Source organism: Crassostrea angulata, chromosome 8, assembly GCF_025612915.1.
Source record: "Crassostrea angulata isolate pt1a10 chromosome 8, ASM2561291v2, whole genome shotgun sequence".
NCBI lineage: Eukaryota > Metazoa > Mollusca > Bivalvia > Ostreida > Ostreidae > Magallana > Magallana angulata.
In genome coordinates this window covers 20,295,385-20,418,314 of record NC_069118.1, presented here as the reverse complement: position 1 = coordinate 20,418,314, position 122,930 = coordinate 20,295,385, and the positions used below count along the sequence as shown (strand labels likewise).

Here is a 122,930-nt window from a genome sequence, read left to right as displayed (position 1 = left end):
ACTCTTCATACGTTTACATGCAATAAGTTGAAAACCATAAATTTCTGCATATTAAAACTTAAAACCATATCCTTTTTTTCAGCATAATCATTGAATTAAACATGTTAACCTGTCATCATCGTTTATAATGAGAGCTGGGTGAGATTCATGTATACATGTATTTCTAAAGTTGACAACATTTTTTTTATCAAGTAACTAAACAATAACATTTATAATTAAGCACCCCTGTAAAACAAAGCTACCTAAATGGTACATTTATCTTGATATGTATTAATTTTATAGCGAGATAATAATCCAAATTTGCAGTTCATACATTCCAACACACGCAACGGTTTGTGTACATTACACTAGTATTAGAAGGTCATGTTTCAAACACATGGGATTTTTCCCAGTGTCTCACGAGCGATTTTTTCCTAGAAAATATTAACCAGGAGTTCTAAATAATTGTTATGTGTTGAGACTTCAGAAATCTAAATAGAAAATGGGAAATGTATAACACCAAAAAAAGTTTGCATTTACATTTATTTATTAGGTCCATAAACCCTTGAAAAATCATAGAAGATAAACTTTTTGGTTGAAACATAAGGTGACTTCGAGATCTGTATACACTATAGATGCACATTAAGTTGTGCAAAAGTAAAATAAATAGTAAAACATTTCATTCGGCGTTTCATGCTGTTAGGGAGTAAGCTAGAATTGCAGAAAAATGTTAAGGCAGTAGTTGAAAAAGAAAGTTTCATCCATTTTTTTCTTATTTTTGCTTTTTTTTTGGGGGGGGGGTCACAGGATGTGAATGATAAAGCAATAGGAGCTGTATTTTTCAGAATTTTTTTGCTGCAAAAACCTGCAAGTATAATAAGTCTACATGTAACTTAAATTTTTATGATAAATAAGACTTGAAAAATACCATTTATTTTTGTCAGAGGAAAGATTTCTCTTCTAAGGATATACTTAGCGGGTCAATTTTTGTACAGGACGACAAAAATTCAATTTTGCTCTAATTAAGGTTTCTTAAAGGCCTTTTCCACAAATATATAGTTAACAGAATTTTAAAAACCCATGATATTTTTTGTCATTTGAGTAGACAATAACATTTTCGTAAAAAAAAAAATCAACAATAAAATTGCAGCTCATATTGCTTTAATTGAAAGGTCTGAAAATAACCTCTCAGTCATATTCAGTTGACTGAATGGCACAGACTCATCCTGTGTTTGTTTGTTTGTTGTTGTTTTTCTGTACGGTTTAACACTTTTAAAAAGCTGTTTGAGTTTAAGTAAATATTTACTAGTAACATCAAAACCAACAAAAATATATTCAATATAAGATTATTAAAGTTGTATTACACACTCTCAGAATAGCATAATACATGTATTTCCTTTTGATAATGATGAAAGATTTCGTTCTATACGTAAACTTGCATTAAACATATACTTCTATTTTTTTTAATTTATTACTCAAAATATGTTATATTCATTGTTTAGCATTTATTGTGAGATAAATGTAAAAGAACATTACTTAGATTTTAGCCCAAAAACAAAGAATATAGGAAAGTTTTGATTGATTTATGTAATTTGATAAATAAGCTGAACAAGTGTTTTGTAAGTAGACCCATACATTGACACACAAACAATGCACGAAGTTATGGTTCTTAACCTCTGTTAATATGTACATAATTATGCATGTTCTATATTAATATTTGTGATTTTTAATACACGCATTGGTTCTCCAGTAAAAAAAAAAATGATTTACAAACTAAAGTCGTTTGGTTTTTTCTTCCTCCGCTTGAACACTATAACAATCGGGTTATTGAAATTTATTCAAAGAGGTTTGCATGTTCAGATACGTTTGTATTAGTAAATATACAAAGCGCATAGATCCCTTTGAAGTCGCATGAAAACACTGTATCCATTATAATTTAATCAGAAAAAAAATAAAACATTACGTGATTTGTTGGAAAAATACTATGCAAAAACTTTACAAGCACACCATTGAGCAATTTCCCTTTTAATAATTCAAAGGTGTATAAAAATAAACAATATAAGCCGTAAAGAATTTGACTGCTTATATTGTTCTATTAGAGTGTGGGTCTTATCACACTCAACACATTTTCCTTAATCCTCCCTGAACTTAACTATAAACTTAACTACAAAAGAAAAAAAATTAGTGATACAAATGTTTATTTTTTCTTTAATTTAAATATTTTTAACATCAAATAGGTCTAAACAGTAATCAAGTTATGCTCATTCCTCATATACGCCAAATTTACATGTAACTTTTATATCAAGCGTAATTATTTCAGTATTAAAAAAAACTGCATTCTTTAAATCATATTAAACATAGACATTATCTTGTTTAATGTTGCGTTATACAGTATTATTTGAGTGTAATTTTATCTCATGTTGCAGCATACGAAACAATGAGTACAGAGTCGTTTTGATGGAAGTGTTAACTGTTGTTTGATTTACCTCTTTTTCTATTATCACCGAACTCCGATGCACTACCGGGTATACAGCTTTAAATTATAATATATTTTAAGCCTGGGTTTTAGTCCTCTTATTAAAATTATTGTTGTTTTTTTTTATTTTCTTGTTATTTATTTTCTTTTTTTAAATCCATTTATTTCACATTACAAAACAGCCCATTAACAATATCCAACTATCTCGGGCCAAGATAGTTAAAAATAAAGTTTTAAATTATGACATGTATTATAACAATTACAGCATACCTGCACATTTCACAATATTAATTCTAAACATTTGATACATTTGTATTTTTGACATTCACAAGGATATCAATATTGTATCTTGTTTTGTTTTTCAAATATAAAACTAATGCATTAAATGTCTCTGTTTTGTTTTGAGATCTACAACACATTTTACAATCATGTATATTTAAATTGTTTAACATCTTCAATTTCGCTACACATATTACAAGAAGCAGAAAACTTATATTTGCAATTAAAAGAAAACTGTCACAGAACACTGTATTGTTTAACAATTTGCAATTAAATTCACATATTCGTTTGTCAAATATATCTGTTATTTTGTTTTTGTGTATGTTATTCCAATATTCTTTTCCCACTGAAAACAGTCTTTTAGACAATGCCTGGTGACAGGGAGGCTTAAATTTTTGGTACAATAAATCGTACAAAAATTTACATTTCTTGTCTTCAATAAAGTGTAAACATTAATAAAAAGAAATTCACAATTGGAAACGTTTTGTATATATTGATAACTTTTCATATCAAATTTTAGTGACTTTAATATATTGCATTTCTAACTATTCTATCTTCAAACATCCACTTTTTTTTTTTGTTTTAGAGTAGAAGACAATTCTTGAAGTGTTTTGAATTGGCCATCAGCATTAAAAAAGATCCTTTTCATATAATATGCCGCTTTGAATCCAACTTTTATATCAAATTGTTTAATTATCAAATTAAAACAAATTATTGTTCCAAATTGTTTGTTTAGCAAAATTTATATCAGATAATTTAGTAATTTCAATAAATTTTTTTTACAATTATTGAAACTACAAAATACTTTTAAAAAAAATGGAGAATTTAGAAATTATTTTAGAATTAGATTTGTTAGTGTCCGATACGTTTAATACATAATTGATATCTACATTTAAAGCTCTTAGATAATTATCAACTATTCTGTTAATTATGCATGTTTTGTCAATCAAGATTCTACACCATGCAGCTTTCAAGGCCTTAAACTTCGATTCTTAATCAACAACTCCTATACCGCCATCTTCTTGCCTTCCAATCACAGTATCTCTTTTTATTCTATTTCATTTACTAGTATTCCAAATGAAGTTAAATATGCTACTTTTCAGTTGTTTAATATATTCAGGGTCAGACATAAGTAATATACATGTAGAACACACATAAATTATTTTAGATATAGCTAGTGAATTAACCATGCATGCCTTTCCAAATATACTGTGGTTTCATCAATATTCATTGAATACCAATTTTCGGGGATTTCGTTGTTAAGTTGATCCATGAAATTAAATGTTCATTGAAATGCAATTTCTGTTAACATTTTGTATTGAAAGGGTCATTGGCCACGAATTTACGTATCCTTGAAACTGTGATTTTCACTTTATCCATGAAAATTGATACCCTTGAATATTAATGAAACCACAGTAGTTAATTTTCTTTTTTTTTCAAGGACTCGAATAGTTTTTCCATATTTTGAAAAGAGTGTAGCCAATAAAGTTCTCAGCATTGATTTTTATTATGTCCAATGTAAATTTTATACCAAAACTTCTAACGGCATCACTGGTTACATCAATGCCGCTTGTATTATTATATTTATCTTTTAAACTACCAAGTAGCATACATGTACATTGCGTTTTTTATATTTACTTTTGATCCAGCGTGTTTACAGAACTCTTCAACAGTCTTTATTGCAACATTTAAAAGAAATAATATTTTTTAAGGCTAAAGTGACATCGTCCGCATGTTGAATAGTTTTTAAATCGTTTTCCATGTTTGATATATTTATTCCTTGAATTTCTGAATTGTGTTTTAATTGATAAGCCAATATTTCCACAACAAACAGATATAAAAGTGATGAGATAGGACACACTTTTCTTATACCTCTATTCATTTTGCAAGTTTTAGAAATCCATCCATTGTTCTTAACTCTAAAAATTGGATTTGTGTAAAGAATTTTGACCCATAAAATAAAATTTTCACCAGAATTAAATTGATTTAAAATTTTAAAAAGAAAATTCCATTCGACTGAATGGAATGCTTTTTCTAAAAATAGCAATAAATCCTCATTATTGTTTTCCATGCAGTATTCATAGATGTCTAAAATCATTCTTGCATTAATGCCTATAAAGCGCCCTTTCATATACGCTGATTGTTCCCTGCTAATTAGTTTATCAACGCATAGTGTTCCCTGCTAATTAGTTTATCAATAACTGTTTGTAATTTTTTGGCATGAACAAAAGCTAGAATTTTATAGTCTGTATTTGTTAAACTTAGTGGTCTGTAGTTTTTAAGGCTATTTTTGTCACCTTTCTTTAAAAAAAAGAGTGGTACGAGCTAACCGCTGTGAAAGGGGCAGTTCCGTTTATCGAAATTACTTAAATTAACTTCATAAAAGAGTGGTCAAATTGTTTTCCAAAAGCATTTATAAAACTCAGTCGGTATACTGTCTAAACCCGGGCATTTATATCATAATTTTTAATATATTTACGTGTATATAAGTTTTCATAAAAGTGATACATTTTCTCTATTATTTCACAATTACTTGCTACAGATTTGTTATCGGTTTTTATTTCAAATATTGTATTGTTAGCTTTGTGTTTCTTTTCCAGACCTAAAAAGAATTTTGTATTTCGTTCACCTTCGTTAATTCATTTTGCTTTAGATCTAATCTGCTCTCCTTTAGCTATTTCATCGAACATGTAATCTAATTCCTTTTCAAGTTTTCTTTGTTCATTCATATCAATATCTCCGCTAGGTAAATTTTCTATATCATCTATCCTTTCCTCAGTCAATTGTATTTTATATTTTACATTGTTTTTGGATTGTCTTGCGTAAATTATGGAATAATCACGAGCTTTAATTTTAGAAGTTTCCCATTTTGAAATTGGATCTAATGAGTCATCTATATTTTTGAATAATTCTACGATTCCGTGTTTGTAGTCTTCGTTCCCTAGACGCAAGATATTTAATTTCCAATATCCTTCACCTATCTCCAAATTACTGAAATTCAAATTACATTTTTTTAACCTGTGGTTATTTAACCGCATGTTTTTATTACGAGTACCTGGTAATTTTCGACCAACAATATTTTTTACATAATCCAATAAGTCATTGCGCACAAAAATGTAATATATTCTACTCTTTGGGGAATATTCTGCATCTAACTATGTATAACCATTTTTTGTTGGATTTTTATTCAGCCACACATCGACTAAATCCAGCTTATTTGTTAGTCTAATCAACTACAGGATTTGTCATTTTCTTTATTAAATTGCAATTGAAGTCACGGCCGATGATTAGTAGTTTACTATCTTAAGGAGTTAAGGAAGAAATAAATGTATTGAGCGAGTTAAAAAATATTATTCTATCACTTTCTTTATTGGGAGTATATAAGTTAAATTGTAAGTAAAGTTTTATCTTTTTTAGCATTTACCAGAAGATTCCTTCCATCATTTGACTTATGTACATTTAAAATATCTATATTACATTCTTTATTGAATAAAACGGAAACGCCTCTACTAAAGGGTGAGTCAGAGAATGTATGTAGTGCTTTTCAGTTCTATTTTCTATCATACAATTCAGAATGTTTCTCTATAAAATGTGTTTCCTGTAAAAGTGTAGTATTTGTTTGATTTTCTTCTAGCCATGAAAAATTCTAGCTCTTTTTCTGACGAATTAAGACCTCTTACATTCACTGATACTAAATCTAAATTTGCCATATTTCAAAATATTCGTTGACAAAAAAATATGTTGAAAAATATGAAAAAATAGAAAGGGAAAATTGTCAACATTGTTACTATTATATGCGTATTGGTACACATAATATTAGAATTTCCCATAAAAATGCATTAATATTGTCGGATACATTGTGTTCAGAAAGTGTAATCTGAATTATAATATAACTTCTTATTGGAAATTAAGTAGATATTTATATTCTAAAATTGTAAAGTCGATTATATTGAACGTATTAAACGTACACATACTACAGTTCAGAAGATACGGAGGTCGGAAGCCAGATCCGAATACAGTTACCGTTCATCACCAGAGCTCTACGTGTCCGGATTACACCCCGACACGTCACTATCCGACATACCTCTGAGTTGTTCCAGCATCTGTACTATGGTACGCTGATTTGGTTGATCTTTTTTTTTTGTTTACGGTCGATTTTACCGGATTGCTGTGTTTTCTTTTTCGGACTCGTTTTGCAATTTTTTCCATAAGTACGCCAAGTACGTTTTTTCCCGGCTGGGTTTGTATTGCGGGTGCCGTCACGGTCAAGGCCGGAGCCTCACTCGTTGCTGTAGGTTGCTTCGACAAATGTCGTTGATTGCTTGGAGGTTACAAGCTTACTTCGGAAAACTGGTACTTGAACACATTTGTTTTCTAATATTTCCTCCATAATGGAAACCTTTGTGGACACCCACAGGTCATTTGATTTGACCTTTTTACCCATTCGAAGGGCGGCAAGCGCGTCATCGGCTTTTGCAATCGCGTTAGCAGAATCTAGATCTCCGCACCGAACTATATATACTGAAAGGCATGTTCTGCCGATTTACGCTTTTCACCAAAAATTTCTACTTCACATGGGTAGACGTTAGAGAGGGCATCTTGAGCACTGCAAAACGTAGTAAGATGTTTTTGTGGTTGATAATGCGGGCAGGTCTCATTTCCGGGTGAATGGCCAGGTGTCTTGCACACCTTACAACAAGCATCTTTGGTACACGCAGACCTAATATAACTAGTTTTCAGGAGTTTGTACATGTACATAGCAAATTGATATTTTGTTTTGGCTGACCATTGTGAAACATTTGCACTGAATACCGCCGCAATAATTAATTATGGGAAGATGCTTTCCTGAAGGAAGCGGTTCTATGCACATAAACCTAGTCCCGTTTAGGATGCTTGTCATGCGCTTTGTAATGGGGTGGCGGATTTTCTCGTATACATTTCACTTGTTAATTTAACGTTTAATGTGCCAAGTAGTTCATGTACGGCGGAATTAGCCACGGAAAGGGGGAGACCACATAACCGTAAATTGAGGGTTTTCTGAGATGTTGATGTAGCGCCAGATGTGTATGGGTTAGTGTCATATAACTGGGGAGACACATTATTGATGTCAATACCTTGTGTGAGCAGCTGAAGTCTACTCTCTGGATTTTTCAGATAAATTCTCCATAGGTTTCTGTCCAGTTGAACATATATTAGATCAATACCAATTACTTGTTTGATTGGGTCTAATAGATCAAAATCAGTATCTGTTTATCACTGGAGTTGCGGAGATCATTATTCTTTAATTGTAACGGCTTCGATGTTCTATCAACCGGATCAACCGTAACTGAGTCAAAGTCCGCCTTCTCCAGGTAGTTAGATCCACGGGTAATAGAGTGAACAGAAATCACAGCACAGTTGAAATTACAATATTTATACAGACAAAATTAAACTTATTTACACAAAATTAACGGTCTCAAAACTTCAGGTTATGATTGGACATAACATTGCACAGATCCCAAAAGCAAAATTTTGACAAATAGATTTTTTTTTTCAGAGAACAAATGGGAAAAAAACACAGAGCGTCGAAGAGACACGTCTATCGGTATCTGCGTCACGTGACCGTGTTTATTTATTTACTTATATTACAAACTTTATTTTGGAAAGCTCAATACCTGACTGAAATAGTGACCCAAAAACGTTGTTGTTGATATAATTCGCCGTAAAAATAATTCCAAGACAAATGCTGAGTAACAAAACTGCCTTTAATTACCGCACATCCTACTAACTTGAAATCTATTTGTACATATCCAACATTTATATCAGAGGGGACTTAATGTCTCAAGAACACCAACTTTACAAGAAACAATATACCTGTTGTCTTGACCAACACCTGTCATGTACATATACAGAACGATAGATTACCAGAAGTTACCTATCCTGACGAGTATTTTGGTTATAAACACAGGGAGCTCTGTGAAGTAGAGGTGTGTATACATGTTTGTAAGTAGTACATATAATCTTTTGCTTGTATATTTTGCACTCATGATTTTTTAAATAAATGCCTGTTCCGTCTGTTGTTTTTGACTATATAGTACTTTGTGGTATTCTGGTTAATAATGCCAATATAGTTTTTTCTGTCTTTGGAAATAACAAAGGGAAAGACACAATTAAAATATATAGAAAGCAATAAAAGAAACAAATCGGAAGCATTGCAAAATGAAATCAAAATGTTAATGCCTACTTATTGCATATTATTGAAATACATGTTTTCAATATTTTCATAAAGTATTATAAATGGGTAAAATCATTTAAGTATTAACAATATAATGTAACAATTAAAATTTGGGTATTCAACTTCAAATTACTTCTGAATTTTGAAAACATGTCATTTCAAAGGTCACACTTATAAACTTCAGCGTAGAAAATATAAAAATTACTACGAGACATGAATTAAGTAGATTTACAATTTATTCTCATACGAATGTGGTTAGAACAGTTTATGAGTTTAAATAGATTGTATCGTAATCTCTAAAGCGTAAACCATTAATTTAAATTGAATTGTAAATCCCAATTAAAATGTTCTTATTATCTTAATATAAGGGATATTTTTGTTCTCTTTTTGAAAGTAACCAAATAAATTACGGCCCTCACTTCTTTCACATGATTAATTCCCGAGTTACCGAATCTAGAGAAATGTCATAAATGTAATGATGCACGGTTTCTAAAACTGGCGTTGTCAGGTTATCGTAATGTTGCTATGCAGCTTCTCCCTGTGGTGGATACTCTCTGGTTGTATTTGGTCACGTGCATTTAAGGCCAAAACTCTCTTTAGGTAAAACACAACGATAAAGACACATTTAATGGACATCCCGATGAGAACGGATTGTATATATGGCAATTACAATCAAGGATTTAGTAACCATATCGGCTGCAAAATAAAACAAATTGATTTTAGGTTTAGTTTATATCAAAATTTTGCTAAAATTAGAATGTAGCATTTATTTGTACATGAATACCTATAAATCAAGAATCTTAGATAAGTATCTCAAAAGTTATCTCCTCGGTAATTATGACGTCTGTAGAATTTTTTATTATTTTTGTTTTTGTATTTTTATAAAACTAAACAAAAGATATCAGTTCTTTATAAGAAGCAATACAGGTTATAACTTTAAAAAGCGATTTCACATTAAAACTTGGAATTTTGAAGCTTTCTGAATCAAGGTTCATATGCAAATGTTGGATAAGTTGAATAGGTTGCAAGTTACCAGGCTTACGTAGAAAAACACATGCATGTTCTTTTTTGTTCTTGTTTGTGCAATGAATTTCCGAGATAAATCCAATACATGTATGTATTTTGAAAAATCATTTTGTTTTCGTTGGGGTAAAGTGTTTGATAAAAAATTTAGTTTTGGGAACACAAATTGGTTGGTTTCATAACGCTATGTTTTGTATGCAAGTTCTAATTTTAACTTCAAGAGAATGCAAAGTACTAAGTTCGTGAAGCCAAGAAATGCATGACATAACTTTTCAATACGCAGTGATACACAGTTTGCTTTTAATAGTAATGATTGGTTTTTTTAATTGTCAGTTTAAAAGGGAACTTAATGACGAAGGTAAAGTAACGTTTTGGAAAACAAAATGAAATAGTTGAATAAAAAAGGAATTAAATTTTACTATATGCAATGGAATACCCGTGTTCGTATGTTTCGTATTGTCCAGTATATGCACAGTTGATGCTACTGTCCTTTCTGATATATTTCATTAGTTGTCATGTACAAATTTTGATTATCAATAATCTAAATTTTTGTAAAGGACACTACAGTTAAGATCGCAGTTGACATAAGTCGCATGTTACAATTTTCTTTTTGTGTTCATTCACAGCATTAATCTTAAGATATTTCAATCTGTGATGTAAATGGGTAAGTAAATATGTACTACGTAAAACATATTTAACGTTTTTGGAATGTATGTTTAGATAGCATATGATTTAGCAATTGTTAAACTATAAATGAATTTTTGACATTGATTTCTTACAGTTTCGACTACAGAATAAACAGATAATTTTTTTTTATGAAAATAACTAATAATTGCGGAAAATGCCATAAGATTTATGACATATCTTTCAACAACAAAAGAATGATAACTTAACAGTTTCATCATTAACGTGTACTTGAGATAACAAAATAATTTTTGTTGCCTTTCTTAGAGTCATTTTAAAGTGTTGTCTAATATAAATGTGTATCTTTTATAAAAAACGATTATATAAAGTGACAAAATATGTTTAAATAAAAAGAGATTTCTCCTCAAATCCGGTTAAAATGTGCTAATAAACAAATATAATCATCGTGTCATACTAGTATATCATTTATTGCAACACTCTTTTTAAAATCCAAATATTAGAAATTATTGTATACTTTATCAGACGTATTGAATTAATAAGGAAAGGAATATTTTGCATAAGACTTTCGACCCCCTTTTAACATGTTGAATTATCTTTTAAAAATATTAAATGTTTATGAAATAAATAAATATATGAAACGCTGGATTAATGTCTCTAAAGAACACAGCTTGCCTAAACCTGCAGACTACTTCCGGTTTTTCGAAATGCATATGGGTGGATGTGGGGGTTATGTTGTCCCTAACTATGGAGCATTTTCTGATATTGTTGGTGCCGTACGTGGATTAAGGTTCGGCGAGTCTCTTATTACTTTATGGATTGTTACAATTTTTAATTTAAAGGGTTTGAAAGTGAAATTGTATCATATTCCACTTTTTTCTTCTTTTACGTGTGTTTTGATTTATCTTGAAGATGTAACATGCAGTGACGTTCAATGTCATCATGGTAGGTCATGTATCATAGATAATGGAGGACCAACCTGTTTGTGTCCTTCGGGATACACCGGATACCTTTGCAAAGAAAAGGAAAAGGTTCAATGTACGAAGTCTGATTTATTTTAGATTTTCCTAGTGGTGCTCTTATGTATTTTTTAAAACGTAAAAATTAATTTTTCAAAATGAAAGTCACGATTAAAAATGCCTAGTATATTAAATAATGATAATATTTTCAGTTTAAAAATCACACATTAAAATGCTCGTACCTAAGAAGCGCGAGTTCGATTTGATGATTCGCGCCTGGCAACTCGACGTGATCCAACCCTTTGGATCACGTTTCTGATATATATATATATATATATATATATATATATATATATATATATATATATATATATGATTTTAACGAATTTTTTTAAATCAAATATGAAGTGGTGGTCCGACATCTGCGAGGGAACAAGCAATATGACTCCATCCTGAAGCAAATAACTCCGTATGCGGACAAGCCATTGCGTGTCCAGTATAATGCGGCTACTGGATATAATACTCCCATAAATGCTAAGAAGATGGGACCTTATCTCTACCTTGGATTTCTGGACACGATCACAGCAAAGGCCAAGAGAAGGCAGGGCTACAAAGTCAACAATGTCGATCAGACGTTCGTCAACTGTGATGCAAATCCAAACAGCTATCTTACTTTTTATTTTAACCCTAAAAACCAACATCCGGTTGGGTATTACAAAAGGTGTTGTTACACGCCGCTGATGAAAACATGGCTAGATGTTGGAGTGCAAGTTGATCCTGCTCGTCACCTTCCTAAGTCCTATTTTATGCAGTTTGAGATGCATTTCGGGGTTGGTGGTCGATACGCAATTAATGGTTATAATACACTGGCCAATATCCAAGGAGCAGCTTTAGGCATGCGTTTTGGTGTGTAACTTTATTATTGTTTACAGGGTTCAATCGCATGTTTTGTTGTTTGATCTGCCTTTCATTTCAAATGCTGCCCAATGTTTTTTACAGAGCTCTAAATCGGTGATTGGGGAACACGTAGATACTTTTTTACTAAAATGAGCAAGATATGCAGTTTATGTTTTTCCTTACTTTCTTAAAATAAAATATTTGAGTTATGTATTTCTTTCAATCATGTTTTTCCTTACTTTCTTAAAATAAAATATTTGAGTTATGTATTTCTTTCAATCAACAACTTAGTCATACATGTATATACTCATATAATAGTATGTGTTGTAGTTATTATTTTGATAACAATGATAAATGCTTGTATAATGGATGAATGAAAAAGGAATAAAAGCACAATCTCACTTTAATACCATGATGTATCTACTTTAAGTTCTCTGAGTTTTAATTAAAAACTTAAGACTTCTGTAACGGACATGCATACATAAACATATATTAACATTACTTGCAACTATTAAGAAATTAAAGTACAAGAAGAAATTTATATGATCGTATCTTCTCATATGACCGACATTCTATGTGTACTTACATTGTACCCGGAATGAACTACCGGTCACTTCCGTAAAGAGTAGGGGAAAATAGGATGTTTTGTTTATATCGAATCTTAGGACATACAGTTAGTTATAGACCATATTCTTGTTTTCATTTAGGTTTAAATGTATGGATTTGCGTTTTACAAGTTCTAGTTGTATACCATTTACTATTCGTCATAGCAATTTTGCCAAAAGGTGTACACTGCGTCATTTTAAACCGCGATGGTATAAGTTTTATAAGTACTATACTTGATTAATAGTAATCTAAATACAGCCATTTAATATATGAAATTTGATGCGGTGCTCTTTACTTTATCACAAAAATAAATTTAGTAAAAACTAATAAGTATTATCTTAGTGTACAGATAATGCTAAACCTGAATTTCTGATACTGTGGTTTCATCAATATTCGTTGATTACCAATTTTCGTGGATTTCGTTGTTAAGTTGATCCACGAAATTGAATATTCATTGAAATGCAATTTGTACTAACATTTTGTATTGATAGGATCATTGGCCACGAATTTACGTATCCTTGAAACTGTGATTTTTAGAAAATCCACGAAAATTGATACCCACGAAAATTAATGAAACCACAGTATATAAAACGTGTACAACACATACCGACTTGATCATCTTTTACACGTGTAGGTAATAACAAACAGACATTCCGAGAAACCGTCCGAAATTCTTTTGGAAAATGAATCCGGTAGCTATAAGATTCAAAGTCGAAATGTTTTTATGCTAAGAACAGCAGTGGCAATGTATTATTAGCTAATAAATATCCACCTTAATTAATTTATTTCGGTATTTTCAATTCACAATTGTGTACAAACGAAATATAAGTTTATAACGTACAGATTCTGCATTCGAAATTGTGGATAGGTTTAAACTGAGTACAATCATATTCATCAACTTGTTTAATTTAGTGCACATTCCATGATCAAGATACAAGATTTCTATAAAAACAATCTCTTAGAATATGTGTTACCTCAATTTCAAAGAAAAAAACTTACACTCAAATCATGAGAGATCCTTTATAAATATTTCATCTTATTGTCTTCTCCTTAAGTAAGATAAAAGTACGATTGATAAGCCAAGAACGAAATATTGCTACATCCTGTCATAATTAGAATGACAACAGGTTGTTTATAATAGATGACGCCATAAGTTGGATAGTGCCTATGTGATAATTTGTGAAATTAGTTTACTTTGCTACTGATGCGGTATCGGTGTAAGTGTTGTTTGTATTTGTATTAAAATCATTTAAACAATAAAATGCTTTCTTTAGTGATTCATTCGGGATATGAAGGTAGCGACATTGCAGGAAAAATACATAACCCGCGTTAGCGGGTTATGTAAATTTTTTCTGCAATGATCGCTACCTTCATAATCCGCATGACTCATCAAAGAAAGCATTCTATTGTTTATATTAACTTCTTTCTTTAAAGTAGATCCAGTGTTTTGAGATGTCATACTTTTTAGTAGAACTTTGAATTCTTTAAAATGTGTGCAAGATCGTTTAATATATTTTATGTGAATAGAATCACATGGAAGTAACTAGAATTACTGTTAAGTTCAAGATATTTTCGCAGCTTGATTTTATTCTAAATTTCCAATTTTTTATACATTTTATCTAGGCTAAAGGGAAATAACTCTTTTTCTGACTTTTCTCTCAGTTGTATGTCTAAATGCTATAGTTTTTCTTATCCCAACAATTAATTTTAAAATATGTTTGTAGATTTAGTTTTCTGATAAAGTTGACAATAAAATTAAACAAGATAAACAAATTTCTGCCTACAAAATTTTTACTTTTAACAAAAGTAATGATGCTTAAATATATGCTTTAGTTTACGTTTATCTGACATCTCAAAAAGTCTGATGACATGTATATTTTTTCTTACAATTGATGAAATTTAAGTCTATTAAGTTGAAATCAGTCCGGTTTTCCAACTTTCATCAGAGAATTTTACGAGTACGGAGTTACCTTAACTAATTAATAAACTGATTATGAAAAGTTAGTAAAATTCACTAAATTACTGTTAATGTACAGCATATGTTAGCTAAAAGAAGCAGCCAAATCGTCTCCTGTGAGACTTTGAGTCTGACATCGTCATGACTATTTCGTGCAGTTTGGGATTTTACTAAGGTCGCCTTAGGTTCAGACCAATCGATAAACAGGGCGTGTCAATTTCAGTCCTGTCACTTTCAGCCGCTGTAGATTTTGACCAATCGATAAATAGGGCGTGTAGATTTCACTCTGGTTGTTTCGACAGAGTTATGAATTAGTTAAAAGTTTCCGTAAGAAATAGACGAAATTATGCTTGGTAGATGTAAATATAAGATCTGTAAAGACAAAAGCAGAGAAACTCGTATAGTTAGTATTCGAACTATATGTAGTACTTGCATGTATTTAAAATTTGTTTTGATGCTGGGTGGTCAACAACAGTACCATCAAACTTGCCTTAAAATTTTAAAATCGATGTTTTTGACAATAAATTATCATATAGTAAAGAATGAATTAAAACATTTCCAATTTATAATTTGAATGTTTTCTATATATTTTTACAGAGCTATTCATATAAAGAGGGTAAATATGGTCAAAAATGCTCACGACCATCCAGCGCTCTTGACTGCCATACATGTATGTCATGTGCCACAGTCTTCAACAAACATGTTTTGTTACTTTTAAAAACTAAATCCTTTCTCTTTTATTCCAGAAGAAAATCATGAGCCTTTGAAAAAAAAAATCTGATCAAAAACAAAGACCTCGTGTGAAATTTTGACAAAAAACATCCTACGTCTATTTTTCTGGAGTGAATTTCAAAATGTTGTTGTATATTTTAGGCGTGATTCTTTTAATTGTTTGTATCAAAATAACAATAAAAAGTTATTTCGGTGAAAAGCATGGTCCCCCTGGACCCAAGGGATATCCCTTTTTTGGCGTGATCTTTGAAGTAGATATCTCAAAGCTACATGAGAAACTGTATGAATGGACACAACAGTATGGGGATGTTTTCCAGTTCCAAATGCTCGGCAAGAAATTTATCTGTATAAACTCAGTAGATGTTTTGAGGGAAACTTTTTTCAAAGAACCTTGTGCCACAATTAGTGCTGCTCGACCACCGACCTTTGTTGGGAAGTATGTGATTCGAAACTATACCGATGTCATATTTTCATCACCTAGCCCGTCGTGGACAAAACGCAGGAAATTTGTCCACCGCTTGCTCCATACATATGGAGAGGGTATCTCTTCCCTTGAAAACCAAGTGCTACAAAATCTACTCTATTTCAAAGGAAAAGTGAAAGACACTAACTCAGCAAATGTTAATCCATTCGAAATAGTGGATGAGTTCATATTGAGCACAATAGAAACTCTGGTAGGATTTTCGTATACATTGTTTTTCTTCAATTTTTTACAAACTTTAATCTATGATTTTTTTTACTTACAAAGTTTCAGTCTTCATTTTGTATTATGTGAATTCATTAATATTCTAGAACATCAATTTCAATGAATAAGGTAAAAAAAAAATTACAGTTTCAGGGATACGTAAATTGTTATTCAACGAGTATTGATGTAACACAATGGTAAACGCAGGAACAATGATCGTAACCATTCCGACCTATTTCAACTAGATATAGATACATTTATTTGGTTATATAAAGCATAAGCTTTTTAAAGTTGTTTTTGTTACTTTTTAAAGTTTTTTTAAGGAGTTAGAATTAATTCATTTATAATTCGTTATCACATGGATTTCTTGGTAGTTCATCGGTCGAAGGTTTGGCAGAGAAGGACCACTGCAGCCGTTTATGAAGATAGAAGAGGAGTTGGGTAATCGGCTGTCCAGTCCGGGGACGGATGCAGTGTACAGTGCTGCCCCATTCCTCCGGTTTCTCCCGCTACCAATGTCATTGATTTTTCATGAAGTCAAAAGCGTGCATCAAAGAATTTTGGATACTCTGGAAACATTATCGGTACAGTGTATTTGTCTCATCTAAAATCCTTCACTTAAAATTCAAAATAATATGAAACTAAACATTTTCATTTGTTTTTATTTACGTTGCAAGTATTGTTTCAAAAGTATATTTGCAAATTAGAAAAAAAGAAATTGCTTATATTAACCCACAGAAGAGCAAAAATGTCCATTGAAAAATGAACATAAACGTAAATATAAGAAATGGACAGCAATGATAAAAAGTTATGATATGAACTTGGTTGGTGAATGATTAAATCTTCTCAGGCCCATTTTGAGCTTCAAAAATTTCATTACGTTACTAAATAGATTTTATTTGAGTTATCCGAAAAAACTTCTAGTAAGATATTACAACATATTTATCTTTTACTTCATTTTAAAATTGAAGGCAATGTAAGCTCTACGATTATTTCTCCGGATAGGTTTACAATGTAGAGTTCTTCTCATATCAAAGATATGATTGGTTAAAAAGTACAGTTGCTATTTAAAAATGAAATATTTTTCTGATAATAAATCCATAACTTTATGATAAGTATTTCATTCATGACTACAGAAAGAGGATTGCGAAGAAAAAGGAATCTATCATACGCTTAAAGAAGCGACGGAGGAAAAAGACGAAAATGGGGAACCGTGTATAAATGAGGATAACATATATGGAATACTTTTTAATCTTGCTGGAGCTGGTGTGTTGCTCTTCTTTATACCTCTATAAATTTACATGTATTTTTGTAGTGATCATATTCAAACGATTTTCTCGGCATATGTCCTAAAAATATGTACAAATTTGCTTCAGGTATGTATACATGGAAATACACCGATCAGTTCATAACAAGCATTGGGTTTTAATTGGAGTGTGTTTATTTATGAACGTCTACATGTTACTATACACTCATCAGTGCTCCAATATTAACTATCTCAGCAAATTAAAAGCGCAGAAACATTGTAAAAGTGCATCAAATATAAATGTTACTGATCAATAAGCATATTTTTACTTTAAGGATATTTAACAACACGGGGAACTCTATTATCCGTAATTCAGATCCTTGCAAAAAAACCGGGGCTTCAAAAATTATTGCAAAAAGAAGTAGACGAAGTCATTGGACGGGACCGGAATCCAAGACTCTCAGACCGGAGTAAGTGTCCACTGTTGGAAGCCGTCGTCATGGAAACACTGCGTTATATCTCCCATGTTCCTGTATTTGTACTTCACTCCACTTCACAATCCACAACAATCGGTGGATACAATGTGGAGAAGGACACAGTGGTAGGTTATTGCAAAGATATTGAAAATACTGAAGTTGATAAAATGAATATAGGTAATCGGTTAATTGTGCAAAAATATGTGCATTCAAGTTAGTCTTAAATAAACAGTCTGAACGGATACTGCATTCTTCACATCCAAAAGAAAGTCTGTACACATTTAAATTGTGTGGAACAATATTTAACAGGCTTTCTCATCTAACTTCTTCTTTTGAAAAAGAATATAAAGTTTAGTCTTGTAAAGTTCCGATCTATCCAAATACATCATAGCAAAATATTGATTTTGATAAGACGTTTGCCTATAAAAACACTTAACTGTTTATTGCAGTTTTCAGTCGGTGGCTTATAATTTTAATTTCCAGTATGTTAGGCGTAACAATGCATAGTATTTATGTACCTTTATCTCTGCGAAGATGAATGTAATGAAACGGTCACTGAGAGGACAGAACAAGGCTTTGGATAAACTCTGAACGTTGGCTTGGGACGTCTGGTGGTTGTCTTAAGGGGTTGTGGGTGGTGGTGGCTGCCATAATAGACAATATTGATCCCCTTTAAAAGAAGAGCTTGATATAAAGATAATGGAAAATGAAAAAAAAATTATCTTAAAATATAAGAAATTTTTCTTTAGCAAATAATAGTTTACAGCTTCAGAAATCACACATAAAAAGTTCAGCTAAATCTGATGGTTTTTATATTAAATTATATTTTGACCCCTCAGCCTCCTTAAACAAATATAAATGAATCAAACTACTTTAAAAACGTTTTGGATAAAAACTTTTTGAATTGGTATTATATTGACAGATTGTTCCCAACAGTTGGACCATGCATCACAGTGAAAAACACTGGGACGAGCCGTTCAGATTTAAACCAGAACGTTTCTTGGATAGAGATGGAATGCTCCTTCCCGCGACAAACCCAGTGAGGAAAAGGTACGTCAAGTATAACAAGTGACCGTAACCGTTTAATGAATGCTTCCAAAACAGAGTTAAAAAATTATTTTTATTTCCGCTCTCTGAAAAACATCTTAAATTCATTAAGAACTATTGCTTCCTTTCTAAGAAGTGAAAAAAACCTCTGGGTTTTTATTTTTACATTATTTTCTAAATGTTCTTTTAAAAAAAAATTCCGATGTATAGCATAATTGACCACAAAATATTGTTTTAGATTTGCAGCGTTCGGATTAGGGAAAAGAGGTTGTTTGGGCGAAGTTTTTGCAAAGTCTCGAATTTTTCTGTTCTTATCATCGCTGATGCAAATGGCGACTATTGATGAACCGGAAGGAAAACCTTTACTTGATCTTGATCCCAGAAAAATGGTTCCCGGAATAGTCTTACAGCCACAAGAATACGAAGTTCGATTTCTATTGCGATGATTCCTGCAATTACTGTGATGAATAAACAAATTAAAATATTCTTATAGATATATATGATGACAGAGAGAGAGAGAGAGAGAGAGAGAGAGAGAGAGAGAGAGAGGCATATGTTCACTATCCAAAATGAAGTAAATGTGTATTAACAGATCAAAGTGACCAATGTCTTGTATTTCTTGGTTTTTCAAATACATATATCCACATCGTCTCCGCAAATTCTACTCCAGTTTACGTCTCGCACATTTGCGATATAATTACAGCAGAGAAGTCCGGATCGTTAGGTACCGAAGATTTTTAAAACTTGCAAACCTTGATTTCAGTATGTTTTTGTTTGGTGTTTCTATAAAAAAAAATTCCATGTTAGAAAAAACTGTAATATTTTTGCATTTTTTCATATTTGTGTTCAGTGTAAAGAGTCGATGTGAATGATTTATGAATATGGGTTTTCCTCTCACGCTTTTAAAAACGGTTATAGCACCACCCGTTGAAATGGAAAACAAATGTTGAAATCTTCGGATGTGAATGACAAAGAATGCGTATTAACGTTTACTTACATTATAATTAGCTTTTTAGCAATCGTTACGATATAATTGATTCATTTTGAAACCATTGTTGAAGTGCTGACAATAAAAAAGTGCTAAAATCACAGTAATGTATACTTTTGAATAGTTGTGTCTTTCACAAATGTTTTTCAAAATATTAATAAAAATTGTACTTTTGCATCGGTTAACCATAGAATGATTTGTGTGAATTTTATATTGTCTAAATAAGCAGCCTTGATTACCATTTACATAATTGTATGCAAAGGAGTGAAATGTAATATCAGGAATGAACGTGTGTGATGATAGAAATGTGTATTGTGGGTAAAAGGAATACTTTATTATTCTTTAAGGCCGGATCTGACCTAGTTGAATATCCACACGGACGGCAATTAAGCATATTAGGGAGAAGGCCACACCCCCAACTGATAAGACTACAGAGTAAAGCTATAAATAGATACCTGCATAGCACAGACACGTGTTGAAATAAAAGACAGCATCACATGGTTTTACTATTTATTTTCCCGCTTTGAGTATACTTGTTTTATATAGCGCATCCATATATTATTTCTAAAGTTAAATGTTTTCTTTTTATAGTTTTTTTTGCCCTTTAAGCGTCTATGGGCTTTCGGATCAGCCTTGAATGATACTGAAGTATGTTTTCTATTCACATTTTCATTCCAATGCAGAGTTCCAAGGAAAGCACGCACTTCATACTGTTCACTTCCAAATGCTATTCTTTTGTCTTGATAGACATTCAAAGTGTTATTAAAACTTTCCACAAAGTATGTATCTCTCCCTAAATTGAAATGATCTGGATATTTATAAATTGTGGAATTTACAATAACACTTTTGAGTAATTTAATTGCAACAGGATTTTCAAGCACAACTTTTGATGGTTCATAATTTGGATCTTGTTTACATCTTGAGCTAGGGTGGCATCGCTTGTGGTCATTTTGGTAATGGTCAACAATGTTGTCCAACAAAGTTCTCAAAGTAGTAGAATTGCCCTCACAATGCTTGGCTGCCCAGTAAAAATGTGTCGCAATAGGTTCCACTTTATCGACAAGTTCTTCGGACCAGGTTTTTCCTTCCTTGTATCTTGGTCCACTTGAAATATTAGTCAAGGCCTTTTCGATACTTTTGATGCCATGCCATAGATCATTTTGATTACATGTAAAGCCATGTTCCCGTTCTCTTACATATTTATTAATGGCCATGTTCCTGTCGTGGGTATGCACAATCACAGAAATGTCCCTGTTGTCAAAATCTTCATAAATTTTTCGTGTTCCAATTGTCTCATGCCTTTGAGAAACATGATCCTCTGCCTTTGTTACATGAGCACAATTAAGAACTTTATGTGATCGCTCCCCAATTGCAACGACACTGGTGTCTTGAGCATTTTTTCGCCATCCATGCCGTGCATCAGTAATTATGTCTATTCCATCCAAGTTTTCATATAATCCAACTTCTTCAAGAATGGCAGTGTTGCACGAATCTTCATATTCTTCTTGTACAATTGGTTTATACATTTTAAAAAATGCGTCCCTTTTTTCAACGGAGAGAACACCAAGTCCTGCTGCATTACAGAATCTTGAATAATGAGAAGGTAACATTCCACTGCATAGAAATGCATGGTTAATTCTTTCATTAACAAGATACTTCCCATTTGGTAGGTATGGAGATGATGCCCAAATGTAGGAATGTTTTCCTCTATTGCCCCGGGTACAAACTAATTTCAATGAACTCACATGACTTCTCTTTGTGACTTTTTTAACTTCAAGAGTCCCTTTACAGTACTTCCCGTGGGATGCTGAAACATCGATCAGTTTTCTTACAGCTTGCAATGATGTCACAAAAAAATCCTGCTTTACTTGACTCTTATTTACTTTAGTGTAAGTTGCAGGTGATTTAAAATCATCATCATTCGTTTTTAGAGATTGTCTCCAGGTATCCAGCAATGATTCCATGATGTCCGTGTTATTAACTGGTCTCCCTAACTTGCTGACCAAAACTTCCCTCACATTTTGAAGATTTTGCATAATTTCCTGCTTTTTTCCCTCGGTAATCGGCATCTCAAACTTGAAATTACCTGGCCGTTTTCTCTTAGTTTCTGACATTTTCTTGAAGTCTTCTAATATCTTTACAATGGTTACTTGCTATGTTGTGAAATGTAATATTGCTTGCACTTTTACGTTTCATAATATGGACTGGATCATTTTTTCATGTGGTGTAACAGGATACATATTTTTATTTCCATAGGTATATTTATGAGTCAAATATGATTCAAAGTTTACTCTTTGTGATCAAGTGATTTCGTTATTACAGAGCTAAGTGTATAGACCTTAGGGTTTATATATATATTTTGAATAAAACAATCATCAAAAATCTCAATTTACCCTTTTGTTGAAATAAAATGGAATGGACCAGTTACAATGAATCATGTGAAGTTGAAATATTTTCACAGTGGGGAGGCACTCCCTGCATCCCGCCAAATGTCAATAAATCTATTTATCAGCCCATCTCCCGGGGTGGGCCCTCAGTGGGGATCAAAATATTTGTGGATGCGGGGAAAATATGGTGATAGTTATTATGTTGTAATAGATTTCCATGTAAATATTTAATAACAACTTTGATGGACAGAAAATAAGAATTTAATGCTTATAAAAATGGCCACATACATGATGCCATGGTAGAGAAATCTCCTTTCGTACCCCATGCCCTAAAACTTTCCCTCCAATTCTGGCCATCATTCTTGTAACAAAATGGAGGAAAATGAGGACACAAGTATAATTACTTTGAGGGTGAACTCTGATCAAAGGGAATCAATAATTCAATTCATCAATTTTAATGAATGGGATTTAGAGGAAATGATATGTGAAGAAAATACAACTGGGATTGAGGACATCAGTGCTGACGACTTTGAGAGGACATTCTGTATCCCGCAAAATCAAAACTGTGATGAATGTGAACATTGTTTTTGCAAACCCTGCATAACAGACGGGAGAAACACACAAATGTGGTGGCCTTCTGAACCAGCATTACCTGACAGAAGAAATACCTCGTTCCGAAAGGAAAAGTATAAGTTTTTCTGGACAATGCTTTTCCATAGAGGAGTTTTTCTTGATGAAAGATATAGAGAGAGAAAACTAAATGTTCTTCAATTAGACCCTCGGTTTACCAATGTTGCAAGCCATCGTAGGGACATTTTACCAGAATGTGTTGTCAACTTGGTGCGAGTTTGGTTTCCCAACCCCAAAAATATCCCATACATGGGACACCGTTGGCAGTGACTGTGTTATTTTTGTTTTAATTAAAAACAATATAATTATACACATTGTTTTTATTTAAATCAGAAAATTTTGTTCAAAATTTCTTTTTATTGGAATTTGTTTCTGTGAAAATTACATCTGCACTGGACTCTTATCTGGTCACTGAAAGGTTCGTGTAAACTGTGCTAAGAGCAGTGGTCAGGAGATAACAGCCGGACTCAGCAGGATGCATATTCACGCTTACATGCAGTGTATGTGTTCTTTATTTATCAAATAAATGGATTTATTGGACTTGACTCGTTCTCTCTTTGCTGAGGTAGGATGATTAAGACATAATCTTATTAGCAACCATTTTGAATGCGTCTGTGGAGATTAGAGCTTCCGGTGTAATGTAAACAAACCTCTGCTGTCAATCAAAATGGGAAAATTTGAAAATCAGTGTCACTTCAGAATTTTAATTAATTAATTCTCCCTTATTACATACATTTGAAGAAAATTATATGTATTTTCAAATGCAGAACACAAAACTTAATATACACAACAACTATCTTAAAGTGGTAATTGGTGATATTTGTATAAATTTGAAAAAATATCCCCTGAAGTGAAGAGTGGCAAGAAAATTGAAATTTCCTCCATTTTCCCCGATTGGCTGTTATTTATACCCCAGAACCGGCCTTTACCTTACCATCATGGATCGTTGATAGACTCGGAGATAAGATATATACAAGATACTGTCACATATTCTCTATTTTGAAGTATATGTATATAATTAAAAAGAAGTAGGTACCTATTGACATATTATCCTATATATACTAATGTAAGGTATTCTTAATTGTTGCTTTGCATTGTAGGATTTGCAATGTTTGAATAGGGTGCATGCTAGGACAGTCTTAAAACATACTAGCGTCCAAAAAAACCTGACAGTGTTTAGTTGTTTTCGTTTAATCATCTCTACATATTGCAATCTTGTGTTTTCGCTGCCTATTTCATGCAATATATACAACACTAGTCATATGTTTCTTTTTTTCAAGTAATCTCGGGCGAGCGTTGTGGCCTCTTTTTTTTCAATACAAGTACAAGACAGATAAGATCATTCGGACATTTCTTCCTTTCCCAATAACATGTATATATGCGAAAGCAATGCATTATCGCAACGTGCCTCAGCCTCATGAAATTATAACTCGAACTGCATTCCTTAAAAGTGGAAACAAATAAACGTTTTGTGCATTATCAATATATACCTATTTTTACACGATCCTAGATGAAATATAAACAGCTTTTGGGTCATCGATAAGATCACCGTCAGTATGCATTCAGGACGCTAAATGAAACAGTAGATAAGTATGTCTTATATAATGCACTATATAGGTTCAAAATACATAGCTGAAAAGTTGTTAAACATACTAGTAGTTAATTCACGCATGTGAACGCAACTTATAGTATAGGCCTACATATTGGTGCCCTAATTCTACTTGCATTTTCTCAGACTTAAAATAGCTTAAAGGAATTATAGTAGATATGGCCGCAGAACAACTGATCTTTTTATGTTTTCATGGTAATGATTACATTTATAGAAATATGACTGCAACAGATAGAGGGTTTGTGCAGGAATGAATGCTTTTTTCTGGTTGACGATTTATATACATGTTTAAATCCTACGATAGTATACGGAGGCTCTTTTGTGTTATAAACATATTGTCAATTAAAACAACCACAAAGGAACATAAATACATGTCCTCTGACTGTCTTTTTATTTAATAGAAAAATGGATGGTAAAATGATAACATTTACTCAAAACGTTTTCACTTTTATTAATGCATGATACAAATTAAATGTCTGGCATTGATAAAGTCAAGTGCTGTCACAAAATCCATGTGTAAAAAATATGAAAAGTTCATTTGTAAGAATTATAAGCCAAGTGTGCATTTGAAATGCATTATCTAAACTAAAAAAAGGGTGTTTATAACATCTCTTTTTGTGTTTTAATCAATCAACGATGAGCAAAAGTTTTTAAATGTCACATGGCCATGGCCAAGTTTGATATTTATCTGCGTTTCAAGACAATCATGTTTACAAAGTGTATGATGTTATGTTGACAGTAAATAAAATGTTTTCTTAAAACATTTCGTTATTCGGTTAACTTTTCAGACGGTTCGGGCACGTCTATTTTCATAATTGAGTTCGTCTTTTTGAAGTTTTGATAAATATTCTCACTTACATATTTTAATTGACGCATTGATGTCATAATTCAGAACAACGAAACAGGCCGACTTTGGTAAGAAGACAAAAGCATGGTGTCCTAGGGATGATAAAGAAATTCATACTGTTTAGCCAAATGAAAACAACAGAATAATGTTTCTGCAGCTAGGTAAAAAAAGACGGTTTCTGTTTCTGTTTATGATGAAGATTGTAGTATCGAAGGTCAGCTTGAGCCTCAGTATCTGAAAATGGAAGTGTTTATTAATATGTGCTATGGGGTATGGCAGATTGTGACATAGTTATATCGTAGACTTAGTTGAGAATCGCGCGCAAATTTTTAAGACACATGGACAAAAAATACACCCAGTCCTGGCAATATTTTTTTTTTACATATTTTGTGGGTACACGACTGATTGTATGCAAAGTATAAACACGGTTTATTTGTTGTACAGAGCTGGTATCCAGAGATCATACTTGTAGTTTCCTATGTTTCACAAAAAAGTGGGAAAACTTATATTTAACTCAAGGTCATAATGTAACACAGTGTAATCATTACCTTCGATGATTGTTTTTGAATATAGAAAGAAATAATTATTCACTTTCTAATTTTGTTGTATGTAAAAAGATGGTAGATGAATTACGTTTTATCTCTTTATCTCACTTTATTGATACATTATTTTCAGTATGCTGGAGTACGTGTTGTGCGTGGCGGTTTTAATAGCTTGTATTTTTATCGCACTTCAATCTTACACCGGTGCTAAAGATAGACCCCCTGGACCTAAAGGATATCCCTTTCTTGGTGTGGTCTTTGAGGTTGATCCACCAACACTCTACAAGAAACTATATGAATGGACAAAGCAGTATGGGGATGTTTTTCAGTTTCAAATGCTCGGCAAGACATTTGTTAGTATCAATTCAGTGGAAGTGTTGCGGGAAACATTTCTGCAAGAACCATGTGCCACCATTAGCGCTAGTCGACCGCCTACCTTCTTTGGGAAATACTTTTTTCGAAACTACACGGATCTAATACTCGCATCACCAAGTGCATCTTGGGAAAAACGTAGAAAATTTGTTCATCATCTGCTCCATGTATACGGAGAGGGCAAAGCATCACTTGAAAATCAAGTATTGCAAAATTTGATCTATTTTAAGGAAAACGTGCGTAAAACCATCTCAAATAACGTCAACCCATTCGAATTTGTGGATGATTTTCTTCTAAGTTCAATCGAAGTTCTGGTACGTTTTTTTTTAAGTAATATCCTCACTTTAACAAAAATTATGCAAAGTTAACATTTTTGTAATGATTTTTTATGTCTTAAAACAAATTAATAAAGTATCAAAAATCGAATTCTTGTTACTTTTTTAATAAACAGTACATCGGTAGGAGATTTGGAAAAGAGGGACCACTGCAGTCTTTAATCAAATTAGAGCAGGATATCGGAAATCGGCTAGCCAATCCAGGAACGGATACAGTGTTTAGTGCACTTCCCTTCCTGCGGTTTCTTCCCATTCCTATTTCATTTAGCTTTCATAAAGCCAAAAGCGTACATCAGCAAATTTTGGACACTCTGGAGACATTATCGGTACGACAAATCTGTGTCATTTCAAAGCATTTACAAATACCATTGTACATGTAGGATTTATTATTTCAAAATTGAAGTTTTTTTGCTCTTTGTGATTAAGGTAGTGTTTATTTGTAGATTATTAACGTTGGAGACGTAAAAATTGATAATTTGATTATATGATTGCAATATAACACTGTTCCATAACCAACCTTTAAGATCATTTATCAGATATTTATCATTTAAAATATATCTTACGTGTTATGCATTTTTATGGATAATCCATTTAAATATCAAGGAATTCTTTGAATTTTAGTTTTGACGATCGCTACTTTTTTTCAAACATGATACACTACATATCGAATGATTTCTCTACAAAAAATACAAAAGAATGATTTAAAATACATGTATAAGTTTTTCACTTATAATATAGATTTTGTAAACAAAACAGTTTGGTTAACGAATCCTTTCTTATAAGTTATTTTATGTATACAGAAAGAAGCTTGTGAAGAAAGAGGAATATATCATACATTGAAAGAGGCTTTAAATGAAAAGGATGAAAATGGGGAGATATGGTTAAATGACGATAACTTATATGGAATACTTTATAATATCGCAGGAGCAGGTATTTCTCTCTCTCTCTCTCTCTCTCTCTATCTATCTATCCACACCTCTTCAATGCAGTGGCATTGTAATAATGTTACATTTTAGCATACTTAACAACGAGGGGAACTCTGCTTTCTGTAATCCAACTCCTTGCAAAAAGACCACAACTTCAGAAGTCTCTGCAGAGAGAAGTGGATGAAGTAATTGGACGGGGCAGGGAGCCCAGATTTTCAGACAGGAAGAAGTGTCCACTTATGGAAGCTGTCGTCACGGAAACACTGCGATACATAGCTCATTCTCCAGTATATGTACTTCATTCTACTTCGCAGCCTACAAAAATCGGTGGATACAGTGTGGAGAAAGACACGGTGGTAGGTTGTTGCAAAGATATTGAAAATAATATAGTTGATTAAAAGGATATAAGTAAAGTTGTACAAGAATGACCCCAGATTGATTAACTGAAGTGGGACTATATGATTAAAAAAAATGAAGTACATGTAAAATGAAACACAAGAGAGTACTAAACATCGTATTTCATTATAAAATTGATCTGGTAAATCTCCGTTAGATCGTGAGATATCTATTCGTTAGTTACTGGTAACATGTATGTTTGTTAAAAAGTATGCTTTGGTACATAGATATCTGCTTTTTCAAACGCTTTGAAATTTATGTTTTATCATGACACTCTTTATGATTGTGAGCAGAGGGGCATATCGGGGGATAGAAGATGATGCATTTTTTGTCTGTTTAGTTAATGAAAATAAAACATTTTTTATGTTACGGTTCCTGTTCTATCAACAGATTATTCCAAACAGCTGGACTATGCATCACAGTGAGAAATACTGGGACGATCCGTTCAGCTTTAAGCCTGAACGTTTCTTGGACGAAGATGGACAGCTCCTGCCCGCCACAGACCCAGTCAGGAAAAGGTACATTATTAATTGATATATAATTTCTTTGAAGTGCCTGCATTTACATTTCGGGCAAAGTTTTTTTTATTCGATTGTAAACTGCTAATATCAATTAAGTTATCTACGGATTTGTGAAATGATTTTTTATATAGATTTGCAGCGTTTGGATTAGGAAGAAGAAGTTGCATAGGTGAAGTTTTCGCAAAGTCTCGGATCTTTCTGTTCCTGTCTTCGCTGTTGCAAATGGTGACTATTGCTGAACCAGAAGGAATACCTTTACTTGATCTTGATCCCAGAAACATGGTTCCTGGAATAGTCTTACAGCCACAAGAATACGAAGTTCGATTTTTATTGCGATGACAGCAACATATTTATGTGAAGTAATGAATTTCACGAGATAATATCAAGGTCCAAAAAGTTTTTTGCTTTGTAATCCTTTTATTCTTTTATATTAACTTGTTATTTTTTAATCAGAACAATATATCTTAGAAAAAAAGAGGTTTAAGTGAAGAGATATCATTTATTGTTATACGTTGTAAGGAATTTGACTTGTTCTAAAGATATTGATCTCGTAAACCCTTTGTGTAACACTAGAAAAAGCTGACAAAGAACATTAAACAGTTTGTTCAGTAAAATCAATAGATTACTAAAGGCAATTGTTAATTTTTTGTATGTTTATATTTGTACTTGCATCGTTTTTAGATTAAAAAACAAGTTTAATATAAGAGGTTTAAGTCTTACGATTCTCGTCCGTGTTTGTGCAATTCACAGGATATCATTTAAAATATAATGAATGATAAAGAAGTCAAGATGGTATTTAACAGCATGAGATATCTATTGATGTCAAAACGTATAAGATCCTAAATCATAATAACGCGATGATCAGTTGGAAAAAATGTACACGCTTGAGCAAACAGATAACAAACAAACTAACTACAGAAAGGGCCTAGAGATATAAACTATGTATGTGGAAATCCGTTTGCAATTATAGAAAGGTGGAAAAAAAACACGTAGCGAAATTAACCGTGTATATAATACATTTTTTTTTTCCATTTCAACACTTTTTTGTTGCGAGAAACCATATCAACCTCAAAAAGAACTTTATTATTGAATTTGTCAAAATAAAGTTCTTTCATTATCATAATTGATGGTCTTTGACAAAATCAAACGAGATACCCTGTAAATTTTTGATGATCAACAGTGCAACGCAAACAAGTCTTTTCCGTTCTATTTAATGTCTTTATATGCATATTTTTTATTTATAAAGAGGACGGGGTCACAAAATTAAACATATACTGGGTCTTTAGAAAACCCCATAAGTAATGCGTCAATTACATGTATTCAAAACGATTTGATTATTATTGATACGTATCAAGATGTGTAAATTTTATTCTTTCTTTTTTGATAACTATTATTTAATTAGCAGCTTTAATGACATAAGATGTCTTTTTTTTCAGATGGACTATAACTTTTAATAATTATGCGAGAAGTTTTGCATGAAAACAATGATTTTTTGAAGTGCCTAGTAACAAAAATTAACAGCTTATTTAAAGTTCCTTGAAGATGAAAGGAGAGAAACGCTATACACAAACTTAATCTATGTAGATTAATATGTGAATAACCTAAGGCAAAAATATGTGTGACTTCTTGCCCTTCATTTAAAAAGTGTGAATATCCGACACGTAACAATCTTGGTACAGGCATACATAAAAGATACCTCATGAAACGATGTGTGTATTTTTATTCTGATTCAGATATCTGTATAGTTGAAGTTTTTTGCATATTTGCATATTAGGACAGGTAATTTCTATTTATATCCAGATCAATAGTTTGTATTTTACATGGTTGCCTGACGTGAAACTGATAAAATAACATATTTATAGAATTATGATATCGGTTTTAATAGGTTTGTGAATTAAAAAAGATCAACAAACTATTTCAGAAAAACGAAAGAATGTCAATATCATTTGTGAAAAAAAAATATTACATTCCGTAGAAATTTGTTAAAAGAGTTAAAGAAAAGGTTTAAGTGTTAAAGAATTTTACACTTTAAAGTGTGAATTTTACACTTTAAAATGTGAATTTTACAGATTAAAATGTGAATTTTACAGATTAAAATGTGAATTTTACACTTTAAGGTGTAAAATTAATAGATTAAAGTGTGAAATTTACAGATTAAAGTGTGAATTTTACAGATTAGAGTGTAAAAATTACGGATTAAAGTGTAAAATTTACAGATTAAAGTGTAAAATTTACAGGTTAAATTGTGGGAAAAAAATGTGAAGTGCATATGTGGCACTATTACGCTTCCGTACATACCATCTCTTAAAAGATTAGGAAACATTGTAAATATGCTGCCATTGTAAGATACAGACACTGAAACGTGCTATTACTACGCAAGTTGTACGATTCTGTTTTTGAACGCTTTTAACGATACCGTTCGTTTTTAAGATGAAGTGGCACGTTTCAGTCCTTTTGTTTGAGGCGAACTATGAATTCAAATAATGGCGAGAGTAGTTACGCATCAAAAACGATGCTTTTCTGAAGTGTTTTGTAAAGAAAAAGGATGGCAAACTTTATGTTTGCTATTTTCTGAATAAAAGGAAACTCTATGCACAAAATTTATCTATGTAGGTCAATATTTTCAGAACTTAGGGCCAAAATATGTGTTGTATCTTATCTAACTTTTAAATAAAGGTAAATGAAGTATTGTGCAAGAAGCTTGAAATATAGAGAAACCCTGTAAAGCGGTACGTAGACTTTAGTGTTGATGTAGACATATATGTTGTTTTTGCTTGTGTGTATCCCGGTGTTGGTAACGACGGATTTTTTTTTCTCTTTATATGTCTATCTCATATAAGACAGTCAATATTGATCGCATTTTACATGAATGCTTGACATGACATACTTAATGCAAATACTATGCATATTATTAGTAAGTAGGTTGTACGAATTTTAGATCTTGCCTGATCATTAGAGAATGATTATTCTAATGTTTGATTCTTTCTTTCTTTTTTAGAGTTTTCCAAATTTTAAACGGAACAACTGCATTTACTTATTTTTTATTTATATTCATTTAAAGAATTATCGAGTTATTCTGGATTAGCTGCATCAATGCAATAATCTAGATAAAAACCAAGAATTGTGCTATAATATTGTTATCTACAATAAATTGTAAGCAACTCTTTTCAGCAAAATTAACCACATTATTTTCTTTATTGCTAGCATTTGTATGCCAATTATTTTACAGGTATTCTTTCCGGCGTCTGCCAACTATTAACAACTAACTGATACCCATTTTAATTACTCAACTGCATTTAAAATTTTGGCAAAAAGACGGTTGCAAATTTCAGTATGTTGGAGTACATTTTAAGCGTTGCTGTTTTAACAGCTTGTATTCTTATCGCTCTTCAATCTTACACCGTTGCTAAAGATAGTCCCCCCGGGCCCAAGGGGTTGCCCTTTTTTGGCATAATCTTTGAAGTCAATATCACAAAACTGCATGATAAGCTGTATGAATGGACACAACAGTATGGTGACGTTTTCCAGTTTCAAATGCTCGGCAAGAAATTTCTCTGTATCAGTTCAGTGGATGTTCTGCGTGAGACTTTTTTACAAGAACCATTTGCTACAGTTAGCGCAAATCGCTCTCCCACGTTTACTGGAAAATACTTATTAAAAAATTATTCAGATGTTGTCTTCGCATCACCTAGCTCGCTTTGGGAAAAACGAAGAAAATTTGTTCATCGTCTTCTTCACACATACGGAGAGGGAAAAGCGTCATTTGAAAATCAAATAGTGCAAAATCTGATTCCTTTCAAAGAAAAATTACGTCAAACCAGTGTAAAAGACGTAAATCCATTTGAAATCGTGGATGAATTTATACTGAGTTCTATCGAAATGCTGGTATGTTCTTGTTTTTGATATATATTGTTTTATGTTTAATTTGAAGAATGCTGAATGGTGTTCAAATTAACAATCAGATCTGCTTTAAACAATGAAATGTATTTTTGTCAAAAATCAATTATCTAGTAAAGACAAACTCCAATACTTTAAGTTTGAAATATGAATATTTTCATATCGTTAGCTATAGGCAAAGCTCTTTGCCTAAAGAAGGTAAATTTAGCCTTAAAATGACAACAACCATCCAGCCCTCTTTAAACTCCGAAACATTACATTTTATCTTTAATAACCTGGCGGTTTTGTTCTCAAAAATTGTATGTTTTCTATTATATTATTTTTTTTTATTTTTGATATTCAGATTGGTTAATAAGATGATATAAAGGATAAAAGAAATGAATGTTTCAAAGCCGTATGTATTTGTTATTTTCAATTGGTATTCTTGGCAGATCATCGGTCGAAGCTTTGGTAAAGAAGGTCCAATGCAGCCTTTACTGAAATTAGAACTGGATTTAGCAAATCGCCTCTCAAATCCAGGAACAGATGGAGTATTAAGTGTTTTCCCCTTCCTTCGCTTTCTACCACTTCCCCTATCATCCATCTATCATGATGCCAAAAGCGTACATCAAAAACTTTTAGACATTCTAGAGATGTTATCGGTAATGTATATATTTGTCTAATTTCAAAGCTTTCTCTGAATCAAAATCAAATATTGTGACATGAGCTTTTGGGAAACGTTGATAATTTATTTATCTTATTTTTATGACAGGGTTTTATTCAATTTATATTTTTTAAAACATTATTTTACATTTCATATATTTGTAAATTCTATAATGACAATTCTTTATCGATATATATGTTTATTGAATATAGAAAAACGACTGTGAAAAGACAGGGATATATCATTATATGAAAGAAACACTGAATGAAAAAGATGAAAATGGAAATATATGGTTCAATGATAAAAACATATATGCAGTACTTTTTAACATTACCGCAGGAGGTATCTCTCTCTCATTCTCTCTCTCTCACACACTCTCTCTCTCTCTCTCTCTCTCTCTCTCTTTCTCTCTCTCTCTCTCTCTCCAGTTAATAAAATATCGGCAAATTTTCGTGAAGAAAACACCTATACTTTAGTTCAACTGGCATGTCCTTTTCAAAATAAATAACACTCAAATGCAATATATTTCTAAAATATATATATATAACAGTACAATATTTTATGTTCATAGTGGTCACATTTTATAACAGTCGCATGGTACAAGCAGATTTATTTGTGGTTTTGAGGTCATTTAAAAAATTCAATATAGCAAGGGCATACATGTAATCATGTCAAAATTCACAATTGAATCATAAAAAAAATGTTATTTCGTAAATTTTGATAAACGTTGCAAACTTTTTACGATACGACTATTTGTAAGTAGAAACCGTAATTCATAATGCATATGTTGAATAATTTTGAAGGTCAAAGGGTTAATTTCATTAAAAACATAATTAATTTGTAAGATTATACAAGGATCGTAGAAGTTTTTAAGTTACATAGCATATTTCAAATTCACATGTTAAAGTTTGTCAGGACCAGGTAAGTGTATGCCCTTGTAATTAAGTGATTTATTTAGGTACTCAGCTTTAAGATATACGATATTTTATACAAAACTGAGGTTGGCTCATTATACAATGCATACTTATAGCAAAATGAAAATAAGACTAAATATGCAGCATTCTACTAATAATAATGTTAAACAAAACATTCATTTTTAATTTTCCGTTATCTATGACAATTATTTTTCTTCGCTAAAAAACAGCATGATAGCCTTCAATGACTTAACATAATGCGTCATTTTGAAGCATATGACGTTATTTTTTTTAGTACAGCAAGTACGACCTCTCGCTTATTTTTCAGTATGTACGATATAGCGGACATCAGGAATGAATAAATAAATAAGTACTTTCTAGGTTTGTGATATTCTGTGATGTCATAATGCACATTTACCGTATTTTTGTCTGAACAGAATTTATTGACAGCCTTACCTGTGCTGCGCTCTCTCTCTCTCTCTCTCTCTCTCTCTCTCTCTCTCTCTCTCTCTCTTTCTCTCTTTCTCTCTCTGGGTAAACACACATGCCCCCTCACGCGCGACATTTTTGAAAAACATATTTTAAATGCAATGACATGATGCTTCTCCACAGCATACCTAACAACGAGGGGAACTTTACTGTCTGCAATCCATATCCTTGCAAAAAGACCGGAACTACAAAGGTCTTTACAGAAAGAAGTAGATAAGGTAATTGGATGGAACGAGAATCCAAGACTCTCAGACAGAAAGAAGTGTCCACTGCTGGAAGCCGTTGTCATGGAAACACTTCGTTACATCTCCCATGCTCCAGTTCTTATACTTCATGCCTCTTCACAGTCCACAACCATCGGTGGTTACACTGTGGCGAAGGACACAGTGGTAGGTAGTTGCAGAACTGTGATATAAATACAATGTCAAAAGTGCAGAAAATGCAAACGAAGTTGCTACAATCAAACAGTTTAATATAAAGAAAAGGAAATTCGATCAAGATAAAATTTGTAGAAATTAAAATAGAGTCATATGCTTTATTGAACAATTGTATTCCCTCTTTAAGCTGCGAGACCGAAAAAGAGTATATCCGGTTTCAACGGTGCTTAGCAAATAAGAGCAATTGACTCCTCCTGGATAGCACCAGTTCACTGAAGGTTAATTCACACCGTTAGTCGATACTCACTAAAGCTCTGTTTATTGGGACAATGAAAATCAAACTTTTGTAGAAGACACAAAATTTAGTGACAGTGGAACTCTCTTCATTGAGAACTATTTTTTGTATTTTTAAACCAGCTTTCAAAACTACTAATAATACATACCAGACTGAGTGTTCTGATTATCGTATTGAAGATGTTATTGTTTTCTGTGTATGTTTGGATGTTCAATACGATACTGAATCTCTATTGTAAGTGAATGGATGAAAAATGTTCTTTTACCTCGCTATACTCTTTTGTTTTAAAGATCATTCCTAACGTCTGGACCATGCATCACAGTGAGAAATACTGGGACGAACCGTTCAGCTTCAAGCCTGAACGTTTTTTGGACGAAGATGGTCAGCTCTTGCCCGCGACACACCCAGTCAGGAAAAGGTACTCAATGTAAATCATTGGTATTTGATCAATATCTGATTTAACGTCTCAGTTTACTTTTAGACTAAGTCTGCATTCTTATGAATAAATAATATTATGCTTTCAGCTGTTATTCTTTGAAAAATAAAAGTAAATTTTTCATTTAAGCAATTCATTTTAGATTTGCAGCATTTGGATTAGGAAAAAGAAGTTGCATAGGCGAAGTCTTTGCAAAATCTCGGATCTTTTTGTTCTTGTCCTCGCTGATGCAAATGGCTACTATCAGCGAACCGGCAGAAAGTGATTTACTTGACTTTGAGCCCGGAAAAATGGCTCCCGGAATAGTTTTACAGCCACAAGAATACAAAGTTCGATTTTTATTGCGATGAATCTCGCAACTCTTGTGAATTAACGAATAAAAAATGATAGTATTGTAATCATTTATGATGAAAAAGACTTCTGTAAATGTGGAAAATAAATGATACATTTAAACAAAGTATAACATATTGCAAATGTAGTGAAATTGAACTTTAAACTAACCATAGAATTGGGTTTTTTTTATCTTGTTACAATAAAAAGGAGTTGTAATGATTCTTACATATATCTGAGATAATGATTTAAGCTAGCTATCACATTTCAGATTTTTTATCATTAAAATGATATAGGTATTATCTATTCAAAATGGACATCAAGATCAATATTGATACCATGGTATTTAGAATGACTGTAAAGATAACCCTTTGCATGGTCATCCTAAATTCTAAAAAAAAATTAGTAAAATATACGGTGCATGTATGAACATGTGCAAAACAATAATTGTGAACTTGATTTGAAGTCTAGTTCTTTATCTTGTGTATGCTAAAATATCTGATTTCATATTTTAGATACATGGTGAAAATAGAATAAAATTATAAGACAAATTTTAACTTTTTGGCTTTCTGTTCAAACTATTATACATATAAAAGTAGAAATCGACATCTACATTGTCACCAATAGTTTGCCAAGGTTCTGTGTGTGTATATATTTCTAGTACGGCTTGCATTTGATTTCAAATCGCATTTGACCTTTGACCTCGTAGAAATGAAGAAATCTGCAACAAGAATCTGCAATATTTATCAGATTCACAAATAGAGCCCCCTTTCTTTTTCGTGCAAGGATTCAATCCTTATATGACAATGACAATATGACAATAATATTTGACCCTCAAATTCATTATTTCTTCTTAAGATAACGTCTAGCAAAGTGTTAATACCGTTTGTTCAAATTTTTACAAAGTCTGCAACTCTGACTGTGTTTTTACTCCAGACCGCTTTTAAGGCTACGTATCTGAATAAACATTTAAGCTCCAGTCGTTTCCGCAGACCTTTACTTTGTGAAACTTCGGGGCATTATTTCACACATCTAAATCTTATTGCCTGCTAAATTTGAAATGAAATGAACCAAATTGAAGTTTCACGAAGGATGACTCCTCCTTTTCAGACCCCGATTTTTCTTTGAATTTACTTTACATTTTCTCTCAGTTCGGTTTTTTTCCGACTTAGCTGAAAAACATGACTGGCCTTAAAGGAGCATGGTCACGATTTTGGTCAAAAATTATTTTTCCGATTTTATTGATTACAATGCTTAGTGAAGCCATTTTTAATATGCAACCAAAATTAGAGTGACATTTGTTGAGTAATAAGCGAGTTACAGAGCTTACAATTCTTTCTTATGTAAACAAAGCTTTTGTTTACATTTTGAATGTTGAAAGTGAAAGCCAAATTTTAGACCTTAAATGAATGTGTTAAACATTAGGAATAGTTTATCCATGCTTGAAATTAATAAGAATTAAGACAAATCAGCTTGTTAAAGATTTTTTACTGTTATATTAAACCTATGTAAACAAAAACAGGACACGAGCCTTGTTTATATATCAAAGAATTGTGAGCTCTGTATCTTGCTTATAACTTTATGACTGACTCTCAAATTTCATTCCATCATTAGAATTGCATTTCTACAGCATTATAAATAATAAAAACAACAAAATAGAATTTGACCAAAATCGTGACCATGCCCCTTCATTTCGAACTTTCCGGCTTGTAATCCACAAATTCTTGAAAGTTAATAGATTTTCGAGCACGCACGTTTCAACTTAACTCAGTTTAACCAACGTGGTCATCCAACACCTTCAAATAGCCGCTCACGACAAGAGTTTGACCTTGCCTGTTTATTTCTTAGTCATCTCAACCAACGCTAAGCGCCTATCTATTCATTAAGCTTAACAACATTGGATGAAACGCTGGATAGCCATCTGCCCTTCTTTCTATCATCATCCAAATTGACTACACAACTAAATATTTTTTACCTTCTCTGAAATAACAAGCGACAAAGCTTAGGGGTAACGCTCTCTCCTTCGATTCTAAGGGTTTTTGGATCGATACCGCAATGCGGAGAAGTGACGTTTTCTTTTCTTCAAATTTACTGATTTCCTGCAAAAGATTTGATCAAAACAAGAGGACCAATAAGTGGTGTAAATACCTTCCAATTGTTCCATGAACAATCAGTCTGTTAGCTATTATTTTTTTCCTTTCTTTATTTTCGGGGGACAACTTTTTTTATTTCTAGAGATATTGAAATAGTTTTTCTTTATGTAATTTACCATTAAAAGTTATGGTACGAAATGACCCTCTGCTTCATAACTCCCAGAAATCACAAAGTAAGTGAAAAGTGCGTGTGAAAAGTTTGTTATCGCTACCCCTCTAAAATCGTTAGAGGTAGAGACTTGAAATGTGTTACTGTGTTAAGTTCACATAGAGGCTCCTTCAATCTATTCATACCGAAAAGGTCCAGGACCCCTTTTTAGCAATTATTGCCCCTGAAAGTTTTGAGCATTCAATAAAACCACTTGCAACCTTTTTACAATACCTCGTGAAGACTTCAGATTACCTAGGATAGAAGCGTCTACCGATCAAAATGATCGTAAAGGTCAAAGGTAAAGGCTATTTAAAAATCTGTGTATTAATGAGTTTTTACATTTCTTTTATTTATGAAGATTTTGAAAACAAATCATGACTACTTAAGACATTTCAAAATATAATCCTTCAGCTCCTACCTTAAAACAATTATAGAGTTATTGCCCCTATTGTACTAAATGTTTGTTATCGCTTCTTTTCATAAACCGTAAGAGGTAGAGACTTGAAATTTTTACCAATGTCTTTAGTATTCTTAGAGGCTCCATCAATTTATTCATTCTGAAAGTTTTTTTATTTTCGTAAAAACACTAATTACTTTTGAACCTTACATCGTAGGGCCATCAGACCACTTCAAATTGAAAAGTTGACCTTACCAGTCAAAATGACATAACGGTCAGAGGTCAAACAACAACAAAATTGCTTATTCTTAAAAAGGTTTTTTTAACTTTTATTGAAACAAAAATATTTTAAACATAAAAAATAATGAAATGGACATACTTCTAATTTTTCGAGAACAATTGGTCTATTAGTTATATATGGTGTTCGGTTTTAACTTTCGTCAAATAAAAAACAAGAGACGCTATGCACAAACTATTATGTCATACCGAGATCTATATATTTACATAACCTGAAAATGTGTGTTATTTCTTATCAGAAATGTACTTTGAAACATCAGGTACTGATGTTAGCATACAACATTTAAAAATAAAAAGCTGTGCACACATTATGTTTAGAGCTTTATCTACATGACCCAAGTGTTTTAATTTGGACAAAAATACTATTGGACACGTATCAATATAGATACATCTAGAAAACCTAGAAAAAAGGTATTTAGTGTAGATATAAAAGTTGCTTGACATATTTTGTTTTTGCTTTTAGTTTTGTGTGTCCTGGGGTAAGTGAGAACGGTATTGTTTCTATCTAAAACGTGATTTTGTTAGTAGAATTGCATTTTTCCCATCTTCGAGCCAAGAATTTACGATACAATTTGCTTCTTTTTTATTGTGCATTTTCCTAAGCAAGTAAAGGATGACTGCTCTTATATGTAACGCCGTGTTTTGGCCCAATTTCGGTCACTTTTGTTACATTTATTCTTCCCTCAATTTTACTTTAAGTCATTTGTTACATAGTTTACTTATTTTCCAATAGATATATAATGTCATAAGGATTATAAACTGCGATGCAATAAAATAATTCTTTGTTCTCCTACCCAAGTTGCTCTCTGCAAATATCTTGCATTTAGGTTTGTTCGCTCTTGATTGAAGATAAGACACATAAAAATGCATGAAGGTTGATCTAATATTGTACTGAATGGTCTAAAATCAGAATAGCGGTACTACATCTTCTCTCTGTCTGTCTGTCTGTCTCTGTCTCTTTGTCTGTCTGTCGATCGGTCGGTCGGTCTCTCTCTCTCTCTCTCTCTCTCTCTCTCTCTCTCTCTCTCTCTCTCTCTCTCTCTTTCAGCGCATGTTGCCATTTAATTTGAAAGGTTTCAAAACAAAATATAAAGCATATGATAATGGTTGGTATAAGTAGACATTGATGGTCGTAAACCAGTAGCTGATTGTGATGTCAACAATTTACGCGTTTGAAAAAAATAACAAATATATTAGACAGTAACGCATAGAATCAATCGTCTCTTAATGATATCTCAGAGAAATGAAGAAACCATCATTCAGTTATATTGAATTGAAATATGCATGGAAAAATAATATTGCCTAACAATTTGAATGCTACCTAACACGTCACGTGACGGTTTCTACTACTCATAAAGTTACCTAGGGTTAAATATCACGTGTTAAATTATTCTATCACATGTTTATCTCAATATGCGGTGGATATCACTCATGAGATAAATTTTTGGTATTACACTGTGTGTTCTTAAGGAAGGAGTCTTCTCGTCATCAAACATACTTCTTATAATAAGAAATTCATGAAATTTTGACACAGTCAAACGGATCATATTACCAAATGATTCTATCAGTTTGATAAAATTAGACCTTTTTGTTTTCGCATAAAGGTCAGGTCAAGGTCACTACTTTTTTCTCAACATAAAGGATGATAAAATTAAGTGCAGCTTTCTGTAGTTCTGTAGATATTTGTTTAAGATTTGAAGATTTTATTCTTCAATAAAATGCTAGAATATCAGAATGTCACTCAGCTCATACTACTAAATTGGAATGAATATTTATACTAAAAATTGATATTGCTTAGCCCACATTTCCTCTAATTTTCTTAGATTTTGAACAAATTTTGATTATTTTTTTTATGCTTCCAATAATAAAATATTTCTGATATTTATATATAATGAAGACTTAATATAAAGATATAAATTAACAGAAAAGCTATTATATTGATCATTTAATAAGAGAGAAAAAATAATTTTAGTGATTTTTTTCACAAAAATTAATGTATAGAATGGGCACTTTAAAAACTTATGAAAATGTAATTTGATAGGCAAATCATATTTTATCAACATATTTCGAAACCCAAGTATCATATCATTAGTTCACATTAGTGAAAAAATCCAACATTAATGTTATTGCTTTTATAATGCTAAAACAGACTCATTAATCTACAGCAATGCTGAATTGCGAAACATGTGATATTTTCTTGCGCCAATATTAGCCAAAAATATAGTCCTTGGTAGATTCTAAACACCGATTACTTTTTCTATGCCAAGTTGTATGATAGTAAAAAAGAAAGAAAATATACAATTTTAATTTCCTTTCATCTTGATTTAATGAACAATTTATCATATTTACGTTTGACAAGTCGAAAACCAGAAAAGACATAGATGTTCGATCATAAAATGTTTGTTTGTTAAACTTCAATGAACTTTTTTCCATGCGAAAAGTTGCTAACGTCTTGTAAATAATATGTTGTGCGGTTCATAATTAAAAGTTTTACAGAAAAAGTTGAGATTAACAAATTATTTGGTAAAACATGTGATAAAAAGAATCTCTCGTTGTTTGCAATGGTATATGATTTTTATCCAACGAGTTGTGTGTTTTCTATCCCCGAACCTTGGCGAAACACACAACGAGTTGGATAAAAATCATATACCATTGCAAACCATGAGAGATCCTTTATATATTCAACAGGTCAAAGTATACCGTTTACAACAGGGAAAGCGAACGCAAGAAGAAACAGTTTTTGTCTGCTTTACCATGAGCGCATGTTTGTCTATTGATCTCCTGTTTATATATTAAGCTTATATATACCATTGAATGGTAGTTGTATATATATATATATATATATATATATATAACTATATATATATATAACTATATATATATATATATATATATATATATATATATATATATATATATATATATATATATATAACTATATCATGATACGTAAAACCATCTCAAAGAACGTTAATCCATCCGAAATTGTGGATGAATTTATACTGAGTACTATAGAAGTTCTGGTAAGTTCCTGGCTCACAATCTTAACCCTCTTTTAACCTTGGAAATTTTGCTTTCATTATTCAAGTTGATATTAATCAGTTGACCCGATACAATTGCTATCTTTTATTTGTCGTAAGTTGTCGTTTTTTGTTGCGTTAACAATTCAACATTTCTAGCATCTTCTTGAAGAAGACATGACCAATTCTTTTAAGGTATGGTATGAGATATGATATCATTTCCGTCAGAGGAACGTAAATTATATTTTTCATAATCAATCTTGTTCCATCGCAGCCCAAGAGGCAAACCACAATTGCTAAAATGTGATAATTTTTCAAACAGGTTCTTTTTACTTCTGCACATATCAACGAAGAAATGAATTCATAATTATGTAGAACAGGAAGTCTTCTACAAATATTGTAACTTAAATTATCATTATAATATCATTGTATATTAATAGAATCATTCATTATTACGGGTGTGGAATAGTAAAATTCTACCTATGGGACATGATTCATGGTCTAGAACGAGGCTCCGTCGAGTCCTAGACAGTGAATCTTGGCCCCGAAATAAAATTTCACTAATCCACACGAGTATATAGATAATGATTATTTTTCTAGCATTACTTTACATATAAAACAATGTCTGATAGCTTTTTGTTATGACCTTCAGTTTGCCTTCGATTGATGTTTTCGCTCTACAAATAGTGCGAGTCAATACGAGAGCATCCGAGAACTGTTTTAATGAAAATATGCTAAGATACAATCAATTAAGCAAAACAATTCCTTATTGGTTTTAGCTTATTTAATCATTCATCTTTTTTTACAGCATACTTTGTTTACATTTTATTGCGGCGTAGTAATACCTAGTGTAAAAAGAAAAATCTAACACTGCTGTCTTACAGTTGACAAACCGAAAGCCCTCAAATAGAATTGTGACCTCTGGGGTAGGGATTCTGAGTCCAAGACGGTGTCATAATGGCATTCAGTATTAATGTATACAATATTTTAAAATCATCTGACATTGAATAAAAATTGATTGCATATTTGAAAAAGACCATAAAATCATTATTAAAATAGCTCTTAATTCCATGACAAATAAGAGAGGGGTTCTAGTTTAAAGAGGGAAGGTTTGGGAATGATTATAGAGCATAAAATGTTTAAAAAGCTTATTCTCTTGTTCTGTTCTTAAATGTGATGATGTGATAGATGATTACATTTTGTGAAGAGACTGAAGCTATTTAAGCTGTCTATCAACGTTAAGATATCATGATAGCTTTGGAAGCGAGAGCTCAGTCCGGAGGCTGCATTCTGGGTTTTTTTTAATTTACTGACTTGGAATAAAGATAAAATGCAAATTTAGAAAGAAAAAAAAGAAGACATGTATAGTAAGGTAATACTATGGTACTAAGGTAATAGTTAAATGAGGCATATTGCCTCTTGTAATATCTTGCAAATGATAAGCTGGTAGATTTTTTTTCTAAATTCAAATAGGTATACAAGCATAATATAGGAGATAAGGACCAAAATTTGTAAATGTATCAAAAACTTTATTCATAAATTATTTTCAATTTGAAATACTTGGCAGATCATTGGTCGAAGTTTTGGCAAAGAGGGACCGTTGCAACCTTTATTAAAATTAGAACATGATTTAGTAAACCGCCTTGCCAATCCAGGATCGGATGCACTGTTAAGTGCGGCCCCATTCCTCCGTATTCTTCCACTACCAATGTCATCGGTTTATCGTGAATTGAAAAGCATACATCAGAGATTTTTGGACACTCTCGAGATGTTAACGGTATTGTTTATCTTTTCATTTTATATTTTGATAACTTAACCTAGTTACAATACTTTTAAAATTAAAGGATTTTCATTTTTTTTTTTTTTTTTGTAAACGTTTGCACTTTTAAATTTCAATGTTCTGTTGTAATATCTGAAGGATTTTGTCAATTTATCTATTTTCAGTTTATAAAATCAATTCTATAGCACTTAACACTTAAATGCTTATTAAATAACCAGAATTCCTTATTTAAAAGGCATTCATTAAATACATGCTTAGAAAGAGGACTGTGAAAAAACAGGAATATATCATACTATGAAGGAAGCATTGGAGGAAAGAGATGAAAACGGGAAGATGTGGTTCACTGATAAAAACATTTCTGCAGTACTTGTCAATATCACAGGAGCAGGTCTCTCTCTCTCTCTCTCTCTCTCTCTCTCTCTCTCTCTCTCTCTCTCTCTCTCTCTCTCTCGTTTTGAATGTTGAAGTAAAAATTTCAGTTGTAGACCCTAAATGAATGTGATAGACGGTCAGAACTATTTATTTATGCTTAAGGATGCCGATTTGGGTTTGTTTGCAGAAAAACTACAATAGCTAAACTCTTCATTTTTTAACCATATGTCAGTTAAACCAATTCTAGTAACTTTGCAAAGTTTCAAGAAAATCGAACGTCTGGTTTTTTAATAGGGATCATCTCAAAATAGAGGTACATTTACTTTAGGAATATATAGGAAACTGTCATTTTCCGCACTTCGAAGCAGATTAAAAAATACTACAATTTATAGTTTTTTTCTCAAATTGTTAAATATGATTGGTAATATCATTTCCTACCGTATATGTAAAATATACTAAATTCTACCGTTTTGTTTTTAGTGGGGGGCCATCTCAAAATATTAAAATGCACCGAAGTTTGCTATATATTTGGAATGTTACGAATGAAGATTGGTAAAATGGATTTATTCAAGAAATAACGTACTCCTACAAAGCTTTATTTTATCATTACGCCATAAAAGCACAATGGCAATGCTCCCCTACTGCACAACGGAAAAATCGTGTTAAAAATAAAAAAAAATTTTAAAAATCTAAATATTTTTATCTGTATTTTGTTTATTGTGTTCAATTTTATAAATGACATCGTTAAAATTTCATAAGAATATCAATCCACTTTAATATACTAGAATGCGCAAAAACTAAAATCGGCCTCCTTAGAATGATTTAGAATAGAGAGAAATCTGCTTAAAAAGAACTTTTAACGGTATATTAAACCAATGTAAAGAAAAAAAGAAACACAAGCCTTGTCAACAAGAAAAATTGTAAGCCATGTATTTTGCCTATAACAAGTCTGGCACTTATATTTGGTTTTCAATAGAAATGCATTTTTAAATAATTATAACACTAAAAATAAAAAAATTAAATTTGCCCAAAATTGTGTCCATTTCCCTTTAATTTCTTAATAGGAGATGGATTGGGGTGTGGACAATGTCTCTTATTTACTAATTTGATCTTTTTTTGTCAAATGTTAGACCAACAGGCTCAGTATCTTTTAAAAATTGTATGTTCTAACATTATGTTAAACTAAAAACAAAAGTGGCCGGGAGGAGAGGGGTTACAGGCCTTCCTTAAACCCCTCCCCTCAATGACTATATACCTACAATTAAGAGTAACATGTTTATAATGCAACGACATGGTGCTTATTTTCATCATATTTAACAACAAGGGGAACTCTACTATCCGCCATTCATATGCTTGCAAAAAGACCGGAACTTCAGAAATCCTTGCAGAGAGAAGTAGACGAGGTCATCGGACGGGGCCAGGAGCCAAAACTCTCAGACCAGAAGAATTGTCCACTGATGGGAGCCGTCGTCATGGAAACACTGCGTTACATCTCCCATGTCCCGGTTCTTATACTTCATGCCACTTCACAATCCACAATCATTGGTGGATACTGTGTGGAGAAGGACACAGTGGTAATTTTATGCAGAAATATTGAATATATACTATCGGTAAAAAGAAACTGTGAATTATCTAATATATGAAAAAACATTTAAAAATTCAGTGACCAAATTAAATTTTTTGTAATACTCTTAACACATGTATTCGTAACAAAATCTCAAAACACATAATGTCAACGTCAAATAACGTCAATTTTAGCACACTCGAAAGTCACTTTTATTTGAAATTGAATTCGCAAAATTAATAACGCGTCTGACCACCATTTGCGTTCAAACATGCTTGATGCCACTAAAGTGTTCAGAAATGCTTGAGGGATGTTGTTCCAGATGTTGGTTAAAGCCTGGCCTAAATCAGGCAATGTCACTGACTGATTTGGTAAACGGCGTAAACTTCTCTCCATTTCATCCCAGACGTGCTCGATTGGCGACAAATCGGGGGAAACAGCTGGCCAAGGCAAGACATCGACATTCTGTTGAACAAACAAGTCCCTGACTACACGTGCAACGTGTGGCCTTGCATTGTCTTACTGCAGAGTGATGTGCTGTTGATGTCTCTGTATGAAGGTATCACATGACGCTGAATAATTTCACCTTGAGAGCGTACGCCGGTGAGATTTCCATTGACAATTTGTAGAGGGGTCCTTCCATGTGCTGATATTCCACCCCACACCATAACGCTACCTCCACAAAATTGTCGACGTTGCACAAGCGTCCTGGTAACGCTCCCCAACGCGACGATACACCCTACAACGGCCGTCACTGCTATCCAAATGAAATCTGGATTCATCAGTGAACAGAATATTCGCCCAGTCCTGTATTCTGAATCGCAGATGTCGTGTGCACCAAGTTAGTCTGGCGATACGATGACGTTGAAGCAGTACTGGGCGCACCGCTGGACGTCTTGGTCTGATGCTTTGCTCGCGCAGACGATTACGCACAGTTCTTGGACTAATACGTCGAAGCCCTGAAATCCTACGGGCAGTCAAACTTTCTGTCTGGAAACGATTTTCTAATCTGGTTGTCCTGTTGACGTGACGTCACACGAGGTTGCCCAGAGCGCAGTCGATCCTGAGTGTTGCCAGATTGTTGAAAACGCCTCCATAATGACAGGATGGTGTTCCGATGAACTCCAAAGTGTCTTGCTACAGTATTTTGTGCCATTCCAGCTTGCAGCAGCAGCACGATTCCGTTGGTTTTTGTTGAGTCGTGGAATGACATAGGGGTAAATTTTGTTGAAACTAAAGTTATTTCCTTAACAAAAAAAGTTTAAACAAATCCTTTACAGTTTTTATTCCAAACAGTATTGGCCCCTAAAAATAGTGCGTACAAATTCTTCAATACACAACAGGTGCTCACTAACCATAAAAAAATGTCCGTGCACCCGGACGGTTACCATCCGATATTGTCAAAAACATTACCATTATCGATTGTTTCAATTTTATAAATACAAACAATAGATATAGAAATATTATACCAAATTTTATACTTAGTAATGCACAGTTTCTTTTTTCTGCTAGTATATAAAACAGTGGAGGAATAAAAAAGAAAAGGGAATATGATAAAACAGTTTATTGTAAAAAGAGGGATTCTTTCATTATGAAAAGATTTTTGGGTGGTAAAATAGAAAAAAAACAATTGTTCTTTCTCGTTGGAACTTTCTATTTCTTGACTCGTATTTTAACATGCACGTCTGCATGTTTTGGAATTTAAATTATGCCTTGAATGCACCATTGAAGATTTTAACTCTTCCTCCAACTGCAAGTCATAGGACTAATAAGGGTGACTTCTGTAGGGCTAAGCAGATGATGGAAGTTGACTTCCCGAAGATGGGGAAGAGACCGCACATTTAGCCCCTGCGTGAGCTTGTACACCTTGTACAAATAGTACCTTGGTGGATTGAGACAAAATAGATAAATTGTTTTTCTATGACACAACACACAACATCAAGTGGTAGTTGGGCTCACTTCCATAAAGACATTTTCTTTTATTCAACCCCATTGTCAAAATTCCAAAAAAGAGGTACCGGTATTCCTATAATTTGTTCCAAGTTAAAACTTCCGTCCCTTTCTCACTTTAAATAAAATTACACATACCAGTACAATTTAAATCGATTAAAGGGGGAAATTCCATTTATTGACACCAAATGTATTTCAACCTTGAGAACTTTTAACACCAAAAAATTTGCGAAGATTTATTTTGGGAATAGTTTTCTTTTATTATTCGGAAGTCACCCGGAATGCCTCGCAAAATTTTTCAACGTTAATATCCAAGTGCTTTCATGCTTCTTGTAATGCAAAATCTCCTTTATTGTTTTTTATCTTTGTTGTGTAATGAAATCTGAAAAATAATCTAGTTTGGGAGTTTCAAAAGAGAAATCTTGGTACTTTTTCATACTTAAAGTAGGTTTTGAATGAACATATTTTAAGACAATGTGCTTCATAACTGTCCTAGGAAAGGGTATAGTACTTGATACAAGTCTGATTGTCATGATTATCGCATTGAAAATATAAATGTTTACAATATACGTTTCGTTTTTATACCATACTAAATGAGTGCAGAAGAATGACAATGTTGGTATCTGGATAAAAATTCATTTAAATGTATTTCCTCTTTTACAATAGATTGTTCCTAACGTCTGGGCAATGCATCACAGTGAGAAATACTGGGACGACCCATTCAGCTTCAAGCCTGAACGTTTCCTAGACAGAGAGGGTCAGCTATTGCCAGCCACAAACCCAATCAGAAAAAGGTACGCCTTGTAAATCGTCAGTAAACGATAAATGTCTGCATGACAGCATCAGTATGCGTTATTATAAGAATTTGAAATTGTTTTTCGAGAAAAATATGAAATGTTTTACCTAGTGGGTAAAGGATTTTTTTTAATTAATTCGTTTTAGATTTGCAGCGTTTGGATTAGGAAAGAGAAGTTGTATAGGCGAAGTTTTTGCAAAATCTCGGATCTTTCTTTTCTTGTCTTCGTTGATGCAAATGGCGACTATTGCAGAACCAGAAGGAAAACCTTTACCTGATCTTGATCCCAGAAATATGGTTCCTGGAGCAGCCTTACAGCCACAAGAATATGATGTTCGATTTTTATTGCGATGAATTCCAAAACTGCTTTGGTGAAAAACACGCAAACACAATTATTACCATGAACAAAATTCATTCCTGGAGGATTTTAATTTTAGCTCATAATTTGTAAACCCGAATACTAATACATATTAACCAAAGAGAGGTTCCTACAAGGAAAGAAAAATATCCTTATTGATTTGTGCTTAAGAAACATTTTGAATTACTGAAAGCTTCCAGCATACCACTTCTGTAGCATGCTAAGAAGTCTTTACAAAAATGATAAGCTATTCAAATATATCAATCAATATATATTACTGGTTGACAATTAATTTTTAAATTGTAAACATATCAATCAATATGTAAAAACTATTACTGGTTGATAGTTAATTTTTAAATTAAGATCAATAAAAACAATTTTGAAAGAAAGATCAATAATCTTGCAGTCACAAAATTACGAAAATCATTTTACTTATTTTGAATTATAAACTTAAGGATGTTCTAAAGGATATAATACCAATCAGACCCAACCTAACACCAAAGTAAATCCCAACTAAACCCCGGGTTTACTTTTGGGATTACTTGGGGTTCACTTTGGGTCTGCTTTTTGGGGTTTACTTTTGTTTACTCGGAAATTGCTTGTGGGGTCAACTGTGAGCACTGAAGTGAGAAGCACACCAGTGTTTTTTTCTTACCATCTTACTGCCTGTAATCCATGCCCCTTGTATATTCCAAATACATATGTAGCGTCTGATTTCAGGGGTATACTTCTGATCGGGGTTTACTCTCTGTGTCCACTCTGGGTTTACTTTGTGTTTACATTGGGTTTACTCTAGTAAACCCGAAGCAAAGCCAGAGTAAACCCGGAAAGTAAATCCAGGGTTTAGTTGGGGTTCACTTTCTGTTAAGTTGGGTCTGATCGGTATTGTACATACGAGAGAGAGAGAGAGAGAGAGAGAGAGAGAGAGACTTGCTTACTGCCCATTTGTCATTTAAAGTGTTACATAAATTATACTGGCAATCAAAATCTACATTTGCATGAACAGACCCTGTAGGCTGCTTTAGAATATATTTGCTCATTTGCAATACGAAAAATGAGAAGCTGTTGATAATTCTCCCGAATGGAGGTCATAAACAAATTTCAAAATCGCAAGTTTATACCCCTACTTGAATTTAAATTTTAAAAGTTAATAAGCTCTATTTATCTAGTAATTCTGAAAAGAGTTGCTGCTTTGAATTCGGTTTGTCTTTTATTGGAGTAAAAATTAAAAAATGAGCTCCGGTTGAAATATGTATAACCTTTGCTTAATATTTTACGTATTTATCTATTCATTCTATAGATTTCAACAAAGCAGCAGAACTTGTTGAAAAATCAAACATTCCCTTATTCATATTCCAAAGATAATAATGTTTTGTTAAGCGTATGCCTTTGTCAAAAGTGAATTCTTTTAATGATGCTTTATACAATAGCTTTGTTTTTAAGGATGTATATTTAGTTAACACAATGAAAAATCATGTTTTAAACTTTCATTTTCTATGAATACTGAAGGAAATAAGTGGAAGAGTCTTGTCCATTTCTTTTTTTTTTTTTTTTTTTACAAAAGAAACAAATTTAGAATGCCTGCAGTCTTTTTAAAAAGCTCTTGACCTTCTCATTAAAATTATGTAAATTTGAATATAAGTATAGGGATTACGTGATCAAATCCTATGAGGCCAACTTTTTCACATTGCTGTTTATTACTTATATTTATACTTGATAAAAGATTATTGCTCAGAATTGTTAAAATTACCTAGTTTTTATGTGTACAATTTTTCAAGCGATATAACATAACTTGGGGCAGTTCACGCTTTATAAACCGCAAACCGCAAAGCGGTTTATCAAAAAGCGTTAACTGTCCCAAAACTAAACAAAACACACCTTCACTAGATCTTAAAAAGAATCACTTTTACGTCAATCATTAAACAAAACAACAAAAAACAATTTGATTTTTTAAATGTCTTCAAGATGTGTCAATTTTATTTTTTTTTCTTTTGGATAACTACATATTTTTAATACCTTTCAATGGCAGCTTTTAAAATCTATCTTACAAAAAGGGGTCTCTGATATATTTTCTAGGTTTTGTTTTTAAGAAAGTCAGTGTATAAATTCAACCAACTGTAAACAAAACTATCCATCACTCGAAGTCAATTGTCCGCCTTTTGTCTAGAAACATTTTTAACGTGTAAATTTACGTCACGGATTCACCAGTATTGAAGGAATTGTGTGTGGAGGATCGAGAGGAGGAAACTATTTAGTGACAAGACAGTTTATCCTGTGTTTTAGCATCAAATCTTACCAGAATAAGACCATCGATAATTGTAAGTATTTTGGTAAATAATAAAGTAATCACTTCTTTGTTAATTGGATATTTCTTGAGGTATTTATTTCATTTTGTTATTTATAAACATGAGATCCGTTTGACTACAATAGGTATAGGATTTCTATTTGTCTAACATTGTTAGAATTGCAACTGGTGGATAGGTTAATGTTAGATATGCCAGCTCTCAAGCTATAGGAAAACATTGTAAATGTTGTCATTGCTTAATCATGTATGTTACGGCTTTTTTCTTCAATACTTTATTCAATTTAATTTTTTAATTTTTTCCATACCAACGTCTTCCTTGGAAACAAAGCAGGATTTGGGTTTTGAACATTAAGAACAGTACACAGTAAAATGACTTAAGTTGTCATTTTGTTTGGGAGAATTATTACTTTTAATGATAATGCAAGAATTTTTGCATGAAAACGATGTTTTTGTAAAGTGCCAAGTAATAAAAATGTATACTTCTCAGTAGCTTAATTACCGTTAGTTTAACATGTACAGAGAAAGTCTTTATGCACAAACTTTATCTATGTAGGTCAATATGTAAATAACCTAAGGCAAAAATATGGGCTACATCTAGTACGACTAATAAAGAGTGTAAATGATTATTAGGCACGTAACAACATGTATAAGATGCCTCGTGAAACGGTACGTATATTTTTTTCTGTTGATAAAGATGAATGGTTTTTTTTGTAGCTAGTTTGTATTTTGTGATAGGTAATAACAGTTTTATTTCTATTTACATCTCAACCTCACAAACAGTCAGTATGGTTTGTGTTTTACCTGATTGCTTGACGGGACAACGACGTAATAGCATACAAGTGTTTAATGAATTATTATATCACTTTTTATAGTTTATGAAAACAAAAAAATCAACACACTATTTTAGAGAAATGTAAGCATGTCAATATCATTTTTAGACGGAGGCTGTATAACAGCCTCCGTATATTGTGATTGTCTTGCCCGTGACGTCAAATAATGAGGATTTCTTAAGCACCATCTAGCGGTGGACGAAATAATGAATGATTATGAGATTCAATGAATAAACAAGGTGTGCTTCTTTGTCTCCGTCGTATATCGTTCGCGTATTATCAATAAATCTCCAGCGGAGACGTATATTTCTTTACAGCTGCACCCCCCCCCCCCCCCCCAGCAAGTGATTTGGGAAGTCACTATGTTTTTACATGCTGATAATTCTGTCGCACGTGAAAAAAAAGCCAGAATTGACGAAAAAAACTGAAGCAAACAATTGCCATAATATGTATCATTAACACTGGTACCATATAACTGAACTTGAGTTCTCTGGAAATTCAAAATAATAACAGAGAGAGAGAGAGAGAGAGAGAGAGAGAGAGAGAGAGAGAGAGAGAGAGAGAGAGAGAAAGAGAGAGAGAGAGAGAGATTTGTTAAGAAAAAAGAAGTATAAGAATTAAATTGAAAAGCACAGTATATCAATTTTTACATCAAACATCACAAACAGTGTATAATACTTTTTTGTTAGGCATACTTCTTTTCGCCTTACTTGATATGAAAACTATAAGAACGAAACTTTATTCCCTTATCTTGGAAGGAACACGTGGTTAACCTCGCGCGTTGATTTCATTAACAGGGGTAACACGTGGACTCGGACTATATAAAACTACATGCTGGATTCAATCACAATGTACTATATTCTTTTGTACTAATTTTATGAATATATAATATTATAAATAGTATATTTCAAATGAATGTAAAATACGCCTAAAACGCTCTCTCTCTCTCTCTCTCTCTCTCTCTCTCTCTCTCTCTCTCATAACGATCATAATAAGAGAATATCTGGATCGACGACACTCGTTAATCAAGAAACCCCTTCCTTAAGATAGAAAGGGGGGTGTTGTACGGTTAGATGAAGTAGTTTGTAATTTAGAGGTTATCTTTTGTCTTGAACGGTGTGAAAACTTCTTGGACATGCCGTTTTCTACCTTGGGTTTGCAAGTCACTTAACACACGAAATAATATCGACTTAAACTAAATATACGCAAGAAAAGAAATGTGTACATAAATAGTTTGCATTGCATTTTTCGAGTAATTCGAGTTTTATGCATTTAATAACATGTGCAGTTTCCCATGTTGTTTTGTGATGCAAAATATTTTCCTCCTTCCTTTTTTGGTAAATAATAAACACCTTTAAGTAGTAATATAACAAGCTTATAAGGTTTAAATAAGAGAACAACATTAATTATTTTAATATTATCTACCTAACTCTGGTGTCAACCTGAAAAATATCCTCGCGACCTTAAATTGCCATAATGCTAAACCGCTTTGCGAATATTCTAACATGATAAGCGGTAAGCGCGCTGTTTTTTCTTAAATAAAAAAAAAACTTATATTGTCATTAGTTTAATTTCCTCCGAAATGATGCCTCCGTCTATCAGTTCTTCCAGCACTTTGATTCCTATAGAAATTTGATTGTTAAAAAATTTATTATACTTTTGCTCTGCGTCGGTGCAATCAACATTGTTCAAGCAAAGATTTATTTTCTGATATCAAGGAATGGATATTTTTACAAAGCATAGTGTTGTAAATTGGGTTTTTTTTCTACTCACATAGTATAAGTACTTTATAGTGTAATATTTAAACGCATATTACTAAATGTGTGATGAGATATTTATATAGCTTTTATATAATCATTAGAAAATGACGGTTATGTTTGCATTTGAATTTATTAAGCAATTTCAAAATTTTAATGGGAACAACTACATTAATTATGTTTTAAGGAATATTCAGCTAATGTGCAATACCTGTAGTGATGCAATAATTTAGATAAAAACCACTTGTTATAAATATATATTCTATTTAATTGTAAACTGGTCTTCAACAAATATAACCATAGTCAAACAATTAATTTTCTATAAATATTAAATAAAAGCCAATAATTTTTCAATCCATTATTTTTTCAGCGTTTGCCAACTATCAGCAATCAACTGATAATCCGGACAATTATTAAACTGCATTAGAACTTGCCTAGAGCCGGGTGTAAATCACAATATGTTGGAATACCTGTTGTGCGTGGCGGTTCTAGCAGCTTGTATTCTTATAGCCTTCCAATCTTACTCCGGTGCTAAAAATGGTCCCCCTGGACCCAAAGGATATCCTTTTTTTGGTGTGATCTTTGAAGTCAACGTCTTTAGGTTGCACGAGAAATTGTATGAATGGACACAACAGTATGGGGATGTTTTCCAGTTTCAAATGCTCGGCAAAAAATTTCTCTGTATCAATTCAGTTGAGGTGTTGCGAGAGACTTTTTTGCAAGAACCATGCGCAACAATTAACGCTTATAGGTCCCCAACGTTTACTGGAAAATATTTATTAAAAAATTATTCAGATGTTATATTCGCATCACCAAGCTCGCTCTGGGAAAAACGAAGAAAATTTGTTTATCGTCTGCTCCATACATACGGAGAGGGAATAACGTCACTTGAAAATCAAGTATTGCAAAATCTGATTCGTTTTAAAGGAAAAATACGTCAAAACATTTCAAAAGACGTAAATCCATTTGAAATTGTGGATGAATTTATACTAAGTACTATAGAAACGCTGGTATGTTCTTGTTTTATATATAGTATTTTGTTTTCAACCTTAAAATTTCATTTTAAAAGCAATATTACATTTTACCTTATCTATGAAATTGATGATTTTGTTAACAAAAACTTAGATGAACAATGTTTATTTTTTAATTCAAATGGATTAAAATGATAAATTGAAGGATAAAAGACATTTGTTAAAAATATTCCAAAAACCTTATCTATCTTTTTTGTTAATTTCGAATACTTGCCAGATCATTGGTCGGAGTTTTGGTAAAGAAGGTCCCTTGCAACCTTTGCTTAAATTGGAGGAGGAATTAGCAAATCGTCTTGCTAATCCAGGAACGGATGGAGTACTGAGGGCTTTCCCCTTCCTACGTTTTCTCCCTCTTCCAATGTCATCAATCTATCATGAAGCTAAAAGCGTACATCAGCAACTTTTGGATAAACTAGAGACCTTATCGGTACTTTGCATTTGTGTCTAATTTCAAAGCTTTCGCCGAATGGGAGTAAAGATATCATGACCTTAGCTTTTGTGAAACGTTGGTCTCTTTGATGAAATACTGTAGTACGCATTGCACGTTTTCCCTTTATCAATTATGCTAGGGGTGTTTTTTTTAATTATTTTTGAAATATTTATACATTTCTTCACAGTTTATAGATACCCTATATTTGTAAGAGAATAATTCAAGAACGAGTAATCTTCATCGATATATTTGTACCTTAAATACAGAAAGAGGATTGTGAAGACACAGGGATATATCATACAATGAAAAACGCATTGAAGGAAAGAGATGAAAATGGGAACGCATGGTTCAATGATGATAACATATATGGGGTTCTTTATAATATTTCAGGAGCAGGTATAGATACATATCTCTCTCTCTCTCTCTCTCTCTATCTTTCTCTCTCTCTCTCTCCGTGTTCACACACACGTGCGTAAGCGAATGACAATTTTGAATATCAAATCAATATCATATTTGAAATCTAATGGCATGCTGCCACTTCACAGCATATTTAACAACAAGGGGAACTCTTCTATCCGCCATCAATATCCTTGCGAAAAGATTGGAACTACAGAAATCATTGCAGAGAGAAGTAGACAGTGTCATTGGACGGAACCGGGAACCTAGACTTTCAGACCGGAAGAAGTGTCCACTGATGGAAGCTGTCGTCATGGAAACACTACGTTATATCTCCCATGTTCCACTTCTTGTACTTCACGCCAATTCGCAGTCCACTACCATTGGTGGATACAGTGTGGAGAAGGACACAGTGGTAGGTCATTGAGTACATGTAAGTACATGAACAAAAGTGGAGAAAATGCAAATAAAGTAACAGTGTGTTATAGGAGAAGGGCTTGTTCTTTCATAAAAGAAAAGAAAATTTAATTTACATTTATATAAAGTAATCTATAATAAAATCATACACTTTATTCAACATTTTGATTCCTTCTTTAATCCATAATGCTCAAACGGCATATCTCCAGTTTTAGATTGCAAACTCCATGATTTTATTATAAATTACTTTATATAAATTTTCTCTTGTCTGCATAAATTTGAGTTTTAAAAAAGGTATGCCATTTATGTTTCACTGAAAATTAAAATCCTCATTAAAGCACCGAAGCTTATAAAACCTGGTGCTAAGTAGATAAGAGTCACTGTCTCCAATTGAATGGTCACAATCTAAAGGTCATAGCAGGTTAACCCCAAGTTGGATTGAGACAATGTAGGTAAGGCTTTGTCCAAGACAAAAAAACACGACATCAAGTGACAGCGTAACTCATATCATTAAAAATCGTTTTGATTTTTTAGATAAATGTTTAAATCTCAGATATTTAAACTTCATACACGGTTGATTCTCGCGATTATTATTTTGAAGAGGTTATTGTTTTTGTGTATAATGGATTGTGCAATCCAATTCTAAATGAGTGCAGTAAAATAAACCTTGATGTTGTTAGTGTAAAAAATGTATTTAACCCTGTAACACTTTATTTTGTCTACAGATTATTCCCAACAGCTGGACCATGCATCACAGTGAGAAATACTGGGACGATCCGTTCACCTTTAAGCCTGAACGTTTCTTGGACAAAGATGGTCAGCTTTTGCCCGCCACAGACCCAGTCAGGAAAAGGTACATCATGTCAATCGTCAGTCAGTGATAAATGTCAGCATTCAAAGGGGCGTTTAATTAAATTCTATTTCTCTGTTTATATTATTAACAATGCTTCAAAAATGCATTTCTAACGATCAAATGAAATTTGATAACCAGTCTTAGAGTTAGAAGCAAGATACAAGGCTCACAATTCTTGGCCGTGTAAACAAGGCTTGTACCTTGTCTTTGCTTACATAGGTTCTTTAAGGAATCCTTTTTAAGCCGACTTGTCTTCTTATTTATTTTAAGCATAAATAAACAAATCCAAACGTTTAACACATTCATTTTAGGTCTAAAAGCTTTGTTTACATAGCAAAGAATTGCACGCTTTGTAACTCGCTTATAACTAAATAAAAATGACTCTCAAATTTTGGTTGCAAATTGATATGCCTTGTTGAAGCATTGTAAAATTGAAAATTGGAAAAATAATGATTAAAACAAAATCGTTACCATTTCCCTTTAAATATCAATTTACATTTAGATAAAGTATGCACTAAAGATAAAGTATTTAATTTACTAAAATTTTGCTTTCCAAGCACAATAGGAATTGTTATATTTTGAAAAGATAAAGTATCTTTCAATTGATTCATTGTAGATTTGCATCATTTGGATTAGGAAAACGAAGTTGCATAGGCGAAGTTTTTGCAAAATCTCGGATCTTTCTTTTCTTGTCTTCGCTGATGCAAATGGCGACTATTGCCGAACCGGAAGGAAAACTTTTACCTGATCTTGATCCCAGAAAAATGATTCCCGGAATTGTCTTACAGCCACAAGAATATGAAGTTCGATTTTTAATGCGATGAATTCGAAAACTTTTTTGGTTCATGAAATAAAAGCAAACAAGAAAAGTTTTTATCGTTTAATTCTTCAAGACTTTTTGTGAGCTAGTAATTTGTTACACAGAGTTCAATTATATACATGTAGAGACTATAAACTTTCAATTAAAAGAACATAATTTTATGAAATTAAAGAAAGGAAATGAAAGAATTATAAAGAAATGGCTTAGAAACCCCTGAATTACACCGGGGTAGGATTATAGAGTCTTGAAATTATAGTAACCTTTTCCAATAACTATAATTTCAATATATTTTACGTTTCGTGTATTTCTACCAACAAATTTTGACAATCCAGGCGTGAAATCGGGTATAACGAAATAGAAGGGTTAACATAACATTAGTGTAACATAAAAAAAGAAATGAAAGGGTTAGAATAACAATACTCTAACATAAAAAAAAGAAATAAAAGTGTTAAAATAACAATGGTCTAACATAAAAAACGACATAGAAGGGTTAACGTAACATTAGTGTAACATGGAAAACGACATAGAAGGGTTAACATAACATTAGTGTAACATAAAAAAGACATAGAATGGTTAACATAACATTAGTGTAACATAAAAAACGACATAGAAGGGTTAACAATTACATTAGTGTAAAAAAGGAAATAAAAGGGTTAAAATAACAATACTCTAACATAAAAAAAGAAATAAAAGAGTTAAAATAGCAATACTCTAACATAAAAAACGACATAAAAAGGTTAACATAACATTAGTGTAACATTAAAAAACGACATAGAAGGGTTAACATAACATTAGTGTAACATAAAAAAGACATAGAATGGTTAACATAACATTAGTGTAACATAAAAAACGACATAGAAGGGTTAACAATTACATTGGTGTAAAAAAGGAAAGAAAAGGGTTAAAATAACAATACTCTAACATAAAAAAGGAAATAAAAGAGTTAAAATAGCAATACTCTAACATAAAAAAAGAAATAAAAGAGTTAAAATAGCAATAGCAATAAAAAAACGACATAGAAAGGTTAACATAACATTAGTGTAACATAAAAAACGACATAGAAGAGTTAACATAACATTAGTGTAACATAAAAAAAACGACATAGAGGGGTTAACATAACATTAGTGTAACATAAAAAAAAAAACGACATAGAAGGGTTAACATAACAGTTCTCTAGTAGGAAAAAGCAAAACTATGCACAAACTTTACCGAAATCTATATTAAGATAACCTTAGACGGAAATGCATATGTGTATTACATCTTATCATGCTTTAAGAAAACGGTAAACAAAATATCTGACACATAACAATCTTGATATATCAAAGACAGTTTGTAAAATGGCACGTTTATTTTCATTATATAACTGAATTTTTTGTTTTTATTTTAAATAGATTTGCGTGATAATTTAAAGGAAAAATTGTTAAAGTATCAAAAAACATATTGTTTATTATTTTTTCGTTTGGAATACTTGGCAGATCATTGGTCGAAATTTTGGTTAATAGGAAAGCCTGTTACAAGTTTGACGAAATTAAAGCGGGAAAAGAAAGGAAATCACCTTGCCAATCAACAAACAAATGGCGTGCTAAATACTATCCCCTCTTTACGTTTTCTCCCTCTTCCAATGTCACTCATCTCCCATGAAACCAAAAGTGTACTTCGGCAACTTTTATATATTCTAGAAATGCTGTCGATATTGTGTATCTCTCTATAATTTCAAAGCTTTCGCCTGGTTGCATTAATTTCAGGACGGTTTTCTTTTGTGAAGAATACAGCTTATGCATAGGAATTTTCTTTTTCAAATAAGTGAAGTTTTCTGATGATCATGTAAAATAAAAGCCGTTTCTGCATAGAGCCAGTGGTTTAGTAAATCTGTAGTTGGCTGAAACAGAACTATACTTTTCTAGCTTTTGTTTGCTTGTAGAGCTGCTAATACGTACGTTCATGACTTTGTGAGTAAATTCAAAAAGCTTAAAATATATTTAAAAGAAATGTAGCATTAAAATCAAAATCCAAAAGATATTGTAGCTTATAAACTTTTAAGGGAATTGGAATCACGTAACATAACGCATTTTGTATTATGTGCAGAATTCGGTTTTTGCCGTCTCAGAAAAAGTGTCAGCTGATTAAAGCTGTGGATATGGAAACACTGTATTATATTGTCCATGCCCTGGTTCTTATACTTCATGTCACTTCACAATTCACAACAACTGGTGGATACAGTGTGGAGAAGGACAAAGTGGTAGGTTGTTGTAGCAATGTTAAATTTATACCATAGTGGAGAAAACATAGAGAAATGGAATAAAGTGAAGTAGTTTATTGTAAAAAGAGGGATAGTTATATAAATAGAAGATTGGTAGGAATCAAAAGCCCAGTCTGAAAAAGGTATTCTATGTAAATCATTAGCAATCGATAAATATCTGCTTCTCAGTATCAGTATTTACATTTAAATTAGTCTGCGTTCTTGTATGTATGTAAAGTTCAAAGCAGAGCAACACAGACATCCTAATAGATAGAGGTAGGATCAGGTGCCTAGGAGGAGTGAGCAACCTCTGCTGACCGGTCACACCCGCCGTGTGCTCTTTTTCGTAATCGGGAAAAAACGGAAAAGTCCGTAGACAATTAGGTGATTAATCATGGTCTAACAATTAGAAATTTATCGTGAAGCAAAACATCAGAATTTCTGGACAATCTAGGTATTTTTTTCGGTACTCTCTCTCTCTCTCTCTCTCTCTCTCTCTCTCTCTCTCTCTCTCTCACCCAAACACACACACACACACTATTTTCATGACACCTTTTAAATGCAAGGATATGGAAACAGTTCGATACATTTCCCATGTTCCAGTTCTTGTACTTCAGGCCAATACGCAATAAACAATCTATGGATGCATATATTGTGTGGAGAAAGACACAGTGGTTGCAAATTGGTTGTTGCAGTAATATCAAATAAATACCATTGTTGAGAAAATATTAGATAAGGGAATGAAGTAATATAGTTCATTGTAAAAGGAGGGATGGTCATTTAGATTTTATGTAAAGGAAGTAATTCGTAATAAAATCATCTGTCTTTCTAAAAAAAAAAAAATCCTTCGCCAGGCCATGAGGCTAATAAGGCTTATGCTTAATATATTCAGTTTCTGTGTTGCTATGTTACAACGCACTTTGAAAAATTACTTTTGGGAACAGCTCAACGCACTCTGAATTTTTTGTTCAAAATAAGTTTATATCGTCGATATTAACGACCTTTGAAAAAAGTTTTGTCGAAATAATTGATACCTTTATATACAATAAATAGTTAATAAAACTTGTTTAGCTCAATGGGATATATTTTAAAGGGAATCCAATGCATTCTCAGTTAACTTGATAAATTGTTTCTCGATTATAATTTTTTTTCTCTCAAAAGCTTATGTAGCTTGACAACTCGGGAGATTTGAATTACAGTATCCAAATATGACATAAACTAAAGCAATTACCTTTTCCTTTTTGTGTATGCAGCAAATTTACTTCTAATCTGAAACGAAAATGATTTTTATATATATTGATAATGAAGATCAATGCAAAACATATTTCAACTCGCTTTAATTGAATGTGCTTATAAACAAACATGATGCGAAAAAAAGATACGATAGTTATGTTTATCATAAACAATGTGATCTTGCAGAACATCAGTGCGAGAAAAAAATCCCACTCTCTAATGCTTATTTTAATGTTCATTATTATTGAACGATTGGCAATGTTAATTCTTTTATTATGAAGTGATTTATTTGAATAGAATTAGAAAAGAGGGTGTATGTTGAAACACTTACAGATTCTTTTACATACCATTGGAGAAATCGTTGTTTGGCCAGCTCGGGGTTTTTTTTTCAATAACACTGTAGTGAATTTACACCAAATCGTATCTCTTTTCAGTTCTTCTCCGTTTACACCAAGTTGCTCAATATAATGTTTTGGAAGAAAAGATGAGGGGTAGGGAATCTTCCAATTTAATGATGTATTGGTAATTGACCTGTATTTTTGGTGAATCCCCACCCCCGTTTTAAAAGACAGTAAATTAGATTCATTAGTGTCAACAAATCGTCATACAATCGACAAATTAGAAATTCTATTCCAGACTTTGTTATTCATACATATTTTTTCAAAGTGCGTTAAGTGTTTCGAAAGAAATAATGTTGATGTACCTTTATAAAACATTTTGAAAATAATTTCCAAAGTGCGTTAACTTGGTTCCGAATTTAACGCACTTTTAAAAAATTTTTCAAAGTGTGTTGATTTTGTTCCAGATTTAATGCACTTTAAGAAAATTTCTTCAAAATGCGTATTTTTTCCAAAGTGCGTTGCCATAGTGGTATGTAGATGATTTATTGACTCTCCATAGGTGTAACACTCGTTCATTAAACGTATAACATGTCGTTAGGCGGTGTCGTTTAAAAAGGGGTCCGCCCCGTCAAATGGTCCAGAAAGGATCCGTAATGTTAACGTACATTTAGGGGCCGCCTTTACCAGTGCCCATTGCTGTTAGGTGGACTGAGAAAAATGCAAGATAGGTGTCAATTTGTCTCAGAAACAATAGACAACAAAAAGGACAGTAGCACTTGCTTTTTTGATTTTGAAAACAACTTTGTATTTTCAGTCCATATGTCGAAATTCAAAATACTGATGTCCTGTAATAGTCATTCTGTTAATTCAATTTGTTAAAATAAATGATAACAGAAAGGACTCCAATACTGGCGAAGTGCTCTATAAAAAGTTGATAGCCACGATTGCCTCTTTGAACATGTACCTGTTGTCTGTCTACTGTGTGTTGTACATACAATATACTGTAAACGTGTTAAATTTGGCTGTGTATTCTATTTAGCGTTTTTGGCGGAATGAGGCTTCCGCTAAATCAAGTACATTATATAAAAGTGCCTGTTGAGAGGGTAGCTGTAGAAATTGACACCCCGAGAAAACCATTGTCAAACGACGCGAAGCGGAGGTTGACAATGGTTTTCGAGCGGTGTCAATTTCAATAGTTACCCTCCCAAATAGGCACTATTTATTTTATTATACTGAATGTCTTTATTTGAAAGAAAATTTTATTGCTTTTATATAGAAATGAAGTGAATTCTTTGGCGAACCGTACGCGCATAATTTACGCGCATGTAACAATTCGTTGTGTTACCCGTTGCCAAGTGTGTTGCTAACGCTGAGGGTAATAGAACGGATTACCAACTGCGTCTAAACCAATCAGATTTCAGTATTTAACATGAAAGTATAATAATGCTTAATGCCATTCATATATGTGTAAGAATAGTCACATTCAGGAATATGCTAATTCAAATCCACGCCAATTTGTACAAAAACTATTTTCCGCAAAATATCGTATCCGCCAAATATAATACATTTACAGTATATTGAATGATTGGATAAGAAATTCATTTAACCTTTTTAGAGTTTTGTGTTTTATCAACCGATAATTCCAACAGCTGGACCATGCATCACAGCTTTAAGCCTGAGCGTTTCTTGGTCAAAGATGTTCAGCTCTTGCACGCCACAGACCCAGTCAGGAAAAGGTACACTATGTCAATCATCAATTCATATGCCTCCGCTTATAATTGAACTTAAATTTTGACCACCTGCATTTTCATAATTAAATATATAAAAACGTGTTTTCCAGTAATTACAAAAGATAGATTTAACTTAAAATTTATTTTTCAGATTTGTATCGTTTAGATTAGGAAAAAGAAGTTGACGTATAGGCGAAGTCTTTGCAAAGTCTCGGATCTATCTGTTCTTGACCTCGCTGATACAAATGGCGACTATTGCTGAACCGGAAAGAAAACCTTTACCTGATTTTGATCCCATAAAAATGATTCCTGGAATAGTGTTACAGCCACAAGAATACGAATTTCGATTTTTATGGAGATGAATTCCACAATTATCTGGGATAAATAAACGGATATAAACGACCAATGGACAGAGTATTATTAACCATTTATTTTTTTTAGCATGAAACACTTATTGTTAATTCATCCAGTAAAATACTGATACATGTACATGTGTATATCTCAACAGGTACATTAACACTTCAGGAGAAATAAAACTGATGTTGATAATATAATTATATATTACAACAGGAACTGTAATAATAAATAAAATTGTGGAGGAAAAGCAGTAGTACTGTCTATAGATATTTGAACCCTGAAGTGACGAATAACCGGTGTATTATGACTGCAAGTTGCTTGTATCTCCAATACATCTACTCCAACTTGAGAATCAGACCCTCCACCTTTAGAAAAGGGATCGAATGAACCAATCGATTTGAATTGTATAGGAGCAATCAAAGCAAGAACTTTCTCTCTCAGACACAAATATGGCAATTGCTTGATGTATGATATTTCAGATTTTTTTAACCTTGACCATTGTCATGGTTACTGAACACAAGTCCGCTAGACTTTGTGAACAAGTGCAATCAATAAAATATAGAATATTCAAGCAAAAGCTTCAGTGTCATTTAAGTGTTCTTGTGCTCATTCAGATAAATTCAAGAGATTACAAAAGGTAAGTGAAAGGTAAGACCTATCTTGACCACCCATGCAAGTGTTACAGGTAGTACATTAATTTACCATAAAAATTTTCATTATGTGGCTATCAGCTTCTAAGTATGTCATAAAAAATGTATGTGTCACAATATTAGTTACATGTAATAAATCAATTCACACCTTTATATTTTTTTCTATGATCATAACTTGAAGTTAATTACTTCAAAAATGATTTTAAACATCACTTTGTGTAAACAGAGTTGCTAAAATTTACCTTAACACTTGCTTCTTTCATATTTGCCATTAAGCCTAGGGCAATGTATTTCTGAGTATTTCCATACATTTTAAGCATTTCAGTGCATCCCTTTGATTTTAGAATACAACCAGGTAATAGGAATAAAAAAAAAATCTTTCTTAATTTAAACCCTGAAAGTTTGCTGTTCTAAAATCAGTCTTCCTCATTGAGGTTTAAAAAAAAAAAAATAACAGAATCTGACAATATGTCTAATGCAAAACATGTAATGTATAAAAACCATCAAAAACAAAACTGTCTATCACATTGTGTTAACTGTCTGTTTCTTTGCTAGAGGTCTCGGCAGTGTTAAGGGACCTTGAGAGATTGCTTGACAGTGTTCACGATGTTAAAGACCTGAGGGAAGGAGTGATCTTCCAGCGTTTTAGCGTAGGGTGTGGGTACATCCGCACCGGTCACCCTCATCACGGGGGCATCCAGATAGTTAAATGCTGGACCTGAAATATTCATCCATCATTAATTAGATTCATTTTACGTTAATTACAGCAAGAATTGCATGCACGAAATAACCGGGAAGAACATTTACTAACTGGTTTCAAGGATAACTGTGGAATCACTTTTATTCGTGGAGATCAATGTTCGTGGGTAGCCAAAGTTTTCCTATATTGTGGGCTTAATTTCATTGGTAGCAAGTTCGAGATAATTTCAATAAAATTAAAACAAATGCTTGTATATATGTTCTTGGGGATATAAATTTGTGGGCAAGGGTTAACCAAAAAATCCACGAACATTGGTCATCCACGAACAATGATGATTCCACGGTATATGTACAATAAAGTTCTTGAGTTTCCTCTACACACCAAAATTTTATTTAACAGATCAATATCTGCCTCTGTTTTTTTGAAATATTACTTCACAAAACAGAGACCAATATCAGCTTTCTTTAATTATTTTAAATGATTTTTTTGTATTTTATCAGTGAATTGTGAAAAAACACAGGTTATTTTATAGCTTAAATCTTGAGTCTCAGTGAATGTGTTATATAATTATGTATAATTACATGCCAAAGATGTTGTGGTTGAATTTTTTATTTTATAATGAAAAAAAAATATTCTGAAAATTAAAATAAATAACAACTGAGTAAAATCTCCAAGTGACCTTTTGTGATCACAAATCCCCTAAAACTTTTCTGCATTTACAGAAATTGGAGTTATTTTTGCTTACTCTCAATGATCCTGGCACAGACTTCGGCCCCTATTCCACACTGTGGCCAGCCTCCTTCTACTGTCACTAAGTGGTTGGTTTTGATGACTGACTGAATAATAGGAGCATCATCCATTGGTCTCAAAGTTCTAAGATTGATTATCTGAAATACAAAAATACATGAAATTATATAGGACTTTGATATGCACAGCCTTACTCTAACTTAATAAAAAATGTGAGGAATTAATATTCACCTAAAATCGCTTGAAACAACCCTTGCAAATTTGAAAATCTCATTTTATTTTTGTTTTTGGACAGTTTTGAACTACATGAAAACTATCTGAATTCTTAATATCTGAAAACAAAAATTTGATGCTTGCCATTTTATATTCTTCCGATTTGATACAAATCGACAGAATTATGAACTAAGAACTCACATAAAACAAAGAATCTACAGAGTGTATTTTAGGCCAAAAAAAAAAAATATGTGTGTTTCCTATTTCATCAGATTTTAAAATAGGGTAGGTAGGTCGGCTTTTTTTTTAATGAGATTTCCGTTTTCCCCTTTCCTAGCATATGATTTTTCTATACATTAATAAAATGTATTTTACAGGTGGAGCAATTGTGAATAGTGACAACTGTTACAGAATTAAAGCTTTCTTAAATCTAAGATTAATTTGGAATGTATACAAAGATTTCATTTTCATGTAAATAGAAAATATAAATATGACAGCCACTATAGATTAACTGAGTATAATGCTCATTACCACAAATATATTATATTAATAGTAGTTATTAGTTTTATTTTCCTGGTCAACTGACATAACAGTAGACATTAATATCGTAACTGTAGGTGTTGATTTCATAAACAGAGGAAATTCTGGTTGATCAGACGAGAGCCTTAGAATTAAATCTTTTCAATAATTTTTTTTTTAAAATGAATACATCATTAATGGGTTAAGACTAATTTTTAAAATTTCATTTGCAACTGAAATGCAGCATTTTAAAATCATATAATATTTATAATGTGAATGATTGTTAGGCCTATTCAAAGACTTACGATGTCTGCAGTCTCCACACCCAGAAATATAAAAAAAAAAAACTTTGCATCTGCTTTTTTCATGTAAATCTTTATATTAATTTTGAACACATCACTGCCCTAAAAACTATTTATTGCATTGATAATTTAGCTAAAATAACCAAGGATAACTTTCATCCATGCTGTCAATCTGCACTTAGAAATCTTTAAAACGCTTTGATAAGTGTTGTTTTCTATTGAATTGTTACCAGCGTTTTTTAAATTCTGATTTGTAAAGACTCTATTGTTTAAACCAATTACGGTTGATAATCTGGATTTGGAATAAAAAGTGTTAGGGTCGGCGCATAAAAAATAGGGTCGGTCAGGAAACCGGAAACACACATATTTTTTTTTTTTGGCCTTATAGTAAATAATGTCATTTTTACTCTTCATTTATTTTTAAGGTATGAATACATACTTCAGCCTCTATTCCAATTCCTGCTAATTCATTTGCTGCCTCTAAACAATGCCCTACATATCTGGAGTGGGAAACTAAAGTTACATGTTTTCCTGTGAACAAAAAAATAAAAAATAAAAGTATAAACAAGATTCGATGTAATTCCTTATTCATCATTTAAAATTTAAGATATGAGAGGGAAAGAGAAAGACTACAATTAACTAAACCATGCATTGACCTTACGGATTCTTTATACTGTAAAACAAGAAAATCTGCACATGCATACAATGTATTTTATTGCAAAGGCAAGCGCTTTTACATTACAAAATTACTAAAGGGCTCATTTCCAGAAGTTGAGATTTAATATTTTGAAACATTAAAATGAATACCATTTGCACATTATAAAATCTAAAAGGCCCTAAAATTTGTAATGTGTTATATTTTCTCGTTTTACTGTATATAATTCATTTGACTGTAACATTTATAATTAAGTACACTAAAGTACTTTCTCTGATAATTGCTAGCATTTATCTTGATACACAACTTTGTACACCTACCCTCCCTCTCTATTTTGCTCTTTCCTATAGGAATAAGGAAGTCTGGTGAAAGAGCTTCATCTGAGATTTCAAAGGGAGATCCATACATAATCTCATTCTCTAAACAGACCACTACAAAAGAGGTAAAAATTGTGTCATTCAAAGCAACTGGTAAGACTCCTCTAAAAGCTTAACATGTTTTCCTCTCCAAAATAAGAAAAAAACATTTTTTTACCAGTACATAAATTTGATTTTTTTTAAATAATTTTTTTTGTTTTTAGAGTAGGTAACTTCCAGAAGTATATTAAAATACTTGATCATTTACCCAAAGTACAAATAAATAAATAACAATGTAAAAGAACGTACATTAATTTGATGTTACCTACTGAAAGTAATAATAATTTACCTGGATTTGGGTCCCGTATGGCAGATTTGAGCAAGCCTCTGCAGTCCTCCGAGTTGTAAGGGGACACCACTTTAAGCCCTGGACAGTGGCTGTACCATGAGGCGAAGCACTGGGAATGTTGGGCCGCCACCCCAGCAGCCGCTCCATTAGGGCCACGGAAAACAATCGGCACTGGAACCTAGTGGTCATCAATATGCAGGCTTTGACATGGTGCTACTGTTCAATCAACACTTCTTTCTAAATCTTCAAGTTCTAATTTTACTATGAAATGATTGGAAATGAAAGTGGCTTAATTTTTTGGATTACCCTCGAATTAACATTCCCAAGGAATTATGAATAAAGTTTTTCAATTATATGTGTTCGCAATCCCACAAAATATTTCAGAATTTATCAATCAACAAAAATTGGCTAGCATGAATCCAACATATTAGTTTAATACTTACGTTGTATTTTATTGATAGCAATCATTATTAAAAATAAAAAAATTTTAAACGGCACTTTCTTCATGGTATTTAATAAAGTTATTTTCAATTTCTTATTATTTCATGACATGGTTTTTGTCTACTAAATTACCATCTTCATGGTATTTGATATAGTTATTTTTCAATTTCTTTGAATTTCATGACATGGTGTGTGTCTTCCACTAGTGCTAGGACAGAAATCAGACGGGCCAAGAATATCAACGTTTAATATGCTCTTACCGTTCCAGCCGACATGTAGAAAGTTTTAGCAGCCGAGTTGATGACCTTTAAAAAACACAATTCAAAACTATCATTAAATCTTCAATCACATCTTTTCATTTCTCTGCATAGTAATAAAAGAACTGTTTTGTAATCAACAAACTTAAAAATCTACACATATCATATTCTACACAAAATCAAGAACATTAATATATGTCAAGTCAATGTGCTAAACAGTAAAATTAGCAGTGTACATGTGCTTTATAAATGAACTACCATCCACGTGTATGTAAATATAACATTACCTGATCTATTGCTTGCATGGAAAAGTTGAATGTCATGAATTCACAGATTGGTTTCAGACCTGCCTGTAAAATATGGCACAGTAAAAGTCATAAGTTTTACTGCAACATGGATGTTTTCTTTTTAAATCAATCACCAACAATAATTAAGGAATGAATTCAATATTTATTTGATTTATACGATATAAAATGGTTTGGGGCAGTTTACGCTTTATAAACCACAAAGCGGTTTATAAAAAAGCGTTAACTGTTTCAAACCATTTTATATCCTATAAAACTAATAAATATTGAATTCATTGCTTATAATTTAATTGTTTTATTCTTCATTGTAGATAAAAACGGTCAATTGACCTTTAAAATGACGTAAAATTGTACAAAATTCAAATGTAACGTCAGGCGTATTAATACGTGTTGGACGTTAGTCTAACTATGACGTAGGCAACATTCTTTATACGATATAAAATAATTTTTTAGCCAATCAGAAAGTGCGTTACAACCAGAATTAAATTATTTTACCATAATGATAAATTTTATTTTAAAGTCTCGAACATAAATTTCACTGCACTTGAATTCTTAATGATGAAATACTATCAAAGTATCAAATTGTTATATGAATAGTTTCTGGTTTTCAATGATTTATACATACCATAGCTGCCCCAACTGCAAGACCTGCAAAACCCATCTGTTAATAAATAAGAAAATGCCATAAAAATATGCGTGCTTAAAATACAACCAGATAGATTTTGACAGAATATTCTGAAGCTAAATCTGTTGTCAAATTCATTTCATCACATCTAACCAATGGTTACCTCTGTAATAGGTGTATCTATTACTCGTTTGTCCCCGTATTTGGCATGAAGGCCTCTCGATACCTAGCAAAAAGAAAACACATAGAGCACATTGAGATACCGTATTACCTGGTACATTTCAAGGTAGAAAGAATTATCTCCAGTAGATGAATGACCAAGGTAGAGAAATTGAGTGACCATCCTATAAATGTGGCTATGGTTTTCATATTATATATATATGTATTAATATTTCAGCTCAGATACAAAATAAATTCTAAAACAAACTTAGTAAGTTTTAAGTCCTACTTTGTATGCACCATCATACAGAGCAACTTCCTCCCCCATCAGGAAAACTTTCTCATCCCTGGCCAGCTCTTCGTCCATGGCAGAATTTAGTGCATCTCGTACTGTCATCTTAAGTATAACAGTGAAAACAAAAATGAACATTACTTTTGTTCACCTATAATTTTTCATGTTTTGTGGCAATTAAAGATTATGACATACTAGTTGTATATTCCAGCTAAGTTTTCTTGTGTTTTGGCTGTATCTGTAGACAAATTTATGTCAAAGCTCAATCTAAACAAACTTCAGCTCGAATTTCCTCGATTCAATTTACCGCACATCATTGCATCTTTATCGTAAGTTTTGACGACATTTATATATTATTGGGAAAATATAAAATTTGTTATGAAATTTAATTTAAAGAAGCAGACGAAAACAAACAGGACATGCAGTCATTGACCTCGCGTGTTTTACTGTTTGACAGTTGAATTAATTATCATTGAAATGATGGCAATATCAAAATGTATGAAATCAAAATTCATTCATATCAAGAATCATATTCTGATGAAATTCTTTACTTTATGAGTACGTAATTATGTTCAGATTAAGTGAAAGTGCGTGAAATATCCTTTTCTGATTGTACCTGGGTCGCTGCCCTTGAAGCAGTGGTTGAAAACTTTCTCTGCATAATTCCCCATGTCTGCTTCTGTAAATAAGAAGTAAATTGTAAACAACGTATGGGGTGCTCTCGATGTCTCATCGAAATTAAAATAATTTCTGAAACGATTCTCTCATGAAAAATGCTCTCGCTTACTGGGAGAAGTTTTCCTAAGGCCTTTGACGCCATGTTGTTTGACTGCAGTAACTTTCACCTTACCGTGATGCGCTACAATCAAAATAATATTCAAAAGGCGTTATTGGATCAAAATAAAAGAAAAGAATCGCTATGCTTTTCAAAAATAATAAAACAGATATTCATTCACTTTAAATTAATCATGCATTCCAATAAATAAGTCCGCCCTTTCATTGGAAAATCTCAAAGTATGAAAAACATGAAATATGCAATACCCACTTCCCAATAGGCCTAGTCTGAGTATACATTTAATGCAGGCACGTAGCATCAGGGGGGACCAGGGGGGGCCTGCCCCCCCCCCCCCCCCCCACTTTTTCTCGTAGCAACAAATTTTTTAAAATTTACATATAAAAAAATGAATTATAATGGAGTTTGCCCCCCCCCCCCCCACTTTTTTGGAAGTTAGTAAAAAATTGAGATGAAAATAAGGAAATGAGTAGTCAAATTGAATATCCCCCCACTGGTGAACCTGTTCGTCTTAATAGGTACGTTTAAATAGTTTAGGAGATGAAGCCGAATAGACCAGGGGAGCCTGAAGATTTATCAATTTTATAATAGAGATTAGAAAGAAATACATGTACACTAATTTGTTTAGCTCTAAAAATTTAATTTAGTATAGACAGGGACACATATAACTAACTATACAATGTGGTGTCAACTAATACATTGACTTTAGCAGTAATGGTAGGTGGGTAGATTAGTCAATATCATTTGGATACTTTGATAAACAGATATTTCATTGGAATTGATATTTTTGATAATGTGCAATCTCCCCACCCCCCACCCCCCATATACACGAGTAACACAGAGCAATAGAAATACTAAAATGCATTTATAATTTTCCTGGAGAAGACGGATGCAAAGTGAAACATTGGTTTAGATGTAAATCACTTTATTATGCTACCAATCCTACATTTGAGAAGAACTAGTACCCTGAATCAGGAGAACCCATGCATGCATGTACTTGGAATAAGTGTTAAGTGTCCTTTAATAGTAGTCATATTGGGTATGAATTCTTTTAGAGAATCAATACCCTGGAAAAATTGTGCCAAAAGTGTTATTGAACATGACCGAGAAAAGAAATCTAGCATGTCGTAATGCCATATAGTTAATTATGTTTTATAGTCTGTCCCAAGTTATTGCTTCCATCAATTTTTGATGATTTTTTATAAAAATACACATACCTGTGAAAGAAAAACAATTGAAATCGATGAAAGGGAATATATCAAAGATATCTTCATTGAACAATTATCCCTTTTCACTCATAAAATTTCACAGGAACAAAAACAATTTTATTACGGAGATTTATAATGGGAAATGTTTACATCTTTTCTCCATTCGGAATACACTCGGAATATATTGTGCAATTTTTTATTCTTATTAATGGCTGATGCAATGCAAAATCTTCGTAGACTTTCAATTTTTCGATGTGTATTGAAACCTGAAGCGGTAGAGGGGGCGTTTCAAAACAGATAATCTGGACATTTTTAATATTAGTGGATGAACGCAGTTTGAGCTCAAAGGTGTTTACTATTATTGAAATATCAAGCAAAAATTGGTGAAAGCAAAAACTCGGGACAGAGTATACCTTAATTATAAAGCTATATTATTCCATGTGGGGCAAACACTGGCATCAGTCTGTAGTCCATAAATTTAAAAATGAGAAAATATTTGGTCCATATATGTTTTTGAGTGTTTGAAAATGGGAAAACTTTTCAGTTTAATGCAAATTATCAATCTGCTCCTGTTCAAAAGATTTTGAAATAAAATATGGTCTCATAAGTTCCATTTCTATTAGGGCCTATAAAAAAAATTTGTGTGTTTAGGGTAACACTGATGAAAAAACAAGGTTAGGTAGGTAGAGATTTTTTTTAATTTCATCATATTTTTTTTCTGCATGAATTCTAAGAATGTTTATTTGTGTCATATTGAAAAACAGTTTTTTTTTTCATTAGAAATAACATTAAATTCACAATCAGATAAAATCAGACGTCTAAAGATGGTAGGATCGGGGCATTTTTGTAGGTTAGGTCGGGTTACCCTAAACACACAACTTTTTTTTTTAGGCTTAGTGTGCAAGTAACATGCAATAAAAGCTAAAAAAAAAAAATCATCACAGATGGATGTTTATGTAAAGCTAAGTCAAAAGCTCATATAAGATGAATCAAAAAATCCTAAACCACAGGTCCCGAGATCAAATATAGCAGGGGCTTTTGTTTTTATGAAAAGCAATACATTTTTAAAAAGTTGATTTTTCCCTATAATTGAACACTTTTTCCATCATTTTGAAGTCAAATGCATGCTTAAATTTCATATCTTGAAGAAATATAAAAATCGGACTTGTATTACATATTTTTCTGGGGGTGTGGAGGACCCTTAATATTGTCAATCGTGAATGATACTGTCTTTCTATTAATGAAAATCATTGTGCATGCCTATTATAACAATTACTAAGAGTGATTCCAAAGCGATTGATATTTGGGCTTGGTTGGATATGCAAAGAGGGCTTTTCAAGTCTCAACCTCTAGCTTTCATGCTTAGACATTTCCAGTTAAGATTACACAGATACTTGCAATCAGATTCAATGTAAAAAAATTTAGATTTTTTATTTTTTTTTCTCAGAGGACTGCATGATGAAAATTAGAGAAAAAAATGAGTTCGACAAGATATCTTGGATATATAAGACCCTGCTGGACCAGGTTGTTATCCTAGAAGATGACCAAAAGTACTCATATTTTACTAGAAGGTCTGTCCTTCTGATTGTCAGATTGGTTTACTTTATGAGAAAATGTATTAAATTTAAAACTTTAGATTATCTGTGTTGAAAAAACAATGTTTTACTATAATGGTGTCTTGTGTCAGTTGAGTGTAGCGAAATATATGCATATTTTTGCCTACTTTTAGCTAGCACTTCGATCACCTCAGAGATGTGGTATGGAATTAATTTGTTTGCCAATTGCCAAAGTTATTACCATAAGTTAACAAAGATGCAAAGCTTATATAGAGAAGTGAAAAGGGAATGCATGTAAGTAAAATGATTTGTTCCATCAACTAAAAATGATTAATTTTATTTAGACTTTCATGACAGAAAATCAACTTTGGTCAAAAGTACCTGTATATGTTTTTGAGTGTGGAATATTTACAAGCATGCTATGTTATGTGTTTCAGGTAAATTTCAAGAACATTTCCCCACTCTACATTCATTATCAGATGACCCAGTTTCCCCTGGGTTACCCAAGACATATTGGCAAGAAACAGAAATTCTCTTTTTAAATTTAAAAAAGCAGGAATTTATCCAAATTAAGAGTAAGATGGCTCTCATGGATGCCTATGATAAATAACAGCTGTTTATAAATTTATTGAAAAAATTGTAAATACATTTGTAATTTGTACTTAGATAATACAGATGACTGTACATTGATATGATAAGGTTGATTCTTAAAAAAAATACTGTACATTGTACATCTGTTGTAAATTTTAAAAAGGAATTACATGTAACAATTATAAAAGAATTTTTAAGCAGATAGATGGTAAATACTTCAGATTTTCAGTTACTTCTTTCATTATTCAAAAAAATATTTCTGTAGAGAATAGCAGAATGTTGTAAGTGTTGAAAGTGAATTCGTAAATATTTGAATTGTAATTTATATTTTTTCCATGTATTTGTCAATTGAGTAGATCTATATTGCCATTTGCAAATTACCTGTGTGCAAGTTTTATTTTTTTTTTCAAAGTTAAACTGTTATGGTCAATATCAAATTTGGTTGGACATTTTTGTAACTTCCAATTGGAAAAGTATTTTCATTTGGAATGTAGGTAAACTTGTTTATATATATTTGCCATGATAGATATTGGCAATTTAAAGCAATATGAGCTGCAATTTTCATGTTGAAATTTTTTTTCAAGAAAATGTTATTTTGAACTAAAATGACAAAAAATATCATGGTCTTAAAATTTCTGTTAGCTCTGTTTTTGTGGGAAAAGCCATTAAGAAGCCTTAATTGGAGCAAAATTATTGTCATCCTGTACAAAAAATTGATCTGCTATATATATGTTCCTTATTAGGGAAATCTTTCTCCTGACAAAAATTAATGTTTTTTTTCAATTTTATCATAAAAGTTTAAGTTACAGGCAGACTTATCATACTAGCAGGTTTTTGCAGCAAAATAAATTTCTAAAAAATACAGCCCATATTGCTTTAAATGCAAGTGTATGATTTTGGAAATTTTATAAATCTTATATGTTTGTTTTCTTTCAATTAAAAGTCCTATAGCTTACACAAATTAATGAAATGTTGTTTTCTTTTAAGAATTAGATTACTTATTGAAATGCTTTGTTTTATATAACATTTACAAATTTGGGTAAACTAGGTATTAAATGAATTTTTTTTTTCCTCAAAAGTTGCCTGAATGTCAGATAGAAATTTGATCTGTAATCAACTGGATTTGTAAGTGAATATATGCTATGGTTATTTAGAAAAATATCTTCAGTCTAGGTAGTAGGTACTGATACTTTATATGGCATTGGTCATGAAATGACAAAGAAACAATATTATTTTTAAATGTGCCAAAACCTGCCTGCCTTTTTGGCTTTTTTCAATAGGTACACAGTTGGATTAAAAAAAAGATAAATGAAAAGAATTTTCTATCAAGTAAGGAACTATGCCATGGCCTTGATAAGTCAATATGAACTTTAACAAAAAGTAAAAATTTTATTTTCTTGTTCCATAGATATATGCAGTTACACGAAGGCCGTTTTTTAGAGAGTAATTAAAATATTGGTTAATTTATGACATGCAAGCAATTATAATTTTATTTTATACAATTTTTTAAAACAAATTTCAACAATTAAAATTTTTAAAAAAATGTTTTTGGTGGTTGCACAAATATTCATCTATTCTAAAAAAAAATATTTATTTTTCTATTTGTAAAAAAAAAAATTCCTTTCCATACTAATTTTTTTTACCATGATAATAATTGATAAAAATCAAAAAGATTAGAAATGCATTGAACATGTTAAATGTTTTATTTAGTTGGTTAATTTTAGTGCTGTCAAGTAAAAAAAACAAATATAGGTGAGGTTCATATGCAAAACTCCTTGTTATTTCACAGCAGGTGCGCGGGGGAAAATCTTTGATCCGCTTCCGGTAGCGGAAAAAATGGCGTCTCGCAAGCAAGCAGACGCTTGGTGTTCTTCGATGAATATTATTTAATATAAGTATTATCTTGAATGTTTTGGTCAAATATTATTGCAAGGAGGTAAATATACTTTGAATTTAGACCTCAACACAATATGCCCCTGTCATCAAAGTGGATTACAAGTCGTATATTCAGTGGCATGTGCCTTCGCACGGATAGGGATGGATACGTTTTCATAGGCTTACCTTTTTTATGGTCAGTTCCGAAATGTTTAGCGTATTTTTTATTTCTTCTCAATTTCAAGTGTCTTTAAAAAATCGTGTTAATCAATAACCATGGTTCTTAATTCAACAAAAGCGAATAAATAGCGGATTTTTCGTTATTTTTAAGCGATCGGCAATAATGGGTACTCGGCAATAATGGGGTCATCATTAGTTGTACTGCATCACACTCGGATTTATGTTTTCCTGACTTAGAATTTACAAAAGGATAACTAACAGTCTCGCTAAATAGCTAAATTATCATTTATATTTGCACAGATTAAATAAAACATTATGTTTTATTTTTTTTTTTCGATTTATTTTAAAGCGCATGAAAAATAATAACTACTCCCTCGTACGCTTGGCAGCAATGGCCGAAATTAACATTGTAAAGTCCCGTAGACTTTGAAAATCGGCTAACTAATGGAACATTTATGCGGTCAGTTACCTGTTATTTTGTTTGGAAATTTTTGTTAGCGTTTAATTTTATTCATTTTACTAAAAAATTCTCTGACATTTATTAAAAATTGTCAAAATATCCCGGAACCGAGAACCTGGGACAGACTATAGTCAGTATATACGTCCCTGGTATAGAGAACCAACACTGGTTGTGTACATATTTCCTGCAATGTCGCCACCTTCAAATCCCGCATGAATCACCAAAAAAGCTTGTGTAAATGAATGCATCCATAGATTCTATGGTCTATTTATGTTTAAAATGACATTATTAAGAGAGTGGTCTTCATAGTAATTTTAAGTATTCTGTTACAAGCAATTTCCTTAACTATCGCACACAGAGAAAAATCTTGCTATTTGAATACATAACAATTCCATTATCCTCTAAAGATGGAAACCGTTATTCTCAAATATGAAATATTAAATATATTATGGTAGCTAACTTACAGCATTATCAGATACACGTGCAGCAATCAAATGTCATGCACATAGGATACAATGCTAGAGCCACGAAGCATCAAAATGTGCCTTAAAATTTTCACAAAACTCAAGTTTGAAACAATACAAATTGTAATTACTTATGATGTAGGGCACAATATTCTGCTTCCATGCATATGATTTTTTTTCACTTCGGCCCCACCGTTTAGCACACGCGCATCATCAAACATACTATGATCGTTAAAAATAGCTGAAAAAATGTAGATTTTACTGCAGTATTTCCCAAATTTGAATGTGGCCACACTTGAGTACCTCTTTGAAACTTTTAAAACTGAGAGATATTGCATAAATGCTTCCGCCTGCAAAATTTCGTAGAGGTACTTAAGTGTGGCCAATGTGTATTTTACAAATTTTGAAAATTTTAATAACAGAAAATAACACTGACCACTCTATTTTAGGGTAATTATTTGCTTCCTTTTTAGTGAAATAGCAGAATTTAATTAAAAATGGTAAAGAATTATTTGTAATTATTTACAAAATCATCATTTTATTAAATATTTGAGGAAGAAATGCATATAAACTGAACTTTAACATGTTTTATCTAGTAATTTTATACTGTGTATTCATGCTTACATCGTGCATCATCAATGACGTCATAGTTTGACGTTTGCGACGTCAGTTGAATCTGTACATGGAATCATGAGTTCTTTCAGTATTTTGCCAATAGAATTGACCAGTAAAGTATGCATTTTTAAAAAGCATTATTTCTATGTACTACCGTATTATTCAATTGCAGTAGAATATGAGATACATGAACATTGCTATAAACAGAAAAAAAAATTAATTGGCAAATTAAGTTAACAGTGTACGTATGTAAGTAAATATATATTCCTATACCTTTATGTAGAATAAGCGATAGCATATACACGTAGCTAGTTGTGGGTTTTTTGTCAAACGGTGAAATGCATTAAACGAAAGGAAAGATGCAAGCGAATTTTTTCCCACAAGTACGTGTTCCTGAATACCGCGGGAGAAAGACAGTCGACATCACATGAAAACATGTACATATATGATAAACTTAACTTATTCCGTCAAAAAACTTGATTATTTAGTTCCTAAGTACAGCTGTAATTGAATATTAAGCCATCGTCCCTTGCATAAAAAATTTTTGCAAATGCATACGTCTTTTCTTTATCAGCCACCTGTTGATCAGTGTTGATTCGTCGCGTGGTCAATGTATTTCCGGTGAACCGTTACATGCAGTTACACTCCTTTCTTAAAAGATCGATTGTGTCCGTTTCGATGAAGACGGCTTTTGGCATACACAGAATACATTATCAGCATGTGCTCTATATAGAAGTCTAATCCTAATTGCGATGTCTTTGTTGATAATATGTCCAATAAAATAAAAAAAATCACCCTAAATGTGTGTACATCGGTGACTTACTTTTGCCTATAAAATTCTCGATTGAAATCATCTTTGATTATTTTATGCGTATTAAATCTAATTAAAGTTTTTCTCGTATGGAATATAGAAAAAAATCAGATTGCCGGGCCCTTTCTTTAAAAAAAAAAAAAAACAACGATGAGTACAGAGAGATTTAAAACAGTATTTGTTTCCATTCAACCCCCCCCCCCCCTCTGAAAAAATCGATTTACGGCCGAGTTCACTACAAATCTATAGATATGATAACACAAATTCTACATGCTTGCTATGAATTCGACTTTTCAAGACAATTTTACAACATTATTTATGTGCTACTGCTTGATGTTTTAAATAAAAATGTTCATTTTAACCTATCTTCGCTGCGAAATAGTAAACCCACATTTCTCTCTCTCTCTCTCTCTCTCTCTCTCTCTCTCTCTCTCTCTCTCTCTCTCTCTCTCTCTCTCTCTGAAATATGATCTTAATTCTCAAGACATTTACGGATAGCTTATCACTTGTAACAATTCTCAAAGGACATGAATATCACTAGAAAAAATGAAATGTAAATGAAAAGACATTATGGCATTTATAAGGAATAATTAACTCATAAGAATTTTTTTAAAGAAATCGATATTCTTTTTTCATTTAATCAATAAAAATTAAAACACTGCTGTAATGTCATTCCTTTGTTCCAGCAGTCAAAAATTTTACTTGTGACAGTCCGATATATTATAGAGATTCTTGATATCAGACCACTATCAGTGGTTACAACACTGCTATTCTTTAAAATCAGACTGTCTCAGGAATCAACAATGATATTCAATGGCTATTTATGCCTCAAACACTTCTGTATGAAAAAATATCACTGCTCTCGGCCCTATAACGGGCCTCGAAACTGTTTTATATTATTTCATACAGAACTGCTTTCGGCATACTAGTACATCCATTACATAAACACAGTCGTTAAAAGGTTTTATTTTTAACTTGAACAGTTCGTGAACGGTGAGCGCACAGTGATTGCGATCTAAACGGACGGCGAGTGCATGCTGAGCCGAATTTGGATAGCGCTTATGAACGGTGAACTGAGAGCGAACGCAGAGCGCAAAGTGAACGTTGAACGATATATGTACTCTATGTGAACGCAAGATGAACGATTTATTCGGAGTGCCCCGGGCGGTATTGTTACATGGTGTTTCGTTGGTAATCAGGAAATAATAACAATAAACTAAATGTTTGTATTGTTATAAGCCTAAATATAATATTATCTGACTAAATACATGTATTAAGTGAACAATGAACGAACGCAGTGAGCGCATGCAAGGCGAAATCTTTGTGAACGCACGGTGGGCGATTTGTGCACGATGAGCGGGAACGGAGCGGAGCGGAGAGCGCACATGAACGCACGGTGAGCCCACGGGAAACTGGGAAAATAAAACATTTCAAAGAACTGAACCCTGGCATCTAACTGCTGTAAAGCGCCAGGATTGAGTGAAAATATCGAAGCCTTGAAACCTTGAAACAAGAAAAATAATCATGTAGAATAATGTACACAGACTGTTACAGTAGTGCATCAAAATTCGAGATTACATATATCTCTATTAAATTCAATTACCGTATCTCTGACATATTTATATATTTATTTTAATAATTTGTGATTACATTGGTAGAATTCAATGATTAATCCTCAGTTATACATTGCGCATCATCAGCATTACTTCATGCAGTTTCAAATTGCAGAAAAAAGAACTTTTAAGACACTGACATATATAAATGTACCGCCGTTATATTGACCTTCAGCACTGGTCCCTGTAATATGTTTTAAACTATATTGTAAATAAGCTTTTCATGCAATTTTCATCAATAAATTAATTTTCATAAATTAATTATAATGTCTACATGATAATTTTATTTATGTTTTTTTGTTTATTTTATTAGATTCAAGTCATATGTAGTTTTATCATTTCATGACGTTACTTAACAAAAATGACGTCTGTTCTACATTTTTCATCAAAACAATGCCATATTGTAAACTCGGTTTATAAAAAAGTATGATAGATATCGAAAAAAGAAAAAGAGTTATGAAAAGCTAAGATCCTACCATATATTTTACCAAAATATGGTAATTTTAATGATAGGGCATTTTTTGATGCTTCGTGGCTCTAGCTCTTTGCTCACACCTGTTCATAGGACTCAGTATAGATATCTTCCGTATAATTTACCCTGTCCAAACAGCATTATCCATTACTATCGCAGTATAAATGAAAAATATCAACAACAAAAAAAAAATTGACACTGCAGTTGCTCTACATCTCCACTGAACTACTTTCTAAGCAACTCAATGACATTAGTGTGCTTTTTCATGCATATCATCTTTATTCTTTATGTTACATTTAATAATTCTTACTTTTCATACAACTGAAATTGTAATTTTTTCTTATATGTTTACAGTTATATTGGAGCTTCAAAGTGTTTGTGTCTCTAAAGATACACTGCTTAAACTTATCTAGTTATTATCATAAGATACTTAGCTATTCCATACCACTCTTTTTACTTACTGTTCTTTTCAAATGGACTGGATCATGAAAACTCCGTGCTAATTGTGTATGTCTGTGTGTATGAATGAAGTGATGGGTTTGTAATTGTACTTGTGAATGTATGAAGCATATACGAGGGTTGTTAGAAAAGTTCGCGGACAAAGTGATTAACGGCAAAATTACAGTGTACTTTGAAGGATGGCGTATGTTTTATTAAATGACAACCAATTGAAAATAAGTATGCAATAATTCATATGATTTTGAAGTTGTTTTCAAAAGATACAGAGATTTTCATTTTGCATGAATTGGATTTACGGAGCACCATTTCATATTTCCACGACGTCGTGTGACGTCAAACTACTGAAAGGCAATTTGAACCTGTCACTCTTTTTCAAAGTAAAAACCTTTTAGTTCACACACTTTTCATGCCATTAAACCATTTATAAAATGCATGTTCACACCATTATTTGTCAAATTTTTGTATAATGTTTTTTGTGTCATATCGTAGATCATTCAGGTCCGAAAATCTCTGCCCTCGCAGTTTCGACTTCAGATAAGGAAATAAAGCGAAATCCATAGGTGCAAGATCCGGGCTATACTGGGGGGGGGGGGGGGGGTGGGGGGGGGTGCTGCAAGAGCTCAAGATATCAGTATTTCCATTTTGAAACTTATTCCAACTGTGGTTCTAATTGTAAACTTTTGTCCGAAGTCGTCATTTAAAAGGAAGTTGACGTCCAATTGATACAAAAATTTATCCTACCATATGGCATGCCTAAACAAATAGTGTGTATTCAGTCAGTCAGTCACTTTTGGCCTCTACTTCATGTTGCTTATGTCTTCATACTGACTAACTAGTTGACTGTCCACCAGTCTGTCAGTAGACTAAGTAACATCGAGCTAAATTTCAATCTGACTCATTTGGCATTTCAAGAAATATTCATTATTTTTATCCTGTTCTATTTGACACTGTTCTATTTGATAACTGTTGGTAATTCATAGTTAATTCAAATCACTTGATCAAAATATTGTGCAAAACCTGCCTTCGAATATTAGCTGTATGCATATTTGACTGAGAGGTCAATTTAAGCCTACTGACTATAGGCAGACCCCCTGTCTCTTGGGTTTGGCCTGTATGAGTTTGTCCTATAAAATAGCTGCATTTATTACCTAATCAAAGGGATTTTGTTGTTTTATTACACATTAAATATGTGCGTCTATTATGAACTGCCGGTCAATAGACTGCGATCTATTAGACCGCCGGTCAATAGACATCGATCTATTGGACCGCCGGTCAATAGACTGCGATCTATTGGACCGGCAACGTATTTCAGAACGCGGGTATGTTAATGTTACACCCTTTCGATAGTTCTCATGGAATGTATATTCCTTTACATAGACGCTGTTTTAGTACTTGGTGAAACCAAATTCAATGTTATCAAAATAAAGTATAAAATAATCAACAGTTCTAAAGCCTCATATAAGGTAAAAGACTACATGTGTTTAAAATCTAATGGGTTGAAGACCCCCCCCCCCCCCCTTCTTTGTGTAAACTAATATTAAATTGAGATGTTGTAATGCATGCAACAGGTTTTGTGCATGTAAAAGATGAAAAAAAATCTTAGTATATTGCATAATGGCACGAAAACCATCTGCAATATGCAAATTGTAAACCCCGAAACTAAAAAAGGAATTAGGTAATAAAACAATTATTTAACGCTTGAACAGTCAATAGACCAGAATTTTTTCCCTTGGTGCAGGGAACAGCTCAGTATGATCTATTGCCCTCAGCCGTTGGCCTCGGGCAATAGATTATACTAAGCTGTTCCCTGCACCTCGGGAAAAATATTCTGGTCTATTGACTGTTCAAGCGTTAAATAATTGTATACTAAGAACCTTTTGGAGGTTTTCCGCGTGCATACAAAATTTAATGACGACCCGGTGGTCCAAGGTGTCCATTTACGTTAACGTTTTTGACTCATATTCATAGCGTATGTTGGTCGTCCATATTGGTGATAAAACGGTCAAAAATTCTTCAATTTAATTCAAAGCTTTACAAAATGTCCTTCATAACATATTGTGATCTCTTATGAAATATCATTTATTTTCATGCGCTGACACTGTACTTTTTCTTAATTCAGAAAAATGCGTACAAAATATAAAACACCCAAAAACTAACATGCTCCGTGAGGCATATCTTATCAAAAATAATTAATCTGTGTATTTTTTAAGGTGCATTTAAAATAAACAAATCTTTGCATATTTCTTAGAAAATACGTCAAGATTTGATATGAAAAGTTTCGCTGGGATCATGCGAATAGTCCGCTCACAATCGAACTTGTCTGCTAACTTTTCTAACAACCTTCGTATGTCAACTTAAGAATTATTCCCATGGAAAAAGTCAAAATTATTATGTTAGGAGGCCGACTTTAGTTTTCATTGCGCATGTTTTTGCGCATTCTAGTATAATGCACTTGATTTATACATGTACTTCTTATGAAATTTTTTCGGTTTTACTTATAAAAATTAAGCACAATAAAAAAAATACATGTACAGATAATAATAATTATATTTTTTTAAGGGAATTTTTATTTTTTTAAACGTTTTTTCCCTTGTGGGGTAGGGGAGCGTTGCCATTGCGCTTTTCTGACGTTATGATAAAATGAAGCTTTATAACAGTACGTTATAAGAAATAACATAAAGAAAGAGTAAAAATTGTACACCGTTGAAGTTTTATATACAGAATGATGCTATCCTCGAGGACATTTTCCTTATTTTTTGAATGAATCCATTTTACCAATCTTCATTCGTAACGATCCAAATATGTACAAAAATTTGACCGACGGTGCATTTCAATTTTTTGAGACGGTGTAATGAAGAATAATGACCCCCGTAGAATATAAATGACCGGGGGTCATTTTTCTACGTAGAATAATGACCCCCCGGTCATTATTCTACGTAGAAAAATGACCCCTTTGCCTGAAGAATAAGTGTCATTTTCATAAAAATGAGCACACTCCACATGAAGAAAAGTGACCCCTGTAGAATAATGACCCCCTTGTAGATTAAAGTTTTTCAGTACATTTTTTTTTATTATTATTTGTGAAATAGTCTTTACACTATTGTAACTTTTACTGCTGCAGTTTACAGAAAGTAACAGAAATTTTAATCCATATTCAAATAAACTTAAAGTGAAAGAAGGGGTATATCTTAGAAAATAAAAATCTTTCCGTTATAACAAGACATTAACGTATTGCATCGGGGTATGGTTGTCATCTTAAAGGGGCATGGTCACGATTTTAGTCAAAAATTATTTTTCCGATTTTAATGTTCACAATGCTTTTTCAATAGGCAACCAAAATTTGAGTGTCATTCGTTGAGTTATAAGCAAGTTACAGAGCTTGCAATTCTTTGCTATGTAAACGAAGCTTTTGTTTACATTTTAAATGTTGAAGTGAAAATTCCAATTTTAGACCAAATGAATGTGTTAAACGTAAGGAACTGTTTATTTATGCTTACAATGAATAAGACGATAGAAAATCAGCTTGAAAAGATTTTTTACTGGTATATTGAACCTATGTAAACAACAACAGGGCACGAGCCTTGTTTACATGACAAAGTATTGTGAGCCCTGTATGTTGCTTATAGCTTTACAATTGACCCTCAAATTCCATTTGATCAGTAGAAATGCTTTCCTTAAGCACTGTAAATAATGAAAACAGAAAATTAGAATTTGACCAAAATCGTGACCCTTTAACAATTACTTTTACATACCGGTATATCTATAGTGTTCCAATAGGGCCACTTCGACCTTAGGGCGAAGATGCGAAGTTGCATAGGCGATAGTGCGAAAGCGAAGGAGTAAAAGTGCGAAGATGCGACGACGAAGCGCGAAGATGTGATGCCTAAAGTGCGAAGTTGCGAAGGCGAAGGGGCGATACTACTAACGCTCCTTCCCAACTTCGCACTCTGGCCTTCGCATCTTCGCACTTTCGCCGTCGCCTTTTTTTATTGCATTCAGCAAGTCTCGGTCGATTAAATAGAATTTAATGCAGGCACCATACTTGCCAAGATTTTCCGATTAATCCAGGCTATTATTGGTACGCATGCGCTAGGCCATCGCGCTTACTATGAATGTTTAAAAATATTTTAATGTGTACATTTGACATATATGTTCACCAGTGCTAGCTATCATTATCTACTCCACACAAAATTTATTGTCCACCATAATTTGTACATATGCACTTGCAGACTCCTGTCACTTACCAGCCGTCTGTTTACCGTGGACCAAACACAGTAACATTCTAATTTCATTATGCGACACACCTTGCTCATGCATGGATCTAGAGGGGGAGAGGGGGTCCGTCCCCCCGGGAAATTTAATATTAATAATTTCAAACAGTTAGAGGGGAGAGGGGTCCGGACCCTATCCCCCTGGATAATTTAATTTTATTAATTTTATAAAAATAAAATTTCCAAAATATGCCTCAAAACCCTTAAACGTAAGAGCTCTGCAAGTTTAAAACATAGGTAATCGCAGATTACAAAGCTCACTGAGACGAGGCATCACCTTTATAAGGCCTTACCTTTATGAGACCACCTTAATCATATTATATGAAAAGCATCCTCTTGGATATTCATGGATTCTGTTTTGACACAATATCGTAAATCATCTGTTAAAAAATTGTATGATAATCATATGTTCATATGTTAATCAATACAATGATATAAAATTAAAAATTGCATCCTATCATACTTACAATATATATCATATAATACCATTAAATACCGTAAAAAATTCTGAGATATGATATTGTAACGTATGATATGACATTGAATTGTGTTATACATTATTGTATTTGATTAAATAATACAATATCATAAAACATAATACAAGATAGTATTATATGAAACAATATCATATTGCAATAATACATCATAACATTCAAACATATGTTGTTATATTGTATAATATAGTATGATATTGTATTGTATGATACTGTATCATATTTGATAAATTATATGATATTGTATTATATGATACAATATAATTTGATTCAACATTGTATGACATCAAATGATACAATATCATTGGATAAAAAAAATATTATATAATACAATTATATTAAACATATTGTATCATATGATACAATAATATATATTACAACATCATACAATACAATTTCATGTAATATGATAATATATCATATAAACCAATATCATATTATACAAAATCGTATGATACGATATCTTATAATATTACAATATCATATATACAATTTCATTTGATATAATTCTATATTACAGAAACCAACATCATATTATACAATACTGTATGATACAATATCATAGAATATACAATATCATATCATAGGATGCAATATTAAATATTGCAATATAATATGTAAAAGTATCATGTGATTAAATAATTAATTAATGATACAATATAATATAATACAATATTGTGTCATAATATACCATTATATACATAACAATATCATGATACAATATCATATCATAAAATATAAAAAAAAAAAATGATACAATATTATATCGTATCATATAACGTTTTACAATATAACATATGGTATTATATTGTCTCCTTTTAAACAATAGTGTTTCATATCATATACAATACTATATCATAGGAACCATGTTATATCATTTAATAACAACCACATCTATCTATCAAGCAGGTTTGAGTGAGGTAAGGGATTTCTTTAGCATCCTTGATAATGGAGATCTGGCTCTGCATCTGAAGCAACTTCTGCGTTTCATATATAATATAGTTAAATCATAGTAGTATCACTTCTTCGCCTTCGCAACTTAGCACTTTCGTCTTCTATATTCTTCATATTGTTCATGAATTATACTTGCATTGAGGATCTCCACTATTACTTTGGATACAATAAAGATCGTGTGATCAAAATCAAGGGGGGTATAAAACCCCTAACATAGGCCCTTTCCTTTTATCAACGCTTTTAGAAACAATCTTTTCTTACTATAATCGATCAGTGTTTATTATCTATTTAGATTTACTATAGTCAGGTTACTCTTCATACATTTGCTATAAAAGAATAAATTCTATTCATGATCACAAATACAACATTACAACAAATGTTTAGATTATGATGTTCATGTATTACGTAGAAGAAAACAAAACAAACGCAAAATGATTTTTTAAAAATCACTTTCCTCATGAAATGTAAATAAAAAGTATTCATATACCTGCCCCCTTAGTATTTTTCCATAAAGATATATACATGTACATGTATCATTCTAAGATTGACAATTCATTCACCAATGAATATTGCTTATATTATTACAACAATTATTCTTTCATGATTATTGTTCTATCACACAATATCTTCATTGTGTATGAATCTTTCTTAATTTGCGTCATTTCCCGGCGTATGCAATCAATTTGTGGCAATGTAAGAGTGTTTTTGTGTGTGCTTGCTACGGATATGAAAAAACTATATACAGCAATTTATTTACGGGGTAACCAATACGGGGGGGGGGGGGTCATTTTTTCTATGGGGGTCATTTTTCTTGATGTTTAACATGAAGAAAAATAACCTCTGGGTCTTTTTTCTTCAGAAAAATCCAATTATTCTTCAGCTAGGGGGGTCATTATTCTACGTAGAAAAATGACCCCCGGTCATTATTCTACGGGGGTCATTATTCTTCATTACAACGGCACCCACTAAAAACCAATCGGCTGAATTTAGCATTTTTTACATATAAGGTAGGAAATGATTTTACAAATCACAAATAACAATTTGAGAAAAAAGGCTATTGTAGTATTTTTAATCTGCTTTGATGTGCGGAAAATGACAGTGTCCAATATATTCCAATAGTAAATGTACCTCTACTTTGAGAAAAAAGAACCAGACGGTCGATTTTCTTGAAACTTCGCAAATAAACTAGTAAGAGTTGGTTTAAATTGCATATGGTTAAAAAAATAAAGAGTTTTGCTATTGTACTTTTTCCGCAAAAAACCCCAAATCGGCATCCTTAAATTCACTCTATCCCTTGTAATACCGTATTCTATAGATTATTCATTATAATCACTGCTTGACTTTGTATTTTGGAGAGGGTTTATATAGGCTGAGCCTGTTGCATAATCATTTTGAATCATGAATAAAACATGTTTAAATTTAAAAATCTTCAACCATGTTTACTACAATGCGCTCAGACTATTTACAAAAAATATCTATAGACTTCATTGAACACTGTTGTACACTATGGAATGTGAAATAGATTAACTTTCAAACATTGTTGATATTAACAATATAGTACATCCTATGTCACATACTTATCTACCGTTTCAGGATGCGTCCGGAGTATAATAATCCAGCTCGTACTATTCTGTCATATTTCCTTTAAGGTCATATATAACTAGGTCTTGGGAGATAATGTGCAGCAGACCGCAAAAGAAATATGTGCATGGTCTTGCCTATTTAAAAGAGGCCCATGAGCCACATCGCTCACTTGAGCTCAGCTCAGCAAAAATCTAAGTAATTAATAAATCTAGATACGTTATCAAATACCATGACTTATTAATCTGACATCATTGTTTCCCATTTTTCCGATTTGCCTTAAAATTCTAAAACTGATTGTATCGGACAAAATGATTTCCAATTTCAAAACATCTAGGTTATGCATATCTAGAGAAACATCAGCGCACAAGAAGTTTATCAAAACTCCTTAGCACCATACTGGGTATATTTAAATATGTCTTAAATGGAATGAACTGCTTTAAAACAAAGATATTGCACTAAAAAGCTCCCAAAGTTGTTTTTAGTTACAAAAGGTTTACATTCCAATCAAATTCAAGAGTTGGTTTACACAAAATATAGTTTCGTCAACAATTTAGTGGAACACCGTTTGCTTTTGTCATATTCCATATCTTTTTTAGAAATCCAGTCACAATGTTGTTTTTGGGAGTAATATATCTTCTCACAACAGGAAAAAGCATTGAAAAGGAAATGTATACAGTGCTATTTTCGCCCCGTATTTTGCACCCTTCTACAACCGCAAATGGATTCGCCCATACAGTGGATTATATGATTCATACTTTTTCTACATGTATTTGACACAGTAATTTAGAAATTGATTTATAGAATTCGCCTTGTCATTATTCACCCGCTGACAACGACATTCAAGCTTACACAGTACATGTATTTTCAACTACTAGTATACATCGCGTTTATTCAAGTACTAGTATTTATAGAAAGAATCTATATTAAAAACCCTCAAGACATATGTCATGTTGTAAATTTTGAATTTAATTGGTTGGTGTAAATGCAAAATGTACAGCATGACAACTCGTAAATTTTGTATTTACATCCACTCAGTAAATTCAAAATTTACAACATGACACAAAATTAGCGGTGGAGAAGCCCAAATCCTAAATCAATTGAATTATAATTCTTTCTCATGTTTTTTCAGCCGGTCCCTTATCCTTTTCTCTGTGTCCCAATGTACATCATCTGGCCAACATCCGATCCGGCCGTTTATCTTATAGTCTTTAATGACAAAAAACAAACAGGACATTCGGCTTCCGAATATGACCCCCATCATCGTAAAGTCAGCATTTTTTTAACAGCTGGGCAACAGTAACTGCCGCGCTTTGCATGGTATGCGTTTTGATTAGTAATAATTTCTCTTCCAGAATAACACAACGCATTCTCTTTTTTTCTATTGGCGAAAAAAATTACCATAAGTCTTTGAATTCGGGATAAAACACATATATGGACGTGGCACTTTCAATTTACGCTATATAATAAAGGGATAACGATATTGAGCGCCCGAGATGGATGCCTTGTATATTGCACAGGCATATATAGAATTAAGTCAGAACTACTCTCCTAATCTTGTTCTAAATGCCTGCATTCAATAATATAAATCCATAAATAACACGGTCCTCCTAAGTCGAGATATTGTTTTATGTTTGGAGGTCGTAATTTGGAACCATTTACCATTATGACGGACGTACAACTTGTCACTACTTTCTGTTTTCTTGGCGGAATCTGTGTTATCTGCTTGGGTAGGTAGATGTAATTCGCGACAATAGCTAGTATACATGTACATGTAAACAGGACATTTTTTAAGGAAATACTTGTGGTCAATCAAGAGAAATTAATTGACGGATTTTAAACCATCGATTAACCCCTTCACGGTAACTGCGGTACTGCTCTTTTGCAGGGAATATGACATACATGTAACTTGGTGAAATATAACATTACGTCAATTGTTTTATTTACGTCATTTAATTATCTACCTACTAAAATTTCGGCAAAGTATATCAATTTGCCCTGCAGGAGAACAGTACCGCAGTTTTCGTGAAGGGGTCTAAAGGGGACGTTTTGTCTTTGTGAAGTTATATTCAATATTATTTCTTGCATGCACTTTTAAGTCAAGTTCAGTTCCAATCAATTAACCAGATGAGTACATTGTATTTAATTAAAAAAAAGCTGTTCTTATACTTCGAATCATTTAATTAGCGAAAGTATAATCTAGAAAATTGATGATCTGCCAAGATTAGTTACTAGTTAATGATTATTAAATATCTAAAAATAGAATTGAGATTAGTCGATCGTAAATATATTTACCCGCAATCTGTTTAAAGTACATGTACTATAACTTCATGACTTCTGAGTAAGAGAAATTTTTCTTAATGAAAAAAGGAATATCTTTCAAAGAGGTATCCGCACTAACGCTCGATTTCTGCCTAATATTCGTATATTTCGGAATTTCGCCAAATCTCCTGATCAGTTTTTAATTCATCTAAGATAGAGAGTTTATTCCATATAAACAATATAAATGTAAAAGGTTAAACTTTTTCAGCTTGATACAATTTTATTATATCATTGCACGTATTACATAATATCAATAAAAGGAATAAACATTTTTATTTGGATGTACAGGCGGATGATGGACATTGATTTTGTGGTACATTTCGATTTTCAGGACGAGTTTATGGACAAGAGCTGAATGGGGACACACAGTCTTTGTCGGTGATCGAAGGAGGGGAGATTACTCTGCCGTGCACGGCGCACAACATCACTGACCAAAAAGTGAGGTCCTTGGTCCAACTGTAATAAACAAACACCCCCCCCCCCACCATGCATTTTTACATTAATAATTTATATTCAAGTGGGCATCGTGGGGGGGGGGGGCAGAAACTTGTTTCCTAGTAAAATATAAATATGTTTCTCTTGAACCTTAAAAGTTATGAAAAGTCATAATTGTCAATTTTTTCTCTTTTCTTAATTGAGGTCTTTTGGTTTCAAAAAGAAGGATTTCCACTATTTGTGCTCAATGAGAGCTATACTGCAGACGATCGGTTTGAACTGGTTCGGTCGAGCGATGACGACTGGGGTCTTCGTATTCATGACGTCAGAGAGGATGACGCAGGAATCTACAGATGTCTGTTGAACACTAATCCAGTGCAGCTTAAAACTCTATATCTGGATGTGCTAGGTATTACATTTCATACACTTTATATTTCAGATTTGAAATATTAAAATTCTTGAGACTGGTTGATGCATTTTATCAACGTTCTCAATAGTTTCTGGGCAAATGTATCAATTTTATATGATCCATGATATCGATAATCTGAAAAAGGGTTAAGTAATTTACATCATTCAGAGATGAAGTTATGTCTTAAATAATCAGCATAAATATTACATATTCCAAACTCTTCTCTATTGAGAAATCGTGTTGATTTCTATCAATTCTGAAACAATTACGTGTAAATAGTTGATGGGAAAAAAATAGATAAATAAACTAAGTGAAACTAGCACTGCAGCTAAATTATATTTTTCATAATGATAAAACATGTAAGTTATCTGATAAGTTCCAGCAAATATTAATAAAACGCTATCCAGTACAACAGTCAGCGCGTCGGAGGGGGAGGATGTGGACCTTTACTGTGACGTCAGAGGAAACCCCAAGCCCCTGGTTAGTTGGATAAGAAAAGGGGGTATGTTTTGTTTTTTCGTGAGCTTGATGCTTTTTATTGACATGTGAAATTTTAAGGGACAAAACGATTATCATAGAGCAGATTACGTTTGGTGAGCAAACATGAAACTTGCTGTCAGATATTACTCTGAGTGGATTTTCAAATGTCTTTATTTAATCTCAAAAATAAAACACCATAGAAACAGAATTTGACATCCATTACTTAAAAAAAAAATCCGTATTTTCATTTGATTCATGATAACTGTGTCAATTTTCTAAATCTGCAGAATATTTTGCTGCGGGGAAAAATCTAAGTCTTCATGACGTCACATGCGACACGGCTGGTACATATACATGTGCAGCTTCAAATCACGTCGGGGAAGCCGTTTATCACAATTTTCAACTTTCAATATGTGAGTTATGGATCTCAATTTGCTATGAAATTTGTTTTAAAGACTATTTTAACTCATAAACAGAAAGAAAAAAAACCGTTTTAAAGCAGATTTTGAATAAAAACGAATGTGAAATGAATTGGTCCAGCCTATAGTACTATAGTAATTGTCAAGAGCATGGAATTTCAATTCTTTTGAATAATTATTCAGTGATTTCTCTTGTTCTACATGTAGGTACAAACGCAGCTAACGTATCATTTGGAGGAAAGGGAGCGGTCTACCTGACCTTTTTTACTTGCCTTCTCTTCAATAGTCATTTTACATCGTTGAAGTTTCTATCTTAATTGTGTTATACGAATACATGTTGTTATCTGATTTATAAAAAATTAAAATTGTTGATGAATAGTTTGTGTTTCATTCTTTAATTCTGACACATTATGTACGTGAGATCCAACTTTTTCAGGAAATTCAATTTATATTTTATAGTTAATCGTACACTTCCTCTTCTCAAGTCCCAGTCCTTCCCAATATTACTTAATCGAAGTTCCAGATGAAATAATGGAATCATTATAGTATATATATTGGTAATAATACACTATCCCCAAAATAAAAAGGCTTTTGCAGTGTGGGCAATATATACGAAAGACGAATAGGGCCAATTATATACCTTCTAATATCAAAACAGAAAAATACTTCAGAGTTCTAGTTAAAAATTCGATCTAACAATTGACTGTTACGAATGAGGGGAGTCACAGTAATGTACATACATATTAACAAGATTTTTTAAGAATCTGGAGGTCATAAATAATTTTTTGAAGGTAATATTAAAATATTGAAAACAAAATTTTAAAAAAATCAATTTTTTTTTCAAACAAAGTATGATAAAGAAACTCAGTGTACAGACAAAAAAAAATTTAATTTTTTTTCAAACAAGGTATGATAAAGAGACTCAGTGTAGACCAAATGCATGTCCGTATATTTAGAAATACAAAGCAAAGAATTATTCAGCAGTACAAAAGATATGACTGATTTTTATGGATTTTTGAAAAATAAATTAAAAAAGCAAAGTTTATATATAGAATTGTGATATGAGAAATAATCACTGGATGATGCATTTTTAATGTTAATAAAAGGCATTAGAATATTGTATACATGATTTGTACCGTATATCATTTAAAGCTGCTTGGTCCGATTTTTTTGTAATTACAGTATCAACATTTTTTCCATACAACTCACTTATCTTCGAAAGTTATGGACTTTCTCCTATTTACACCAGCAGAATCAGTCTCCTTTCAAAGTTAGAAATATTCAAAGTAAATAAAAATAATTTCTCTTTGGGCAAACGAAAAAACAAACCAAAATGCATCACGGGAATGTTTAGAAAAGGAAACCGCTTGGTTTCGTCCCCCGAATGATTGGGGTTATTCAACCCGCATGCTATGCATCGATTGTAAAGAAAGCAGACTTTAGAAATAGTAGCGAAAAAAACGTACACATGTTTATTTGTAATTTGTCTGATCATTTCGACCTTTATTTAAAGCGATGTCAAAGTCGTAATACAATCATACCCGTCTCGTCGTCAGGGGTGAAATTTAACATGAGGCGAAATAACGCGATACCTTTTAATGTCGTTTGTTTTGTAAGCAAATTTTGTACGAATTTTTCTTCATTGAAATTTGGCATAATTGACGGGTAAAACTACTGCAATGTCTATTATTATACATATACTAAGTATATCCATCGTTTAAAAGCGTGCATAAAATTTGATATAAAATCGGACCAAGCAGCTTTAATGCATTATAAATAAAATAATACAGTTTTTATGCTGGTGATAGGCTTAGTTTATTAAATTTCAGCCAGTATACAAAAAGTCATCTCTTAGTTTATATCTTTAATTGTGTACAAAATTGCTTTCTGTCGAGAATTAGAGATTCTAAATAAGATTTTAATCACTGACTTCAAAATAGCCTAGCAGGAAGTTACGCGATAAAAGGTTTTGACATTTACCCTGAGGGAGAGAGAGAGAGAGAGAGAGTGTGTGTGTGCATCACCAATAAAATTAAATTTTCTTTCAAATTATTGTGAAAAAAATCTTAGAATGCTATCCAGGGATCTTAATTACATGGTATGGTGACCAAAATCCATTTCGTATGTCCGTTATTTCATACATGATATTTATTTTAAAAAATTACTTTGACGTCATCGCCATTTAACCAATGGCACTCAAGAAATAACATTTGGCCCGTAACTGTAATAACCGACCCTTCGTTTCGACACGCCATTGAAAGAAGGTTAGAGCTGATACCGGCTTTACTAATTTCGTGTAAATAATAGAAACTTGGAGCTGCAATATGAACAAAAATTGTAGATTGAGTTTTTGTGTAACATATTTACATTTTCTCTCCTTTTACAGGGCATCATGTTCCGTTCTTTGATTGAAACTGCCCGGAATAATCCGCTGGCCAAACCATTCCTTGCAGAGGCCAACTGTCAGACAAAAAGTAGCGATGTAAGTGGAACAGGAATGGCTGCAGCTGCTGTAGGTAAGAAATTTTATTGATTTAAAATTAAGTTAATAAAAGGAGAGCGTGTGTTAAATATTGAATTGCTATTCGGAAAAATTTCCATTCATGAATTGTCTTAACAGACTCGCGGTCATGTCAAGGGCGTATGATCATGTCAAAATTATTTCACTATAAGCAGTCTTTCTTAGAAAAATCTTTTGGATATTAAAGATAATTTGTATCAGTTCCCTTCTATTAAGAATATGTTTAACTTACATCCAGATTTTCAAGTCATTCGTCAGTTATTGTTTCATTTTGAAATTTTGCCCTTATTTATTTTTCAAGAGGAAACAAGCTGTGAATTTGGATCCAACAAATACTATGCCCTGTGTGGTTTTGGTGGAATTCTCAGCTGTGGTATCACACACACAGCAGTGGTCCCCCTTGATCTGGTGAAGTGTCGTATCCAGGTCAACCCCGAGAAATATGGAGGCATCGTCAATGGGTTCAGACTGACCGTCCAAGAAGGCGGTATGAAAGAATTGGCCAAAGGATGGGCACCCACAGCCATTGGCTACTCAGCACAGGGGCTTTGCAAGTTTGGTTTCTATGAAGTTTTCAAGATTGTGTATGGAAACGCTATGGGAGAGGTAATTAGTGTTTTCTTTTCATAAGAGAAAAATTATCTTCATTGAGAATGAACTGAAAGATATAGAATGCAAAATAAGAATTCAAATTTCTCTTTTTAATAAAAATTTCATAAAAACTGAAAAATGGTAGTCTATAAAAACATAGTTTCTCAGCATGTACATGCGTAGGTATGGAAAAATAGAATTACTTTTTTATTGTTAAAATTTTCGGAGGAAGGGGTGAAATTTTTTTTATTTCTTAGACCACTGTATGAAAACCAAAGTTTTAGGTAGACTACTAGCTGCAAGTAGTGTAGCACTCTCAAATTTTTTATATCCAACATTTTCTGGGTAGGGTTACAATTCAGATTATTCTAAAGGATCTCCATAATGGTGCAGAATTTTTTTTTTTGCCACTGATTATAACAGATGAAATAGATTGCTTTTCCGTTGGATCTTTTTGGACAAATTTATATTTTCAAAAGTCTAGATCTAGAACTGAGATTTAAACCATTGGATCAGAGAGTAATGAAATTTTGTTGCATTTGTTGCTCACTTGCTTCTATACTTCTAGGAAAATGCTTTCTTGTGGAGGACATCCCTGTATTTGGCAGCCAGTGCATCTGCTGAGTTCTTTGCCGACATTGCCCTGTGTCCCATGGAGGCCGTCAAGGTCAGAATCCAGACACAGCCTGGGTGGTCCTCAACACTCCGAGAGGGATTCCCCCGAATTCTTAAAGAGGAGGGAATTAATGGGTAAATCTATGAAGGCTTTGAAAAGGTTATACATCTTCTCAGGCCAGTTTCTTTTAAAATTGATGTAAGGGAAAGGCATTTCACATAATTGATTGTACACATTGTGCTGCACCATATTGTGAAAACACATAATTTTTCTTTTGGCTCAAAGTAATTTTTCACATCAAAAAGTTTTTAAAAATCTGAATTGGCTTTATACCTCTGTATTTTTATTTTATTCAATTTTTTTTTTGCATTTCAAAGATTGCATGACTTATTCCCCTTGAATAGCTCTGTACCACATTTTGAATGTCATGGTAAATTTTGTTTCTATCAAAACAGTTACTTAAAACCTTCTATTTGAACTAAGCTCAAGTTTATGAGTATCAAGATCAAAACACAATAAAATACCTGTATCCAAATATTACTTCAAGAACATCTACAAATCCAAGGATATCCAAATTAAATATGCTTTGTTCTGCATATTCACTTCTAGATAGGTCCGGTGTTTGAGCCATAGATTGTAACTTTTTTATCAGTATCTTAAAAGCTTTACATAATCACATTTCTCCTGTATTTTCTAAGACCAATTTAGTTGAATGGTGCAAAACTTTATCATAGAAAGATTTTCCTGCAACAAATTTTTTGCTTGTTCTATTCTCCTGTTCAAGATTTTGATAAGAACAATGCATTATAATGAAATTGCCATATTTCATCACAATGTTAGTAATATTAAAGTGTATTAGATCAGCACATTAACCAAAAGAAGTGTAGCTAAGACAAGTTTGGACTTTGATTGTAGTTTCTACAAAGGACTGGTTCCATTGTGGGCGCGACAGATCCCCTACACCATGATGAAGTTCTCCTGCTTTGAGAGGACACTGGAGGCCCTGTATAAATATGTTGTGCCAAAACCACGCTCAGAGTGCAACAAGTCAGAACAGTTGATGGTCACATTCACTGCTGGTTATATTGGTAAGTGGAGGAGAGCAGTGGAATAAAAATTATGATTGCTTGCAACTTTGAGAGGAAACTTTTTCAAAGAAAAGGTTGTTTTGTTCACCGATCCTTAGCCTCAAAGTATTTTTTTCTTCATAAAAATGGTTTTTTTTTTTCAAACTTTAATAAATGAAATAAAATTGAAAGAAATTTTGGGATGGTATCAATGCATTTATCCATGAAGTAATTACAATTTTAACCATGAAGGATATACTGGAATAAATATACAAGTTTAGATCAAATTAGGGGGGAAAAAAATGGCTGTACTGGTGCATCGTTGGTTCGATCCCCTATATCTTTATGTTATGGGTCTTCATGGAGCCACTAAGCCAAGCAGTTCATTGAACAGCTGTGTATTATGTCAACACTACAAAACTAGTTTATATTAAAGACAGATTTATGGTACAAATAAGAAAAATTCCATATAATTAAGAGCTATTGAAAATTGCTGATGATGAGAGATTGTAAGAATTTGCTGATCTCTATTCCAAAAACAATTCCATAAAGCTACTGTTTTTGTCTTTTTATTTTTTTTGCTTTTCCATACAGCAAATAAATATGATGAAAAAAAGGAAACACCTCTGATTTGGAGTAATCTATAATTTTCAACTCCTTATAGATAAATTGCATGTTTGTTAATTTGTACACCTTTAAAACTAGTCAAGCTTATGGAGAGCATTCTTACAAGAGGAGATACACTCACTGGATCTGTTTGTTTACAGCTGGAGTGTTCTGTGCCGTTGTGTCTCATCCAGCTGACACCATTGTATCCAAACTGAACAACGCTCCAGGAAGCAACTTCGTCAGTGCAGCTAAGGAATTAGGATTGAAGGGTAAGGATGGGTATTATTTATTCCGTTTAACACACTATCATATTGTTCTTTGATTATTTTAAACATGGTATGATATAAATATGGTTAAAGATCCAAAAGCATCTTTTAATGTTTAACAATTGTTCAGCTTAGGCCAAAATAAAATTATTGTTTGTTTGGAATTGCCTCCTGCCTCATTGAGATACCCCAAGCTGATAAAATTTTATTAGCAAAGAATGAAACTTTTTTGATATGGATATCTTTAATTTTTTCCCAATATTTACCGAGTTAAACTTCAAGTTTGGAAAAAAAAATTGCCTCCCTTCTCTCCTGGATCTAGAAACCCCCAGGAGGCAATTCCAAACAAACATTTCTCTAAATAATGTTTTAATATGAGTAAATTTATCAAAACTGATTGGATGAAATGTTTGTAACAGGAATGTGGAAGGGACTTGGCCCCAGGATCATCATGATCGGTACACTGACCGCCCTGCAGTGGTTCATCTACGACTCTGTCAAGGTCTACTTCCGCCTGCCCCGACCCCCACCGCCCGAGATGCCCGAGTCTCTCAAACGCAAGCTCGCACAGCAACAATAATGACAAAATAGCTCTAGGATCTAATTCAAATTGAACATTGACAATTTAAAGAAAAAAGCCAGTGTATTTAAGGATTATATTTTTATCTGCTTTAGGAAAAAAGGAATTTTCTTATTTTATGGATGCATACATGTATGTTTACATTTTTGTGAACTTGACCATGTTTACATTTTTCAATGAACTAAGACTTTTATAATCACAACCTAAAATATGTTTTCTTTTGTTGTGGATTTGCAAGATATTACTAATTTTTCTTCAGTATTTCAAATTTTGATGGATTTTCAGAACTTCCATTATGGGGAAATTGGTAGAAATTGTGATATGTGTGGATTTTTACTCTACCTGGTTTCCCAGAAGACACTTGTGTTTGTACAATGGCTGATCGCTAGCCAGTTTATAGGGTTTTTTTCACTCTTAACTTATTCTATAACAGCGCAGATCTGTGGATGTATCAACGTTTCATTTACCTTGTCACATCATATCTTGTTAATTTTTGACAAAATAACATTAAAAACGAGAGTGAATTAATTGTGATTTTGTTTCTTTTTTGTTTTGCAAAGGCTAAAAATAGTTGCAGTAGCTTTATATATTTGGAGTCAAATTATTTGTAAACTTTCCAGTTATTAAACACTAGCATCTCATTTTTCATGTTAAATACTGAAATCTGATTGGTTTAGACGCAGTTGATATCTGTTCTATTACCCTCAGCGTCAGCAACACACTTAGCAACGGGTAACAACGAATTGTTACATGCGCATAGAGTTTGCCGTGGAATTCAGGTCAGTTCTATATAAAAGCGCTAAAAAAATCTCTTAAATTAAGACATTTAGTGTAATAAAATAAATAGTGCCTGTTTGGGAGGAAAACAGTTGAAATTCGCGTCGGTTGACAATGGTGTCAATTTCAACTGTTATTCTCCCAAACAGGCACTATTTATATAATAGGAAATCCCCATAACTATCACCAATGTATAACAGGACCAATGATTGTTCCATAATCAACAATGAAGGAAGAAAAAAAGTACTAGTATATCATGCTGACAATCTTGGAATGAAATATTTGGGTACAGTTTTATACTCATTTATTGAAAAATCAATTATTTATTCATTCTTGTAAATCTGGCCCCGAGGTTATAAAACTTTCTTGAGTACGATCTCGTACTCCAAATCGTACTCCGTGCTCTAAATCATACTCGTACTCAAGGTATCGAGGTTATAAAACTTTTTCATACTCATACTCGTACTCCGGCTGAGTACAAAACGGCGATTTTCTGAGTAAGCTTTGAAGCTTTCTCAAAGTCGTACTCAAGACATTTAATCTAAATAAAATGCAGTGCAAACATATAATATTGTTCATATTGTAACGTTGCTGTATTACATGCTATAATTTAATCATATATACATGTATATGAATTAAAATGGAAAGTTTTTACCATTTTATTAATGACATATCTACATGTAGATATAATGGAGGTGAATTTAAGAGTAAGGGCGAACTGCAACCAAGATTATCAAAATAACTCTTAGATAGTTTACTACTATCGTTGAATAGCTCGACTTTTTAAGAATTCTGTTTTTAGTCAAATACGACCATACATCCCATCATTTAAAACAAAGAAATCAATGTACATGTATCGTTATTAATCAATTTCAATCAGATGTACTTGCTGGGTCCCTTTTTGATTATAGTGAAGAAGTAGGTTAGTTCTAAACATTACAAAGGATGGGGGATGCATAAAGGTCTAACACTTTCTATTACTTACTTATTAATCAAATATCAGTTATGTTGCATGCCACAAAACTTGGAAATTAAGGGAAACATTTTATAGAATAAGCGGTAAATCAGTGGCGGAGTAAAGCAGGTCGCACCCGGCGCCCCCCCCCCCTCCCCAAACGGCCCTCAAAAAATTGTCCAAATAAAATTAAATATCATACTCCTTCTAGCAAAGAAAATGTACAACTTGCGAGTCTTAATTATCTTTTTTTTTAACTTGGGGAATTTCTCTTCATTAGACTGATTTCAATAACGCGTGTGTTCAATGGTGTAACTAAAAAACCCAGAAAAAAAACATTGCGGTTACGGTGTCGTTGTGTTCAAATATGACCAGTCACCCATATACCCACCTTTAAGTAATTGGTTATACTAACTAGTGTTTTAACGACTCTTCCATTGTTATTATAATATAAGCTGGTATATATAGTTATCTTTTATTAAAACTTCATTAATTTACATTGTCCCATTGAACTTTATTTTTAAACTGATTAATTTACAGTCATTCGAAAGAAAAAACAATAAAAAGATATGTTTCTTGGATTTCTACAAGACAGAGGGATTTGATGACTGTAGGTCTTAAATCTACAAACCTTTAAAAATTGTAAATAATTTTATTACTTTTAGTATACCGGTAATCACGAGAAGAAATATCTCAAACGTCTATTTGAATATCAATGAAATTTTACCATGGAACATCACCTACCTTACGATCTTTAGAGAGGATTATTGTTATTCTATGCAATCGATTGAAAATACATGTACTTCTTGTGATAAAATAGCTTCTTCGCATTTTCATGTGAGAAATTTTTCTCTATATAGCTTAGCTGTGGGAATATTCATCTCTTAAATTGTTTTATTTCATTAGCAAGTAACTATTTAGATAAAGTAACCAAATATTTATGTCAAATGCATTAAAATTAACACATGTATTTCGAATTTTTTAATGATGAATAGGAAAAGGCTTGCTCAAAAATATCATATGATTAAAAATGACACAGTACGTGTATGTATTAATTCTAAACACACATTTTCAGGCCTTGACTAAGTGAGAAAAACTTGAACCATCAATAAAACCCCACAAAAAGGGTTACAGCAACTTTAGTACACAGTTTCCTTGAACACGTTGTTTCGGTTTAACGTGGTCCTCACATTGGAAATTTCAAAAATATTTCAATTACTGAATTTTCTTACTCTCGTGCACATTTCCAAAAATATTGAAATGAGAAACTTTACGTGTGTCCTTGGCTTTTGGCATATGTTCATTGATGCAATTCCAACCCCAACTCCCACCCCACCCCTTCAAGATATTATGTTTTTTTTCTCACAAGAATTAATTAGGGCAAATATAGTATGTTGCAATTAAATTGGAATACCGATATAATTTCCTTAGTTTATACTTTCTGAGTGTGAAAATAAACGAATTTTCTCAGTATTTTTGTGATTTTCCCAAGTATATGTTTGTATTTTTTAATTAAACTCTTTCCTGTTTTTCTTAATACAGGAACTGCTCACTAAATATCTTAAGAGATATCCACTTGGGGACAGTGACTTCCAGTTTTGTATTGGCGTCGTGTCTGACCTTTTCCTGGCATGTAAAATATCAAAATCGTTAAAAAGCCAGGAAAACTTAAGATATATCGAACTAAATTCTATGTTGAAATACTCTTTTCATATCCGTGTAAATTCTTACTTCTTTCTTTTATATTCATATCAGAGAGAGAGAGAGAGAGAGAGAGAGAGAGAGAGAGAGAGAGAGAGAGAGAGATTTGACATAAACACAATTTGTTGATCATTTTACCAATTACACTGGATTTATCAAAAATTCATAAGTTATAGATGCAGACACATTTCCATGCTTGCAGATGAAGAAGGTAATATGTGCATGTAAATAATGTGTTACATTTTGTTGATAAATAATTAATCTGAATACATGTACAGTTTGCCTACATGCCAGGACTATTTACATGAATTACCGATCTCTGTCTTTCTCCGGAGACGTAAAATTTCACCGATCGGCTTTTGGAGCATACTCCAAATAGTACTCAGCGGAGAACGTACTCCAAAACTTTTATAACCTCGGTTTTTAGAGTCGTACTCAGTGGAGTACATACTCGGAGTACGGAGTACGAGTTGGAGTATGAGTATGGAAAAAGTTTTATAACCTCGGGGCCAGATGCCAATTTATAATGCCACAAACAAAACTTTCTCCTTAATGCTATTGTTAACAGTAGTGTATCTGTAGAGAACTTCACAACACATTAGTGGTACGTTGAACAATATCACATTCTGCAGCATCTTGGCTTTCAAGCATCTGTCTCGTCCAAATCAAGGGAGATAACCTTCTGTGCCTGGCCCAGCGGTAAGGTAGACCGGAGGTACACTGAAACCAAGATATTGAAAAACGGTTAATTCAACAGGATAAATATAACAGTTACAAAAATGTATATGTCACTGTTGAATTGATGCATACAATGTATAGTTGCTAGTACATGTATTTGAAAAGGTATTATCTCCAACTCTTGAGTACTTCATAAAAGTTAATGCTGAATCAGATACCTCGAGTTCGGTCAAACTCGGCAGATGCAACAATGGTGTCACCCATGTAGACACTGAGTAGGTGGCGCCCTAATCCGCTGACGTCAGCTGTGACGTCAATCAGAGAATAGTCGTCCTGTCTTGGCGTCAGAACACAGCTGATGGTATTTCCTGTAGGAAAATTTCATACAATTACCAGGTTAAGACTATAGAGCAACTGCAATAATTGAGTACAAAATTATATATTATCAGATAAGATGTTGAAAGTGGGCAAAGGTGATATCAGTTCTTCTGCTAACTGCAGATATGTAGGTCACTGGTCTGGAAAAAATTGGATGTTCATTCAATTTTTTTTTCCAGACCAGTGGGCTACCTTTAGATCTGGAGGTACTCTTCTACCTTTTGTGTCTTTGATGGTCGCTCTCATCACAGCAGAGTCAATTTTGATCGGAATCCCTCGGTAGTCTTGTGGTATCACTGTGAACCTGACCGAGTCATCCTCCCAGTAAGTTTCGTCCACTATGGTCACTGATTTGCCTGGAGAGATGGAAGAGGACCAGATCTGGGCGCTGTGTGCCACAACCTGCTCCAACTTTGACTCCAAGGAGTCATCGTAGAAACCGAAGGTCGGAAGCTCACGTGGACTGGCCTCGTATACCCCAGTAGCAAGTTTATCGAGTCTCTTCAAGACGATCCTCTCCGTCTGCAATTACGTATACAAATTGTATTAACCCATGCATCGTAAGCGATTTTCTTTCTAGTTTGACAAAAGTACACAATATAAAGGACAATCGTATATAACATCTTCATCTTTGCTAGATAAGTGTTCCTAATCCTATCATGGGTGTGTTAAGAGTGAAGGCAAAATTAGATACTTTGACTAGTGCACACGACAAACATTCAACAAAAAGTGCAGAAAATTTTGTTTAGCATTAAAAAAATTTATACCATGGTTGTTTTTACAAAATTAGGCAAAACCCCAAGAACCAGTAGTAGAAAAAACACCACATTACCTGCATGAAGGCAACTGAGTTTGGAGACACCAAGACACAATCCGTTACATCTTCGGCGTCCTCCATTTGTTTCTTCAGAGCAACAAGCCCCGTTGTTTGTTCTTCCAACATCTCTAGTTTCGTTTTAGCCACCTTCTGTAACTCCGTCTTTAGTTCGATCTTATTCTTTTCAAGTACCTTCATTAAGCTTTCGAATGTCGAATCAATGTTTTCGGCCACTCGCTGTGCAGTATCCTCGATACTTTTCTTTTCGATCTCAATTCGTTCGATAGTTTCAGCGACGTTCTTCTGCTTTTCATGGATTGCGTTTTTAAGCCTGTAAACCTGCTGACGTTTTTCTCTTGCAATGTTTTCTATCTCCACAGCCTTGTGTCTGTCCATCTCTTCACATTTCTCTAATAAGCACGTTGCACACACTGGCTCCATACAAGGTTCGGCGGTACAGTAAAATTTCAAACTATTTTCAGAATGACGCTTGCAAATCACATTTCTCTTGAAAACGTCTAATTTTTTACCACGTTTGATATCATCAATGGGCGAAAGAGCGTGTTTCTTTGTTGCCGTGACTCTTTGGTGCGCTTCTTGGCATTCGGGACATAGCCATTCTGCACACCTAATACATCTGTGCGTTGCAACCTTGTCTGGACACACGCTACAATTCAGCCTGTAGTTTTCGTCATTTAGATTACGGAAATCCAAGATATCAAATCTAGTCAAATCTTCGGGACATTCTTTTTCTACATCATCGATGTTAAATCTACTATCACAGACTGGACATTGAACTGTATCAACGGTATTCGTTTCATCTAAGCACTTGGAGCAGAGAGTATGAAGACACGGTAGAAGTCTAGGGCGCCTGAAATCCCGCGCGAATGGCTCAGAACATTTCTGACACTGAAGGTACCTATCCGGCGTGTCACGTGACTTTAATTTGTCTAGAAGACTGTCCAATGCTCCATCAATTTGTCCATCTGAAAAAAAAAATCAGAACTGACTACAAGTACTAGTATCTGGGTGTTTAGTGTATTGTTACAAAACACTTCTAGCTAAAACTGTCAAGTGTTGTGAAGAGAAACCTGAATTGCAGAAATGCGTGATGATTTGGTAAGGTAAAGTCATACCATCTAAATCAACTGCCTTTGGTTTTGAGATTGATTTCTTGTGAACGATATGAGTGAATATGGCATGTTCCTCTTCCAGAGATCTCTCCTCCCTCCCCAGATGTACGTCCAGCACGCAGTCCCACGGCATCTCGTACGTGTATCCCCCGCTCCTCTCCCTCCCTACAGCCTCGGACGCTGTGGAACTAGCTATACTTATTCTTCCGACGATTTCAAACGCTATCAGGCGATACGCTTTAAAAGAAAGTTTCATATCAATGCTATATTTCTGAAGTCAACGATTTGTTGGGCAAAATGTTGTCAAATTGAAAATTTTGAATTTCCCGTGTGGGCGTGAATGCATAATTTCCAATGAATTTTCGTTTAGTACTAGTATATCCATTCAGTAAATTCTAAATACTTAATATGAATTGACTCTACATTATATTGTCACTGGGTGGGTGTAAATACAAAATAAATTTTGTATTTACACCCAACCAGTAAATTCAAAACTTTTAACATGACAATATAACCAAACATATTTGTGCGTGGATGCGTGCTAATAAGGCTCAACTACTTCTTATTGTATTAATGAATGAAAGTTCTCTAAACTATCAAATGTTAAGAAATATAAAAATCATCATTGTACAGATACCAGGCTTGGGGCGAATTACATTGTAAAGTAATGCATTACATTACCATTACTTCATGAATTTGGGCATTAAATTACCATTACCATTACTTGATTTTCTTGAAGTAATGCATTACATTACCATTACATGAGTAAAGTAATGCATCACCATAACCATTACTTTGTTTTAAAAAAAGTAAAGCTAATAAAGAGTTTTTGCAAATGTTTCAAATATAAAACACTCCTTAACATATCTACAGGTTCATGCTCAGTATTAGGTTCAAATTCAATGACTATACAAGAGTCATTCGATCTTTATTTGCTCAATATATAATCATCTTGTGGCATTATGAACAACATATTACATAAGTAAAATGATATTTATAGATATTTGGCATGATACAATGTAGGATACAAAATAGAGACACAGAATTACATGCATAACAAAAAACAATTTATGGAATAATGTTGCGGTTATCAAATGCTAATATATAAATAGTGCCTGTTTGGGAGGGTAACAGTTGAAACCCTCCCAAACAGGCACTATTTATATAATGTTACCCGTTTCCAAGTGCGTTGCTAACGCTGGGGGTAATAGTAAATATTATTAACTGCGTCTTAACCAATCAGATTTCAGTATTTAACATGAAAGTATAACAAATAGAGATATTTCCCCAGATTACACAAATCTTTATAATTTTGGACACTTAATTGTATTAATTCATAAACAGATGTTTTCCCAGTTATATTTCTTGAGATACTGTATTTGAATCGTATTTCTTTCTACTGAGGACACTTTAAGACAAAAGATTGCTGTTGCACTTTATGATCGAAGTTTCAAAGGGTTCATCTTTTAACTGCATCCTGTTAGTTTGAAATTCTTCCCAGCTATACTAAATAAATGTTTTACAGGAGCAGTCAAAGCTTTGACTGAAAAGTACTGTTTGACGATCTTTATCTTAGGATATATTAAGTGCAATAATAGAAAAAAAACATGAATCTTGTATTTTCTATCAGTCCAAATTAATGTACAGTGTACTTAATATACAAGAGAGAGAGAGAGAGAGAGAGAGAGAGAGAGAGAAAGAGAAAGAGAAAGAGAGAGAATAAGTAAGTAAAATTATTTTCAAATGGGTTATAATATCGGAAGTGATATTGATTTTCATCATGAATGGACAGTGCATTCATTTTGCTTTTAAAGGTGCATGTCTGTCTCCTATTCTATTGGGACATAGCGAAGGGAAGGGGATTGGTTGTTTAGCACTTCATATAACAATAGATTGTTTTGATACTTAGATTATCCTTATTATTATTATTATTATTATAGATTATTTCTTATTGAAGTGCAAACTAATTGGAGTAAATTGTTAAAATGATTAAAAACTCTTAATAACAACACTCTTAAAAATGTTATGAAATTGTGCTGTTATATTTAGTAATATTAACAATTCAAAAATGAATTTTTAAAAATCTTTTTTAATAATACAATTAAAATATTTTTAACTCAAGAATTATTTCTTTCTTCTTAAAAAATAAATTTAGTCAAATTCAATTTCAACGATTCATTTACCGGGTATTCATCACATTTTTTTATAGTGAACATGCATAAATAAGCATAGTAATGCAAAGTAATGCCAGCATTACACTAGATTTTGGAAAGTAATGAATTACATTACCATTACTTGTAATGTAATTTGTGGCATTACACATTACTAGCATTACTTTGATAACATGTAATGCATTGCAATGCATTACCATTACATTTAGCATTACCCCAAGCCTGACAGATACCATATATTTGTCAATTATTATCATAGCTCGGTGGTTAAGGTATCGGGATTGTAAATCGCATATTCCTTTAGTTCAAATCCCCCGAGGCTTATGTTCATATTTACTGAACAAAGAAGATGGGGGAATAAGATGGCGCAACTGCCCATTTGGTTTAGTTGTAAAATACATGCACAATTTCAAATCTAACATTTAATTCAATTAAATATATTTGATATGTTATAATACAAGTTTACAAAAGGGTAATTTCTAACTATATTCAGTTTGAAATATTTCAAAAAGCGATAAAAAAAAATATATATATTCTGAAGTTTTGGTGGTATCGAACCCACAACCTAAAAACCCAAGTTCTATAAAGTTACCTAATGTATGGAGCTCTAACCACTGAGCCATATCATTCACAACAAAGTGCGTTGTTTAAAATGCTATATGAGACGTTGGCCACGAATTTACGGACTTGTATTATTTTTCTCAAACGTTCATTTGTTGGGCTACAAAATGACATTTTTGAAGTATAGTGGGTCATCTCTCCACATTTTTGTTGATTAAAATCAGTTTTTAAACCGCATTTAGACTATGACAAAAATATGGAGCTCAGACCCACTCTATAAAAGAAAAGGCATTGAAGTTATAAAAAAATAGCACTATTTGGAGCTTTTGACACGCATACCCAGTTTAAATCAACCTATTTCAAGTATCTAAAATGTCTAAAGGTTACAAACCGATGTTACGTTAGATATACATTGTTTTTAATCTTTTTAAAAAAAAAATTAATGATATTTTGATTTTGCAGAATCTAATCATTCCTCATATGGGCATTTTACACGCCTTATTCAACCATCTTCTTTTAGAAAATCATATTTTTACCGAATTGCTCAGTTTTGCCTATTTGACTCAAATACTTCTTACGCATCGACCATGGTACCTTTCAAAATCAAATCGTTTTCTGCTGATTTGAAAAATTATTTTTAAAAACAGTTAGCCACCCTAATTAATTATTTTTTACGGTTTGATACGAGCATGTTATATATATAATAAAAGTAAACCGGACACGTACAGTGCTCGGGTTGGATATTACGTCGCCTACACTCCCCCAGGGTGCTGAACGTGACCTGTAGGAGCTCCAGGAACCGGTCACAATGCTCGTCCTCCTTACAGAAGTGTACCGTCACACAGCGCTCTATGGCGCCATAGCGCCGCGAGAACTCGTACCAGTACTGGTCCTTGGTTATGTAGTGGAGGTTGTCCGCCAAAATGTTGTTCAGATCCAAGTCCATCCTCACCTTATAGACGAAAACAAGATTGATATTGCATTACACTGGCATCTAAATTTCTGATACATTATAGCAGTCATCGTCGCAAGCCACAGGATTTGTCACTGTTGTGTCCATTCTATTTGAAAACCCGTGGCTTGCGACGATGTGTATATATAGCAATATGACTGTGAGATTATATCAAACTGCATCATAATATAGTTACATCTACCGAGTATGATTCCCTCTATTTTTTAAGGAAACTTATCGTAATTCATAGCTCTGTTGAAACCGACAGAACTGAAATCTACATCGTTTATCGATTGGTCGAAACCCACAGCGACCTGAGTAAAATCATGGACTGCACGAAATATATAATCATGATGATGCCAGGCTCTAATTCCCATACGAGACGATTTGGGTGTACGTTTCTTTTAGTGAACGTACTGATGTACATTTACAGTAATTAAGTTAATTTTACTTACATTCTGTTTACAACCATCCTCTCATTAATTTGTTTAAAGTAAGATGTAAATAGAAACAATAAAATGCTTTCTTTAGATTAAAAAAAAGTTACAAATATATCCCGCCTGAATCACCAAATGTTTAAAATGATGCACATTGTGAAAAACCATGCTCTCTCTCTCTCTCTCTCTCTCTCTCTCTCTCTCTCTCTCTCTCTCTCTCTCTCGTTTTAAAATTAAATTTCTAATCACTATGGACTCTCCACCAACATGCTGCATGTTTAGATCGTTACTTGAATGACAGTTTATATAACTCTCAATCTAATTATTATACGGGCATCGGTCGTTCTGCGTTCATGTATTACTTAACTGTTAAAAGTGTTTCAGAATTAATACTAAAATATACTTAAAGTGATATTCTTTAATACACATCAATCTTTTAAATTCATTTTGTTGGGACAAAATTGGATTACCAGTATGAAATGTCTCTGTGAATCCAGGCGTAAAATAGGGAAGTATCACTCCACAATAATGAATAAGTTTTCTGTACTTGTATATCATACACAAAATGAAGGTGAAATTAAATCTTAGGGTACTCATATCTAAAATTAAGATTGCAAGTCTGTCCCATTCTGAAATAGGACACATTGTTACACAGAAAATCATTTATTACTTTTGTCCATTGAAAATCAGTGTACATACTAAATGCTTTTTAGTTTTAATTAATTTTAAACTTTTATGTACATAATTTGTTGACTTCATCTCCACGTGCGCCCTACCTTCTGCTGACCCGGTATGTCCAGAATTGACCTAGTTTTAGTCTGGGACAAAGCTGTGGTTTGAATCAGGTATACGTCACAGCGTCCGAACGAATGCAACTCACATTTCACAGCGGAAGTACCCGATTCTGGTATGGACGACGGGATGTAGATTTCACAAGTTGTCGAACAGACGACATTCTCGTCCCGGTAAATACCTCCCAAACGGCTCATGTTTAGTTATAATTCAGAAAAAAAGACAACATATTGGTCACATACGAACAGTTGTTAAAAACAGCTGTCGGAAAAATAGCATCTATGAATCACACCTGTCAAAAGGCTCGTGCTATTTACGCGTAAACAAAATCTACTGACACACGAGATTAAATTGGCCTATATAAGGCACAAATATACAAGCTGTATTTGTGGCACGCGTGGATGATCACTTGTACTTATCACATATTTTAGCTAAGCAGTAGTGGGTTTTTTCCTCAGTGACGAACTCGTATCCCGAAGCACTGTGGTTACATAAAATTACTTGTAACTGGGTAAAGCTATAAATGTGGAGATCATTTTACTACGATATACAAATTAAGACGATCATTTATCAAGCACACCATTAGCAAATCGAATCTAAATATATAAAACAAAATATATTTTCATCTTACATTTCATATCTGAAATATAAGACATTTTTTTGCGTATTATTCAAATTTTTACTTAGATATGACACTGGCGAAAGGTACATGAAACAAAAAATCAAGATTGAATTTCGAGTCTGCAACCTCGCATATACTTCCTTGTTAAAAACCTGACCCATGTGTAACCCCCTTCCTCGAAATACGTGTATTTGAGATTGATCGTATAATAATACTATTGCATATGTAGCATTTATTTATCAATTTAATTAACAAAGATTTCACAGCAAGCAGATACAATTCTTTAGAGAAAGAAGAAAAAAGGTGATGTGTAGAGTAAACATGATCATGCATTAGTATATATAGGTAGACGTACATTTAATTAGATTATTTCCATGTAGGTAAAATGATAAATGAACAGAGATATCCAAATACAAGTATCAAGTAACATGGTTTACATAAGACAGAGCGGGGAGTGGGCTTCGGTGCAGCGCCCCAGCAGGAAGCAATGGATCCGCTCCTGGTTTATGCAATGCTGTTCTATCACCAGGTGTGCCGTGTTCACACACAGCTTGTTGTGACACAGGTGGCTGACTTCCCCCTCAACATCCCGGAACTGGGACCTTGTCAGACCCCTCTCGACCATCAGCGCCACCCGGTGGGCCTTCTCGAGTTTCCTGCCCTCCACGGGCCACTTGACAGACTGGAGTCCATACCCACTGTACGACACGTTACCCGTCCACAGGACGCAGGAGTTCTCCCCCGGCTGATGTTTACTTTTCTTTTTTAATTTAAATTGAAGATCGCGGAAAAATGCGTCCATAAATGCATGTTACTATCTGTACCTATCAAATGACAGTCCGAAATAAACGGAATGATAGCGTCTTTCCCGACTTTTTAAACTTTTTTTTTATTGATTTGTATACTAATTAAGATACAAGGCTTAAATTCTGCCGTGAACCGCCTGTATGTATATATACCCCCAGTCAGTCTTAAGTTTCTGTTCAGATGCATTTGTGTAACTAAGTTTATCTTGCAAGAAATTAAAGCCATATTACATAAAATATGAATTCTGTTACATGTACGTACGTCCATTTTTACAATCTTTTTCCTGTGACTGTGTTTGTATACCTTTGTCGATGTGTACATGAATATACATTTACTTTGTTTATGATATAGCATGTTCCTATTGAACCAAATTATTTGGTTTGAGTATTTGGTTTGCTAAATCAGAAAAAAACAACCAAAAAACAAACAAACAAACGAACAAACCAAAAAAAAAACCCAAAACAAAACAAAGAAACGCTCAATATATAAGAAATGAACTCAATGTCTACCAAAGTTATTTAAAAGTATAACCTGGGTTGGGGCAGTTTACGCTTTATAATTAATCCGCGAAGCGTATCATAATCAAAGTACCGAAGAACTGACCGGAGTTGATTTTATCGACGTTTATTTATTTAAAATTCAATGATATGTTATTTTGCATGACAAGTGAAGGTATTTTCTAATCTGTATTTGAATTACGCACATTTTTATAATATGAATTTTCGGACTTTTTCGACACAAGAATGTTGATAAAACCCCATATGAATCATGTTAAGTAATATTTAAAGATAGAATTAATTTAGTTCAATCAAACTATGTATCAGTGATAGATATATTTCTGGAAAATTTAGGGATCCAAGCAATATTGAACTCTCGTCTCGTTCAACCAAACGCTCGGCTATCGCCGTTAATCTCCGACAAGCAAGAGAGACTCTCTGCTTGTCGGAGATTTACGGAGACAGCCGAGCGTCGAGTTGAACGAGACTACATTGAACTCTGGCGTAAGAATACATACGACTACAAAAAACATCTAAATTGTTCGTACCATTTAAAATCTGGCTATTTTCAAGGTATTTATAAATAAGTTTCCTTGAAAAAAAAAAGCTTTAGCGTACATTATTTCGAATTTATCAATATTTTCAAGAACTAAGTCTTGTCAGCGGCGATGATTTGTGCTTTGGTCCAAACACTCTTTCACTTTCGGTTTGTCAGAGTAACTGCATAGGAGAGTTGATTAAAATCAACTCCCAAAAAAACGTAAACTGCTCCAACCCAGGTTATACGAGTATAACTTGGGTAGATATTAAGTTCATTCCTTAAAATTTATTTTTCTGTAATTTATACTGTACGAATTGACAATTGTACAGTTTTGCAACTATAATCAAACTGAGCACTACAAGTTGATCACTTGTTTATTGTTTATCTGATTTAATCGTCATAAAATATCACATCAGGGAATCGGGAGTGATCGATGTCCTCGTGACAATGTTTTAATTTTTGCTATCAAAAGATGATTTTTGCATAGTTATCCTGCACATTTATTTCATTGTAATGTTAGACTCTCTCTCTCTCTCTCTCTCTCTCTCTCTCTCTCTCTCTCTCTCTCTCTCTCTCTCTCTCTCTCTCTCTCTCTCTCTCTCTCTCTCTCTCTCTCTCTCTCTCTCTCTCTCTCTCTCTTCTATACCGATAAAACCGTGTAAGATCTCTGCAGACATTTAGACCAACATAACTTTATTGGAAGGATCGATGCATGGCTGCATAAACAAAGGAGGTTTAGGGTACGTCACTCCTATTCAGCTATTGAGACAAATACAGTGCATGATATAATGGTTGAAAAAAAATTCAGAAGACATAGGAAGAGGACATTCAAAGCTAACTTTATGAGAATTTTGAATAAATGATTTTGCGTCTCCGCGAAAAAAAAAAACCCCATTTGTCTATTTCACTATTTTATTTTCTCTCTTCAGTTTAATAGAAAATTGTGTTGTCAAGAAAAACTTGGGACTGGACATCAATCGGTTCTTTATGAAAAATTCGTAACTTTTTTGCTCGGTCGGTCTTGAGCAGTATATAGTGTTTCACGCCATTCTAAACAACAAGTGCAAGTATGTCCAGTAATTAAATAAAGCACATTTCTATTATAATACATCGAAGCTGAAAATCAATTAAGGCAAAAATGCAAGCATCCTCAAAAGAACTTATTTGGTGATTTTGTTTACAAGGGGGGGGGGGGGGGTTAACCTTTGGTATTATACCGGAAGTTTCTCACTTAACACGTGATAAAAACCGCGCGCTTTTTGTTTCAGTTGCACGGGGATAGCCGAGGAGTGCCAGTCGGAGTGTGCTCGCTGACCGACGATGATACCAAGTGGCTGCCAAACGAACTCAATCGAAATCATCATTTGGTGAGTTAAACATGGTTATTACACAGAACTTTATTTTCAGTTCAGTGACTTATCTAATACCTGTTATAATTATTAGCCAACGAACTGAAATACTCAATTATAGTGTGTCCCAAGTCATTACTTCGATCACTTTTGATTTTAAAATTAAATACCCATACCTGTGCAAGAAATACAGTTGAAATTTATGAAAGGGAAAATATCCAAGATATTTTCATTGACGCATATCATAAACCACTCATAAAACCTCACATTTCTTTGGAAGATTTACGATGGGAAATGTTTACATCTTTTGACCATTCGAAACTCACTCGGAATACCTCGCACAATTTTTCAGTGTTATCATCCGGGATATTTCATGGCCCGTAGACTTTCTATTTTGGATTGTGTATTGAAACATAAAGCAGTAAGGAGAGGGGGGGGGGGGTTAAAAACAGATGATCTGGGGATTTTCACATTGGAGAATGAATGTAGTTTGAGCACAAAGGTATTTATGATTTTTAGCTCACCGAGACGAAGTCAAGGGGAGCTTATGCTATACCCTCGGCGTCGGCGTCCGGACCTGGTTAAAGTTTTTGTTGCAGGTCCTGTATCTAAGCTATTACTTGTCCTATCTTCACCAATCTTGCATGGATGATGCATCTGGACCTACTTATGGACCTGAAAGACTTGGATGCTGAATCTGAGTCCTAAATTTCAGATGCTGTAGGAGGTTAAGGTTGTTGGACCAGGTTAAAGTTTTTGTTGCAGATGCCCATTGATAGCAATATCTAAGTTACTGCTTGTCTGTACTTCACCAAACTTGCATGGATGGTGTGTCTTATGATACTGATGCACCAGACATGCTTGAGTGCTGAATCTGAGCTATAGGTTTCAGATGCTGGAGGAGGTTAAGGTTCTTAGAGCAGGTTAAAGTTTTTGTTGCAGGTGCCCTTTGATAGCAATATCTAAGTTACTGCTGGTCCATACTTCATTAAACTTGCATTGATGGTGTGTCTTATGATACTGATGCACCAGGCAGGCTTGGGTGCTGAATCTGAGCTATAGGCTACAGATGCTGAAGGAGGTTAAGGTTTTTAGAGCTGGTTAAAGTTTTTGTTGCAGGTGCCCTCTGATGATTATATCTTAGTTACTACTTGTTCTAACTTCACCAGATTTCCATGGATGGTGCGTCTTATGATACTGATGCACCAGACAGGCTTGAATGCTGAATCTGAGCCATAGGTTTCGGATGCTGGAGGAGGTTAAGGTTTTTAGAGCTGGTTCAAGTTTTTGAAACAGGTGCCCTCTGATGATTATATCTTAGTTATTACAGGTCCTAACTTCACCAAACTTGAATGGATGGTGTGTCTTATGATACAGATGCACCAGACAGGCATGGATGTTGAATCCGAGCCAAAGGTTGCGGATGCAGGAGCAGGTTAAGGTTTTAATTGCTAGTGCCCTCTGATGATGATATCTTAGTTATTACTGGTCTGAACTTCACCAAACTTGCATGGAGATGCGTCTTATGTATACTGATGCACCTGACAGGCTTGAATGCTGAATCTAAGCCATATGTTTCGGATGCTGGATGAGGTTTAGTTTTTTTGGAACAGGTCACATGTTTTATAGATGATAGCTTGCATAGTTGATTTAACTATATTATAAATGAAACGCAGAGGTTGCTTCAGATGCAGAGCCTGATCTCAATTATCAAGGATGCTAAAGAAATCTTCTACCTCACTCAAACTTGCCCGATAGATAGATGTGTGTTTTGATAAATGATATAACATGATTCCTATGATATAGTATTGTATGGTATGAAACAATATTGTTTAATATGATACAATATAATATCATATGTAATATTATAAAAAGTTATATGATACAATATAATAATGTATCAATTTTTTTGATATTTTATGTTATGATATTGTATCATGATATCGTTATATATAGTATTGTATATTATGATACAATATTGTATAATATTATATTGTATTATTAATTTATTGTTTTATCACATGACAGTATTACATAAGATATTGCAAAATATAATATTGTATCCTATGATACAATATTGTATATTCTATAATATTGTATCATACTATATTGTATAATATGATATTAGTTTCTGTTATATAGAATTATATCACATGAAATTGTATAATATGATAATATTATTTATAATATATTACATATAATATTATATAATATTGTATCATACGATATTGTATAATATGATATTGGTTTAGGCCTAACAAAATAAATTGTGTGTTTAGGGTAACACTGATGAAAAAATTAGGTTAGGTAGGTAGGGATTTTTTTTTATTTTATCATATTTTTTTGTATGAATCATAAGAATGTTTCTTTGTTTTATATTTAAAAACGTAATTTTTATTGGAAATAAGATAAAATTCCCAATCGGATAAAATCAGACATCTAACAGTGTTTTCCCCAGAAAATTTTTGAAGCATGGGGGGGAAGTTTGTCAGAGTAAGTGCGCGGTGCGGCATTAAAGCGCCTTAGCCGGCAAAATCACTGTGCGTAATAATATAACCATTTGATGAAACGTACTACATGATATGTACTATAATCAATGCATTTTCATGAAATCTACATCAACAAGTATCATTTCAATTCATAATTATATTTTCATATCTGTGTATATTTAATATACAATTTTTCTGGGGTTTTTTCTTGAAAAACTAATAACATTTTTTTTTCAAAATCAGTTTTTTAAGAGGTTGGTCCTCACAAGTTTTCACAAAACACAAAAAATATAGATTCACATGGCAGTTCAACATCAGCTTCTGTCCCACTCTACTCCCACTCCTTATAGAAGAGATTTTTTTAGGGGGGTGTTGAACAAGAAATAGGCAGAACAAGTCCATACAATTACATCAAACTTGATTCAACTTATTCTGGGCAGTTAGTATTTCTTGTTTAAATTGGGGGTTCATATGAAAGTTTCTGTGATATCTTGACACCAGTCCCCTTCCCCGTTTACATGTATGTACACAGTCAATCATTTTAATAGGCATACAATATACGATGTTTCTAGTCATGTGACAACGCTTCCGTGCATTTCTGCAAATAACTGTAGTTTTTTTTTTCTTTATTGTGTACCGTATTTTCCCGACGACTCGTCGATGCGGACGACTCATCGAATTGCCCATTTTTAGCCAAAATTTTAACAAAATCCTATGATACGTCGATCTCAGACCATACGTCGATCTTATCACTTCAAAATGGCCTATAAAACTGCAGTAACATTATCAGTGTATGATGCCACGATGTCACCGATATTGCTACTTATATTATCAATGATTAACATTTAAACAATTACGCTTTATACTTATGCATCAAATTTTCAAATACCGGCAACTTCTACAAAGTCGCTTGCATTTTAAACAATTCCCGATATCGCAGGTTATGCAAAACTAAACTTACTTTGTAAGAAATATTTTATTCCCAAGCATTAAAATAAGTATCCACTCTGACTATCGCCAGTGTATTCGCCATTACGTAACCAGCCACCTGTTGACTCGGCGCGTGGTCAATGTTTGTTTAACAATTTCCGGTGTCATAGGCATGCACCTGTCTCGTGTCGGACTTCAAAGGGGGATCTCAAGTGAAGAAAGCTTAGCAATTACTATGATTTAATGAAACTTGTTTACTTTGTATCCAGTAATGCAGTTACACGCTATTGTTTTACATAGACACTGTTAGAAATAGATCGATCATTTGTACGACTTGATAATGACGATATACGACATACATACGTTTCCTTAAAAAAATTATCTAACAATAATCAAAGAATTGGACAATAATTAATGAACTATAATCACTCTTATAAAGGTACTCTTTATATACACAGGGAGTGAAATTGCCGTAAAGATCTCAGCCTTAGGGCAAGATAATTAACACAACCGGTGTCAGCCTATTGTATAAACAGTAGTATTGATAATTGCTGATTACGTATTTTAAGATTGAATTTGACCATTAAATATTTCTGATTTATACTTTCCACTAACAACTCTTTACAAATAAAATAATTAAATTTAAAAAAACATCCCCCGGACCTACTGCATTCAAACTTGGTTTCAATTTTACTGCGCAATGTTATCTTCCTACTAGTGATACATAGAACCATGTGACGATGGGTTTATAAAAACGGAACGGTAAAACTTTTAATTGATTAAGGACAATGTAACATTTTTTAATAACTGTTGTTATTATTATGTATTTAAGTGTTGACAGATGAGTGAAAATGATAATTATTAAAGATGAACAGTGAATTCAACAACGTAATTTTCAATCACACAGCCAACTCAAGATGATTAAAACCAAGATTTTTAATGCTATTTTTAAAAATTTTCTGACATCGAGCCTACGACAAGTCGAACAAGACGATAAGTCGGGTGCTCTGCTTCAGAGGAAAAAAATACCGACTAATCGTCGGAAAAATACGGTACATTTTTTCAAGTTTCCAATATCCTTGCGGCAAATAAAGAGTTCAAGCATATCGAATCCAAGCTAACACCATCGAGTGAACATTGTGCTATTTTTAGATCTTGGAAAATCCACAACATTCGATAATGGCGGAGATGTCGAAAAAAGCACATTTTATTAAAACAAGAAGTAATCACGTCCCTATTTATGCATTAATCACCAATTAATAAACTCAGTTTAAATATATCTTAATCATAAGCTAAGTTCTTAAACCGTAAACCATGTGTGCCCCATTGCTGAGATCGATGTCGAAATTAACTGCGCTCACTGCGGGTGCAAGTGTTTTTCAGAAGTTTGAGCGGATAAACGATAACTTTACATCTACTAATTACAGTTAAGATGTGTAATAATCGGAAAAAGAATTTTGCTTTGAAATAAACATGCATAGCGGGAAGCATGGCGACACTGTGTGATGCATGGCGGGGGATCTTCAATGGCGGTACCGGCATGCAAAATCGGCCAGGGGAAAACAGTCTAAAAATGGTAGGATCGGGCCATTTTTGTAGGTTAGGTCAGGTTACCCGAAACACACAAATTTTTTTGTTAGGCCTTATAATATGATATATTATCACATGAAATTGTATTGTATGATATTGTAAAATATATTATTGTATCATATGATACAATATGTAAAATATTATATTGTATTATAAAATATTTCACTTTATCACATAATATTGTATCATTTGATATGATACAATGTTGTATCAAATTATATTGTATCATATGATACAATATCATATTATGTATCAAAAATGATATAGTATCTTACAATATCATACTATATTATACAATATAATATCATATGTTTCAATGTTATGATGTATCATGTAATATGATATTGTTATATAATACTATATTGTTTTATATATTATGATATTGTATTATGTGATCAAATAAAATAACGTATAACACAATACAATGTCATATCATGCGTTACAATATCATATCTCATCATTGTTTATTATGGTATGTTATTGTATTATATGATTTACATATATAATACATGTTGTAAATATGATAGGATGCAATATTTAATTTTATATTATTGTATTGATTAAGATATGAACATATGATTACCATACAATTTTTTAACAGATGATAAACGATATTGTGTCAAAACAGAATCCATGAATATCCAAGATCATAAAGAATGATTTCATTTAATATGATAAAGTTGGTCTCATAAAGGTGAAGTCTAATAAGGGTGATGTCTCGTCTCGGTGAGCTTTGTAATCTGTGATTACCTATGTTTGAAATATGAAAGGAAAAGTGGTGGAAGCAAAAACTCGGGACAGATAATTATAGGGGATGGCTTAAATAATCAGACTGATTTAGCTGTATAGGGCGAGCGCTTGATACTGCTTATAGATAACTTACAATAGTGATAAATTAAACTTTGAGTTCAGAAATGCACGCCCCTTGATATTGTGAGAAACATCTATACTCTGTTTATTTTTTAGCGTGGTATGAGGTTCGTTCGCCCTATCTACCTGTTCACCTGAGTCTGGGTCTGTTTGCTCTAACTATCGCTTGCCCTAAACCTCGTTCGTGCCTTTTTTTTAATAAACCACATCACAAGTTATTTCATTTAATTCTAACTTAGAGCTTGTTAATTTTTTATTAATTATTCGTATGTTTTTCTTTCATTAAAAAAGACGTCATTGGTATAATTGTAAGATTTTATCAGTTTATTGCCGTAAATTGTCGATAACTAACTTGTTTTTACCATGATTTACTTGAAGTTTTTTTAAACAATTAAATAAATTGAGAATTTAATTGGCTCATTCAGAAGCTAAGCAGATGATTATCACCTATTCTATCTTTGAAAAATTTACATTACACAATCCTTTGATCTGTTGATCTCTAAATGAGATGTGTACGGAGATTTCCGTATTATAATACGGATATATTATGAGGTTAGATTTTAAAATAATAACAGAAAAATATAGAATGCAGTAACATTAAAAAAGATAAAAATAAATCAATTCACAAGTCTTCGTATCGATATCATTTCACAGTCAGTCAATTGGAGATTATTATGTAAAAGAGGAAAGGGTGGTATTGTTTTCATTAATTAATCTCTTCATAATGTTTACATTGATCAGAATACAAAAATATACAAATACATTAATCTCATATAAAAATAAGGCGAACGGACCTAGGGCAAAGGGCGGCAAGGGCTAACGGACCTAAGGCGAACAGCGTCATGGGCGAACATGTTTAGGGCAAATGAACAGCCAATGTTTTGGCGTATACATGCTATTTTATATGCTTGAAATTTGAAGTAAAGTAAAGCATCTACAGTTGGGTGAAAACCTTGAACCAATTTTTGCATTCTGTGCTCTGTAAATGGGCCCTCCAGCTGATACGTATATACAGATGACTTGGCCTACCGCATTTGGGATCATGTGATTTAAAGATAGACATGTATTACAGACTAAAGATATAAATTAACAACAAATTTATGTTTTCAGCCAGAGATTTGTGAAGCAGCAGACCATGAATTTCCAGTGTTATGCTATTGGTTTATTCAACCCTCAGCTTGACAATCTAAAACTACAATGTACCAGTGCATAGAAATGGTAAGCAAATTTACATTTTCAATATTTACCTGATTGATTATGTTCCTGTTTGTTTCCAAAAGTATTGGATTTTAATTTTGATGCATCAGTCTCTCTGTCCACCATTTGTCTAAAGATCTTCAATTTCTGGAATTTGTCTCCAAAGTCTGTGAGCTTAGATTATTGTTATTACAATGGAATGAGACTACATATGTAACAATACATTGTATTCATATCTCTGGGAGCTTACATTTTTTTGATGAATTGTAAATATACCCATCATTAATCAGCAAATCTCTTTATACATGTATATTAGAAATTATTTTTGTTTCTATTATTTTGAAATTGTATAATTGTATCCGAAATGAAATATTATAACTATTGAGAGATTTGCAGGTTTCTTATGGATATATATAAATTTTTATAGGCCATGTCATATCATAAAGGTGTTTTTTCTTTTAAACCATAGAGTAGGTACAGTACCTAGATATATAATGAAGTGATCATACACTGTGTACAACCTGAGACAGATCACGGTGCATGGTCATGGATGGTGCTAGAGAGTGAACTACCCTGGAAAGGCCCAACTTCAGGGTGTTTGTGTCCACACAGACGGTAGATGACTCTGGGTAGGGGCATCGTGAAGTGTGTACAACCTTAGACAGATCACATTTCAGGATGGACTTGTGTATAGATAGCTTTCAATTTTTGATTGTAAACTTGTAAGAATGGTGCGGATTTTTTCTCCAATCTGTCATCATTCGGCTTTTTTTTAGTATAGAATTTCACATGGTTAAATGCTGACGAATTTTATGTTGGCCCATTTATTTTTCATTTATCTCATATAACGCCCCCCCCCCCATCTCATTTTTTTTCCAACTCCAACTATTAGTGCTGAAATACATACCATAACTCAATATTGGAATATTTTTGACAGCTTGATTGATAGCTTATATGACTGTAATTGCATGTGTAGACTGCTTAAACATGTCAGTTCCATGCTGATACTCAAAATATAGGGCATGGTTTTTTTTTTTGTTTTTGTTTTTATAAAGCTTTGTAAAGTTCAACAGCACAATGTTCAATCAAATTGCTTGAACAGCACTAGCAACATTTACACAAGAGATCATAGTCACCTAGTGATGGGAAATCGGACAATTTTCATAATGGATTATCGGAAATAATTGAAAGTGTATAGTCGATTAAATAATCAAAAATTTTCAAATTATGTTTAATTGAATGAAACTCTGAACAAAAACTTGCGTCTTGCGTTGTATATACAGTAAAATATACTTGTTTCAGTTGTTTGAAATTAATATTTTTTCAAATAAATCGAATATGTTAATAAAATTTATATATTATTACATGTATGCACATACAATCTTATTTACTGCACCTGGTAAGAATAAAAGAAAACTAGGAATTATACCATTTATAGTGACTAGGCCAAAAAAAAAAATATTCATGTTTCCTGTCACCTGACCAAAAAAATTAGGGTAGGTAGGTAGGAAAAAAATTTTATTTTTAAAAAATATTTTATTTTTAAAAACTTTAAGAATGTGTGTTATAATGAGAAAAAAGTATGTTCACAGTGCACAGTATGTTAATGATGATTCAAAATTTCCAAAGGTCTATGTATTATTATGAATGTAATGTATAGAAAACAACCTGCATC

At 32.7% G+C, this 122,930-nt stretch overlaps 8 protein-coding genes, 2 long non-coding RNA genes and 3 pseudogenes across 13 annotated transcripts in view; 10 read left to right on the top strand and 3 right to left on the bottom strand.

The window, feature by feature from the left end:
• Window positions 1-6,753: 6,753 nt before the first annotated feature.
• On the bottom strand, window positions 6,754-7,486 carry LOC128160772 (uncharacterized; annotated as a pseudogene).
• Window positions 7,487-11,245: 3,759 nt separating this feature from the next.
• On the top strand, window positions 11,246-12,486 carry LOC128161286 (uncharacterized; annotated as a pseudogene).
• A 3,274-nt stretch (window positions 12,487-15,760) lies between these two features.
• On the top strand, window positions 15,761-19,820 carry LOC128161281 (cytochrome P450 2D9-like). Its single transcript, XM_052824539.1, has 6 exons — window positions 15,761-16,438; window positions 16,824-17,033; window positions 17,586-17,715; window positions 18,031-18,296; window positions 19,094-19,221; window positions 19,457-19,820. The coding sequence occupies exons 1-6, from the start codon at window positions 15,887-15,889 to the stop codon at window positions 19,662-19,664; spliced, it is 1,494 nt and encodes a 497-aa protein (XP_052680499.1). The 5' UTR covers window positions 15,761-15,886; the 3' UTR covers window positions 19,665-19,820.
• A 4,334-nt stretch (window positions 19,821-24,154) lies between these two features.
• Window positions 24,155-29,479, top strand: LOC128161282 (steroid 17-alpha-hydroxylase/17,20 lyase-like). Its single transcript, XM_052824540.1, has 7 exons — window positions 24,155-24,813; window positions 26,355-26,907; window positions 27,045-27,254; window positions 27,729-27,858; window positions 27,945-28,210; window positions 28,641-28,768; window positions 28,903-29,479. The coding sequence occupies exons 2-7, from the start codon at window positions 26,356-26,358 to the stop codon at window positions 29,108-29,110; spliced, it is 1,494 nt and encodes a 497-aa protein (XP_052680500.1). The 5' UTR covers window positions 24,155-24,813; window position 26,355; the 3' UTR covers window positions 29,111-29,479.
• A 151-nt stretch (window positions 29,480-29,630) lies between these two features.
• LOC128160771 (cytochrome P450 1A1-like) lies at window positions 29,631-49,880 on the top strand. The gene is made up of 9 exons (XM_052824104.1): window positions 29,631-32,656; window positions 33,100-33,309; window positions 33,524-33,653; window positions 34,838-35,103; window positions 35,677-35,804; window positions 35,965-36,165; window positions 45,635-45,896; window positions 48,503-48,630; window positions 48,779-49,880. The coding sequence occupies exons 1-9, from the start codon at window positions 32,105-32,107 to the stop codon at window positions 48,984-48,986; spliced, it is 2,085 nt and encodes a 694-aa protein (XP_052680064.1). The 5' UTR covers window positions 29,631-32,104; the 3' UTR covers window positions 48,987-49,880.
• A 1,060-nt stretch (window positions 49,881-50,940) lies between these two features.
• Window positions 50,941-57,881, top strand: LOC128161280 (steroid 17-alpha-hydroxylase/17,20 lyase-like). 2 transcript variants are annotated; one of them, XM_052824537.1, is made up of 7 exons: window positions 50,941-51,308; window positions 54,253-54,892; window positions 55,131-55,340; window positions 55,610-55,739; window positions 55,889-56,154; window positions 56,882-57,009; window positions 57,626-57,881. In XM_052824537.1, the coding sequence occupies exons 2-7, from the start codon at window positions 54,341-54,343 to the stop codon at window positions 57,831-57,833; spliced, it is 1,494 nt and encodes a 497-aa protein (XP_052680497.1). In that variant the 5' UTR covers window positions 50,941-51,308; window positions 54,253-54,340; the 3' UTR covers window positions 57,834-57,881. The 2 variants fall into 2 exon arrangements, with proteins under 2 accessions (XP_052680497.1, XP_052680498.1); XM_052824538.1 differs by lacking the exon at window positions 50,941-51,308 and adding an exon at window positions 51,858-51,961.
• A 2,085-nt stretch (window positions 57,882-59,966) lies between these two features.
• Window positions 59,967-63,734, top strand: LOC128161285 (steroid 17-alpha-hydroxylase/17,20 lyase-like; annotated as a pseudogene).
• A 48-nt stretch (window positions 63,735-63,782) lies between these two features.
• Window positions 63,783-88,775, bottom strand: LOC128161284 (pyruvate dehydrogenase E1 component subunit beta, mitochondrial-like). The gene is made up of 13 exons (XM_052824541.1): window positions 88,693-88,775; window positions 71,087-71,158; window positions 70,916-70,978; window positions 70,297-70,404; window positions 70,012-70,074; window positions 69,849-69,884; window positions 69,206-69,268; window positions 68,922-68,966; window positions 68,221-68,398; window positions 67,836-67,946; window positions 67,300-67,391; window positions 65,825-65,966; window positions 63,783-65,097 (listed from the first exon to the last, which is right to left on the bottom strand). Exons 2-13 carry the CDS (start codon window positions 71,117-71,119, stop codon window positions 64,949-64,951), a joined length of 1,083 nt encoding a protein of 360 aa, XP_052680501.1. The 5' UTR covers window positions 71,120-71,158; window positions 88,693-88,775; the 3' UTR covers window positions 63,783-64,948.
• LOC128161287 (uncharacterized) lies at window positions 71,767-75,860 on the top strand. Of its 2 annotated transcripts, none has more exons than XR_008240347.1 (4): window positions 71,767-71,813; window positions 73,748-73,871; window positions 74,030-74,150; window positions 74,294-75,860. It is a non-coding gene; the product is annotated as an uncharacterized LOC128161287 (long non-coding RNA). The 2 variants fall into 2 exon arrangements; XR_008240346.1 differs by having other exon boundaries at window positions 71,767-71,809; window positions 74,294-75,859.
• A 1,523-nt stretch (window positions 88,776-90,298) lies between the features above and the next one.
• LOC128160682 (hemicentin-2-like) lies at window positions 90,299-93,132 on the top strand. Its single transcript, XM_052824045.1, has 6 exons — window positions 90,299-90,426; window positions 91,350-91,456; window positions 91,658-91,862; window positions 92,239-92,364; window positions 92,630-92,755; window positions 92,969-93,132. Exons 1-6 carry the CDS (start codon window positions 90,327-90,329, stop codon window positions 93,076-93,078), a joined length of 774 nt encoding a protein of 257 aa, XP_052680005.1. The 5' UTR covers window positions 90,299-90,326; the 3' UTR covers window positions 93,079-93,132.
• A 1,820-nt stretch (window positions 93,133-94,952) lies between these two features.
• LOC128160575 (phosphate carrier protein, mitochondrial-like) lies at window positions 94,953-99,539 on the top strand. 2 transcript variants are annotated; one of them, XM_052823910.1, is made up of 7 exons: window positions 94,953-95,025; window positions 95,148-95,277; window positions 95,584-95,888; window positions 96,442-96,623; window positions 97,405-97,577; window positions 98,324-98,434; window positions 98,851-99,539. In XM_052823910.1, exons 2-7 carry the CDS (start codon window positions 95,154-95,156, stop codon window positions 99,009-99,011), a joined length of 1,056 nt encoding a protein of 351 aa, XP_052679870.1. In that variant the 5' UTR covers window positions 94,953-95,025; window positions 95,148-95,153; the 3' UTR covers window positions 99,012-99,539. The 2 variants fall into 2 exon arrangements, with proteins under 2 accessions (XP_052679870.1, XP_052679869.1); XM_052823909.1 differs by lacking the exon at window positions 94,953-95,025 and adding an exon at window positions 95,036-95,057.
• A 1,373-nt stretch (window positions 99,540-100,912) lies between these two features.
• Window positions 100,913-110,756, bottom strand: LOC128161708 (tripartite motif-containing protein 45-like). Its single transcript, XM_052825073.1, has 7 exons — window positions 110,348-110,756; window positions 108,909-109,134; window positions 105,454-105,687; window positions 104,333-105,303; window positions 103,719-104,022; window positions 103,341-103,490; window positions 100,913-103,164 (listed from the first exon to the last, which is right to left on the bottom strand). Exons 1-7 carry the CDS (start codon window positions 110,558-110,560, stop codon window positions 103,088-103,090), a joined length of 2,175 nt encoding a protein of 724 aa, XP_052681033.1. The 5' UTR covers window positions 110,561-110,756; the 3' UTR covers window positions 100,913-103,087.
• A 3,350-nt stretch (window positions 110,757-114,106) lies between these two features.
• LOC128159663 (uncharacterized) overlaps window positions 114,107-122,930 on the top strand; it is a 23,379-nt gene continuing 14,555 nt past the window's right edge. Inside the window, exons 1-2 of the long non-coding RNA XR_008240169.1 lie at window positions 114,107-114,197; window positions 121,169-121,276. This is a non-coding gene — a long non-coding RNA (uncharacterized LOC128159663). The remainder of the gene's footprint in view (window positions 114,198-121,168; window positions 121,277-122,930) is intronic.

What these genes read in the sequence shown, in the direction of transcription:
- LOC128160682 (XM_052824045.1), top strand. Translation starts at nt 90,327, where the DNA reads ATGTTTGGAGGTCGTAATTTGGAACCATTTACCATTATGACGGACGTA. An exon ending in AATCTGTGTTATCTGCTTGG is followed by an intron (nt 90,427 to 91,349) that starts GTAGGTAGATGT and finishes TTCGATTTTCAG; the next exon opens with GACGAGTTTATGGACAAGAG. An exon ending in TCTATATCTGGATGTGCTAG is followed by an intron (nt 91,863 to 92,238) that starts GTATTACATTTC and finishes TTATCTGATAAG; the next exon opens with TTCCAGCAAATATTAATAAA.
- LOC128161281 (XM_052824539.1), top strand. Translation starts at nt 15,887, where the DNA reads ATGTTGTTGTATATTTTAGGCGTGATTCTTTTAATTGTTTGTATCAAA. An exon ending in TGAGCACAATAGAAACTCTG is followed by an intron (nt 16,439 to 16,823) that starts GTAGGATTTTCG and finishes ATTTCTTGGTAG; the next exon opens with TTCATCGGTCGAAGGTTTGG. An exon ending in ATGTGGAGAAGGACACAGTG is followed by an intron (nt 18,297 to 19,093) that starts GTAGGTTATTGC and finishes TTATATTGACAG; the next exon opens with ATTGTTCCCAACAGTTGGAC.
- LOC128161708 (XM_052825073.1), bottom strand. Translation starts at nt 110,560, where the DNA reads ATGAGCCGTTTGGGAGGTATTTACCGGGACGAGAATGTCGTCTGTTCG. An exon ending in TAATATCCAACCCGAGCACT is followed by an intron (nt 105,688 to 108,908) that starts GTACGTGTCCGG and finishes TTTCTTTTAAAG; the next exon opens with CGTATCGCCTGATAGCGTTT. An exon ending in AAAGGCAGTTGATTTAGATG is followed by an intron (nt 105,304 to 105,453) that starts GTATGACTTTAC and finishes TTTTTTTTTCAG; the next exon opens with ATGGACAAATTGATGGAGCA.
- LOC128161284 (XM_052824541.1), bottom strand. Translation starts at nt 71,119, where the DNA reads ATGGCGTCAAAGGCCTTAGGAAAACTTCTCCCA. An exon ending in CTTCAAGGGCAGCGACCCAG is followed by an intron (nt 70,405 to 70,915) that starts GTACAATCAGAA and finishes GTTATACTTAAG; the next exon opens with ATGACAGTACGAGATGCACT. An exon ending in TAGATACACCTATTACAGAG is followed by an intron (nt 69,885 to 70,011) that starts GTAACCATTGGT and finishes ATTTATTAACAG; the next exon opens with ATGGGTTTTGCAGGTCTTGC.
- LOC128160771 (XM_052824104.1), top strand. Translation starts at nt 32,105, where the DNA reads ATGTTGGAGTACATTTTAAGCGTTGCTGTTTTAACAGCTTGTATTCTT. An exon ending in ACATTCTAGAGATGTTATCG is followed by an intron (nt 33,310 to 33,523) that starts GTAATGTATATA and finishes TATTGAATATAG; the next exon opens with AAAAACGACTGTGAAAAGAC. An exon ending in TACAAAGTTCGATTTTTATT is followed by an intron (nt 36,166 to 45,634) that starts GCGATGAATCTC and finishes ATTTTCATCATA; the next exon opens with TTTAACAACAAGGGGAACTC.
- LOC128160575 (XM_052823910.1), top strand. Translation starts at nt 95,154, where the DNA reads ATGTTCCGTTCTTTGATTGAAACTGCCCGGAATAATCCGCTGGCCAAA. An exon ending in AATGGCTGCAGCTGCTGTAG is followed by an intron (nt 95,278 to 95,583) that starts GTAAGAAATTTT and finishes TTATTTTTCAAG; the next exon opens with AGGAAACAAGCTGTGAATTT. An exon ending in ATTCACTGCTGGTTATATTG is followed by an intron (nt 97,578 to 98,323) that starts GTAAGTGGAGGA and finishes GTTTGTTTACAG; the next exon opens with CTGGAGTGTTCTGTGCCGTT.
- LOC128161282 (XM_052824540.1), top strand. Translation starts at nt 26,356, where the DNA reads ATGCTGGAGTACGTGTTGTGCGTGGCGGTTTTAATAGCTTGTATTTTT. An exon ending in TAAGTTCAATCGAAGTTCTG is followed by an intron (nt 26,908 to 27,044) that starts GTACGTTTTTTT and finishes TTTAATAAACAG; the next exon opens with TACATCGGTAGGAGATTTGG. An exon ending in GTGTGGAGAAAGACACGGTG is followed by an intron (nt 28,211 to 28,640) that starts GTAGGTTGTTGC and finishes TTCTATCAACAG; the next exon opens with ATTATTCCAAACAGCTGGAC.
- LOC128161280 (XM_052824537.1), top strand. Translation starts at nt 54,341, where the DNA reads ATGTTGGAATACCTGTTGTGCGTGGCGGTTCTAGCAGCTTGTATTCTT. An exon ending in ATAAACTAGAGACCTTATCG is followed by an intron (nt 55,341 to 55,609) that starts GTACTTTGCATT and finishes CCTTAAATACAG; the next exon opens with AAAGAGGATTGTGAAGACAC. An exon ending in TTATAATATTTCAGGAGCAG is followed by an intron (nt 55,740 to 55,888) that starts GTATAGATACAT and finishes GCCACTTCACAG; the next exon opens with CATATTTAACAACAAGGGGA.